Source organism: Budorcas taxicolor, chromosome 10 (assembly GCF_023091745.1).
Source record: "Budorcas taxicolor isolate Tak-1 chromosome 10, Takin1.1, whole genome shotgun sequence".
In the NCBI taxonomy this organism is placed as follows: domain Eukaryota; kingdom Metazoa; phylum Chordata; class Mammalia; order Artiodactyla; family Bovidae; genus Budorcas; species Budorcas taxicolor.
The window spans coordinates 49,652,517-49,796,695 of record NC_068919.1 but is presented as its reverse complement, the minus strand read 5'-3'; the positions used below and the strand labels follow the sequence as shown (position 1 = coordinate 49,796,695).

The window sequence follows — 144,179 nt, the reverse complement described above, 5'->3', positions numbered from 1 at the left end:
AAATACATTTTTAAAATATATCTTATGTTTAAATTTAAAATTTCACCACGTTAACTACTTGAAGAAAAATTCTAAGAAGCAGTTGAACTATTGGCTTAAAGAAGTAGTAATCGTTTTATAAGCACCCTTCCCTAATTTATATTTTATGTTAATTATCATAATATGAATTTAGGAACAAAATGGCAAAATACTCTTTCAAATTCTTTGTTTATAGACTTATTTATATCAGTTTTATTCTTTATGGAGATTATTAGTTATATTAGTTTAGTGATTTTAATATTATATAATCTGTTTAAAATGTAGAAGATATATATAGGTGTAAACTTGAAATTATACTCCCCCTTGAAGAAAATTGGGTGATTGGCAACCAAGAATTTAACAAATAGCAGAAAAAATCAGTAGTAGTAAAACTACAATCCTACAGTGGCTCATATTCATTCATATTTTCCCACATTCATCATTGTTATGGTTTTAGGAAAAGTTTTAAAACACTGAAAGGAAAAAAATGTGAGCTGATTGTTTTCAAAGGCTCAACTTTAGGGAAGACTGAGAAAATAAGTGTTTCAGGGTATTATAATTGTTAGAGGTGAAACTGAAAAAAAACAAAAACTCTATAATAGTGCTATCCTGTTGTAAATTTCTCACTCATAAATTGAAAACATTTGATTAATTTCTGTTTTTAGTCTGTGTAGTCTCTTACGATAGAATTTTGTAAGTTAACTGGTAAAAACTTTTCTTATGACCTAAATTTGTCCATTCCAGATTTCAGAGAGTCCCTAATTGTAATATAAAAGGGTTTATTTCATGTTCAGCCATTCTACTATAAGCCCTCCAGTAGGCTATAGTCTATAGCCTATTTTATATCTTTAGTATGTAGCACAGTATCTGATTAACAGTATAGATCTAATAAAATTTTATCAAATTTTCTATATTGAATTTTATTTGTTCCATCAAATATACCCTCTATACTTATGTCCATATTTAATATATTAAAATGTTTAGAAAAACATGTTTTTAAATAGTCTTCATTACACACTTACATGACCATGTTTAATGAGAAACCTGGTGTGGACAGAATGACCCTGGTTTGACCAATAAGCCTTTGTGATTGAGCCTCTTTTTCACAGACTTCATCTCGCACCGTTTACACTGATACAGAATTATTACCCAAAGTCCATAGTTTACATTAGGGTCCAATCTTGGTGTTTATACATTCTTTGAAAGTGTCTCAGTTATGTCCAACTCTTTACAACCCCAGTGGACTGTATAGTCCATGGAATTCTCCAGGCCAGAATATTGGAGTGGGTAGCTGTTCCCTTCTCCAGGGGATCTTCCCATACATTCTTTGGGTTTTAACAAATATATAATGACGTGTATCACCATTATAGTATCATACAGAATAGTTTCTCTGCCCTAAAAATCCTCAGTGCTTTGCCACTACATCCCTCCCTCCTCCACTGAGCTTTTTACTGTCTCCATCATTTTGCCTTTTCCCATTGTTTTGTGTCATGTGGAATCATACAATACATTTCATATTGGCTTCTTTAACTTTGTAATGTACATTTAGATTTCTTCCATGTCTGTTCATGGCTTGATAGCTGATTTCTTTTTCTTTCTTTCGTTTAAATTGTGGTTAAAAAAATAAAAAATTTACTCTCTTAACCATTTTTTTCTCTTAACCATTAAGTGTAATGTTAACTGTATTTATATGCTTGTGTAACAGATCTCTAAAATAGTTTCATCTTGTAAAACTAAAATTCTATACTAATTGAACAACTCCCCAGATCTCCCTCCAGCCCCTGACAACTACCAGTCTACTTTCTATTTCCATGATTTTGACTACTCTAGATATCTCATCTAAGTGGAGTCACATAATATTTGTTCTTTGCAGTGGCTTATTTCACTCAGCATAATGTCCTCAAGTTTCATCCATGTTGTAACATGTAATAAAATTTCCTTCTTTTTTGTTAAAGGCTGAATAATATTCCATTGTGTGTGTGTATATATATATATATATAACATGTTTCCTTTATCCATTTATCTGCTAATGGACATTTGAGCTACGTGCACCTCTTGGCTGTTGTGAATAATGCTGCAGTGAATATAGGTGTACACCCATCTCTTTAAGATGGTGCTTTTGATTCTTTTAGGAATATACCTGGAAGTGGGAGAGGACTTTCTCTTTGACTAGAAACTTTTGTCTTTGAACTTCCTGGTCTAAACATAGATCCCTCTCCGCTCTCACTCTGTATATCTTTATCCTATCCAATTTTTCTTAATAATACTTAACTTTATATTATAATTTATGTATTTTTCTCTCGTAGTAGAATGTGAATTCCATGAGATTAAGAACTTTGTTTTATCCACTGTTTTATCTTTAGAACTCATATTTAATGCCTGTAACATAGTTCAGTGCAATTGCTCAGTCCTGTCCAACTCTTTGCAACCCCATGGACTGTAGCATGCCAGGCTTCCCTGTCCATCACCAACTCCCGGAGCTTACTCAAACTCATGTCCATCCAGTTGGTGATACCATCCAACCATCTCATCTTCTGTCGTCCTCTTCTCCTCCTGCCTTCAGTATTTCCCAGAATCAGGGTCTTTTCAAATGAGTCAGCCCCGCATATCAGGTGACCAAAGTATTGGAGTTTCAGCTTCAGTATCAGTCCTTCCAATGAAGATTCAGGACTGATTTCCTTTAGGGTGGACTGGTTTGATCTCCTTGCAGTCCAAGGGACTCTCAAGAGTCTTCTCCAACACCGCAGTTCAAAAGCATCAACTCTTCAGCTCTCAGCTTTCTATATAGTCAAACTCTCACATCCATACATGACTACTGGAAAACCATAGCTTTGGCTACACTGACCTTTGTCGGCAAAGTAACGTCTCTGCTTTTTAATATGCTGTCTAGGTTGGTCATAGCTTTTCTTCCAAGGAGCAAGCGTCTTTTAATTTCATGGCTGCAGTCACCGTCTGCAGTGATTTTGAAGCCCAAGGAAATAAAGTCTCTCACTGTTGCCATTGTTTCCCATCTATTTGCCGTGAACCCATGATCTTAGTTTTTTGAATGTTGAGTTTTAAGCCAACTTTTTCCCTCTCCTCTTTCACTTTTGTCAAGAGGCTCTTTAGTTCTTCACTTTCTGCCATAAGGGTGGTGTCATCTGCATATTTTAGGTTTTTGATATTTCTCCTGGCAATCTTGATTCCAGCTTGTGCTTCATCCAGCCCTGCATTTCACATGATGTACTCTGCATGTGAGTTCAACAAACAGGATGGCAATATACATCCTTGACGTATTCCTTTGCCAATTTGGAATCAATCTGTTATTCCATGTGCATTTCTAACTGTTTCTTCTTGACCTGCATACAGATCTCTCAGGAGGCAGGTAAGGTGGTCTGGTATTCCCATCTCTTTAAGAAATTTTCACAGTTTGTTGTGATCCACATAGTCAAAGGCTTTGGCGTAGTCAAACCAGGAATCAAACCTGGGTCTCCCACACTGCGGGCAGACTCTTTACCATCTAAGCCACCAGGGAAGCCCCTTAAACATAGCAGGTACTTAATAATAAAAATGGAAAGGATGAATAAATTGGATAAAGTGGAAAATTTGTAGTAAATGTGCCTGTATTTAAATATCTTTTTTTGTTGTTGTTTTTCTCATTTTTTCTCTTCCCCTTTCTATTTTCAGAATATGAGTGATGCTATGGCAGTATTGCACAAACTACAGACAGGCTTGGATGTAAATGTAAAATTCACTGGTGTTCGAGTGTTTGAATATACACCAGAATGCATAGTATTTGATCTTCTTGATATTCCTTTGTATCATGGATGGTTAGTGGACCCTCAGGTAAGTACAAAATCTTAAATTATATGAACACAAATATAGTAAAAATTTATTAATTTGGCAAAGGAATCTAGGTTTACATTTTCTGATATTTATATTTTTGTGCTTTTACATGGAATTAGCCACATTGTGAGGTTAAGAGCACAGTCCTCTAGACTGCTAAATCTGCTCAAGACTTCTGACTATAATTTCATGGAGTTAGAGGCCAACTACAGAGCTGAGTGCACATCCTCACCAACACCTGTTATTGTCTATGTTTTTGATTGTAGCCATCCTAGTAGGGGTAAAGTTGTAGCTCATTGTGCATTTCTCTAATCACTAATGTTGATTATCTTTCCATGTGCTTATTAGCCATTTGTATATCTTTAGAGAAATATCTGCAAATCTCTTGGCCATTTTTAATTGGGCTATTTGTCTTTTTGTTACTGGGTTTTAAGAGTTTTTTCTATATTTATAATATATAAAGTATATACTTTTAGTACTTACATTTAGGAGTTTGATACATTTTGAGTTGATTTGTGTATGTGGTTTGGGAAAGGAATCCAACGTTATTCTTTTGCATGTGGATATTCAGTTGTCTCAGTCTCATTTGTTGAAAAGATTATTCTTCCCCACAGTGAATTGTCTTGGCACTCAGAATGATCTTTGTGAAATAAACCCTCCCCTTTATCCCTGCACCCTACTCCTTTCATCAGAAGCCTCCACTGTAACTAGAATAAGATACAAAATCTTTTTTTTTTTTTCAAGTTTTATTAGAGTATAGTTGATTTACAGTCTTGTGTTAGTTTCAGGTTTACAGGGAAGTGTAGTCAGTTATATTGTATCTGCTCCTTGTTAGATTCTTTTCCCATATAGGCCATTATAGAGTACTGAGTAGAGTTCTTTATACTATACAGCAGGCCCTTATTACTAATTTATTTATATAAAGTAGTGTACATATGTCAGTCTCTCAGTCTCCCAATTTATCCCTCCTTCCCCTTCCAGCTCTGGTAATCATAAGTTTGTTTCCTACATCTGTGACTCTCTTTCTATTTTGTAAATAAGTCAATTTGCACCATTTTTTTTAGATTCCATGTATAGAATTGTATATGGCAATCTCTGGGTTCATCCATGTTGTGCAGATGGCATTATTTCATTTTTTATAATAAGATATAAAATCTTTATTAGAATTTTTATGATACACTGCATAATCTAAACTCTGCTTCATGTCCAACGTCACTTCTCATATAATTCTGTCACCTTTTTACTGCCCTCCAACACCACCAGCTGCCTTGCTATTTTTGAGATATACAGAGCTCATTTCTAGCTCAGGTTTTCGTACTAGCTGATTGCCCACTGTGGAACACTGTTTTCCTGCCCTAACACATTGTTCTCCCAGATCTTTCCATTTCTGGTCTCCTCATTATTCAGGTCTTAGATCAAATATCATCTTATTAGATAGGCTTCCCTTATTGAAATTAGTCACCTTCCTTTTCCCAAGTCATTATCTAGAATTGTTTATTTACTTGATTAACTGTCATCTCCCAGTAAAGTGTATGTTTTGTGAAGGCTAGGCTCTTATTGTTAAGAAGAGTGCCTGGCACATGGTAGATTCTCAGTAAATATTAACTGATGAAATGAACATTCATGTATGCATTACCTACAGAGACAGAGAGATCATATAGCAAAGATTTGGTAATGTTTCTTCATCCCTGTCCTTTGGTAAAAGTAACTGGTATTTCTGAGCAGTGAAAGGCTTGCAGTAGGCAGACATCTGTTTATTGATTTTGGCACTCTGACTCTTGAGAACATCACTGAAAAGTATAAACATGTCCAGCATCTGATTCCTCCAAGGTAAATCATGTTGTGTCCTGGCAAATGGCAATGCCAGGTAGCCTAGATTCTTGAGGAAAACGAACTTATGGCCTAAGGAACTTAATCAACTGGATTTAGATCATCCCTCTGACTGTATGTGTAGCTGCATATTGTCTGGCAAAGAGTTGAATTCATATGCTTAAAGAAAAGGATACTCTAATGTAGGATACAAATTGTTCATCAGATTTTTCTGGTCTGCACAGTGGTTTTCAAACTCTTGGGCCTGAGAGTTGTGCTTTTTATCTATTTTTACTTACTTGTTTCATGACTGAAGGACTCTAATGCTGAGAAAGAAAAAAGAACAAGGCAAAAGCTTAAAATCCATAGGCTTCTATGAAATATCTCTTCATACTGGCTGATTCTTTGTATTCTTTGAATATGTGTCCTGCAAATAATTATCTTGCCAATAAATGTGATTTTCTGGATGGTTCAGTTCAGGCATTCAGCCGTGTCTGACTCTTTGAGACCCCATGAATCGCAGCACACCAGGCTTCCCTGTCCATCACCAACTCCCAGAGTTCACTCAAACTCATGTCCATGGAGTCGGTGATGCCATCCAGCCATCTCATCCTCTGTCGTCCCCTTCTCCTCCTGCCTCTAATCCCTCCCAGCATCAGGGTCTTTTCCAATGAGTCAACTCTTCACATGAGGTGGCCAAAGTACTGGAGTTTCAGCTTTAGCATTAGGCCTTCCAGTGAACACCCAGGACTGATCTCCTTTAGGATGGACTGGTTGGACCTCCTGCAGTCCAAGAGACTCTCAAGAGTCTTCTCCAATACCACAGTTCAAAAGCATCAATTCTTCGGCACTCAGCTTTCTTCACAGTCCAACTCTCACATCCATACATGACCACAGGAAAAACAATAGCCTTGTCTAGATGGACCTTTGTTGGCAAAGTAATATCTCTGTTTTTTAATATGCTATCTAGGTTGGTCATAACTTTCCTTCCAAGGTGTAAGCGTCTTTTAATTTCATGGCTGCAGTCACCATCTGCAGTGATTTTGGATCCCCTCAAAATAAAGTCTTTCACTGTTTCCACTGTTTCCTCATCTATTTCTCATGGAGTGTTGGGACCAGATGCCATGATCTTCGTTTTCTGAATGTTGAGCTTTAAGCCAACTTTTTCACTCTACTATTTCACTTTCATCAGGAGGCTTTTTAGTTCCTCTTCACTTTGTGACATAAGGATGGTGTCATCTGCATATCTGAGGTTATTGATATTTCTCCTGGCAATCTTGATTCCAGCTTGTGTTTCCTCCAGCTCAGCGTTTCTCATGATGTACTCTGCATATAAGTTAAATAAGCAGGGTGACAATACACAGCCTTTATGAACTCCTTTTCCTATTTGGAACCAGTCTGTTGTTCCATGCAGTTTTAACTGTTGCTCCCTGACCTGCATATAGATTTCTCAAGAGGCAGGTCAGGTGGTCTGGTATTCCCATCTCTTTCAGAATTTTCCACAGTTTATTGTGATCCACACAGTCAAAGGCTTGGGCATAGTCAATAAACCAGAAATAGATGTTTTTCTGGAACTCTCTTGCTTTTTCGATGCTCCAGTGGATGTTGGCAATTTGATCTCTGGTTCCTCTGCCTTTTCTGAAACCAGCTTGAACATCTGGAAGTTCACGGTTCACGTATTGCTGAAGCCTGGCTTGGAGAATTTTGAGCATTCCTTTCCTAGCGTGTGAGATGAGTGCAATTGTGCGGTAGTTTGAACATTCTTTGGCATTGCCTTTCTTTGGGATTGGAGTGAAAACTGACCTTTTGCAGTCCTGTGGCCACTGCTGAGTTTTCCAAATTTGCTGGGATATTGAGTGCAGCACTTTCAGAGCATCATCTTTCAGGATTTGAAACAGCTCAACTGGAATTCCGTCACCTCCACTAGCTTTGTTCATAGTGATGCTTCGTAAGGCCCACTTCAGTGAGTGATCACACCATCATGATTATCTGGGTCGTGAAGCTCTTTTTTGTACAGTTCTTCTGTGTATTCTTGCCACCTATTCTTAATATCTTTTGCATCTGTTAGGTCCGTACCATTTCTGTCCTTTATTGTCCATCTTTGCATGAAATGTTCCCTTGGTATATTTAATTTTCTTGAAGAGATCTCTAGTCTTTCCCATTCTGTTGTTTTCCTCTATTTCTTTGCATTGATCGCTGAGGAAGGCTTTCTTACCTCTCCTTACTGTTCTTTGGAACTCTGCATTAAAATGGGAATATCTTTCCTTTTTGCTTCTCTTCTTTTCACAGTTATTTGAAAGGCCTCCTCAGACAGCCATTTTGCTTTTTTGCATTTCTTTTTCTTGGGGATGGTCTTGCTCCCTGTCTCCTGTACAATGTCATGAACCTCCGTCTATTGTTCATCAGGCACTCTATCAGATCTAGCCCCTTAAATCTATTTCTCACTTCTACTGTATAATCGTAAGGGATTGGATTTGATTTGAATGGTCTAGTGGTTTTCCCTACTTTCTTCAATTTTGGTATGAATTTGGCAATAAGGAGTTCATGATCTGAGCCACAGTCAGCTCCCGGTCTTGTTTTTGCTGACTGTATAGAGCTTCTCCATCTTTGGCTGCAAAGAATAAAATCAGTCTGATTTCGGTGTTGACCATCTGGTGATGTCCATGTGTAGAGTCTTCTCTTGTGTTGTTGGAAGAGGGTGTTTGCTATGACCAGTGTGTTCTCTTGACAAAACTCTGTTAGCCTTTGCCCTGCTTCATTTTGTACTCCAAGGCCAAATTTGCCTGTTACTCCAGGCATTTCTTCACTTCCTACTTTTGTATTCCAGTTCCTTATAATGAAAAGGACATCTTTTTTCGATGTTAGTTCTAAAAGGTCTTGTAGGTCTTCATAGAACTGTTCAACTTAAGCTTCTTCAGCATTATTGGTTGGGGCATAGGCTTGGATTACTGTGATATTGAATGGTTTGCCTTGGAAATGAACAGAGATGATTCTGTCATTTTTGAGATTGCATCCAGGTACTGCATTTTGGACTCTTGTTGACCATCATGGCTTCTCCATTTCTTTGAAGGGATTCCTGCCCACAGTAGTAGATATAATGGTCATCTGAGTTAAATTCACCCATTCCAGTTCATTTTAGTTGCTGATACCTAGAATGTCGTCATTTACTCTTGCCATCTCCTGTTTGACCACTTCCAATTTGCCTTGATTCATGGACCTAACATTCCAGGTTCCTATCCAATATTGCTCTGTACAGCTTCAGACCTTGCTTCTGTTATCAGTCACGTCCACAACTGGGTATTGTTTTTGCTTTGGCTCCATCCCTTCGTTCTCTCTGGAGTTATTTCTCCACTGATCTCCAGTAAGCATATTGGACACCTGCCGACCTGGGGAGTTCATCTTTCAGTGTCCTATCTTTTTACCCTTTCATACTTTTCATGGGGTTCTCAAGGCAAGAATACTGAAGTGGTTTGCCCTTCCCTTCTCCAGTGGATTGCATTCTGTCAGACCTCTCCACCATGACCCGGCTGTCTTGGGTGGCTCCACACAGCATGGCTTAGTTTCATTTAGACAGACTGTGGTCCATGTGATCAGATTGGCTAGTTTTCTGTGATTATGGTTTCAGTGTGTCTGCCCTCTAATGCCCTCTCACAACACCTACCCTCTTACTTGGGTTTCTCTTACCTTGGACGTGGGGTATCTCTTCATGGCTGCTCCAGCAAAGCGCAGCTGCTGCTCCTTACCTTGGACGAGGGGTATCTCCTCTCAGCTGCCGCCCCAACCTTGGGCGTGTGGTAGCTCATCTCGACCACCGCCCCTGACCTCGGGCATGGGGTAGCTCGTCTTGGCTGCTCCTGCGCCGTTTCAGCTTGGTGCTCTCGGTCGCTGCCCCAGGTGGACACTAATTCAGCCACTGAGAAGGTATTTCTACATTATTGGTCATTAATTCTTGAAGTGCAACTTTGGAAGCCAGATGATAGTGAAAATCATACATTCAGTGTACTGAAAGAAGACAAATGCTAGCCTATTTCCTGTTCCCAGAAAAATTATCTCTCAACAATGGAGAGAAATAAAATCATTTGTAAGATTGGCTTCATCTTTTTAAAAAAATATTTATTTATTTATTTGTCTGTGCCAAGTCTTAGATGTGGGATCTTTAGTTGGAGCATCAGTTCAGTTCAGTCGCTCAGTCATGTCTGACTCTTTGCGACCCCATAAATTGCAGCACACCAGGCCTCCCTGTCCATCACCAACTCCCGGAGTTCACTCAGACTCACGTCCATCAAGTCAGTGATGCCATACAGCCATCTCATCCTCTGTCGTCCCCTTCTCCTCCTGCCCCCAATCTCTCCCAACATCAGAGTCTTTTCCAATGAGTCAACTCTTCTCATGAGGTGGCCAAAGTACTGGAGTTTCAGCTTTAGCATCATTCCTTCCAAAGAAATCCCGAGGCTGATCTCCTTTAGAATGAACTGGTTGGATCTCCTTGCAGTCCAAGGGACTCTCAAGAGTCTTCTCCAACACCACACTTCAAAAGCATCAATTCTTTGGCGCTCAGCTTTCTTCACAGTCCAGCTCTCATCCATACACGACTACTGGAAAAACCATGGCCTTGACTAGACGGACCTTTGTTGGCAAAGTAATGTCTCTGCTTTTGAATATGCTATCTAGGTTGGTCATAACTTTTCTTCTAAGGAGTAAGCGTCTTTTAATTTCATGGCTGCAGTCACCATCTGCAGTGATTTTGGAGCCCCCCAAAATAAAGTCTGACACTGTTTCCGCTGTTTCCCCATCTATTTCCCATGAAGTGATGGGACCAGATGCCATGATCTTCGTTTTCTGAATGTTGAGCTTTAAGCCAACTTTTTCACTCTCCTCTTTCACTTTCATCAACTTGACCTAATGCTGTTATAAAGCCAAGTTTCAACAAATTTGTAAGGATTTAAAATAAACGAAGTGTAAAATAGTCTCTGACCACAATGTAATTAATCTAGAAATCAGTAGAGAAAATCAGTAGAGACTGTTTGAGTCAAACACTCATAATGAAACAAAGTGTGTTTTAAACTACACAGCAGCTAAATCTTTATCAAAATTTGTGAGATTTAGCTAAAAGTTTTTAAAGCCCTAATAGTCATATGTTAAGGAATACTAAAAGACTGAAAATTAATGAGCTATTTATCTATCCTAAGAGCAAAAGTATTAAAATAGAAAATAAATATATAATAAAGAAGACCAGCAAAGCTATAACTCTTCAAAACACGCTTGAAGAAACCCTTCAAAAAATGGATACCCAAATGACCTGTGAACATATGAACTAGTCATCAGAGAAATGCAAATTAAAATCAAAATACACACTTCAGAATGGCTAACGTTTAGAAGTCTGAGAATACTAATGTTGGAGAAGATATGCAATATAGAGAATTTTCATACCATGCTAATGATAACATAAACTGACTACCTCCTTTGGAAAGCAGTTGAGAGTTATCTAGTAAAGTTGAAGATAAGACTCAGGAATTTGACAAGGCAAATTTGCTAGAGAAAATCTAGATTTTTGAAACAGGATAAATGTACAAAGAATGTTCATAGCAGTGTTGTTTGTCATCACCCCAAACTGAAAGCAACTTGAATATTCATCAAAAGATGAATGAATAACTGTTATATTCATACTATGGAATGCTATAGTACAATGAAAACAAAGAACAGCTTCTTATCACTACATACACTTACTTAGTATATTATGTATTTGCTAATATATTTATTCACTGCTTAGTCTTCAGTTTCTCTAATAGCACCTGGTACATAGTAGTACATAAAAGACATCCAAATGAGTTAATTGATAAAATACTAATTAATGTAGAGATTCTGCCTATGAAAAGTTGAAATCTTTGTATTGTCCATCACTAGTCTATAGACATACAACTGATTTTTATATATTGATCATGTATTATTCTAGGTGTGTTTATGTGGATTTCTTAGGATTGAAAATTCAGTACTTTGGAAAGACTTAATGAAGTTGAACACTAAAGATAGTTGTTGTAATCAGTAAAGATGTTCCAAAAAATAATGAAAATCCAAAGAGATTATACCCTCAAACTGCTTCTTAAGGCCCTAAGTTTTCATTTTAAATAAATTAAAACTGGAAGGCATATTCTTGTGTTGTTTACATAGAATCATAGCCAAAAGATCCACTTTCAAAGAAACAGCCTTATTTTGGCTCTGCGTCAGAAGGTTGACAAGTGAATACAGTTGTGTTTTAAGTTAACATTGAAATGTTGAAGATATGTATATAACATTTTCCACAGTTCTCTGCTTTAACTTATTCAATTAACTTATCTTCAGCCAACCATTAGTACACTTGCATGATTAAGAGGCTTTTACCACCCTTAAATTTTGCAGAAATAGAGGAAATAAATTATAGCCTAAAGAAGTTGTTCTCAAACTTTGCTATACAGCAGTGGAATGAAAACTTAGATACCTGAGAAACGACTTGAGTCTCAAAATCTTTTAACTTTTTAAAACACTCTCTGTTTAAAAACTACTGTTCTTACTGTTACTTGTGCAAATCTGTCGGTTCTTGTGGTATTCAAGAAGATCATTTGGATATGGAAAGAAAATATTGCCCCTCTTATTTTTTACTTCATTATATAAATTTATGTTAATATATTAATTAAGTACATGTAAATAACTTACAAATATATTTTAGGAATGGGAGTAAAATCAAAGTAAGTTGTTTAGACAGCAGAAATCTGTTTTTCTTCAATAGTCAAAGCAAAGTATAATGGAAGGAGAGTAGAGATGCCCAATTTTATTGTCCTATACTTTAAAACTTTGAATTTATTTTTCTGCCTTACCTCCACAGACAAAATAAGAATCATGAGGCAAATATTTTCCCTTAAGAATATATATTAACTTTCCTTTAAGGAAGTAACATTAGTTATGTTTACTTATATCTCCAGTATACTTTGCTAGGGAACTAAGTAATAAAATGGGAAAACCTTATTAACCCATAAATTACCATCTTTTAGATTTGCCTTGCTTTAAATACAAAACATTTGTTTTTTCAATTAAAAGAAATGTGATTTTCTTAATTTTCTTCCTGAAATAGGTTACTTTTTAAATTTTTATCACTTAAATACATCTTTACAATCTTTAGAAATAAAGTTGTATATAATAATTCCATTTTATAAAGCTAAGCAGTATTTTTCATACTATGCTATAGTGAGCTATAAACAAATTTGAAAACTGTTGGGTGTTGGTTTTAGTGATTAATTTTTTTCATCAGTAATAATTTTAAATTTAGTATTGTATTAGAATAAAAGCCTCAAGAGTGATGTGTTTTTTTATAACTGTTTTTATAATAACTTTATGATGATTAGTGAGACAGTCGTTTGTTTTCTAGATTGATGACATTGTAAAAGCTGTTGGTAACTGCAGCTACAACCAGCTAGTGGAGAAGATCATCTCTTGTAAGCAGTCAGAAAATAGTGAGCTGGTTAGTGAAGGTGGGTGAGTGCTGCTAATACCTGACTTATTCTTGCAGACTAACTTGTCTTATAATTTAATATCTTTTAAATGTCTTAAATACAACTTCTAAAAATAAAAGTGATGCTACCTGTGGGAATTAAAAGAAGTAATTATTTTTTAAAAAGAAGTAATTATTCATAAAGGTGCCAGTGAAAGGTTTTTCCTAGAACGCCTTTTACTTGCCTTGTAAAATCAGGTCTGGATTCTAATAAAAGTCTTTGGAATCACTTGCTATCTTTGATATGGCCAATTACCAGGGGTTACTGATAATTGCTCTTTTAAAAAAGGGTTATTATTTGGGAGTACTGAAGGAACTTTATAATTCATCTTGAACACTTCAGTTGACTGAGTGAGATGTGTGTTATGGTACTCATGTTCATTTTAGTAGAGCTCTGCCTTACATTTCAGTACAGTATAGTATGTTAAAGTTCTGTTCTGGATCAGAGTACACTCTTGATCATCAGTTTTCCTAATTCTTAACTAAAAGTAAGTATTGCTAAATTCATCAATATAGAAATGGTTTCTTTTTTCTTTTTTTAAAACTGTGTTCCCGTCAGTGAAGGGAAGAGCAGATTTGAAACCAAAATGCTGTCAGGAACCATAGTATTTGGTATAATTTCCCTAACACCCACTTCACTTTTTCATAAATATACACAAATACTAAGTCTCCTATTCTCCTCGGGTTGAAGGATTAACAGAAGAAAGACAAATAGTGAAAAGGAGGTGATAAGCTTCATCTTTCTGTCTCAGACACAGTTCTTTCACATGAAGTATAATAAAAATCTATTATAATCACTACATGTTAAAAAATTAAAGCCAAGTGACTACAGGAGTTAAGAACATATGAAAGATGATATGTAAGTGAATCTCAAACTATATTGGTTAATAAGAACCCCAACTAATTACTGCTCAATTATCTAGACATAAATATTCAGGGATATTGATGATTGATTTGTGTGACACCTCTTTCACTACAACCTAAGGCAGCAAAGTTTAAATTTTAGGAGAGGGAGGAGCAAGAAAAGTTGTCACAAAAAATGTCTTCCCTTAGTTAACAAAATTCCACTCACTAGAACATTCTATTCTTTATCCATGCTCTGTAAATATTTCTTAGAAAGCAGGCTACAAAGAAATTACTTCTCTGTGGATTCCTACTTTCTCAGTAACTTGCAGTATGTTATTCAATAATAATTGAGAGAACAATTGGATCTAGAAAGTGTTAACAGATAAAATGATAGCCAATAAGTGATATTTGGATGAATATATTTATGAGGTAAGAAACTATAGGAAACACTATTAACAGCATTTTCACCAAGTGAGGCTGCATTGTAACATGGGTAGCACTTATTACACTTGCAGAATGAACAACAACTGAAAGTCCCTTCATCACTAAAGTGGTTTTACAACTATTTAATATTATTATTTCTCTAGCATTGATTTCTGGGATATTGAAAAAGGTAGCTAATTTGTATAATATTGATAACTTGAGAAGAACATCTTGGTAAAAACAAGAAGGAATCTTCCTCTTTAGCGGTACAGAATTTCCAGTTAATATATATCAAGCTGATTAATTCCTTGATATGTAAATTTTATAATGGTGAAATTGTGCTTATCAGATTTCCATTTCAAAGAAAAATTATATATGGAATTCAGTACAATTAAAGAGCTCAACTAGTTTTTTGTTTATAAGAGATTACAAATATGTAGTCTGATTGAAATAAGTATTCAATCCCAGTGGATGCATGTATAAAGGCACTATGACATCAGTAATGAAATGAAAGACCATGATGGACCTTTTTACTTATATAATGTAGCAATTAGCTTTTTTCCATTTTCTTCACCATATTTTCTTGGGTATGTTATTCAGCTGAAGAAGTCTGCTTTCTTTTTCTATTTAGCCTTACAACTGTAACTTTCCTTCTGAATCATAAAATATCCCAAAATGTTTTATTATTTCTAATCCTGTATTAAAAATTATTGAACTTTGGCCTTAGATGGTAACTGCTTATTTTTTTTTTTAATTCAAAAGTTTCATTTCCATTAGGTGCAGAATACAAGAAATACTTTTACTATCATTCTTTTTTGATGAAAAAGAAATATTATTTAGCTATTGGTCAAATAGAATTAGACATTCTTTCAACTTCTTTCAGAAAATATTTGTTTTCTTTTGATGGCAGTATCTCGTAAGTAAAAGTACAGAACTTTTCGTGTACATAGACTATTTATTATTTGCTGCCTCTTTTGGATGTTAATATTTTTTCGATTCAAGTTATAATGATGGGTTGTAGCATGGCAGCAAAAATCAGCAAGGAAAAAAATAGCTCAGTACTAGCTGCCAGACTCCACAAAGCTTGTCATTAATTCCAGGTGCTCTCTCAGGAATAATTTCTTTAACAACTGTCTCTAGATTTAAAAAAAAAAAAGCTTAAGGAAATTTTTCCAGCATATTCACTTATTCAAGTACCTACTGAGCCTTTATTATGTGCCATAAACACTGAAGGTTATAGTTTGAGTTCATATTATTTTTTATTAAATAATATTGATTTCCTTTTGTTTTTCTTTCTCTTTCATTTTGAAAAAACTCCAACCCATAAAGTTGGAATAGCACAATGAATATGTGCGTATGTACATACATATATATGTTTCATCTAAATTCACAAATTACTAATGTATTCAAGTTATACTTTCTTTCTGTATTCACACACACATTTTTTTCCTGATTTTAAATCATGTAATAATTAATTGCAAATATTATAACACTATCCATTAACTCCCCAGTATTTGTCTTCTAAGAACAAAGAATATTCCCCTGTAATCACAATACAATTATCTCAGGAAATTTAGCATTGATACACTACCAGTATCTAACATACTATTTATATTCAAAATTCCCCAGTTATCCCAATAATGCCCCTTATAACTTTTTAAGATTTTTCAATATAGGCTTCAATCAGATATCATTTAATTATCATACCAACTTAGTCTCCTGTAATTTAGAACAGATCTCTATTTTTCTTTTTGGTCTTTTGTGGTATTTACTTTTCTTTATAATCCAGCCTAATTGTTTTATAAAATAGTCCTCAAGTTTGATTCATTTGATTGTTTCCTCCTAAGTAGACTTGTGTTAAATATCTTCAGTGGGGTTACTACATAGGTGGCATTGTGTCTTTCCTAGTGCATCAAATCGAGTGGCACATCATGTCTGACTGTCCTGTTGTTGGTGATGTTCAAATTCAATTAAGGTGATATTTACCAGATATTTTTATTGGAAAGATGTCCTTTGCCATTTGTAATTAATAAATAATCACTGAGATTATGCTTTGAAACTCCATAATTTGTTTAGCTATGAAAAGTTAAAACTAGATTAAGCTTTTGAATATGTCACTGTTTATAAATTGGTAGAAGAATTAGGAAACATCTATCTAAGTCTAAGTTAGGCTATGCTCTGTGGTTCAGGGAGAAATAAAGTTCAGTTTACATTTATAATGCAATAAATTTGCATTTATAATGCAGTAAATTTTTTAACTTAATACCAGTAAGTTCCAGTCTTCACTTTGCCATAACTAGTTTTATGTCCTTAAGCAAATCGCTTCTTCTCATGAATCCATGTCCTGATCGCCAGAAACAAATGAATAGCTGAGAAAGACTTTTCTAGGGTTAAATTTTGGAATTTCATATATGAAAGTAATGTTGTGCTATAGCTCCACTGAATTTTTGTATCTTTTTGAAACGGTTTTATAGAGAGGACGTTGTGTGAGTGTGGTATGAAAGGGACATTTAGAAACATCTTTCTGAAAGCAGTGTTTAATTACATGGATATTCTAACAGCAGTGGTACTTTTCAGAGATATAATACTTACATTTTAAATGTTAGATAATAGTAAGTGCTTTAGTGTATAACTAATACGTTTCACTCAGTAACTTAGTACTTAGCAAAGTAATGATAATAATTAAGGGGAATCTTATTTCTAAATGTATAAAACCCAAGAAGTTGCAGATGTGCTATAAGTTTCCTTTGGCTGTGACTTTCTGTATAACTTTTTGCACTTCCCCTCCTGCCTTACCAATTCCTTGGAATAGCGTGGTATGTTGATAACTTTTTACAACCAGTTTGTAGTTGGAAGTGCTATGGCTTGATGCTGAAAGTGAGGGATGGGCCCTGTCAACTATAAATTGACACTTGCCTGTCAACTACAAATTGGCACTTACTGAGAGCATTTGCCAGCAAGTGAAGAACAACAACAAGGGCATTTGCCATCTGTCTGTGCTGCTCCCTGAAGGGAATTCAGTATGGAGAGTGAGGCAGTCTGTGCTCCAGGGAAACTGGTGTAACAGGTCTTTAGATAGTGAGATATTTTCAGGAATGATTTCATGATCCCAATCTTTGCATCTCCTCATATCTAGAAAAGCACTAAATCCCTTCATGGTGACATCAGCTCCTTGTGACTATCAGAAAACCTTTTGTAAAATGAGTGCTTGATTGCATTGAACTCCCCCTTCACCAAAATCTTATATTATTACCTTCCTCCACTCGCTCTTTGGACCAGTCGCTCAGAGCTATCTGAGGTGCTGTCTCTTGGGCTGCAGTCCTCATTTTGCCCCAAATAAAACTTTAACTCACAATTCTAAAAAGTAATTAAAAGTAAGGGATGATAAAGGAGTGGAATAAACCTATATTATACAGCTGCCTCTGGCCCTACCAAGTTTCTACCAACTTTTTTTTCAATTTTTTGTTGAGGTGTCAGTTTCTTAACACAGATTCATGTTTACTCCCTATATCTGCACTTCCCTGCTCACTTATAAAACTTTTTAGAGCATTCTCCTACCCTCCATTCCTTTTAAAGAAAGGGAGCAAAGGAGAAAGGAAGAGAAAGAAGGAAAGAGAGAAATACAGGCTTTTAAAATATTTATACAATTGACTTTCATTATTACTGAAAGTTATGTCCCGTAAAGTTGCTGTGAACACTGAATTAGCCAATACCAAACCACTACTCTCAAGGGAAACAGAAGATTAGGTAGCTATGAGCTTCTGGTCACATTTTCATCAGCTTGGCAAGAGATAACCTTGTTTTTTGTGTGTGCTTCTGTTTAGAGACACCTCTGTTGACTCATAAACATTAAACTCATAGCCAACAGCCCCGTAACTCATGCCTGACCGAAGCTGTAAAAAATATGTATTGTCTTTATAAGGCACATCACAACCTTTGTGTGCTTAGGAATACTAACTTCAACATTATACTTAGGAACCATTTTACACATTAAAAATCACCCCAAAAAGCACAAAAATTTCACAAAATGTGAAAAGTGTGGCATTAAGTAGAACATGAAAATGACACTTCTTTACAGTATGAGAGCTGAAACAAGAAGCTTAATGTTGCTTATTTTGTCTTCAGTGGGGAATGTGCATACTGGGTAACTCAGTTTTTTTTGCTATTTTGTACATACTTAGTAATGCAATAAGTATTTATTTTTGGAGTTATAAATTTTAGATAGGCAAATTTGCAGATATGAACCCATGTGAATAATGAGGATCAACTGTACATACATATCTTTTAAATTAAACCCCAGAAAGCTTCTTTGGATTTCATTATGTTTGAAAAGAAAAGAGATGATTTCTATTTCTGATCTTAATATATCTATATAATGAGTGGCATATGTTGAAGAACAGGATAAAAATGTCATCGGTTACCCCACTGTTTTCTGTTAGGTTTTATGCCTACTTTTAGTTTTAAGGCAAGAATTGAACAGTTTGTGAATTGAAAATTATCTGAGATCTTTGTCAAAATCTTAAGCAACTCAGTTTCTCGAAGCTGCTTTTAATTTCTAAACACCTATCCTTTGGGGAAGTGGTTGTTAACATACAACTTTTGCTCCTACCCACGTTTTAAATTGCTAACCCTTGCCTTCTCATTTGTTATATTGGGTTTTAGTTTTATTGTGTCTCTTTCTTTTATTGAAATTCTTTGCAAAAGTAGGTGTGGTATAAGTAAATGCATTTATTGATAAAAAGAATTTCAGATAATTATTTCTTTAGCCTGGAAATGTCAGATACATCTTCCATAGCAGAATAAGACAGAAGAATCTCCAGTTTGGCACCATCATGTTATAATAGAAAAGTCTTATTTTGATTGGCCTTTCTTCCTACTTGGAACACAGTGTAAATAGAAAAACTTTTAAATTTTGAAATTATTCTTCCATTTAATATTATGCATTGGTTCCTAGGCTTTGTAGCTGAGCAGTTTCTAAATAACACAGCCACTCAACTGACATACCATGGATTATGTGAACTAACTTCAACGGTTCAGGAAGGAGAACTTTGTGTATTCTTTCGGAATAATCATTTTAGCACCATGACCAAATACAAGGTATGATACAGAAATAGCTATTGTTATTCTGAACTAAAGGAGCTTGATTTAGAGGTGTCTTATGATCTGCTTCAAAAAAAAATTTAGCATAATATTCTTTAACCATCAAATTACAAGGTAATTATTAATTCTGTAGAATGGAAATCAGTTTTTTTGTATTTATGTAGGTCTCAATTCCCTTTGCACAGATTATTGCATTAAAACGTATTTATTTTCTTTCTAAGGAGAAAGAAGTTAAACCCTAGAGATAGAACTAGGATGACTGCTGATGATGGATGTTTACATTTGAGATCTAAAGGACTTCAGAGGAAAGAATCAAGATCTGTTTGCATGATAGTGTTTTCTATTATTATAGTTATCAGTGTGCCTTTAAATTCTTTTTATTGTGCCATTTATGGCTTTGCCAAAAAAATCTTACTGATTCATCCCTCTTGTTATCTCTTCAGCCGTTCCATTTTTAGAGCTGCCACCTAATTCAGGAGTTTATCAACTTATCTTTAGACTTCTGTGGCAGAATACTGCTCTGATCATGTCAATAATATAGCAAAAATGTTCAGTAGAACGTAGTTCCTAGAGGATAAAAATGCAAGATATTTTCTACTCTCCCCTTGTGCCAACACTTTGCTTCAGCCATAATGGTCTGTCTACTCATTAATAACCCTTCATCCCCATATATAGTTTATGTTTTCCCATTTATGCACCTTTATTGCCATTTCTTACTCATTAATCCCTTTGTTTACATTCTCACCCCCCCTTTTCTTTAGAAGATTTATTGACTTTTTTAAGATTCAATACTTTATTTATTTATATTTTAGCTGTCCTGAGTCTTTGTTGCTGCACATGGGCCTTCTTTAGTTACGGCGAGCAGGGGCTACTCTCTGGTTGTCATGCTCAGCCTTCTCATCGCAGTGCCTTCTCTTGTTGCTGAGCACAGGCTCCAGAGCGCCATCTCAGTAGTTGTGGTGCATGGGCTTAAGTTGCTCCGCAGCATGTAGGATCTTCCCGAACCACGGGTCAAATCCATGACCCTGCATTTACAGGTTGATTCTTTACAACTGAACCACCAAGGAAGCCCCCATTCTCACCCGTTTTTGCCTATCCAGTTTTCACCTATTGTTTAAGGAGCATTTCAAATACTAACTCTTCAGTAAGCTACTTCTTTTCTCCTTAAACCAGTGGTTCTCAACCCAGATTGTATACTAGAACTGCCTAGCATACAGTTTTAAGGGAGCTCTTAAAAAAATCCCAATGCCCAGATCCCACCATGATCTCAATTAAATCAGAATCTGTAGAGGTGGGACTTGCTGCTGCTGCAGCTGCTGCTGCTAAGTTGCTTCAGTCATGTCCGACTCTGTGCGACCCCATAGACGGTTGAATATTTTAAAAAACACTTGCCAGGTGATTTTTTTTAAGTTTTAAAAATTTATTTTTGTCTTCATTGCTGCCCATGGGCTTTCTTTAGTTATAGTGAGTGGTGGCTACTCTTCCTTGTGGTCATGGGCTTCTCACTGCAGTGGTTTCTCTTGTTGCAGACCATAGGCTCTAGGTCCTCAGGCTTCAGTAGTTGTGGTGCATGGGCTCAGTAGTTGTGGCATGCAGCCTCAGTAGTTGAGGTGTGCAGGCTTATTGAAGTCAAGAATCTGACTTCATGTTTCCTTCAACACATTAATCAGTGAACTGTAAAAAGCAGTATAAAATAATGATTTGTTTTCTTATGTAGGAATACTCTATAGTCCTAGCTTTCCTACTCTGCTGTTTGTTATAGCAAGGGTTTATTTGTATTATTGCCATATTTAAGCTAGATATGTGATAGGTATGGACCCAGATTTATCCGTATTCCTCAGAAATCTAAGGCCAAAGAACTACAAAATCAGAATTATTCCTACATAATAAATACTGCTAGGTCGTCTTGCTTTATTTTACCTTATCTCCTCAAGTCCACATTTTGTTCATTCATTTAATCAAATATCTATTGGGCATGATTATGACTGAGTGCTCAACTAAGTACCAGGACTGTAGCCTGAGCAAGGCAGCTCCTGATTTGGCAAGGGAAACACGTTAAATAATTGCACAAGTAGTTATCATTTATTCTGAGATTTACTCTGTAAAGGCTACATACAACATGCTGTGAGTACTTTTATTAGACTTATAACCTATTTGAGAGTGTCAGGAAAAAAGGGGGGTTGCAGTTAACTAAGCAGATGGAACATGTGTGCAATGCCCTGAGGAGGGAAATAACCTAGCTTTGTAAGGAGTTCAAAGAAGGCCTATGTGACTAAAGCATAGAAAATAGGAGGCATGATGTAATAAGGCTCAAGAAATAGATACCAGATCTTATTGAGTTCTCAGTTAAAAGGAAAAATAGGGAATTCCCTGGTGGTCCAGTGGTTGGGACTTGGCACTTTCCCTGCCAGGGCCTGGGTTCAATACCTGGTTGGGGAACTGAGATCCTATAAGCCACAGTTCAGTTCAGTTGCTCAGTCGTGTCTGACTCTTTGCTGACGTCATGGACTGTAGCTCACCCGGCTTCCCTGTCCATGACCAACTCCCAGAGCTTGCTCAAACTCATGTTCATCAAGTCGATGATGCCATCCAAAAAAAAAAAGAGAAATAGACCTTGGTCTCCTAATGGCCTAATGATTCTTTTTGTTCTTTCTCTCTCTCTCTTTTTTCCTTTTGCTTATTAGCAGGGGTGAGATAGTTCAGTTAAGAAAACAAGATCTCTGACTATCTTTGGTGATTGTTTTACAACTTTCCAAAATTGAACTTTAGATGTTACCTTTTTTTTTTTTTAATCAAGGCCATACCCCTGACCTGTAAGTCCTTTAATAGTCATCTAGGTATTTGCAGTTTTCCTATGTGGTTGGAAAGAGTGACCCTCTCCTAGAACTCATTCTATGTTAGGTCTGTTTCTGGATTGAGTATGCATTTCTGTGAGATAATGATAGCTGAGGGAATGTGTGCATCCTGCTATTTCTCTACTTCTAAGTTTTCTCAGTGAACCTTATTTCATGGCTAAACAGTATATCACTAGTGGTGATACACCTGCCCCTTATATAACATTAACACATTATTGACTGAAAACCTATTAATGCCATAGGCATTAGTTTCTGCAAAAATCCCCTGGTCAATAATGTGTTGAGATGCTTTGGACTTAGAGGCAAGAGTGGACATGTATTTAGTTAGGAGACTATTGTAGGAGGGCAAGTAAGAGATTGTAATGACTTGAACTAAGATTGTAAAGAAATAGAGAGTAGACAGATTCCATAGACATTTAGGAGATATAATCAACCAGATTTGGTGATTAAAATGGATAGAAATTATTTCAAGCATTAAGACAAATGACAATGAAAACAACTTACAAAATCTAGGGGATGCAACAAAGTCAGTTCTAAAAGGAATTTTATGGTCATACAGGCTTCCTCAAAAGCAAGAAAAATCTCAAACTACCGAGCCTTCCTCCTAAGAGAAGTAGAAGAACAAACAACATCTGAAGTCAGCAGAAGGAATAAAATAGTAGTGATCAAAGAGGAAATAAAACAGAAATTTTTAAAAATAGAAAAAAAATCAGTGAAACCAAGAGCTGATTGTTTGAAAGTATAAACAGCAAAATTGACACCTCTAGCCAGGCTCACTAAGAAGAAAAGAGAGAGGACCCAAATAAAATAAGAAATGAAGGAGGAAAAATAACATCCAATATTGTAGAAATTTTAAAAACTCATAAATTCTGTGAATATATGCCAACAAACCTAGAAAAAAATGGATAAGTTTCTGTAAACAAGTTTGTCAAAACTGAGTCAAAATGAAACAGGTAATTTGAACAGAATGATCACTAGAAATGAAATAGAATCTGTAATCAAATAAACAAACAAACCCCCAAACCAAAAACTCCTGGCAAACAAAAGTCCAGGACCAGATGGCTTTATTGGAGAATTCTACCAAACATACAAGGAAAAACTTATCGCTTTTAAAGTATTCCAAAATATTGAAGAGGAAGAAACACTACCAAAGTCATACTGTGAAACCACCCCTGATAGTAAAACCAGACAAAGATACCACAAAAAAAGAAAATTACAGGCCAGTATCTTTGATGAATATAGTTGCAGAAATTCTCAATGAAATATTAGCAAACTGTATCTAACTATACATAAAAAGGATCATATACCATGATCAAGTTGTATTCATTCCAGAATTGCAAGGATGATTCAAGATATGCAAATCAATCAATGAGATGACAGCCACCTACCTGATCATCTAAATAGGTGCAGAAAAAGCATTTGATAAAATTCAACACACATTCATGATAAAAACTATCACTAGGAGCTTACCTGGTGGCTCAGTGGTAAAAAATCTGCCTGCCTATGTAGGAAATATAGGTTCAATCCCTGATCTTGGAAGATCCCACTTGCTGTGGAACAGCTAAGCCAAAGCAACACAACTGTTGAACCTGTCCTCTAGAACCTGGGAACCACAACTCCCGAGCCCACATACCACAGGTACTGAAGCCTGTGTGCACTAGAGCCTGTGCCCTACAAGAGAAGCTCATGCACTGTAACAAACAGTAGCCCCTGCTTGCCACAACTAGAGAAAAACCCGCATAGCAACAAAGATCTAGCACAGCCTAAAACAAATAAATAAAATTATGTTTTAAAAAAATCTCAACAAAGTGAGTATAGAGGAAACATATCTCAACATAATAAAAGTCATTTTTGACAAATCCATAGCCAATATAATACTCAATGGTGAAAAGCTGAAAACCTTCCTGCTGAATTCAGGAACAAAGCAAAGATGCCTGCTCTCATCACTTCTATTCAACATAGTATTGGAAGTTCTAGCCACAGCAAACAGATAAGAAGAGTAAATAAATGGTATCCACATTGGAAGGAAAGAAGTAAAACTGTCATCCTATGCAGATGACATGATTCTTTATACAGAAAACCCTGAATCCTCCACACAAAAACTATTAGGTCTAATAAATAAGTTCAGTAAGGTAGTAGGATACCATATTAATATACAGAAATGCGTTGAATTTCTTTAAGCCAACAAGTATCAGAAATATTTTTTTAAAGTTCTGTTCAAAATTTTATGGAGAAACCCCTCCAAACAGAAAACCTAGAAATAAAACTAACCAAGAAAGTGAAAGACCTGTATACTGAGAACTATAAAACATTGGTAAAGCTAATTGAAGCCAATTCAAAGAAATGGAAAGATATCCTGTGCTCTTGGATGGAAGAATTCATATTATTAAAATGGGCATACTACCCAAAGCAATCTACAGGTTTAATGCAATCCCTTTCAAATAACCCATGACATTTTCTGCAGAATTAGAACAAACATTCCTAAAATTTTTTTAGGACCTCAAAAGACTCAGAATTGCCAAAGCAATCCTGAAGAAAAAGAACAACTGTAGGCATAATATTCCTAGACTTTAGAATAACACAAAGCTACAGTCATCAAAAAGCATGGGCGGCGGGGGAAGCATGGAATTGGAACAAAAACAGATATATGGATCCAGTAGGACAAGATAAAGAACCCACGAATAAACTCACACACCTAAACTCACACAATTAATCTTTGACAAAGGAAACAAGAATAGACAATGGAGAGAAGGCAGTTTCTTTAGGAAGTAGTGTTGGGAAGGTCGGACAGATGCATGTAAATCAATGAAGGTAGAACATTCCCTCACACCATATACAAAAATAAACTCAAAATGACTTAAAGACTTAAATGTTAGACATGACACCGTAAAACTCCTATGCCACCAAATTGGGACAACTTTGAAAAAATGGACAAGTTTTTGTAAACCTACTGCTTGCTAAAACTACTGAGTAAGAAGAAACAGACTTTGAACAGACTGATCGCTAGAAGTAAAACAGAATCTGTTTAAAAAAAAATTTTTTTAACAATGACAACACCAAAAAACTCCCCAAAAGCCCAGACTAGATAATTTTACTGAAGAATTCCACCAAACATACAAAGAACTTATCTTTCTCAAACTATTCCAGAAGACTGAAGAGGAGGGAACATTACCAAATTCATTCTATGAGGCCATTACCTAGAAGAACACATAGGCAAAACATTCTTTGATAAATCACAGCAGTATTTTCTTAGCTCAGTCTCCCAAGGCAAAAGAAATAAAAGCAAAGATAAACAAATGGAACCTAATCAAATTTAAAAGCTTTTGCACAGTGTACGAAATCAACAACTAAAATGTAACCCACTGAATGGGAGAAAACATTTGCAAATGTTGTGTCATATAAGGGGTTAATTTCCAAAACTTCAAAGAACTCGTACAACTCAATTTAAAAAATAACTCAATCAAAAATTATTAGAAGACCTAAATAGACATTTCTCCAAAAAGACATACAAATGGCCAACAGGCATATGAAAAGGTGCCCAAAACTGCTAATTATTAGGGAAGTGCAAATGAAAACCACAATGAGATATTACTCACACTGGTCAAAATGGCCATCATCAAAAAGTTTACAAATAATAAATGCTAGAGAGGGTGTGGAGAAAAGGGTAAACTGTGGGTGGGAAAGTAAATTGGTATAGCTACTATGGAAAACAGTATGAAGATCCCTCCAAAAACTAAGAATAGAACTACCATTTGATCCAACAATTCCACTCCTGGGTGTGTATCCAGAAAAGACAAAAACCCTAGTTGAAAAAGGTGCATGCACCCCTGTGTTCATAGCAGCACTATTTATAATAGCCAAAACATGTAGCAGTATAAGTGTACATCAACAGATAAATAGATAAGGAAGATGAGAAAGGATAGACATTTTCATAGGTGAAAGGGATTGGCCTTTGATTTAAAAAGAGACCCTCTTCATCATAAAGAAGGGAAAGAATAGACTATGAGTATGACTATAGGTTCCTCTGCCTTTTCTAAATCCAGCTTGATTATCTGGAAGTTCTCGGTTCATACACTGCTAAAGCCTAGCTTAAAGAATTTTGAGTATTACCTTGCTAGCATGTGAAATGAGTGTAATTGTATGGTAGTTTGAACATTCTTTGAGGGATCAAAGTGCCAGCATTCATTGGATCATAGAGAAAGCAAAGGAATTCCAAAAATACATCTACTTCTGCTTCATTGACTATACTAACGCCTTTGACTCTGTGGATCACAAAAAATAATGAAAAATTCTTAAAGAAGTGGGAATACCAGACCACCTTACCTGTCTCCTGAGAAACCTGTATGCAGGAAAGAAACCAACAGTTAGAACCTTACATGGAACAACTGTCCAAAACTGGGAAAGAAGTACGTCAAGGTTATATATTGTCACCCTGCTTATTTAACATATACATAAAGGACATATGCATATACAAAGGACATCATGCAAAATGTCAGGCTGGTTGACTCATAAACTGGAATCAAGATTGCTGGAAGAAATATCAACAAACTCAGATATGCAGGTGTTACCACCCTAGTGACAGAAAGCAAGAACTAAAAAGCCTCTTGATGAGGGTGAAAGATGAGAGTGAAAAAGCTGGGTTCAAACTCAACATTCAGAAAACTTAAGATCATGGCATCCAGTCCCATCACTTCATGGCAAATAGATGGGGAAAAAGTAGAAACAGTGGCATTTTATTTTCCTGGGCTCCAGAATCACTGTGGATGATGACTGCAGCCATGAAATTAAAAGACACTTGCTGCTTGGAAGAAAAGCAGTGACATCACTTTGCTGACAAAGGTCCATATAATCAAAGCTATGGTTTTTCCAGTAGTCATGTATACATGTGAGAGTTGAACCATAAAGAAGGCTGCATGCTGAAGAATTAATCCTATGGTGCTGGAGAAGACTTTTTTTTTAATATAAATTTATTTATTTTAATTGGAGGTTAATTACTTTACAATATTGTATTGGTTTTGCCATACATCACCATGAATCCGCCACAGGTATACACATGTTCCCCAACCTGAACCCCCCTCTCTCCTCCCTCCCCGTACCATCCCTCTGGGTCTTTTGAGAGTCCCTTTGACTACAAGATCAAATCAGTCAATCCTAAAGGAAATCAACCCTGAATACTCATTGGAAGCACTGATGCTGAAGTTGAAGCTCCAATATTTGGCCACTTGAATGCGAAGAGCTGATTCATTGGAAAAGACCCTGATGCTGGGAAAGATTGAAAGCAGGAAGAGAAGGGGGCAACAGAGGATGAGATGGCTGGATGGCATCACTAACTTAATGGACTTGAGTTTGAGTGAACTCTGGGAGATAGTGAAGGACAGGGAGGTCTATGGTGCTGTAGTTCATGGGTTCGCAGAGTCAGATATGACTGAGCGACTGAACAACAAATAACAACAATGGCTACAGGTAGGTTTATAGGTTTGATGGCAGGAAATAGAGAAAGTTATTGCTTCAGTAGTTCTATTTTATTTAATGTGTAAGGCAAGATCATTTACTGAGCAGGAACAGGAAGATTTCTAACATTTCACTTTTGAAAGACCCTGATATTTTTAGGGCCGTTTGCATTCGTATTTAATGATCACTTTATTTTGTTTCTTCCTGCTTCTGTAAACTCTTTGGAACACCTAGAGTAGAAACACAGTTCATTCCATGGAATTCTAGATATACTTTCAACAAAAAATAATTTTAATATCTGGATAGAATATTTTCTCAACACTGTATAGATAAATGGTGTCTATAACTAGGGACCTATAATAATAATAAACTATGGACCTAACAGAAGCAGAAGATATTAAGAAGAGATGGCAAGAATACACAGAACTGTACAAAAAGGATCTTCACGGCCCGGATAATCACAATAGTGTGATCACTCATCTAGAGCCAGACATCCTGGAATGTGAAGTCAAGTGGGCCTTAGAAAGCATCACTGCGAACAAAGCTAGTGGAGGTAATGGAATTCCAGTTGAGCTATTTCAAATCCTGAAAGATGATGCTGTGCAAGTGCTGCACTCAATATCCCAGCAAATTTGGAAAACTCAGCAGTGGCCACAGGACTGCAAAAGGTCAGTTTTCACTCCAATCCCAAAGAAAGGCAATGCCAAAGAATGTTCAAACTACCGCACAATTGCACTCATCTCACACGCTAGTAAAGTAATGCTCAAAATTCTCCAAGCCAGGCTTCAGCAATACATGAACCGTGAACTTCCTGATGTTCAAGCTGGTTTTAGAAAAGGCAGAAGAACCAGAGATCAAATTGCCAACATCCGCTGGATTGTGGTAAAAGCAAGAGAGTTCCAGAAAAACATCTATTTCTGCTTTATTGACTGTGCCCAAGCCTTTGACTGTGTGGATCACAATCAACTGTGGAAAATTCTTAAAGAGATGGGAATACCAGACCACCTAACCTGCCTCTTGAGAAATCTGTATGCAGGCCAGGAAGCAAGAGTTAGAACTGGACATGGAACAACAGACTGGTTCCAAATAGGAAAAGGGGTACGTCAAGGCTGTATATTGTCATCCTGCTTATTTAACTTATATGCAGAGTACATCATGAGAAATGCTGGACTGGAAGAAGCACAAGCTGGAATCAAGATTGCCAGGAGAAATATCAATAACCTCAGCTATGCAGATGACACCACCTTTATGGCAGAAAGTGAAGAGGAACTAAAAAAGCCTCTTGATGAAGGTAAAAGAGGAGAGCGAAAAAGTTGGCTTAAAGCTCAACATTCAGAAAACAAAGATCATGGCATCCGGTCCCATCACTCCATGGGAAATAGATGGAGAAACAGTGGAAACAGTGTCAGACTTTATTTTGGGGGGCTCCAAAATCACTGCAGATGGTGACTGCAGCCATGAAATTAAAAGACGCTTACTCCTTGGAAGGAAAGTTATGACCAACCTAGATAGCATATTCAAAAGCAGAGACATTACCTTGCCGACTAAGGTCCGTCTAGTCAAGGCTATGGTTTTTCCAGTAGTCATGTATGGAAGTTAGAGTTGGACTGTGAAGAAGGCTGAGCGCCGAAGAATTGATGCTTTTGAATTGTGGTGTTGGAGAAAACTCTTGAGAGTCCCTTGGACTGCAAGGAGATCCAACCAGTCCATTCTGAAGGAGATCAACCCTGGGATTTCTTTGGAAGGAATGATGCTAAAGCTGAAACTCCAGTACTTTGGCCACCTCATGAGAATAGTTGACTCATTGGAAAAGACTCTGATGCTGGGAGGGATTGGGGGCAGGAGGAGAAGGGGACAACAGAGGATGAGATGGCTGGATGGCATCACGGACTCGATGGACGTTGACTCTGAGTGAACTCCGGGAGTTGGTGATGGACAGGGAGGCCTGGCGTGCTGCAATTCGTGGGGTCGCAAAGAGCTGGACACAACTGAGCGACTGAACTGAACTGAACCAGTCTATAATAAATTGGCAGTCAGTCAAAAGTATCTGTAAGTGTATTATGCCATTAATGGAGCTTATTTTTATTGTGATTTGTAGAAAAGATTTTTATGCTTTCTGGTACCCATATCATTATTTCATTTAATTTTCACAACTCCCCTCTGAGGAGTGGATATTATTATTCCCACTTTACATCCGAGAGACCAGGCTTTAAATAATTCAAATCCAACCTAGTTAACCAGGAACTAGCAGTGTTTTCTTCTGTACTTAAAGGCTGGAATTACTTTTGTATTACAGTATGATCAGATTTTCTTCTGTTTTGCCAATTTACAAAATGTGATGGCTTTATGTATATTGTTAATACAAATAATATATACTCTGTATGAAATTATTAGTATATTTTACATAGAATAGATTTTTGTTGTCTTTAATAGTTAAAAGTGCCCATTTTAAAAAAATTATGAAAATTATCTAATATATTTTCACATAATAAAATGTACATTTTATATATTAATAATTATGAATTTAATATATGTATTTTGTATTTTTTGATGAAATTAATATTTTAGAGACTGGTGAGTGAGATTAGGAAAAAGATTTAAGGTTAGGTAAGCAAACTTTGGCTAGACAATATAACAGCAGTGCTGGGATACAAAAGCAAGAATTTTTTTTTTTTCCTTTTTAGCCACACCACATGGTTTGCGGGATCTTAGTTCCCAAACCAGGAATTGAACTTGGGCCACAGTAGTGAAACATTGCTTCCTAACTACTGGACATCCAGGGAATTCCCAAGAAATATTCTTAGTGGTGATTTAATTGTAGACTGTCAGGAACAAATGAACTTAAAGTATTCAGTACAGCATGGATACATGCTTTGCTATTTTACACTGCAGCTGTGTCAAGGAACTGTTAAGTAATAACCAGCATTGTTGTCAGTGGACCAATTATAGACTTTTTTGATAAATGTCAACATCTAAAATAGGAAGAAATTGAGGCTGGTGTCCATAAGAAGATAGGTTAGATATGCAAGAAATGACTACCCTTTTAACTAAAACTTTTAAATATTCATGTGCTATGGTCAGTACTCTTGCCTGGAGAATCCCATGGACAGAGGAGCCTGGTGGGCTGCAGTCCATGGGGTCGCTAAGAGTCGGACATGAATGAGTAACTTCACTTTCACTTTTCACTTTCATGCATTGGAGAAGGAAATGGCAACCCACTCCAGTGTGCTTGCCGGGAGAATCCCAGGGACGGGGGAGCCTGGTGGGCTGCCATCTATGGGGTCACACAGAGTCGGACATGACTGAAGCGACTTAGCAGCAGCAGCAGCAGCAGCATGGTTAGTAATAGCTTTCATAAAAACCCTCCTAGAATTTACCTTTCCTAAAGTGTCATTTGGAGAAAAATTTTTGATAAGATTGTAGTTCTTTCCCAACAAACAGCCAATCTAATATACGACGTACATAGAATAAATTGTAAAACTTATATATTGTATAATATGTTGAAATGCATTGTGATAAGTATTAAACAAAAGGGTCAGACTTGTTCAGTGGAAAATTAAGTTTTTACTCTTTAATTTTCCTAGAACAAGGTAAACCCTAACTGGGTATTAAAAATATGTTAGGTCAAGCCTGAAATGTATTAGTAGAGATAAGTAAGTAAACAGACAATGATAATTCAGTGTGTGAAGTGCTGTAATAGTGTTAAGTTCAGAATTTTGTGGAATCACAAAAAAGGAGAAGCTAATACCAGAGTAAGGTGGGATCATTACTATCCATGATATGAATCCTCAATCACTTAGCATAGTGCTGAGTATATGGCAGGCACTCAATATTTGATAAATTGGAACATACTTGATTTTTTTAAAAATGATCCTGGACTTAATTTTTAACTTAAAATAGTATCTTTAAACTTTATACCATAATGTTTTTCTTTATAAATACTTTTCATGTTGCTGTATTCGTTTCAGTGACCTTATAAATTAACCAATGTCTACAGCTGATGCTTGAATGTAACTGCTACTAGACAATAGGAAAGACTGTACCCTAGGAAGAGCTGTGTCTCACAGTGCTGGACACATAATAAATGTTCAAGAGTAACTACTTAGTTTTTTTTTTTTTAAGCTTCAGAATTTATTCAGTAATTTTGCTACATGTACCACAAGTCTTTAAAGGAATTTCTTATTATTAATTATTGATTGTGTACAAGTGAAAACTTGAAAAGTATGATTCTTGTGCAATTATAAATACTATATTAACCAGTGGGAACTCTAAGTAATTGAAAGTCTTATCCTTGGCAAATCTGAGGAAAAAATTGCTTACAGGCATTATACTAGGGACCCTTTACATATGATTGCAATTAGAACTGATGCATATAAACAGTTAGAGATCAATGCTAAATTCTATGATAATGACTATAAATACATTATGAATACATTGATTCAATAAATATTAGACTCCAGCTTTATGATACAGCCTACAGTAGGCCAAGAGATAGACTATGTAGTCTGGAGAACAAGGAGGAAAATATAATCATTGTGTAGTATGATTCAGTGCTACAATAAAGAAAGTACAAAGTACCATTGGTGTATATAAATTAAGAGCAGCAAATGGTGCAGAGAGGGAAAAATTGATATGGATTGGATTAGTGATATAGGCTTAATTTTTTAAGAAATAGGCAATATTATATAATTTTTTTGTACTATGTCTTGTTATTTGATGTATTTTTTAGGGACTTATTGTCTAGTATTTTTCTATTTTGTGAAGGGAGATTAAAAAATCCCAAGGGGCTGTTTATAAGTTATGAATTAGTTGAGACGCTAAGAGCTCCTAATTCTCATTATACTATGGTGTAGCAATTATAAACTATATTCAAAGTCAAGTGGATATAACTTAGTGAGCAAGTAAGTTATCTACTTGGTCTACTATTTATTATGTCATATAGTAGGATGACATAACAGGAAATTAGTAGGAATAATTTTATTTTAAACAGATTATATAATTTATTTTAAATTGTAAATTTTTTAAACTAGTTTTAATCAACTTAACAGTCCTTTTTCTTATTTCTTATTAAGGGTCTACTATATTTGTTGGTAACAGACCAAGGATTTCTCACTGAAGAAAAAGTTGTTTGGGAAAGCCTGCACAATGTTGATGGTGATGGAAATTTCTGTGACTCAGAATTTCATCTGCGGCCTCCTTCAGATCCTGAAACTGTATACAGAGGACAACAAGATCAGATAGATCAGGTAAATATGTTTCATCTTCATATTGTTTTATTGATAAATGCTCATTCCTTTCAAATATGAATTTGGTTATTCAGAATTTTGAACTAAAGATTTGTTAATTAATATATCAATACTTGTGAAATTCTATTACTTCCTAAATAGGTAAATGATTATTCTACATTAATTGTACACTTTGGTTCAGAAGGCCTAATTGTATTGAACTGTGAAGGTCATGGTAAAGAGTTGGAATTTTATTCTAATTTTAGGAGGGAAGATATGCCAGATATTAAACATGGAAGTGACAATGATCTAATTTACCTTTTTTTTAAAAGTGAGGTAACATTAGTTTATAACATTATATGTTTCATATGTACAACAGTATATGTCTGCTTCTGTAAAAAATATGGAATGCTTCACAAATTTGTATGTCATCCTTGCATAGGGGCCATGTTAATCTTCTCTGTGTCGTTCCAATTTTAGTATATATGCTGCTGAAGGAAGCACTGCTTTACCTTTTTAAAAACCTGCTATGTGGCAAATGCATAGGAAGGACACTGGTGTAAGCAAAGTAGCGATTTGCTTAGCTTTAGTGGTAGAGACGAAGAGATGAGTACATATTTGAGATCTATTTTGGTTAGTTAGAAAAAAGTAGAACAGAGGGAGTCTTCAAGATTGCATGCACTGGGTAAAGAGTAGGGGGTGTTCTAAGCCTTAGAATCCAAGGTAAGGAGGAACAGACACTTCTACAGCGGGAGCTGCACTGCTGGTAGAATTCTTATTTAGAACTGAGATAGATGAAATTTTTGCTTGTTGGCGGGTAGACTTAGAGCCACAATTGTGTTTATTACTAGAAGTCTAACAATGATGTGACATTTTCTTTAACTGAGGTGGAAATATGGTTATGTTAAACAGTTGGCACATGTTTTGCTGATACCAATTTAAGTGCATAGAGACTGTGTTCGTTTAGCCAGTATTCATTGAGCAGTTGTATTGAACACTGTAACTAGGTCCTGGGGACACAAAGATGAATCATTCTGTCCTGTTCTCAGAGACTCGGCAGTCAGTTGGGGAGGCAGGTATTTTACCAACTAATATATAAGTTCTGTAATGGCAGTTTGAATAGCAAGCTGTGAATGGACAAAAGAATACTTGATTCAAACAAATGCTAATCTTTCTAGGACTCTCAACTTTGCTTTGACAAACAGCCATAGTAATCCATACTCATTTTCCTCCAGAAGGTATACAGGGGCATTGTTTTTAAGTGTTATTTAAGAGAAATATACAAGATTTTTAAACCACTGTATATAAAAAATATTGGCACACAGGGATTGTAGTAAAGCAGTAGATTGCCACAGTAATCTAGTCATAAGATCTTGAGAATATACATATGATATTGTTTGCAAAGTAACAAAGAAGGGGGTCTTTGCTGATGGTCCAGTGGCTAAGATTTCACGGTCCCAAGGCAGGAGGCCCAGGTTCAATCCCTGCTTAGGGGACTAGCTCCCACATGCTGCTACTAAGAGTTCACATGCCACAAGTGAAAAATGATCCCGCATGTCAGATTGAAGATCCCATGTGTGTCAACTAAAGATCTCCCTTGCCACAACTAGGACCCAGTGCAGCCAAATAAGTGAATAAATAAAAATAAATTTTTTTTTTAAGTATCAAAGACTTGGCAAAGAGTGGAGTTTGAAGAATCGAGGAGAAAAATTTGAAGGACAATTTCTTGATGCCTCTAAGATGATCATGCTAGATAGTACAGGGTGTTCACAGGCAACAACCTTTTACATATCTTCTGTGATTATTTATAATTCTCTTACTTTGAGAGTGTGCTGGGGGAGGTGCACAGAATAGTCAAGTTTCATTCAGCACTAATTCGTAATAAAAGTGGATGTTAAGTTAGATGTATAACTTTTGACCAAAGATGCATCACTTTATCTCATAGGAAATAATCTGAGTATGTGTATAGGAGGAGGAAGAGCATGATTAAGTAATTGCATATGATTGTTTGATGGACAGCTACATTGGCTTTAAAAATTGTCTTTGGAAGACTTTAATAAATAATTTGGGTCTGTGTTTATGATTTTTTTAAACAGAAGACTTTTATGACATTAAATAGAAAAGAAAACAGATTATGAAAGTTTCAGGAGTTGGAAGATGTATTTAAATCCATATGTGAATATAGAAAAAACCAAGATGAATTATATATTAATTGTTAACAGTAGTTGACTCTGTGACGATAATATGGTAATCTTAACTTTCCTATTTATGCTTTTTTATTTTGTATCAATTTTCTATAGACTTGTGCTTCTCTCTTTTATAAACTTTCTTGAATGCCTTATATACTGCTGCTAGAGAGAATTTTAAATGAATTTTTAAAATATTGATAACAATGGCAGTATTGCCGAAATAATACTGTTTCCCAAACAGAAATAGTAAACTTTTATTTTTATATTTAACATCTAGTATGTTTTAAAAAAGCCATTTTCATAGATTTGTAGATATAATCTCTGTATTTATACACATTAGTTCTTGGGTAAAATCTCACAGCTAAAGATGGTTATCATTTAATTTCTTAGGACTATCTTATGGCTTTATCTTTACAACAAGAACAGCAGAGCCAAGAGATCAATTGGGAACAAATACCTGAAGGAATCAGTGATTTGGAACTAGCAAAGAAACTCCAAGAAGAAGAGGATCGACGAGCTTCTCAATATTACCAGGAACAGGAACAAGCTGCAGCAGCTGCTGCTTCTGCTTCCGCTTCTGCTTCCGCTTCTGCTTCTGCTTCTACACAGGCCCCGGTAAAGACTAGTGTTCTGACTCTTAAATATAAGGATCATTTTAGCAATAAAGAAATGTGTGCTGAGATTAAAACTTTTAAATTAGGTATTGACTCTGTTAGCATTTTAGCATCCGTGGGTTTTATGACACAGTCCTAAGTTTGTGATTATCTTGCTGCTGCTGCTGCTGCTAAGTCACTTCAGTCGTGTCCGACTCTGTGCGACCCCATAGACGGCAGCCCACCAGGCTCCCCCGTCCCTGGGATTCTCCCGGCAAGCACACTGGAGTGGGTTGCCATTTCCTTCTCCAATGCATGAAAGTGAAAAGTGAAAGGGAAGTTGCTCACATGTTATTTATTGTTTATTTACTTACAATAATGGATCCATTAATTATATCTATTCTGAATGATAGAGGCAATTACGCAGGTACCATATAACATTAAAAATTTATATACCAGTAGCCTTTTTTCCATTAATGATTCCTTTTACTTTCATGGTTTTTCTTTCTAGGTAACTCTGCTTAAGCATCTTAGAAAAATTGTGATAATTTCTTCCTGTTTATTTTCCTTAAAGCAAAGCCAGCCAACGCAAGCCTCTCCGTCAAGTGGCAGACAATCTGGAAACAGTGAACGTAAACGAAAGGAACCACGAGAAAAAGATAAAGAAAAGGAAAAGGAGAAAAATAGCTGTGTCATTTTGTAACAAGTGTGGATTCTGTTGGAGCCATCTGTATGTCTTCAGAAACAACCATAGGAGGAAAGGAAGAAAAACCGATAAATACCGTCTGTGCCTGATTTCCCAATGGATTTTGTTCATGTTTATCAGGGGAAAGGTTGTTACTTAATTACAATCAGACTTTTTAAAATCACACAGTATACTCTTTATGAGCTGGAGTTTCATGTTACAAGTTGGAAATGCTGTGTTGTTATTCATGAAAAATAATGCACTTGTAGCCAAATAAGTAAATAACAGCAAATTTTATGTCATAGTGACATTCATAACTCATATCAGTTAGTAAGCTATTTCATCTTCTGTTCTAACAATGAATAGAGATAATTGATTTTGTCTGATTCCTTCCTCAAATCTAAGTATTAGCACAATAGTTTCTGAAATTAATTTTTACAATGTTAAATTATGATCTGATCCATGAGAAACCAGGGGTTTAATATAGATTTAAAAAGAAAAAAAAGACAATAATAATAATAATAAATAACCTTCAGTTGTATATTGGACTAGTTCAGCCCTTGAACAGCTTTACCTTTGTTTAGGAATGTACATTTTAGATATACGTTGAGAAACTGATAATGGAACTTGGATTTAATTTAGATAGGAAAAAAAAAAAGATTTTTATTTCTTTTCCAGTAACAAAATTACATAACACTAATACTCTCAAAATTAGATCTTAAAACTTTGTAGTGTTGTAAAATTTTGAGGAGTTTTAAAATCTTTAATATAGGTTACTTGGACCACAGTTACTATTTATTCAGTGTGACAAGTGAGAGAAAACCACAGTGGATGCTAGCCCTTGTAAATACAGGGATATACAAAAAGAGATAGTTCAGTGTCTACCTTTTTCTATAATTACCTTGAACCTTAAAATTTAAATCATGTTTATTTTGTAGAAAATTAAGTATACTTATTAAATCAAAAAAAAGCACATTTCTGAAAGGATGTTAGACAGATATAGTCTCTGAGTCTAGTAGAAAAGCATTATTAAAAATCTGTTTGACGATAGATAAGAATTTGGAGGAATTTATGTAGAAACAATCAGATTTTTCTAACTTATAAGAACCAAATAACCTATAACATCTTATAGTGTTTCTAGGATTCAGAAAGAATATTTATTGAACTTTATTATGAGGCAACACATATTTTCCTGTATTTCTATAGTTTGGAAAACTATCCTTGATAGTCCTTTTTATATGCTTTATATTTAAAAGTTTATTTTAGTCATTTTTGAAAAGACTATTGCTGCTGTAAGTAGTTACGTGATTTACATTCTAAGCCTCAGTAAATTTGTCTGTTCAAGAGCATCTTAATTTAACCTGAGCATCCACTTAGAGAATGCTTTTTGTGGTCTGAGGGGACGAAAGACTACAAAAAAACCCGTCGTCTTGATTTCTTAAGCTATGTCCTTCACATTCTCTGTGATCCAAGACCAGTTGTAGGATAAATCTATATATAAAAAGTAAAGTCTTATTTATGGATGAAGTTATTCTAAGAGAAATATTCAGGGTCAAGCTGTATCTTTTATGTCCGCCTGTATCGCATGTCTCTTTATGTTATACCATTTGTTATTCCTTCAAATTTCACATGCTAGCATGATAAGTCATCAGAGAACCTGTTTGGTTTATAAAACTTTCATACAAAATATTTGGTGAGCCTCTTGACCATAACCCAAAATATGCATATAGTGCTCAAGTAATCAGATATAAAATGTATTACACAGTTCTCTGTTAGCTCAAACAAGTTGATTTTTAGGCCGAGTTTATTCTTGATATCACTGTTGGTTAAAGGAGGAAACACAGTGTCGGTGCATTATATTTTATTAAGAAACAAAACAATAAATCCTGAGAAATTTTTAAAAATGTATTTGAGGCATACTTTTCCATAATTATATTCTTAACTATTCATTGCCCTTGAAAAACATATGTGTAGAAGTTATTCCTCTGTTAGTTGTTACTGTCTTCTTAATTTGTTCCAAAGACAACACTGCCATTCTGCATTCCCATTGAAGGAAGAAAAATTTACTCAAAACCAGCAGTACTGCTATCAGATAAGTAAATGTCAATGTATACTTATAAGAAATAAGTAAGAAATATAACGTGTTTGCTAATTCAGCCTTTTTCTATGTAATATTTCCCACTTGGGCTTTCTTACATTCCTGAAATTCAGTTTGGTATACCAAGAGTAATAATGATAAAATGTTTACTTTGAATACTGTGGGGGGAAAATTAAATGTTTAATTCTGTTAAAAAAATTTCTTAGAGATCTGGTTTTACATCCTTGAAAGTAAAAAAGAATTTAGAGCAATTATGTTTTTATTTTGCTCAAGTCAACAAATTACATATTCAGACATGTCACTGTTGGTTTGGGTATATTGGAATTTGATAGTGGTGTATTAGTCTTTCCTTCACAGTACTTTGTAATGCTTGAAAATTGTTACATGTATAAGACTAGCAGAAATTAGAACTTAAACATTTTTGTTTTTAAGATTTATAGGCTAGATTAGAGGCACATTTGCATCAACCAGTCACCATTAGAGCTAGCAAAAGAGGCAGATGAATGAATGGATACGGTCATTGAACTTTCTCGTACTTTCAAAGACTATTCCTTAAGGTTAGTGACCAGTCTTTATTAACAGTATGAAAATTTTCTCATGCCAATCCCAACAGTGCTGTGATTTACAGTGTTATCAACACTTAAAAATTGTGTTTTGTGTGTGTGTGTGTGTGTTTCTGAAGCAGGATCTATGACTCCTATATCTAATAGATTCTCAAGGGAATCTGGGAATGTTCCTCAAATTTAAGAATCATTGTAAGCATACGCATACCAAGCTATTTGAGGCAGTTAAAACTGGCATTTGGCTGCTTCCTGTGAAATGCTAGTTCATTGTGCATAGGTAAAGTATCTTATTTCATGTTTCAAGGTGTCCAGTAAGTAGTTGAATGAGACATATAGATTTAAGTATTAGAATTAGGCTTTGGAATATATTTTCTGTCTAACATCTCTAGTATTTGACTACTTATCCCACATTATGTTTTGAATTTTTCCCCATACTTCTTGATCTTAGCTTAATTAACAAGCAGTTTACTATCAGATTGATTGAATCCAACATTAACCATTTTGTACTTTCACAAAACCGTAACATTTGTTTTCAATGAATAAGCAGCTCAGTTCACTAAGAGACAAAACATCTCGAGAGGAAAGAGGACTAGAAGTCAAATATATATTTAAAAAGAGAACTATATTAATGTTGGCCTTTCAAGCAGATACTTATAAAATTCTACTGGACAAAAATCAAGGCAAGAATTTCTAGAGCTGTCCTAAAACAAATCATTTGTTTTTTTTTAAAAAAGCAAATTGATGACATTTCATTTAACTTTCCTATTAAATGAAGTTATAGTAAAACATGATGGAAAGCTTATGGCTTTTACCTATCACAAAATATTTGGACATACAACTTAAACCCTAATAATAAATTTACTAAAGTTTGATAAAAATAAGATCGCATTAAAGATAGCATATAATTTGTATTTTAAGGAATGGGAAATGTGAAATTCTGAAGCATTTTGTCTGAAAACCTGGCTTTTATCCTGCCTTCAGCAAATTTACTGTGCCTCAGTTTAAGTATCTAAAGAGTGCTCATTTTTAGTGCTTTGCACCTTCAATGAGCACAGGGTATTATTGAAATAATCATAAATATTACACATCTTTTGCTCTTGAATGTGTAGATGTTTTTCCCCAGTGGCAATATTTCTACAGCCAGTTTTTTTCTGAATGCTGTTAAGTGTGGAGAGTTGTCTTGTGTTTGAGTATGGCATCTTCTCCTCCCCAAGTGTGTGTGTGTTTTGTTTTGCTGCACTGAACAGTATATGGGATCTTAATTCCCAAACCAGGGAGTAAACCCGTGCCCCCTGCAGTGGAAGTGCTGAATCTTAACCACTGGATGCCAGGGACTTCCCTCTTCCACAAATGTAGGATTTTACAGTTGCTTTTGTGTTCTGTAGGGCTACAGAATCAAAACCAAGAGTACTTGGGAGTATAAAAGGGTTGAAAATCTATCTTTTCCAGTATCTTTAATATATCTAAATATTTAGATTCTGTTCCTTCATGGAATAAAGTACAGTGGGATCAGATTACTGATACATATATATAAAAGTTTTTGCTGGATAAAATTCATTTAGATCTCTTATGTATTGTCCTTTTTAGGATTATTTAATTTTTTTTTAACTATAAAATGTTATTTGATATATACAGTTAAATTTCTGTTAGAAAGTAACCAAAAATAGTAAAAGAACTAACTGGAATCAGAGTTCAGTTCTTAGGTCCTCTAGCTATTGAGTGTCATTTTTACAGATGTCCAGCACTCTTTGGAAAACATGAAAAATTGTGGTTACTCTTTTGGAGTGACAGTTTAAAACTAAAATTATAATCAAAGGCTTCTTAAATAAAATATACTATAATACAGAGATAATGCAGTTTAAAGGGACAAATTGCAGGACCCTGTTAATTTATTTTGAAGATTTATTTAAATTTTAACTCATGCATGTCTCTTAATCCCATTGTTTCTACTGTTAGAAATTAGAGTTTAGTAAATTATGATATGCATATATGTATTTTACATGGATTCTAATGTCTAACTTTCCTTTTCTGATCCCCAAAAGAATTCAGCTCATAATGCAGGGCAAAGGTGTTCAACTGTTTCCTCAAGCTTAGCTTTATACTGCTGACCTGAGAAGCAGTGAAATTTAGACTTGTCTACCTATGATACATTTTTTTACAGCATAGAACTGTCTCAGAAAAGGTGTTAAAATACCATGGCAGAAACATAAAACCTAAACTTTAAACCACTGTAGATTTAAAGATCAAAAAGTTATATGTTACAATGTCTCTACTTAGTCTGATATTAATTCTAAGAATTCCTTCAAACCACTTAATTTGTCACAATTAACTTTAAGGATTTTGTATCTATCCTTACTGCAATATCCTGACAGGCAGAGGTACCTCCTAGATTAGATGGTAGACAAAGCAAAATTTTTCTGAAGGTGATCCTGGCTTCTTTGGCACTAGTGTAGTTATAGCTTTAAATAAGAATTCAGGAAACTGAAATACCTATTTAAATTCTCAAATCAAAGACCTGTCCAAATGAGCAGTATAACTGAAATACCCTGCAAAACAGTTCTAACTAATGAAATATGTTTTAAGACTAAGATTGGCATTTAATCTCTCCTATATGTCTCTCAATTTTGTCTGTTTTTGTTGTTTTTTACATGGTAGTTGAATGAAATAGCCATTTTTTCCAGGGTATATAGGATATCCTAGAGCTTTACAGATTTTTAAAGATGAGAATTTGAAAAGCTTCCAGTGGTTTTTGTTAAAATGCTGTTTTCTTTGTAAAATGATAACTATTGTTTTCACAGATCTACACATCACAAGTAGGATAATATGATTGGAGATTGATGTGTGCTTGCTACCCAACAATCAGCAAAAGGGATAATCATCACTTGTGAAACTTCAGAGGTACCCTGAAAGTAATTTCCTAAAGTTAGTGCATGTGTCTTTTTCCCTTGAATTGTGCGGAATAATTGGAATGTCGCACATATTTGGGGGCCTAGCAAGTGAAATGGTGTAACGACCACAGAGAAAGTGATCTTGAAATACAACAAGAGAAAAGGTTTTCTTCTTCTTTCACTTTATTGTCCAGCTGTTTGGGTCAGGAGGTTGCTATGATAGATCTCTGTACCAGGCCAAGACTGGCCAACTGAAATAGAGTTCTCAAAAAGTTTAAATATATAGACTGTGTACGAGTGCCTATTTTTTTCTCCTTCTTTCCTTTACTATCTTAATGCCCTTTCTGCTTCTGAAGTAATGTATCTGTTTTGGTTTATGACCAGCTTGAATTCCAGTTGTAGAATAATAAATACCAGCCCTAGAGGTTGATAGAAAAGAGCACTGAAATACAGTTTTTGAATGAAAACACTTAAAAGCATCTCCCCAGCTTAGGGTTGAACTGAATTTTTAAGAAAATTATTGTTTTATATGCTAATTATGCTAAAACTTTTTGAATTTAAAAACTAAGTCTTAAGTTTCAGAAGTTTCACTTTTGGAGGATACTCCTATAAGGGGCATATTGAACAAAGATGAGAAAGTATAAAATATTTCTGAAGGAATTATTCAGTATTATTCAACTTTTAATTTCATGTTTGTTATTGTACCACAAAGATAGTGTCATTTTTGGATTAAAATGTTAGATTTTTGTTAATATACTTAAATCTGTAACCAGTGGTAACACTATTAGTATTTTTTATTATAGATTATATTTTATTTCAATAAACTTTGATATTTAGACCCAAAAGTATTTCTGCTATGTATATTCATCTCATTAAGCTACTTCTTATAAACTTAAAATAAGTGGGAAAATGGGGAATTAACATTAATTCACATTTACCTAGGATTGGCTCTTAACATACTTGGACCAACTCTTTTTTTAAAACTTTTTTTTTTTTTTAATCTTTTCCAATGTGTCTGTTTTTGTGCCAGTACCATACTGTGTTGATTACTATGGTTTTGTAGTATAGTTTGAAATCTGGAAGGGTAATACCTCCACCTTGTTCTTATTTCTCTGGATTTCTTTGGCTATTCAGGGTGTTAGGATTGTTTTCCTATTTCTGTGAAGAAGGTCATTAGCGTATTGGTGGGTAATGCATTGAATCTGTGAATGGCTTTGGGTAGTATGGCCATTTTAACAGTATTAATTCTTCCAATTGTAAGCATGGGTTATCATTTCATTTGTTTTTCTTCTTCAATTTCTGTGAAGTTTTATAGTTTTCATTATACAGATATTTCACGTACTTGGTTGCATTTATTTCTAAGTATTTTATTGTTTCTGATGCCTTTTTAAATGAGATAAGTTCATTTCTTCTTCAAATACTTCATTGATTTGGTATGTTGATGTTTAGCATAGCAAGGCAGCCATGCTCATTACTATACTCCAGTGCTGCACTGTATATTGATTTATATATCCTGCCACTTTACTGAAATTATTGACTAATTCCAAGATTTTTTAATTAGTTGGGAATTTTGAATTCTTGATATTTTCTATATATAGGATCATGATCCTATATGACATTTTAACTTCTTTCTTTCTTTCTGATTTGGATGCCTTTTATTTCTTTATCTTGACTAATTGCTCTAGTGAGGATTTCCAGAACTGTACTGAAAAGGTGTGATGAAACTGGGCATCTTTGGCTTATTCCTGATTTTAGGGAAACATTTTCACTTTCTTTCCATTCTGTATAATATTAGCTGTGGGTTTGTTGTATATGGCCTTTATTATGTTGAGACATGTTCCATCTATATCCAGTATGCAGTATCATAAAATGATACTGCATTTTATCAAATGCTTTTTCTGCATGTATTGAGATGAGCAGGTGATTTTTACCTTTCATTTTATTGGTGTGATGTATTACAGAAGTCCTAAATCTTTTTAGCACCAGGGACCAGTTTCATGGAATACAGTTTTTTCATGGTCCAGTGTGGGGGAGGATGGTTGCCAAATGATTAAAGCACATTACATTTATTGTGTACTTTATTTCTATTATTACATTGTGATATACAGTGAAATAATTATACAAATCACCATAATGCAGAATCAGTGGGAGCCCTGAGCTTGTTTTTCTGCAACTAGACAATTCCCTGTGGGAGTGATGGGAGACAGTGACACCTTAATTATATTGCTTATGTCCAGTCTACTCTGTAATCTCATTTGGCCACTGTCACTACAGAAAACCCTGCTTTATAAAGATAGGATGTGGGGAAATGGAAGGATTTTCAGTCCTTTTGTGGCAATATCAGGATATTCCACCTTGACTTTAATCCAAAATGTATGGAGAGTTGAAGTTGTCACAAATGTAATTTTAAGGCCACCGTCATTTGCATTCTCAAACAGTGGATCCTCTTCTAGCACAAAGTTAATTCACCTGGCTTATTAAAAAATGGGTCACGGACCCATTCTTTCCCAGCTTGGGGGTCTTTTGTAGTTGGAAAGTAATGCTCAAACTCTTTTGAAAGCTGAGATGGGTGATCATGCACCAGCTGAGAGAAAGAAGGCCCTGGCTCAGTCTCTTTCTAAATCTCTGGTAATGTTTGAAATGTCAAAAATCCCAATGTTCATTTGTCTCCTCCACAGTTCCAGGTTGGCTTTGAATGTACCTTGAAAAAAGTTGTTGCTCTCCCCTAAAGTGACAGATTGAGTTTGTTGAGCAGGTTGAATATGTCACACAGGTAAGCAGGTTTTGCGACCTATTCTATGTCACTGAAATGTGCTGCCAGTGATAACTGGTTTTCTAGAAGAAATCTCTGGAGAGGCTCTCACAACTCAAAAACTCTGGCCAGTGATCTACCTTTAGAAAGCCATCTCACTGCTGTGTATAAGAGATGTATGTGTCCATCTCCTTTTAGAGCTGTGCAAACAGACATGAGTTAGGGCATGTACTTTCACATGGTTGACAGTTTTAATCACATCCTGCAAAACACTGTGAAGTTCAGGTGACATTTTTCAGCTTGCTAGCATTTCTCTATGGATGACACCGTGTGTAGATTCACATTCAGAAGTAGTGAAACCAGAAAGCCATCCAGTCACAGCAGCCGCTCCATCTGTGCATATACCGACACAAAATGACCAATTCAATTTTCCTGATATGTAATCATTCAAAGACTTGAATAGTTCTACAACTGTGATGTTGGTTGGCAACAGAAGTGCACACAACCTATTTTCATGCACATTCTCCTGAAAAACAGATCACACGAAAACCAGCATTGTTGCCTCCTTGTCAACATTGAGACACTCATCAACCTGGATTGCACACCACAGTGACTCATTAATCCTTTCTAACTATTGTGCCTCAATATCCTCTGCTGTTTTGCCTCAATATCCTCTGCTGTTTTATCAGTTTGTCTAGTTATGGTGCTAGCCAAAAGAGGAGCGTGTGCCACCGTTTCAACTGCAGTCTCTTCTAAAAATTCATAACAAATGTCCTTAGCAGCAGGCAGGATCAACTCTTCAATAGTAAAGGGCTTCTTAGCTTTACCAATGTGGTTAGACACTAAGAAGGATGCTTTTGGCAGACACATTTGATTAAGTGGTGGCCTTCAATAATTGCTTCTGTTCTTTGTGTTCACAGTTTTTTCTTTTGAAAAACTCCAAAGGCTTGTCTTTTGATGGAGAGTGCTTGGTCTCCATGTGGTGAAGCAGTTTTAAAGGTTTCATGGCTTTGTTCAATAGCTGGTCACCACAGATTATACAAAGCAGACTTGGAGAAGTGAATCACCTGTTGCAGTGAGCCCATAATTTAAGTAGCACTCTTAGTATTTTCTTTTAAATGCAGCTTTCTTTTCTCAGCTTTTCTTCTGGCAGTCTTAGAGTGTTCTGCTGTCTCAACATTGGGCCCTTCCACGTTTTCAAAGAAGCTCTTTGGCAACATTAGTTTTTCATTCATTTTGGCTAGGGTTAGCTTGTGGGCTTGTGGGCTTCAATTTCCCAGGTAGCTCAAATGGTAAAGAATCTGCCTGCAGTGCAGAGGACCTGGATTTGCTCCCTGGGTTGGGAAGATCATGGCAACCCACTCCAGTATCGTTGCCTGGAGAATTCCATGGACAGAGGAGCCTGGTGAGCTACAATCCATGGGGTTGCAAAGAGTCGGAGATGACTGAGTGACTAACACACACAGCTTTTGGACTTACCAATACTGTGGCTGAGACAAGTATACAGTGCAGGAAAGAGGCACAGACTGAAGTGGCAAACAGAATAATGGGAGGGCCATGCATGGACTAAAATAATTGTTGGATCTCATTTCAAGTCAGAATCATCATCTGCCTATGACCAGATGCAGCTGTCTAGTTGAAGTACATCAACTCAGTTGCCACTATAAAGCCTGCTACCAGATATAATTTAATTGTCACTTGTCACTCACTGATAGGGTTTTGATATGAGTCTGCAACCAGTTCATTTCTTGTGGTCTCTGTGCAGTCAAACTTTTCTGCTAATGATAATCTGTATTTGCTAATGATAATCTGAATTTCCAACTTCAGGGTAAATTTTAATGCCATTTATAATTTAGTTGCTTATATAGTTATATTATCACTCTAGCTCTGAGATTTTATTTATATGCTGAGATACATATCAATCAAATAGACAAAAAATTTTTTTAAATATTAAAAGCAACAATAGAAAAGCAGCAAATAACATCAAAGGGACTCTTGATAAGGTTATGCTGATTTTTCACCAGAAAAAGCTCAAGCTCAATAGATACAGATAAACCTTTTGATAAAATTCACTATCATTTATAATAAAAACTCTCTGGAAAGTGTAACCTACCTCAACACAATAAAGGCCATATATGACAAACCAACAGCTAACATATTCAATGATAAAAAGCTCAAAGCATTTCCTCTAAAATCAGAAACAAGGCAAGGATGTCCTCTCTCTACTTTTACCCAACATAGTTTTGGAAGTCCTAGCCACGACATTCAGAGAAGAAAAAGAAATAAAAGTAATCCAAACCGAAAAAAGAAGTAAAACTAACTGTTTTTAGGAAATCTTAAAGATACTACCAGAAAAGTACTAGAGCTCATCAATGAGTTCGGTAAAGTTGCAGGATACAAAATTAATACAAAAGAATCCATTTCTATTCACTAACGATAAAGGATCAGAAAGAGAAATTAAGGAAACAATCCCATTTTCCATTGCATCAAAAATAGTAAAAATAACCTACCTAAGGACGCTAAAGACCTGTACTCTGAAAACTGTAAGACACTGATGAAAGAAATCAAAGATAACACAAAGAGATGGAAAGATATACCAAGTTCTTGCATTGGAAGAATCAGTATTGTCAGATGAATATACTACTCAAGACAACCTATAGATTCAATGTAATCTCTATTAAATTACCAGTGTAGTTCCCTCCCATACCCACCCCCTCTAGTCACTGTGATTTCTCTTTTTTTTTTCTTTTTTGCTGTGATCTCTCTTTGGAGAAAGCAGCTAGTCACTAGAGCCACTCACCCACTCACTGCCTTCAACCTCCTCCTCCTCTGGTCCCCAGTGAACCAACTTCTACCTTCTCTGCCATAACCACCTCTGCCACTGCTGGCTCCACCACCACTTCCCTCACTCCACGGCCTCCTCTCTGTTCCAGTCAGGCACACACATGGATGGATCTCTCAGATGTCCTGCTATGCAGTGGCTTTTTTTCATGGATATCCAATTTGTGTTTCAGAGGGTAAAGCGTCTGCCTGCAATGTGGGAGACCTGGGTTTAATCCTTGGGTCAGGAAGATCCCCTGGAGAAGGAAATGGCAACCCACTGCAGTACTCTTGCCTGGAAAATTCCATGGATGGAGGAGCCTGATAAGCTATAGTCTATGGGATTGTAAAGAGTCACACACGACTGAGCAACTTCACTTCAAAAGGGAAGGAAAAAGGGAACAACTCACACTGCCATGAGGCTAACTTCCCTCAAGTTAATTTTTCTATGTGGTGTGAAGTAAAGATCAACTTATTTTTTGCATACAATCATTCCATTATTTCAGCCTTACTTGTGGAAAAGATGATCCTTTTCCCATTTTCTTGTATTGGTACCTTTGTCAAAATCATTAACCATGAATGTTTGAAGTTTTATTTTCTTGATTCCATTAATCTATTATTCTATCTTTATGTAAATATCATAACATCTTGATTTGGCTGTACAAAAAGTCTTGAAATAAGGTAGGAGGTGTAATTGAATTTTTCTCTGCCATTTCAGGTTGTTCTGACCTTTATAGATTCTATATAGTTGCATTTTTATATAATTTAAAAAGTCATTTAAAATCAATCTGCCAATTTCTACAAGAAAAGCCCTATAGAATTTTTATTTGGATTGTATTGAATCCATTGAATAATTTCTGAAGCAATGACATCTTAGTATTTAATCTCTTAGTCTGTGGACATCATTGTAAATAAATTAGACTTCATCAAAACTTAAAACTTTTGCTCTGCTAGGGTTACTTAAGAAAATGAAAAAGCAAGTGAAATACTGAGAGAAAATATTTTCAAAGCGTATACTGTCAAAGACTTGGATTAATAGGTAAACTTTTACAACTCAAGGCAAAAAAAAATTTTACGTTGGCAAAAGTTTGAATAGACACTTCACAAAAGAAACAGATGGTAAGTTAAGTACATAAAAAGAGACTCAACATCTTTAGTCATAAGAAATTTCAAGTTAAATCATAATGAGATACAACTACACACCCACTAGAATGGGTTAAATTAAATAGACTCATAATACTAAGTGTTCATAAGGATGTGAAACAATTAGAACTCTTAGACTGCTTGTATGAATATAAAACAGTATCACTTTGGAAAAAAGTTTGGCAGTTTCTTAAAACATTAAAAATATACCTACCATGCAACCTACCTATTTCACTCTTACTTAACAAAGAGAAGTGAAAGCATATGTGCACATAAAGATTTGTACACAGATATTCAGAATAACTTCATTTGAAAGAGCATAAAATTAAAAATAACCCAGATGCCCATTACCAGCTGAATGCATAAACAGTGTCATTCATCCATACAGTGAAGCACTGCTCGTCACTAAGGAATGAACTATTGATATATGCAACAATGTAAATGAATCTCTAAGTATGCTGAGTAAAAAAAGCTAGATAAAAGTCTAATTTGGTCTTATTAGACCTAAGTGATGAATGAGTTTCTATTCCCACTGATTTTCCATTTGATAGCCCAGTTTTTCCTGTTCTTAAACCTAGAAAAAATCATGATGTCTCAGAGTGGCTTACAGCAGTCTTAATTCTTGTGGTCCTATCCATTAAGGCCTGCATACCCAGTACTGAATATTACTTAAATTACTAATGCCATCCAGAGGGAGAAGGCAATGGCAACCCACTCCAGTACTCTTGCCTAGGAAATCCCATGGGCGGAGGAGCCTGGTAGGCTGCAGTCCATGGGGTCACTAAGAGTCGGACACGACTGAGCAACTTCACTTTCACTTTTCACTTTCATGCATTGGAGAAGGAAATGGCAACCCACTCCAGTGTGCTTGCCTGGAGAATCCCAGGGACGGGGGAGCCTGGTGGGCTGCCATCTATGGGGTCGCACAGAGTCAGACATGACTGAAGCAACTTAGCAGCAGTAGCAATAGCAGCCATCCAGAGACTGGTAATTTAGCTACTAAAGATTTGACTAGCATGTTCTGTTTGGTGCCTATTTACACAACTTCTCTACCACAATTCACCTTCACCTTTGAAGGAACATAATACACCTTTACTGGGCTACCCATGAGGTCCCTCAACATCTTTGCCATCATACAAAATCTTTTCAAACAATATCTTAATTGCATTCACCTTTCCCCAGGAGCATCAGTATTAAATACATTGATGATGTCCTCCTTTCAGGAGTTTCACCTGATAGATTCATTAAGGACACACAAGTCCATCATCTTTTAGTCTTTTGGAGCTCTAAAGACGTTGTATTACTTAATTACAAGTTTTACTTAATCTCACTGACGCCACTATTTATAAATCAGGCCATCTTAACAAAAGGGGCTTCCTTCAACAAAGGGCTCTAAAATCTGTCCAAACTAAAATCAAGGGCACTTCCATCAGTGCCTTTAGAGACTCCTTTGCTGTAGAGGCTTTGACAGCTCCCCACATGCCCCCTGGGGTCTCTGGACCACCTATGATGACCATAAATAACCCACAGGCTAACCTCAGATTCATGCTATATATCATTAGAGCAGAAATTGCTGGTCACATGCTGGGATATCCTGGAAATACAGGGTCTCAGATCCCAAGCCTGTGACTCTCTGTACCCATCTGCCAATTATGCCTTGAGCCTATGGAAGCAGCACGGCACAAGCCTGGCACTGCTACTGAGGCCTCCTTGATGCAGGGTGGATCCAAACCTGGGCCAATGGGCATGTTCTGCCTCAAAGAGAATTGGCCTCCTTTGCTCTTAGTTCCTTGCCAGATGTCACGACCCCTCCAGATCCCTTGACCCCCCTGAGGAGCCATTTGGGATTAACTGAGTGAACAGCAGTGGGGGAGCTCATAGAGTGTATGGCGTTGCCACCATCGTAAGTGAGGGAGCTCAGGGCAATGTTGCTGCTTTGTCTGAGATGTCCTTGATGAAGGATGGTATACAAGGGTCAGCAAAATTGGCCAAACTGCAGGTAGTTATCCTAGCACCAAATGCCCTAGTCAGCAAATTGCCCCATCTGCACATTTTTATAAACATTTGTAGTCTTGTTGAGCAAAGAACTGTTACAGGTATCTTTTATAGTCTCCCAGGGAATTGAATTTTTTTTCCATTAAGAGAATTTTGTAAAGACTAAAATAAATGGAAATCCAAAGATGCAGTGTTCGGTGAGGATGATGGAGGAATCAGAACTTCCCAGCCAAGCTATAAGTTTTTGCCAGGTCATCAAAGAAACATGCAGTCTCCTGTTACCCTGTTGGAAGACTATGCATTTTCTGTTGACTAATTCCAGACGCTTTTTGTGCTTTCACTTGGTCTAACTGAGAGCAAGACTTGTTGGAATTAATCATTTGGTTTTCCAGAAGGAGCTCATAATAGAAGACTCCCTTCCAATCCTTCGATATACACATCACCTTCTTTGGATGAAGAATGGCCTTTGCTGTGGTTGGTTCATTTCACTTATCCCATGATCTCTTCTGTTCCAAATTATTGTACAATATCCACTCTTCATTGTGTATCACAGCTTGTTTTAAAAATGGGACATTTTTGTTAACATTTCAGTGGAGAATTGCATGTGGGAATACAGTCAACACTTATTTTGTTTTGTTTTGTTTTTTGCTTAACTTATATGGAAACCAAACATCAAAACGATTAACATAACCAAGCTGGTACAGATGACTTTTAATGCTTGATTGGGATATTTTGAGTATGGTGGCTATCTCCTGTGTGGTATAATGTTGATTGTTCTCAGTTAATGTCTCAGTTTGATCACTATCAACTTCAACTTGTCTGCCCAGCTGTGGAGCATCCTCCAGCGAGGAATCTCTAGCATGAAACTTCTCAAACCACTTTTGACACATTCAGTCAGTCACAGCACCTTTTCCATATACCACACAAATCTTTTTTTGCGTTTCAGTTGTATTTTTTCCTTTCTTGAAGTAATAAATAAAGCATAATATGCCCAAAATGTTACTTTTTGCTTCCATCTTCTATATTAAAATGGCTACACAAAAATCACCAATTTTGATAAGTTTTTTTAAAAAATGCACAGATATGACAGCTATCACAATACAGTCTAACAAAATTGTTTCAAATGAAGTTAAAGACAACTAAGTGCTACTGGAGCCATCTTAATGGGAAAAAATGAACTTTCTGTCCAACTCAATACATAAAATGATGGTTCAGTTCAGTTCAGTTCAGTTCAGTTCAGTCTCTCAGTCGTGTCTGACTCTTTGCGACCCCATGAATCGCAGCACGCCAGGCCCCCCTGTCCATCACCATCTTCCGGAGTTCACTCAGACTCACGTCCATCGAGTCTGTGATTTTCATTTTACTGTCTTATGTACTAAAGTAATAAAGTCCATGTTTTTCAAAGCCTTGTATCATGTTAAATATCAAATTTTCCTTAATGATTAAATTCCTCCTGATCTTTTAAACAAATAAAAATATTTAACTGCCACAAAGTCCTAACCACCATCTGAGCCTTCACTGGGTTGTAGTAGCAATATCAAAGATCATTCATCACAGATAACCATAACAAATATAATAATGAAAAAGTCTGAAATATTGTAAGAATTACCAAAATGTGACAGAGACATAAAGTAAGCAAATGCTGTTGGAAAAATAGCACCCACAGACTTGCTCAATGCACAGTTGCCATGAACCTTTAACCTGTAAAAAAGCAGTATCTATGAAGCATGATAAAATGAGGTATGCCTTATGTAATAAAAGTATAAATATTATATCCTTGGAGAAGGAAATGGTATCCCATTCCAGCTTTCTTGCCTTGAAAATCCCATGCACACAGCAGCCTCGTGGGCTACAGTCTGTGGAGTTGCAAAAGAATTGGACATAACTTAGTGGCCAAACAACAACAAATATATATGTTCCCACCAATTCCACTCCTACATATTTACTCCAGAGAAATGAAAATGTGCACAGAGAATTGTACACAAATATTCATACATTTTATTCATAGTAGCCAAAATCTCAACAACTCAAATTTTCATCAATAGGTGAATGCATAAAAAATTATAGTACACCCATACAGTGCAATACTATACAGCAACAATAAGGAACGACAAAACAACATAGATGAATAGCAGAAACATTACACTGAACAAAAGGAGCCAGATACAAAATCAGACATTATTGTGTGATTGTTTATATGAAACTAGGAACCAACATCTCCAGGTGACAGGAAGATCAATGACTGTCTAGGGCTGAAGATGTGACTTGTGATGACCAGAAAAGGGCGCAAGGAAGACCTTTAGTGATGAAAATATTCTGCATCTTGACCATGGTAGCGGTTACTTGGGTGTATAATGTGTCAAAACTCATTATACTGTACACTTGAAATGTATGCATAATATTATTTCTAAATTTTACTTTAAAATTTTAAAAAATATTATTTCTATATACTAGCAACAAATGATTGAATATTGAAATTTTAAAATTCCATGTATAATTTATCAAACATACTAAATATAAATTTGACAAAATATGTATAAGACCTATTCACTGAAAACGTAACCTTGAGTTACCTCATTTCTGTCTTTGTCCATGTCCACCTTGAGATTTTACATTTAAATTTTTAAAGTTAGTTACACAGAGTGAGAATTGTAAAGTATAATATTTTTGTTTCTTAAGTACAAATTTTAGTTAACTGCAAAAAATACTGAACTGTAGTAATATCTTGTAAATTGAAAATTCATTTTTAATCACTATTTTAAAACAAAGAATAAAGGAAATGCTTATTACAGAAAATAATTTTGTCATACAGAGGAGGAGGTGTTTAGAAATTATTTGCTTTGTGGTATCAAATATATTACATATTAAGTCACTGGTCTTATCTTCCCTACATGGATGAAATGACTGGAACTGATCTTTTAAGTACGTGCCTATGTTTGAATCTTGGTTCTACCACTTGCTATCTTGGACAAACTGTTCCTTAGCTTCCACACATTAAAATGGGAATAATATTAGTACCGAGATCTAACCCATAAGCCTGTTTCTGGAAATTAAATGAATTAATCCATGTTAATTAGGTCCATACCGGTTCTAAAATGTTATTGTGCCAGAAATTACATCTTTTGCAACTATTTGAGTTTATGGTGAACATTTTGAGATGTCAACTTTAAAATATATGTAGGGTTTGTAGTTTTTCAAAATTCTTTGTAAGCAGTTGAAGAGTCTGTAAACCACTGTCCTAGACTTCTGTGTGTGTGTCTTCCCAAGTGATGTGCCCAGAATCACTGAAAGAGTTCATGGGGGGTAGAGTGGGGAGTGTGTAGTGAAGCAGCTAGAGGAGCTTCTGTCATTGCCCTTGAAGAATCTTGGGAAATAAAGGAAAATCAAAACTGGTGACTTTATAGGTTAAAAACATGAGTGGAGCTCACTGCAGTTCCAAATGGATGAATGCTGAGATCTCCAGTGTCTTGATTCAGTAGTTTCCCATCCCCCAAATTCTGTGGATGCCGAGTCAGTGGCTCCATTGCCATCTCCCTCTCCACTTTTTTTTTGGCCAAGCAGTGCAGCATGCAGGCTCTTAGTCACCCGACTCAGGGACCAAACCTGTGCCCCCTGCAGTGGAAGCTTGGAGTCCCAACTGATGGACCACTAGGGAATTCCCTCATCTCTCCTTTCATATTTACTTGGTTTTCTAAATATCATCTCCTCAAGTTCTAAGTGTTAAATTTACTCTGGAATCAACATAGCTATAGGAAAAAAAAAAAGCCAAAAACTCATTCTGCTTTACCAGGAAGGCATTAAGCCTTTCTCTTCTAGGGAACCAAATGAACATTCTAGTATAAGCTTCATGGTACATTGAGGATACAATACGAGCTGGGAGCTAGTTCTAAGACTGGGCTGATGGACTAGTTGCAGAGGTGAGGCAGTGAACAGTGGCAACAGAAAACCTCCCTGATGCAGGAAAAAGGTGCTTGGTAACTTATCCAAACTGATTTTCACAATCCATCAAACTCATGAGCTGTAACTTAATGTTTCCTCTTTTAGAAGACAATATTCTGTACTTCACAGGGATAAACACAGTAGTTCTGTGATCTCTCTGGAATCTAATCTTCCCAAGAGTGAGTTAAGAAAGCTGAAACAGGTTGTTAGAATGTAGTCTGGTTGATAGCTCATAAGTTGCAAAAGTGCTTCTCAAGACTGGTATAAGGACCACTTCACTTTTTCAGCTATCTTTTCCTCCAAATGTTGTTTATGCTAACAGGAGGCAAGGTAGGGAAAACTTTAATAAATAATGTTTCTTGGTCTATGAAATATGATGAAAGTCACTCAGTTGTGTCCAACTCTTTGCTACCCCGTGGAATAAACAGTCCATGGAATTCTCCAGGTCAGAATGCTGGAGTCAGTAACCATTCCCTTCTCCAGGGGATCTTCCTAACCCTGAGATCAAATCCAGGTCTTCTACCTTGCAGGCAGATTCTTTACCAGCTGAGCCACCAGGGAAGCCCAAGAATACTGGAGTGGGTAGCCTATCCCTTCTCCAGGGGATCTTCCTGACCCAGGAATCTATCTAGGGTCTCCTGCATTGCAGGCGGATTCTTTACCAGCTGAGCTACCAGGAAAGCCCATTTCTTGCAATGATTCCTTTCAAAAATTAGTTCATTTACTTATTTGGCTGTGCCAGGTCTTAGTTGTGGCATATGAACTCTTAGTTGTGGCACGTGGAATCTAGTTCAATGACCAGGAATTGAATCCAGGACCCCTGCCTTGGGAGTGCAGAGCCTTAACCACTGGACCATCACTTACAAGCTGTGAAGCTTGGCCAGTGTGGAGTAGTGGTGACACTTCCTCCTCACAGAACTGCTGTGAAGAATCAGCAACGTCATGAGGACAAAGAGCTCAAGACATTGGGACACAATAAATGGTGGTCAGTATTATCAGGATCATCACTCTCCTTTTGATTTGTAATTTGATTTCTAGATCGACTGCAGGAAAAAACCTATGTAGAAGACTGATACAAGTCTTTGGGTTATTTTTCTCTAGTTAGTCATGAGAAATTGATATACTGGTTTCAAATCACTACTGATAATTTAGTTACTGAGACAATTTCATCTGAGTAACTGTTTGGATGTAAAACATTTATAAGCATCATTTAATTCACATAAAAACCTATGAATCAATCAAAATGAATACTATTAATTTTTTTCCCGTTTAGGGAAAGGAAAAGGCAGATGGAGAGATATTAAATAGCTCTCCTTTTTTCTCTCTAGGAACTGCTCTAATCCCACTTCTATACACTAAAAAACCATGCATTCATTGGAACCCATTTTAAGCTTTCCTTTCCCCTTTTCAGAAAAGAACTCCATCTTTTCTGACCTTCTCTAGCACTCAAAGTGTGAACCATATAATTTAGCACTGTATGCAGTTCAGTTCAGTTCAGTTGCTCGTCATGTCTGACTCTTTGCGACCCCGTGAATTGCAGCACGCCAGGCCTCCCTGTCCATCACCAACTCCCAGAGTTCACTCAAACTCATGTCCATCGAGTCGGTGATGCCATCCAGCCACCTCATCCTCTGTCGTCTGCTTTTCCTCCTGCCCGGAATCCCTCCCAGCATCAGAGTCTTTTCCAGTAAGTCAACTCTTCGCATCAGGCAGCCAAGGTACTGGAGTTTCAGCTTTAGCATCATTCCTTCCAAAGAACACCCAGGACTGATCTCCTTTAGGATGGACTGGTTGAATCTCCTTGCAGTCCAAGGGATTCTCAAGAGTCTTCTCCAACACCACAGTTCAAAAGCATCAATTCTTCGGCGCTCAGCCTTCTTCACAGTCCAACTCTCACATCCATACATGATTACTGGAAAAACCATAGCCTTGACTAGACGGACCTTTGTTGGCAAGGTAATGTCTCTGCTTTTGAATATGCTATCTAGGTTGGTCATAACTTTCTTTCCAAGGAGTAAGCATCTTTTAATTTCATGGCTGCAGTCACCATCTGCAGTGATTTTGGAGCCCCCAAAAATAAAGTCTGACACTGTTTCCACTGTTTCCCCATCTACTTAACATGAAGTGATGGGACCAGATGCCATGATCTTCGTTTTCTGAATGTTGAGCTTTAAGCCAACTTTTTCCCTCTCCTCTTTCGCTTTCATGAAGAGGCTCCTTAACTCCTCTTCATTTTCTGCCATAGGGTGGTGTCATCTGCATATCTGAGGTTATTGATATCCCTTCCGACAGTCTTGATTCCAGCTTGTGTTTCTTCCAGCCCAGCGTTTCTCATGATGAACACTGCATATAAGTTAAATAAGCAGGGTGACAATATACAGCCTTGACGTACTCCTTTTCCTATTTGGAACGAGTCTGTTGTTCCATGTCCAGTTCTAACTCTTGCTTCCTGACCTGCTTATAGGTTTCGCAAGAGGCAGGTCAGGTGGTCTGGTAGTCCCATCTCTTGAAGAATTTTCCACAGTTTATTGTGATCCACACAGTCAAAGGCTTGGGCATAGTCAATAAACCAGAAATAGATGTTTTTCTGGAACTCTCTTGCTTTTTCAATGATCCAGCAGATGTTGGCAATTTGATCTCTGGTTCCTCTGCCTTTTCTAAAGCCACCTTGAAAATCTGAAAGTACACAATTCATGTATTGTTGAAGCCTGGCTTGGAGAATTTTGAGCATTACTTTACTATCGTGTGAGATGAGTGCAATTGTGTGGTAGTTTGAGCATTGTTTGGCATTGCCTTTCTTTGGGATTGGAATGAAAACTGACCTTTTACAGTCCTGTGGCCACTGCTGAGTTTCCCAAATTTGCTGGCATATTGAGTGCAGCACTTTCACAGCATCATCTTTCAGGATTTGAAATAGTTTAACTGGAATTCCATCACTTCCACTAGTTTTGTTTGTAGTGATGCTTTCTAAGGCCCACTTGACTTCACATTCCAGGATGTCTGGCTCTAGGTGAGTGATCACACCATCGTGAATATCTGGGTCGTGAAACTCTTTTTTGTACAGTTCTTCTGTGTATTCTTGCCACCTCTTCTTAATATCTTCTGCTTCTATTAGGTCCATACCATTTCTGTCCTTTATGGAGCCCATCTTTGCATGAAATGTTCCCTTGGTATCTCTAATTTTCTTGAAGAGATCTCTAGTCTTTCCCGTTCTGTTGTGTTCCTCTATTTCTTTGCATTGATCTCTGAGGAAAGCTTTCTTATCTCTCCTTGCTATTCTTTGGAACTCTGCATTCAGAAGCTTATATCTTTCCTTTTCTCCTTTGCTTTTCACTTCTCTTCTTTCCACAGCTATTTGTAAGGCCTCCCCAGACAGCCATGTTGCTTTTTTGCATTTGTTTTCCATGGGCATGGTCTTGATCCCTGACTCCTGTACAATGTCACGAACCTCCGTCCATAGTTGATCAGGCACTCTGTCTATCAGATCTAGTCCCTTAAATCTATTTCTCACCTCCACTGTATAATCTTAAGGAATTTGATTTAGGTCATACCTGAAAAGTCTAGTGGTTTTCTCCATTTTCTTCCATTTCAGTCTGAATTTGGCAATAAGGAGTTTATGATCTGAGCCACAGTCAGCTCCTGGTCTTGTTTTTGTTGACTGTATAGAGCTTCTCCATCTTTAGCTGCAAAGAATATAATCAGTCTGATTTCAGTGTTGACAGTCTGGTGATGTCCATGTGTAGGGTCTTCTCTTGTGTTGTTGGAAGAGGGTGTTTGCTATGACCAGTGCATTCTCTTGGCAAAACTCTATTAGTCTTTGCCCTGCTTCATTCCATATTCCAAGGCCAAATTTGCCTGTTACTCCAGGTGTTTCTTGACTTCCTACTTTTGTATTCCAGTCCCCTATAATGAAAAGGACATCTTTTTTGGCTGTTGGTTCTAGAAGGTATTGTAGGTCTTCAGCTTCTTCAGCGTTACTGGTTGGGGCATAGACTTGGATTACTGTGATATTGAATGGTTTGCCTTGGAAACGAAGAGAGATCATTCTTTTGTTTTTGAGATTGCATCCAAGTACTGCTTTCAGAGTCTTTTGTTGACCATGATGGTCCATTTCTTCTAAGGAATTCCTGCCAGCAGTAGTAGATATAATGGTCATGTGAGTTAAATTCACCCATTCCAGTCCATTTTAGTTCATTGATTCCTAGAATGTCATCCCCTGTTTGACCACTTCCAATTTGCCTTGATTCATGGACCTAACATTCCAGGTTCCTATGCAATATTGCTCTTTACAGCATCAGACCTTGCTTCTATCGCAGCCTTGTCTAACTCAATGAAACTAAGCCATGCCGTGTTGGGCCACCCAAGACGGGCAGGTCATGGTGGAGAGGTCTGACAGAAGGTGGTCCACTGGAGAAAGGAATGGCAAACCACTTCAGTGTTCTTGCCTTGAGAACCCCATGAACAGTATGAAAAGGCAAAATGATAGGGTACTGAAAGGGACTCCCCAGGTTGGTAGGTGCCCAATATGCTACTGGAGATCAGTGAAATAACTCCAGAAAGAATGAAGGGATGAGCCAAAGCAAAAACAACACCCAGTTGTGGATGTGACTGGTGATAGAAGCACTGTATTACTCTCTTTCATTTCTTCCCAATGGTTTCTGGGTTTTTTTGTTTGTGTCATTGTGTGTGTGTGTGTGTGTGTGTGTGTGTGTGTGTATGTATCTTTTTTATTTTAACTCAAGCCAGCAAGACAAGAAACCTGTCAAGGCTAGGAATCGAGGAACTTAAACACACTTTGAGTCTCACTCCCCAATTCCCTTCCCCTCACCCCTTCACACTCCCCAGCCTGGAACTGGACTCAGAGCAAGTGCCTGGTGCATATTTGATTGATTCACAGAGAGTTTCCCTGAAATGATAACCTAGAAAATCCATTGCAAGATAAAAATGGAGCATCACTCCTTGGGGACTGGCATCTAAGAAACAGGACAAAAATGCTCCTGCTGGGAAACTGAAATGCAAAAAGCAAACACAAGCAGCAAACACATCACTTTATACAACTTCTGATTCTGATTCTGGCAATCGCCATCATATCCCTCGAAGTTTATATGACCAGAATATGCCTTTAGTCACAGTGTCCCCTACTCATAGCAGTGTGACCGTGTGTAAGTAGGGACATCCTTCTGTGACTTTATGACACTCTGTTCTCCCTTCTGTGGTGATGAGAATCAACTCAACTGTCTATAGAAAAATTAAACAACTCTTAACCAAGGGAGGCTAAATAGCAACTGATATTTTTGGAGAGTCTCTTAAATTAGTATAGCTGAGTTTAATGGAAAAATAAACATGTTTCGTACTGAATATCTGTTGCATATTGTTGCATGCTGAATATCAGCCTAGAGAGAATTTTCCCATTTGTTTCTTCCTTTTAATCACGTCTTCCTGGTGGTTTATATGAGTTATTATATAATCAAATAGATATTCCTTATAAATTCCAAAAGACAAGACATCACTAGGAGTCTTTTTGAACACAAAATTCTAGATTTTTTTCCAGTGGTTCCGATGACCAGGGTTCCTGCCTCTTGAACCACTGTTTCTTATCCAGGGGAAAAAACAAAGGTCTTCAAAAGTCTGATTCTGGTGGAGTCATGTTTGCCAGACAAATGCTTCTGTGTTTGAGATACATGTGAATCAACCGGAATCTTGTAAAGATGCAGATTCAGTTTGATAGGCTTGTGGATCTCCATTCTAACACAGAAATGGTGCTGGTGCTCCTGGTGCACAGACCACACTTTGGGTAGCAATGTTCTAAACAGAGTTAGGTCTCTGTGGAGAGGCAGTCCTTGAAAGCTTGACTGAAGTTGCTTGTGTGCAAGCAGATGTGGTCCCTAGGACTGGAGGTCAGAAAGGTCCTTAAGTTTTAGATGACCCAGTTTTTTTGTTGTTGTTAATTACCATTTAAAAAAAAAATGGAGTATAGCTGTTTTACACTGCTGTGTCACTTTCTGCTATACAGCAAAGTAAATCAGTCATACTTATACATATATTCCCTCTTCCGTGGATTTCCTTCCCATTTAAGGATAGCCCTGTACTGAAAGCAGAACAAGCTGAGGAAGACCTGAGTTTCTGAAGGAAAATAGGTAGCTTGTTCTTAGTAGGCAGAAATGCCTACTGGCTGGGAGCTCTCCCTGGTGCTGCTTGAGACTTCTCCCCAGTCTCCTTTCCTTGCAGGATCCCCTCCTGAATTTTAGCTCTTATCCAAAACATCAATCTAAATCCTTGTTTGAAAATGTGCCCTTCTTGGACTTTGATGCTTGACTATCCCTCGTGTTTATTTCTAGCTAACATCTGGAGCCTTTGGTCCTGCCTGGGAAAAAATATTGAGGTCTTTAAGCTCTTTCTTTGGGGATAGACTCTCTAAACCATGAAACCCTGATCATTTGTCTGTCTCTTATCTATCTTGTACTCATCCATCTACCCATCCATCCACCTATTTTCATCCATCTCTGCTTTAATTTGATGTTCCTGACCAATAAAGGAAAAGAAAGTTCTTTGTGGCTTTTCAAGGGGACCTTCCTGACTCAGGGATCAAACCTGGGTCTCCTGCATTGCAGGCAGTACCATCTCAAGCAGTACCATCTGAGGCACCACCAGGGAAGCCCACATTGTGGCTATATTTTCATGAACAAAATAAGATAGAGGCACATAGTATGTGCTTTGCACACAGGAGGTATTCTTTGCACACTTTTAAAAAACTGAGGTAAAATTCATGAAAATAAAATCAAGCATTTGCAAGTGTGTGATTCATGTATTAAAGTGTACAGTATACACTCATGTATTAAAGTGTACAGTATACACTCATGCTTGGTGCAAGCATCTCTGTCTAGTCCCCAAAACAATTAACACTTACCTTTTCAAAGCTGTATGAAAGTAAAGATTACTTGGGTGATTCAGAAAAAAATTTCTGTCATTTATTGAATTTATCAGGCAAATTATTAACTCTGAAAATTGTAAATATTTTAACTACATGAATATTTTTTAATTTTGTTTATTTGCTTAGGTGGTAATGATAATATTAGCTGTTATTTATGGAATGCCTACTACATGCCAGACACTTTTCATATAGCTGCTTATTTAAGCTCAGAATAACCTAATGAACTAGGTATTATTATTAAGGATAGAAAATACCCCCAAAGCTCAGAGATTTTCGTTAAAGTGTGTCAAGGCCACACAGCTACCAGGTGGCAGTGCTGTGTTGTGCTTAGTGGCTCAGTTGTGTCCGACTCTTTGTGACCCCAGGCACTGTAGCCGGCCAGGCTCCTCTTTCTACCAAGTGGCAGAGCTGAGGCTTAATCCAAGCCAATCTGCAGCCAGGACTCGATCTCTTAATCACAACAAAATAATACCTCATGTGGACACAGACTTATTATCTGTGACAAGTATGGATTATAAAGAAAGTTAAACTCTCAGAAAGCAAAAAAACTAGATACATGTAAACTCAAGTTTAAATGCTTAAAAACAAGCAATGAGAAAAAGCTAAAAAAAAAACGCCAGAAATTTTTGTGCGTGCATGTGATTACTCAGTCATGTCTGACTCTTTGCCACCCTTTTGGACTGTAGCCCTCCAGGCTCCCCTCTCTGTGGGAATTTTCAGGCAGGAATACTGGAGTGGGTTGCCATATCCTCCTTCAGGAGATCATCCCAACCCAGAGAGCAAACCTGAGTCTCCTGTGTCTCCTGCATTGCAGGTGGATTCTTTACCCAGAGAGACATCAGGGAAGCCCCAGAAATCTTCGTAGATCTGTTCAAAGTTAGGGAGTTTTGCTGGAAGTTTTTCATATAATTTAATGGACTTCTATTTAATTATTCAACTGTTAGGAGTCTTTTTTTTTTTTTTTTTTTTTTTACTTTTTTTTAGTTGTACCCCATAGCATGTGGGATTTTAATTCCCCAACCAGGGATTGATCCCACACTTGCGTTGGGAAGTGGTTAAGCTGGACTACGAGGGAAGTCCTGTCAGGATTTTAAAATCACGATTCTCTTGCATCACCCAGGTGATCTTTTCCTGGATCACCACTATCAGAAGGAAACTTGTTCTAATGTCTTCTGTTTTAAAAAACAAAATAAAAAGTCATTCTGGTTACTTTCCTGTTTTTCTGCTCCTCTTCACTGCAAGCCTCCTTGAAAGCATTGTCTGTGGTCACTCCTTCAATTATCTCCCATCTTTTCATCAACTTTTTCAAATATATTCCATCCCCACGACTCCATTGAAACAGCCCTCATCAAGGTCTCCTTTGAACTCCATCCATCATTCTCTTTTGGGACCTTCTGAAACTTTTTGGCAGCTTTGACCCTGCTAACTGCAAGGTCAACACCCTCCTTGAAACTCCTCTGCCTTCTGCATCACCATACTTCCTTGACTCTCTTTCATCTACACAGGCTTCTCCTTCTCAGTCTCCTTTCTGGATTCTTGGTTGTTGTTTCCAGCATATAGTTTGTTTTTCTCTGTCTCAGGGCTTGGTTCCAGGACACAGACTATTCCTCATCTGCCTGTTAGTATTCCCTATATGATCTTATCTGGTCCCTTGACTGGAAGAACCAACCATATGCTAATGCTAATCCAGTTATATCATCTGCACAAACGCTCCCCCAGAGTTCAAACTCATAGTTCCAGCATAGTTCTTTCTTGGAGGTCTAATAGGCATGTCATACTTAACATGACTAAAACTGAACTCCTGATTTCTACCCCTAAACTTGATCCTCCCACAGAGATATCCATCTTATTAGCTCAGTTCAGTTCACTTGCTCTGTTGTGTCTGACTCTTTGTGAGCCCATGAATCGCAGCACGCCAGGCATCCCTGTCCATCACCAACTCCCAGAGTTTACTCAAACTCATGTCCATCGAGTGGTGATGCCACCCAGCCATCTCATCCTCTGTCTCACCTTCTCCTTCTGCCCCCAATCCCTCCCAGCATCAGGGTCTTTTCCAATGAGTCAACTCTTCGCATCAGGTGGCCAAAGTATTGGAGTTTCAGCTTCAACATCAGTCCTTCCAATGAACACCCAGGAGTGATCTCCTTTAGAATGGACTGGTTGGATCACCTTGCAGTCCAAGGGACTCTCAAGAGTCTTCTCCAACACCACAGTTCAAAAGCATCAATTCTTCAGTGCTCAGCTTTCTTCACAGTGCAACTCTCACATCCATACATGACTACTGGAAAAACCATAGCCTTGACTAGATGGACCTTTGTTGAAAAGTAATGTCTCTGCTTCCAATATGCTATCTAGGTTGGTCATAACTTTCCTTCCAAGGAGTAAGTGTCTTTTTATTTCATGACTGCAGTCACCATCTGCAGTGATTTTGGAGCCCCAAAAAATAAACTCTGACACTGCTTCCACTGTTTCCTCATCTACTTCCCATGGAGTGATGGGACCAGATGGCAAGATCTTAGTTTTCTGAATGTTGAGCTGTAAGCCAACCTTTCCACTCTCCTCTTTTGCTTTCAGGAAGAAGCTCTTTAGCTCCTCTTCACTTTCTGCCATAAGTGTGGTGTCATCTGCATATCTGAGGTGATTGATATTTCTCCCGGCAATCTTGATTCCAGCTTGTGTTTCTTCCAGCCCAGCGTTTCTCATGATGTACTCTGCATATAAGTAAAATAAGCAGGGTGGCAATATACAGCCTTGATGCACTCCTTTTCCTATTTGGAACGAGTCTGTTGTTCCATGTCCAGTTCTAACTCTTGCTTCCTGACCTGCATACAGATTTCTCAAGAGGCAAGTCAGGTGGTCTGGTAGTCCCATCTCTCTCAGAATTTTCCACAGTTTATTGTGATCCACACAGTCCAAGGCTTTGGCATAGTCAATAAACCAGAAATAGACGTTTTTCTGGAACTCTCTTGCTTTTTCCATGATTCAGCGGATGTTGGCAATTTGATCTCTGGTTCCTCTGCCCTTTCTAAAACCCGCTTGAAAATCTGGAAGTTCACAATTCACATATTGCTGAAGCCTGGCTTGGAGAATTTTGAGCATTTCTTTACTAGTGTGTGAGATGAGTGCAATTGTACAGTAGTTTCAGCCTTCTTTGGCATTGCCTTCTTTGGGATTGGAATGAAAACTGACCTTTTCCAGTCCTGTGGCCACTGCTGAGTTTTCCAAATTTGCTGGCATATTGAGTGCAGCACTTGCACAGCATCATCTTTCAGGATTTGAAATAGCTCCACTGAAATTTCATCACCTCCACTAGCTTTGTTTGTAGTGATGTTTTCTAAGGCCCACTTGACTTCACATTCCAGGATGTCTGGCTCTAGGTGAGTAATCACACCATTGTGATTATCTGGGTGGTGAAGCTCTTTTTTTACAGTTCTTCTGTGTTTTCTTGCCACCTCTTCTTAATATCTTCTGCTTCTATTAGGTCCATACCATTTCTGTCCTTTATGGAGCCCATCTTTGCATGAAATGTTCCCTTGGTATCTCTAATTTTCTTGAAGAGATCTCTAGTCTTTCCCATTCTGTTGTTTTCCTCTATTTCTTTGCATTGATCTCTGAGGAAAGCTTTCTTATCTCTCCTTGCTATTCTTTTGAATTCTGCATTCAGAAGCTTATAACTTTCCTTTTCTCCTTTGCTTTTTTCTTCTCTTCTTTCCACAGCTACTTGTAAGGCCTCCTCAGACAGCCATGTTGCTTTTTTGCATTTCTTTTGCATGCATATGGTCTTGATCCCTGACTCCTGTACAATGTCATGAACCTCCATCCATAGTTCATCAAGCACTCTATCAGATCTAGTCCCTTAAATTTATTTCTCACTTCCACTGTATCATAAGGGTTTTGATTTAGGTCATACCTGAATGGTCTAGTGGTTTTTCCCTACTCTCTTCAATTTAAGTCTGAATTTGCCAATAAGGAATTCATGATCTGAGCAATAGCATCATAATTTACCCATTTGCTCAGATTTGGAAAAAAAAAAAAACAACCTTAATTTTTTTTTTCTTCAGGATTAAAAGATGCTTGCTTTTTGGAAGATAAGCTATGACCAACCTATTAAAAAGCAGAGACATTACTTTGCTAACAAAGGTCCATCTAGTAAAAGCTGTGGTTTTTCCAATAGTCGTGTATGGATGTGAGAGTTGGACCATAAGGAAAGATGAGCACTGAAGAACTGATGCTTTTGAACTGTGGTGTTGGAGAAGACTCTTGAGAGTCTCTTGGACTGAAAGGAGATCCAACCAGTCCATCCTAAAGGAAATCAGTCCTGAATATTCATTGGGAGGACTAATGCTGAAGCTGAAACTCCAATACATTGGTCACCTGATATGAAGAACTGACTCATTGAAAAAGACCCTGATGCTGGGAAAGACTGAATGCAGCAGAAGGGGCTGACAGAGGATGAGATGGTTGGATGGTTTGTGATGGACAGGGAGGCCTGGCAGTCTATGGGATCACAGAGTCAGACATGACTGAGTGACTGAACTGAATTGTTCTTTCCTTTATCCCTAACTAATTCATGATAAGTTAACTCTATCTTTATATTATATTCCAAATCAGTAAAGTCCTATCTCCATTTCCCCGGCAACCATTGTAATCCACCCATCATCATCAGTTCAGTTCAGTCGCTCAGTCGTGTCCGACTCTTTGCGACCCCATGAATCACAGCACGCCAGGACTCACTGTATCACCAACTCCCAGAGTTCACTCAGACTCACGTCCATCGAGTCAGTGATGCCATCCAGCCATCTCATCCTCAGTCATCTCCTTCACCTCCTGCTCCCAATCCTTCCCAGCATCGGAGTTTTTTCCAATGAGTCAACTCTTCGCATGAGGTGGCCAAAGTACTGGAGTTTCAGCTTTAGCATCATTCCTTCCAAAGAAATCCCCGGGTTGATATCCTTTAGCATGGACTGGTTGGATCTCCTTGCAGTCCAAGGGACTCTCAAGAGTCTTCTCCAACACCACAGTTCAAAAGCAACAATTCTTCGGCGCTCAGACTTCTTTACAGTCCAACTCTAACGTCCATACATGACTACTGGAAAAACCATAGCCTTGACTAGATGGACCTTAGTCGGCAAAGTAATGTCTCTGCTTTGAAAATGCTATCTAGGTTGCTCATAACTTTTCTTCCAAGGAGTAAGCATCTTTTAATTTCATGGCTGCAGTCACCATCTGCAGTGATTTTGGAGCCCCAAAAAATAAACTCTGACACTGTTTCCCCATCTATTTCCCATAGAGTGATGGGACTGGATGCCATGATCTTCGTTTTCTGAATGTTGACTTCAAGCCAACTTTTTCACTCTCCTCTTTCACTTTCATCAAGAGGCTTTTTAGTTCCTCTTCACTTTCTGCCATAAGGGTAATGTCATCTGCATATCTGAGGTGATTGATATTTCTCCCGGCAATCTTGATTCCAGCTTGTGCTTCTTCCAGTCCAGCGTTTCTCATGATGTACTCTGCATATAAGTTAAATAAGCAGGGTGACAATGTACAGCCTTGGCTTACTCCTTTTCCTATTTGGAACCAGTCTGTTGTTCCATGTCGAGTTCTAACTCCTGTTTCCTGGCCTGCATACAGATTTCTCAAGAGGCAGGTTAGGTGGTCTGGTATTCCCATCTCTTTTAAAATTTTCCACAGTTTATTGTGATCCACACAGTCAAAGGCTTTGGCACAGTCAATAAAGCAGAAATAGATGTTTTCTTGGAACTCTCTTGCTTTTTCCATGATCCAGCGGATGTTGGCAATTTGATCTCTGGTTCCTCTGCCGTTTCTAAAACCCGCTTGAACATCAGGAAGTTCACGGTTCACGTATTGCTGAAGCCTGACTTGGAGAATTTTGAGCATTACTTTACTAGCGTGTGAGATGAGTGCAATTGTGTGGTAGTTTGAGCATTCTTTGGCATTTCCTTTCTTTGGGATTGCAATGAAAACTGACCTTTTCCAGTCCTCTGGCCACTGCTGAGTGTTGCAAGAGGGCATCAGAGGGCAGACACGCTGAAACCATACTCACAGAAATCTAGTCAATCTAATCACACTAGGACCACAGCCTTGTCTAACTCAATGAAACTAAGCCATGCCCGCGAGGCAACCCAAGACAGGTGGGTCATGGTGGAGAGGTCTGACAGATTGTGGTCCACTGGAGAAGGGAATGGCAAACCACTTCAGTATTCTTGCCTTGAGAACTCCATGAACAGTATGAAAAGGTAAAATGATAGGATACTGAAAGAGGTACTCCCCAGCTCGGTAGGTGCCCAATATGCTACTGGAGGTCAATGGAGAAATAACTCCAGAAAGAATGAAGGGTTGGAGCCAAAGCAAAAACAATACCCAGCTGTGGATGTGACTGGTGATAGAAGCAAGGTCCGATGCTGTAAAGAGCAATATTGCATAGGAACCTGGAATGTCAGGTCCATGAATCAAGGCAAACTGGAGGTGGTCAAACAGGAGATGGCAACAGTGAATGTCGACATTCTAGGAATCAGTGAACTAAAATGGACTGAAATGGGTGAATTTAACTCACATGACCATTATATCTACTACTGTGGACAGGAATCCCTCAGAAGAAATGGAGTAGCCGTTATGGTCAGCAAAAGAGTCTGAAATGCAGTACTTGGATGCAATCTCAAAAACGACAGAATGATCTCTGTTCGTTTCCAAGGCAAACCATTCAATATCACCATAATCCAGGTCTATGCCCCAACCAGTAATGCTGAAGAAGCTGAAGTTGAACGGTTCTATGAAGACCTACAAGACCTTTTAGAACTAACACCCAAAAAAGATGTCCTTTTCATTATAGGGGACTGGAATGCAAAAGTAGGAAGTCAAGAAACACCTGGAGTAACAGGCAAATTTGGCCTTGAATATGGAATGAAGCAGGGCAAAGACTAATAGAGTTTTGCCAAGAAAATGCGCTGGTCATAGCAAACACCCTCTTCCAACAACACAAGAGAAGACGCTACACATGGACATCACCAGATGGTCAACACCGAAATCAGATTGATTATATTCTCTGCAGCAAAAGATGGAGAAGCTCTATACAGTCAACAAAAACACCACCAGGAGCTGACTGTGGCTCAGATCATGAACTCCTTATTACCAAATTCAGACTGAAATTGAAGAAAACAGGGAAAACCGCTAGACCATTCAGGTATAACCTCAATCAGATCCCTTATGATTATACAGCAGAAGTGAGAAATAGCTTTAAGGGCCTAGATCTGATAGACAGAGTGCCTGATGAACTATGGAATGAGGTTCGTGACATTGTACAGGAGACAGGGATCAAGACCATGCCCATGGAAAAGAAATGCAAAAAAGCAAAATGGCTGTCTGGGGAAGCCTTACAAATAGCTGTGAAAAGAGAAGCGAAAAGCAAAGGAGAAAAGGAAAGATATAAGCATCTGAATGCAGAGTTCCAAAGAATAGCAAGAAGAGATAAGAAAGCCTTCTTCAGCGATCAATGCAAAGAAATACAGGAAAAGAACAGAACGGGAAAGACTAGAGATCTCTTCAAGGAAATTAGAGATATCAAGGGAACATTTCATGGAAAGATGGGCTCGATAAAGGGCAGAAATGGTATGGACCTAATAGAAGCAGAAGATATTAAGAAGAGGTGGCAAGAATACACAGAAGAACTGTACAAAAAGGATCTTCATGACCCGGATAATCACGATGGTGTGATCACTCATCTAGAGCCAGACATCCTGGAATGTGAAGTCAAGTGGGCCTTAGAAAGAATCACCCATCATCATACCTCATTACAATATACACAATAGCTTAAAACTAGTTTCTCTGCTTTCTCTTTTGCCCTCCTGTAATTCATTTTCAGAACAGCCATCAGAGCAAATCAGATCAGGTTATTCCCCTACTTAAAACCATCCTTTGTTTCTCTTCTCAGATTAAACTCAAACCCTTTGCTGTGGCTTTCAGACTCCTGCACACAATGCCCTCTGAATTCATTCAGTAAACAACCCTCCATGTCCCCGCCCCTATTCTGCATTTAAGCCACACCAGCTTTCTCTTAGCCCCAAGCACACCAAGCCCCTTCTGGACTGGCTGTCCTTCTGCCTGGAAATCTCTTCCCCTAGATCCTCACATACAGAGTCGGACACAACTGACACGACTTAGCAGCAGCAGCAGCAGATCTTCACACAGCAGACTTTGGATCATCCAGGTGTCAAATACCAGCTTCTCAGAGAAGTCCATGCTAGCCCTATTTCTAAAATTGGCTGACATTGCTCCCCATTGGTCACTATCCTATGGGTCTTTAAAAAATGCATATCTATATATTTGGGTGCACAAGGTCTTAGTTTCAGTATGTTGGATTTTTAGTTGTGGCATGTGGAATCTTTTTTTTTTTTTTTTTAGTTGAGGTATGTGGGATCTACTTCCCTGACCTACATTGGGAGTGCAGAGTTTTAGACTCTAGACTTCCAGGGAAGTCCCCCTATGGCTCTTTTAATTTTCTCCAGGAGCCTCATTACTCGAATATTGTTTTGCTTGCTTAGTATCTTCCCCATTTAAAATATGAACTTCGTGAGGGCTTAGACTACACATGACAACTGTACCCCCATGCTTAAAATAGTGCCTGTTACAGTCTAGGTTCTCAACAGATGAAGCAATTAAGAATCAAAAAAATTAAATGATGTGTCCAGAATCATCCAGTGAGTAAGAGATGAAGCCAAAATTTGAACCCAAGTCTTTCACATTGAATTCTGGAGCCCTTCTATTACATGATAATGCTTGTAATATACATTCAGAACGCAATTATTTTCATTATCTAAGTAATCGAAAAAAGTCCCCTGGCTTTTTGTTATTTTTAAAGCTTATAAAAAGCTAACTAAAATAACTTTCTTCTTTTTCCTTGCTGTAAAACATTATTCACACACACACACACACACACACACACACACACCTTTAATGAATACTCTTAGGTATCTGGAAAATGTTTTTGTGTTAATAAAATAGGCCTTACCTTGACTATCCTATTTTTAATGGGCTAAAACTGATAGGAAAAGCCATATACTGACTTGTCAGAAAGTTATTAAAACAAATTTAGAACAATTTACTATGCAGTCAATGAGTTTATGTTCTTTTGAACAAAATTGGCTTTTAACTTAGTGTCTTATGTCCTCTGAAAAAGGTTTCATAATGCCATTCTCAAAGGGAAGAATTGTGGTTGGCTAACCACACATTTTGAGAGTGTCTGAAATAGAAATACAGAAATTATGTCCTAGGAAGAAAGGCGGTAGTAAGACAAATAAATAACCTGAGGATTTTCAAAATAATAGGTACATGTATTTTTAAAATACTCTGTAATTTTCTCCTCATAACTCTGGATTTTTTCCTTTAACTTTTTTGCATCAAACAAATATATGTACTTAGTTTATAAAGTCAAAGATGCTTCAGCAACATAAATGGCCTTAGAGATTGTCAGGCTGGATGATATCGCTTATATATGGAATCTTTAAAAATGGTACAAATGAACTTATTTACATAACAGAACAGAGTCACAGATGTAGAAAACAATCTTTTGGTTACCAGGAGGGGAAGGGAGAGGGATAAATTGGGAGCTTGGGATTGGTGTATACACACTGCTGCTGCTGCTAAGTCGCTTCAGTCGTGTCCGACTCTGTGACCCCATAGATGGCAGCCCACCAGGCTCCCCCGTCCCTGGGATTCTCAAGGCAAGAACACTGGAGTGGGTTGCCATTTCCTTCCCCAATGCATAAAAGTGAAAAGTGAAAGTGAAGTCGCTCAGTCCTGTCCAACTCTTAGCGACCCCATGGACTGTAGCCCACCAGGCTCCTCCATCCATGGGATTTTCCAGGCGAGAGTATTGGAGTAGGGTGCCATTGCCTTCTCTACTATACACACTACTATATATAAAATATATAATAAGGACCTACTGTATACCACAGGGAACTCTACTCAATACTCTATAATGATATATATAGGAAAACAATTTAAACAAGAGGGGATATATGTATATGCATAACTGATTCACTTTGCTGTATACCTGAAACTGCCACAACATTGTAAATCAACTATATTCCAATAAAAATAATTTTTTTAAGTTGCTTCTATGATGTTTCTTGGTCTTTCACAGTTGCCTATGGACTTTCTGCCACATATGCTTTTCCTCCAATCTTTCCAATTTGGCAATGTACCAGCTTTTGATTAAACTGGTAATCAATGTTTATATCTGTTGTTCACAGCTGATCTATGTACAACTTTTTTTCTTCTCTTCATATTAATAATTGCCTTCTTTGGCCACTGCTTTAGTTCTTTTTGCACTTCTCACTAATTCATCTATAAACTTTTTGATAGAATTATAACTCCTTTCACTGTGGTGCAAACATACTAGGTAAGCGTTTTGTCTTTCTCTCACACATTCTCTCTAGCTCTCTTTCATTTTCTTGGGAATATCTTCCCTGTGGTGTTCTTCTTGCCTCAACCTGCACTACTTGGTCTCCAAAAGACCTGCTGGACATCAGTCCTGGTGTGACTTTTGTCATAATCCTAAGAATTTTCTTTTGGAGTGGATTTTCCACTTCTTGGACCCATGTCTATTTCTTTTTGGTTTACTTTTAAAATTATTTTAATTAACTTTTTAGGTGTACAATGAAGGGATTCAGTTACAGATACATATATGTGTGTGTATATATGTATATATATATTTTTAGATTCCTTTCCCATATAAGTTATTACAAAATATTGAATACAGGTCTCTGTGCTGTATAGTAAATCCTTGTTGTTTATCTATTTTGTACATAGTGTGACCTTTTGGTTTACTTCTCACATGGTTTACATTTCTAAGTAAATTCCTTAGGAAGTGTGCAGATGGTGTACATCTGTGGGAAGAAGCAGGTATGACAATGTCTTTGTTTCGCCCTCAGACTCAATGGATAGCTCATCTGCATGCGGAAGTTTAGAGTGGAAACACGCATCTCTCAGGATTTCACAGGTACCGGTCTTGCTTCCAGTGTTACTGCAGTGGTGGCTTCCTCAGCCTGAACCCAGATGCGATGGCCCTTCCCTGCTCCCGCCCTGGTGCCAGTCTCAGTGCTCTGCTGAGGCAGGAGCTGCTGACCCTAGGCTCCACCTAGCCCACTAGGCCAACCTGCTCCCACCACCCACCCACTAGGCAAGCGGGCAGGTGGGAGCTCTGCTCCAGGGCACCAGCTTCCAGGCCTCCTCGTTGGCACAAGCTGACTGCTGGGGCCAGTGGTGAGCTGATCCCATGGCACCCGCAGCCTTAGACAGTGATCCTGGTTAATAGGCATGTCTGCTGCCTCTGCATGGCCACTGTGGTCTCTGCCGCTTGTGTGCCTCTCTCCATGGAGGGCTGGAGGAGGACATTCTGCAAAAGCAGGGTCCTTCAGACCAGCCGCTTTCTGGAGATGCACCTTTCTGCTTGTCCTGCAGAGGCACTCAGCAATTGGTTGGTGCCCTTAGCGGTACTGCTCAGCCATTGGTTGGCGCCATAGTGGGCCTCGCCCCTTCCCCTCCTGTATGTAAAAGTTGCCTGAATTCAGAATGAGGGAAGATGGTTTTTTGAGCTGCTGTCTGCCATCTTCTCCATCTCAGTTCAGTTCAGTCGCTCAGTCGTGTCCGTCTCTTTGCGACCCCATGAATCGCAGCACACCAGGCCTCCCTGTTCATCACCAACTCCGAGTTCACTCAAACTCACGTCCGTCAAGTCGGTGATGCCATCCAGCCATCTCATCCTCTGTCATCCCCTTGAACTCCTGCCCCCAATCCCTCCCAGCATCAGAGTCTTTTCCAATGAGTCAACTCTTTGCATCAGGTGGCCAAAGTACTGGAGTTTCAGTTTTAGCATCAGTCCTTCCAAAGAACACCTAGGATTGGTCTCCTTCAGAATGGACTGGTTGGATCTCCTTGCAGTCCAAGGGACTCTCAAGAGTCTTCTCCAACACCACAGTTCAAAAGCATCAATTCTAAGGCGCTCAGCTTTCTTCACAGTCCAACTCTCACATCAATACATGACCACTGGAAAAACCATAGCCTTGACTAGGTGGACATTTGTTGGCAAGGTAATGTCTCTGCTTTTGAATATGCTATCTAGGTTGGTCATAACTTTCCTTCCAAGGAGTAAGTGTCTTTTAATTTCATGGCTGCAAGCACCATCTGCAGTCGTTTTGGACCCCAAAGAAATAAAGTCTGACACTGTTTCCACTGTTTCCCCATCTACTTCCCATGAAGTGATGGGACCAGATGCCATGATCTTCGTTTTCTGAATGTTGAGCTTTAAGCCAACTTTTTCACTCTCCTCTTTCACTTTCATCAAGAGGCTTTTAAGTTCCTTTTCACTTTCTGCCATTAGGGTGGATACCTGAGGTTATTGATATTTCTCCCGGCAATATTGATTCCAGCTTTTGCTTCTTCCAGCCCAGCGTTTCTCATGATGTACTCTGAATATAAGTAAAATAAGCAGGGTGACAATGTACAGCCCTGACGTACTCCTTTTCCTATTTGTGCCAGTCTGTTGTTCCATGTCCAGTTGCTTCCTGACATGCATATAGGTTTCTCCAAAAAAACATCTATTTCTGCTTTATTGACTATGCCAAGGCCTTTGACTGTTTGGATCACAATAAACTGTGGAAAATTCTTCTCCATCTGCTAGATATTTCTCATTAAAGTCATTATTTCCTTGTTCCAATAACAGAGTCTCCCAGTTTATTGGCCTGTCATGTGGTGAGCTGGGGCTTGGTAATATTACTACCAAGATGTGCTTCTGACTTCGGATTCTTTGTATGTGGTTCTTACAGCCTAAAAGGTTTTAGGATCTTCTATCTTTGGTGGCCTGATATTTCAAAATGAATTGCCTTGATATGAGTCTTTTTTATTCATTGTTCCAGGGACTTGATGAAAGTTGCTCAGTTATGTCCAACTCTTCGTGATATCATGGACTATATACAGTCCATGGGATTCTCCAGGCCAGAATACTGGAGTGGGTAGCCTTTCCCTTCTCCAGGGGATTTTCCCAACCCAGGGACTGAACCCAGGTCTTCTGCATTGCAGGCGGATTCTTTACTATTGAGCCACAAGAGAAACCATTGAAGGGACTTGGTGACTCTTTTCAATCTAAATGATCATGTCCTTCAGTTATGAGACATTTTCTTGTGTAATTTCTGCAACTTTAAAGGGCTTGCTATGGGATATCTGGTTGGCCTGTCATCCAATACTGGTCATAAAAATACCTGTGTTGAAGTTTTTTTAAAGCTTTACTTATAATTTTCTCTCTTTCAATTTAATAAAAGGAAAGCTGGTACTTCTTGTGAAAAATTTTCTACAGGTATCATTATTTCCTCTCCTTGGAAAGAGAGTAAGCTCTTCTTTTGAACAAGAAATGTCAAACTTATTATATTAAGATTAGGTAATATGTTGAGAAGTAAATGGCAACCCACTCCAGTATTCTTGCCTGGAAAAGTCCATGGACAGAGGAGCCTGGTGGGCTGCAGTCCATGGGGTTACATGATTGAGCATGTGTGCATGGGGGTGGGAGATGGGTTGGTAGCAATAAACTGGGAGAACTCAAAAAACAGATTATATACTATGTATGCTTGTGTTTTAAACTTATAATGAATTAGCAAGAAATTCGTATTTGTCAACTCCTCAGCCATTGCTGGCTACATTCAGCCTCAGACATGTCCATTGTGAGCAGAATGACTTCAATCTGCAGTGGGAGAAAGGATGGACTAGTGATGCCATTTGCACATTTCCCACGGCACCAAATACATAGGCCTCTTTCCGTTTTTCAGGGCCTGGGTGTGTGCTTAATTTGGTTGAATCATATAGGTGGGACAGGAAGGATTCAGATAAATAAGGCAGAAGCTGTACTGTGACAATCTCACTCATTGTTCTTAGAGGAGACCTTGGCATTTGTATTAGGTGCAGCCAAAAATGATCTAGGATGTTGGAAATGTACATCCACTTGACTAGGACTTGATAGTTTCATGCAAGGGAAAGAGATGGTTTGGGATGTGGCTGATACCAGAAGGATAACTTAGAATTGTTCCAAGACAAGCAACATCAGAAAACAGTGTGGGGTGTGAGTCAACCAGATTAATTACCAACTTCTGTCTGCATATGTAAGATAAAATAGTTGAGCCAATATTAATTAGACTTCCACTTCTCTGATTGGGTCCTTGTGAAAAACAGTAATAATAAAACATATCATATTAAGTAGAATAAAAATTAAAATAGTAACTTAAATGTTCTAAACTTTTTTACATGAATTAGTGCTTTTGATCTCAATTAGAACCCAATGAAGTAAGCACTACATTACCCCCATTTTATAGATGATGCAACTGAGTCAAAGAGAGGTTAAGTAACTAGTCTAAACACATACCAGTAGTGTTCAGGAAGTTCAAAGCATGAATCCTCATAAAGAAAAAAAAGTGTCTTCTTCAGCGATCAATGCAAAGAAATAGAGGAAAACAACAGAATGGGAAAGACTAGAGATCTCTTCAAGAAAATCAGAGATAACAAGGGAACATTTCATGCAAAGATGGGCTCCATAAAGGACAGAAATCATATGGACCTAACAGAAGCAGAAGATATTAAGAAGAGGTGGCAAGAATACACAGAAGAACTGTACAGAAAAGATCTTCACGACCCAGATAATCAGGATGATGTGATCACTAATCTAAAGCCAGACATCTTGGAAAGTGAAGTCAAGTGGGCCTTAGAAAGCATCACTACGAACAAAGCTCGTGGAGGTGATGCAATTCCAGTTGTGCTGTTTCAAATCCTGAAAGATGATGCTGTGAAAGTGCTGCACTCAATATGCCAGCAAGTTTGGAAAACTCAGCAGTGGCCACAGGACTGGAAAAGGTCAGTTTTCATTCCAATCCCAAAGAAAGGCAATGCCAAAGAATGCTCAAACTACCGCACAATTGCACTCATCTCACATGCTAGTAAAGTAATGCTCAAAATTTCCAAGCCAGGCTTCAGCAATACATGAACCGTGAACTCCCTGATGTTCAAGCTGATTTTAGAAAAGGCAGAGGAACCAGAGATCAAATTGCCAACATCTGCTGGATCATCGAAAAAGCAAGAGAGTTCCAGAAAAACATCTATTTTTGCTTCATTGACTATGCCAAAGCCTTGGACTGTGTGGATCACAATAAACTGCGGAAAATTCTGAAAGAGATGGGACTACCAGACCACCTAACCTGCCACTTGAGATATCTGTATGCAGGCCAGGAAGCAAGAGTTAGAACTCGACATGGAACAACAGACTGGTTACAAATAGGAAAAGGAGTACATCAAGGCTGTATATTGTCACCCTGCTTATTTAACTTATATGCAGAGTACATCATGAGAAACGCTGGGCTGGAAGAAACACAAGCTGGAATCAAGATTGCCAGGAGAAATATCAAGAACCTCAGATATGCAGATGATACCACCCTTATGGCAGAAAGTGAAGAGGAACTAAAAAGCCTCTTGATGAAAGTGAAAGAGGAGAGTGAAAAAGTTGGCTTAATGCTCAACATTCAGAAAATGAAGATCATGCCATCTGGTCCCGTCACTTCTTGGGAAATAGATGGGGAAACAACAGAAACAGTGTCAGACTTAATCTTTGGGGGGTCCAAAATCACTGCAGATGGTGATTGCAGCCATGAAATTAAAAGACGCTTACTCCTTGGAAGGAAAGTTATGACCAACCTAGATAGCATATTCAAAAGCAAAGACATTACCTTGCCAACAAATGTCCACCTAGTCAAGGCTATGGTTTTTCCAGTAGTCCTGTATGGATGTGAGAGTTGGACTGTGAACTGTGGTGGTGGAGAAGACTCTTTGAGAGTCCCTTGTACTGCAAGGAGATTCAACCAGTCCATCCTAAAGGAGATCAGCCCTGGGATTTCTTTGGAAGGACTGATGCTAAAGCTGAAACTCCAATACTTTGGCCACTTCATGCAAAGAACTGACTCATTGGAAAAGACTCTGATGCTGGGAGGGATTGGGGGCAGGAGTTGAAGGGGATGACAGAGGATGAGATGCCTGGATGGCATCACTGACTCGATGGACCTGAGTTTGAGTGACTCCGGGAATTGGTGATGGACAGGGAGGCCTGGTGTCCTGCAATTCATGGGGTCGCAAAGAGACGGACATGACTGAGTGACTGAACTGAATTACTTAGTACAATGCTTAGTACATGGTAAGTGCTCAATAAATACAAACTTCTGTGATGACAATCAAGGTTTGTAACATGCCCTATGTTACCCTTTAGTCTCCTGTGATTAGGTAGAATGAGTAGAGTTGCCTATATTTGAATTTTTTTTAAGTTAAGAGAGGAATCATAAAGGTCATAAATCTGTAGATAAAGAAAGTGGGGTCCATAAAAGTTAAATTATATGCTTCAGCTAGTAGGATCAGAACCAGACTCCAAGACTTCTAACTCTGGATCTAGTCTCTTAACCTTGGTATCAATCTATAATCCTTTTAAAAGGTGACTCTCCCAGTTAATATACTAAATATAAAGTACTGCTTATCTAAATAATACGCAGAATTAGTATTTCACAGCTTAACCAAGACAGTTTTAAAGCCCTAGACACAAGTTCCCAATGCTGAAGTTAACCTCCCCTATCCCAAGTGGTTCAACGATATGAAATTATTATTCATCAGTTAACTGGAAAATTACATTATTCAGAGCATCTCATCCCACTGGCAAGATGGTGTTTCTAAAACTAAAATGACATGTTGGAGCAGTGATGAGGAAAACTCTACTAATAAAATTGGCAGCTGCTCTTCAAAGAACATTTGGTTCTTCCTAGTCTGAGCTGTATCTCCATAATGATTCTCAACCCAGGCTGCACACGTGGATCCTTTGGGGAAGCTTTGGCAGACAAATATGCTGAAGTGCTGCCCTGAATGTCTTGGAGTAGGGTCCAAGCTTGAGAAGTATTTAGTGCCTTATCTCACCAAATTAGACCTAAGATTTCATCAGCAAGAGCTATACTATTTCAATTCTCTACGTAACCAGCAACATTTACAGATGAAATTTTTTTTTTATCATCAGAGAGCACAAGTTTGCTGCAAGAGAATGAGTGAGAATTAGTTCAGTATTCCATGCATGTTTTCACCGTTTAAATCCTTACAACAGCCCTGCAAGGTAAGCCAAGTTCATCATAGCATCTTGGACTTACAGATAAGCTGCCCATAATTGTACCCACCTAGTAAATGGCAAACTGCCACTTGAATTCCTAATTCCTGCATATCCCTAAGTCTTTAGACTGGACAGTCCTGTAGGCTGTCCAGAAATGAGGGCCTTTCCTATGGTACAGTCTGGCCCAAGTGTGATTTGTTAAGAGTGGTTCTGTGGTAGTGAAATGTACACAAGGTGAAGCAGACCCAGTCAGGGTGCTTTTCCTGAAGCCAGAAAGCCAAGAACAAGAGGAACCAAGGATTGCAGATCATTTGGGAAATAGAGTAAAAGTAATTTTAAAAGCTCATAGGTATATGATAATTTTAAAAAAACTGGGATACTTCAGGGTTTTTATCTTACAGGATGTTTTAGAATTTTTAGTCTATCATATACTTAAGAAATGTACTATATATCTTATTTCTCATGGTATCTGATCTGTCTCCTGTCCACTCCATCTCCCAAATGCCTGCCTGGTAGACCATAATGAGTAAAGTAATGAAGTTAATATATGTTGACAGAAATTTGAGACAGAAAACAGTCTTTATCCAAATGACTGGTTGTTCGAGCTTTTGATGTAAGCATTTTCTTAATAAATCAATAAAAATTTAACCACTGAGCAGATTTCATATTCTTGCTTCCTAACCCAGATGTCAAATCCAAGTGGGAAGTAAATATATGATTTGGTGAGCTTGGAACTGGAGCAAAGATGATTTGATGGTCAATATTCATGCCTAAGAGGCTTCTCAGGTGGCTCAGTAGTAAAGAGTCTGCCTGCAATGCAGGTGCAGGAGATGCCACGGGCTCAGTAACCTGGTTCAGGAAGATTGCCTGGAGGAGGGCATGGCAACCCACTCCAATATTCTTGCCTCAAAGAATCCCAAGGACAGAGGAGCCTGGCCGGGCACAGTTCACAGGGTCGCACAGAGTCGGGCACAACTGAAGCAACTGACCACACACATCCTGCCTAAGGCAGGCATCTACTCTTTGTTTGGCTTAAGTCTGGTGGTCCGGGCAACCTGTCTCTAAACAGTCCCATTTCTTGCTGCTGCGAAGGGAGCAGATGCTCGCCCTCCTCAAGTGCTTACCTCAGTTTTCACCAGATACTCTTAAAGTTACAAGTATTCAATCTTAGAAAATGTGTTCAGTCAGTCGGTTCAGACGCTCAGTCATGTCTGATTCTGTGACCATGTGGACTGCAGTACGCCAGGCTTCCCCATCGATCACCAACTCCCAAAGCTTTCGCAAACTCAGGTCTATCAAGTCGGTGATGCCATCCAACCATCTCATCCTCTGTCATCCCCTCCTCCTCCTGCCTTCAATCCTTCCCACCATCAGGGTCTTTTCAAATGAGTCAGTTCTTCGCATCAGGTGGCCAAAGTATTGGAGTTTCAGCTTCAGCATCAGTCCTTCCAATGAATATTCAGGACTGATTTCCTTTAGGATGGACTGTTTTGATCACCTTGCCATCCAAGGGACTCTCAAGAGTCTTCTCCAACACCACAGTTCAAAAGCATCAATTCTTCGCACTCAGCTTTCTTTATGGTCCAATTCTCACATCCATACACTGGAAAAACCATAGCTTTGACTAGATGGACCTTTGTTGGCAAAGTAATGTCTCTGCTTTTTAATATGCTGTCTGGGTTGGTCACAGCTTTTCTTCCAAGCAGCAAGTGTCTTTTAATTTCTTCTAATTAAAAAACCGTGTTGGTTACACCAATTCATTTGTACCAAGCCCAGACCCCCACCCCAACCGCTATTCCTACCAAACTGCAGCCCCTAAGTACCTTCTAGAAAAATTCTGAATTCTCCATATAGGTATTTGCTTGACAATTATTTATTGAGTAGCTACTAAGTGTGAGGTGCTCAGGATATGGAAGTGAAAACTAAACAAAAAAAACTGCAGACAAAACTGCTGCCCTCCTGGAGTGTACACCTAAGCTGGAAGAAATATATGATAAATGTCAGATGGGAAGGGGGAGGGAGAATATTGAGAATGGATAAAAGTATTATAAAAGTTATAAATACTAGGGAAGGCATCACTGAGAAAGTGACATTTTCACAAAGTGGATGTGGCAGGGGAGTGTATTCCAGATCAAGGCAAAAGGCCAGAGATGGGAGACTATATTCAAGAAACAGGAAGAGGCTGATGTGGCGGAAACAAAGTTTGCAAGGAGAAGCAGGAAACAAGGTGATCAGAAGTAGCGCAATTCCAAAGGCTGGGTTTATTCCAAGGGAGATACGGCAATATTTGAAGGTTTAGAACAGAAAAAAGAAAAACATCTGCCATTTGGTGGGGGAGACAAAAGTAATTGGTACAGCATACATACGTGAAAACTAACTGTTTGGAAGCTTACCCTTAAGCCTGGTTAGAAGCACCAAGTGTAACAAAGAGAGAGAAAGGAAAGACAGAACCTTATTTTGCAGGAAGCACTTAAGGACTTCAGAAAACCGTTTTTTTCAGGTAAAGATAAGCTGATGCAGTTTGACTGATCTGTTTACATGATGCAATTTGACTGATGCAGTTTACATGATGTAGAAAAGAAAATTTTATGTATGAGCCTTATTGATTTTGAAGAGAGTGGCTAAACATCTGTGAGGATTAGCTAGTTTGTTGGGGGGTGGTGGTGACTGAAATGTTAAATTAGAGACACTGAGGAAAGCTAATTAAGCAGTTAGAGGTGTTGGAAAAGATTCATCTTTAGGTAACAAGCTGGATTAGATGAGGTTTGAAAGAATGCAAAAGTAATTTGACATTTTTGTAGTTTAAGGAATCAGTAAGTGTTTAATTGTTGGAACCGGCTTAAATACGGAGGAATTCAATACAGGGGATTCAATACAGGCAGAAGGGTTTCTAAATGTTTCTATGCAATTCTGAAGTTTTTACATCTCTTTTACAATTATTTTGGGCAATTATTTGAAACTATAATCATTTGAAGTTTCTGACTTCAGTGTCTTGTCCAAGCTTATTAAGACTGGCTCTTTCAAAAAAAAAAAAAAAAAGACTGGCTCTTTCTTCTTTTTTAAAAACCGCATCTTTCCTGAACCACTGTAAGCTATCTGTTACTCCTCAATCACTGAAACCTTCTAACATAATGCTGAAACAGTTTTGGATTGTTTGATAAGTATATGGAGAGTAACAAAATTTTCTCTTTTCTCTTGGTTTTGAGGAACTCATCCTCCTTTATAAACTCTTTAAAATTGGATTTCACTACTGATCCTTAGCCAGCCAGATATCTAGTAACTGATGCCCCTGAACCCTGAGGGTTACTTCCAAACCCAATGCCAAAACTTCAGAAGGCAGTTCTGTTAGGTTTTTTCAACTTAAAAATGCTATACTATGGCAACTTTGAGGAAAAAAATAACTACCTACCAGTCTGGACAGTTGTGCCATTCAGTGTTAGGTGTAGAAAAGATTATAACAAATCAAAGATCCTATATTTTAAGAGATTACTTCTCAGATCCATATCTGAAAATGGACACAACAATAATTGTTACTTACAGCTAGTAGGATTCTTTTTGAGTATTAGGCAAGCAATGCATTTAAAATGCTTAGTACATTGCCCAGCAAATAAAGTGCTTAGCAATGTTAGCAACTGGGTAATCCATTATGGTAAGCATAGCTCCACTCTACCAGTAGGGAAAAAGATCAAAAGTGACCTAAAGACCCAAAGTTTACAAAGAGGCAAAGCAGAAAAGTAAGTTAGTTCACTGCAATACATAACTGAGACTTCTATTGTACCATTCTACAATGTGCAAAGGGGATCAGGAAATGAAGAAGTAGACTTCTACACACAGACAGACCCCTGCTCCAAAACTACAGGGTTAGGAAGGGAAGAAAAGGGTATGAAATCCAGAACAATAGAAAAAGTGCCAGTTCCCCAAAGAGTCAAAGACAAAGGTACCCTGGCTCTGCCTTCAATAAAGAACTTCTATAAAGACTCCTTCTCAAATCAAAAGGTGGCCTCTGGGCAATCCCTTGGCACCCATCTTTTACTTTGTACACGCTGCTGAGTTTTCCAAGAATCTAGACCATCTGAACTACTGATTCACATGAAGGAATATGGGAGGCTTTAAGAGGTGGTATTCAGAATTTTCCTTGAAGGACTTCCCTGGAAAAGATGCTTAAAAAAAAAAAAAGGTCATAAGGTTAGTGCTTAAGTTTCCAACACTTCAGTAAAAATGAAGAGTCAGTCAAACTTATATCTTAGGAAGAAGACCAAAACACTGTCGTTAAAGCTCTAAACTTAGTCAATTACTTGGAGTAAGGAAAAGGGCTGGAGGACCAACACCTAAAACGCTGGAAACAAAGACACATACACTTCCAGGTGTGGATTTTTATTTTCACAAAGAGACAACAATGCCTTCCCACATACAAGTATTTACAAAACCCAACTGATTCACCAATCTAGAACCTGGGTTTTTGTTTTTTTGTTTTTCCACTTCTCAACATAGTTGGGAATATGGAAACATTAATACCAACACAATTCCCAGAGATGGAATTTATCCATCAAACAGTGCAGATTACCTAAAAGTGCACTTACCTGCACAACTCAGTCTAAGAACCTCAGTGATACAAACCTCATGGCCAAGGTTTCATTAATCTATTTGGTTTCATACCATGCAAACCTGAACAAGTGTGCTGCTACACTAAACTGAAAATCGGTTTTCATTTTACAATTAAAAAGGTTCTCAACACTTTAGCAACTATACAGAATATGAAGGTTTATTTCAAAAAAGAGTACATTTCTTAAAACCAGGATACACAGATGCACTTAATGTAACAGTACCTTCTGCAAAAATAGGTTACATAATACTCAGAAATGCAAGGAACAATCTTATTTTCTAAAAATTAAACAGCAGACTTCTTAAGCTTAAACAGCCTTCAAAATGGAGGCTGAAAATTCTTGTTGATACGAAGTAACTCTAGAGCCTGACACCACAGAGCTAATGCTGCAAATTAAACCACTACCACACACCTGCAAACTACTCTTTATATTCACACAGCGTTAAACAAAATGGTTTTGATTCCTATCCTTTCCAATGTGTCTTGGTGCTGCAAGAAAAAAAGTTGAATGATACACAAAACTATTAAAAGTTACAACGGAACTATTTAAACATCTTCTCCAAAATTGAGAAAAGCAATCATGTTAAATTTTAAAAAAAGAGAAAAAGGAAAAGTCTGACAACTCTCAAGCAAGTCAGAGGTCCTCTTCATAAGTAGTCAAGTAAAGTTTACAGGAGATTTCAATAAATTATCTTGAAACCACGGCAGCAAGTAATTTTCAGAATCGTCGTGGAGGTCCACCCTTAAATGGCTTAAATCCAGAGCCACTTCCTCTTGGCATGGAATTGCCACTGATTTGTACAATTCTATTAATTGGGGATGCATTACTGAAAAAAGGTTTAAAAGAAAAAAATGTCAGAGAAGAAAATAACTACAGCTAATACCTAAAAAGTGATTATCATTTAACAGACACTGTTCATTGTACTTTACTCATAGTAAATAATTTACTTTTTTCTACAGTTCTGTGAGGTATGTACCATTACTAACCCCGCTTTCCTGATGAAGAGTGATACAGCATTTAAGTTACCTGCCTAAGATCACAATGATTATCTGATAATAAACAGTGGTGTAAGGATTTCAGCTCTGACAGTCTTGTGTTAAACCCCTGCCTCTTAGTAAGCCATGTCATGGTCTGCATATGAATGGACTTCTCAAAGTGTGATCCCCAGAGTTGCATCAGCATCAACTAGGAACTTGAACCTCTGAACTACAGGACATCATTTAAGAAATACTTTTGGAATTTCTTTTATATGAATAATGCAAAGTAGGTATGAATAAATAATATAGGAATAAAAACCCACCCCAAAAAAACAAATTTGGAAGATAAAAATCCATGGTGAAATGGTTTAAGGATAAAACCTGATTAAAGAAAGGCTTGGATGCCAGGCTAAGTAATCTAAAGAAGCTGTTTGTAGTTCTGCAGCAAGTAAATGGTGTACAAAAACAGTCTCAACAGTTAAATTTAGAAATAATGTGAAAAAATGGAGGAGAGAAAAATATTGGGAAGATCGACAGGAGCTGAAATGAAAAAGAAGACAAAGCTACCACAAATTTTTTTTTTAACTGAACCATACTTAGAAGTTTATGCTAGACAAGAAGAAAAATAAAGATGAGGCCCATATTTTTTCCAGTCCGGTACTGGCAAATTAAAAGAAGTTGGAGACAGAACATAAAGATCTGAAACAGGAGGGAAATGAGTTTCCTTGTGACCTTGAATTTATTGACTCATCCAAGCATCTACATGGTGATCACAATATAAAACAATAAAGAATACTGTCTAAAATCCAATCATGTGAAGGAGCCAATAAAATAAATAAAAATAAAATTATGGTACATTAGAAAACAGAGGAATGTTTCAAAAAAGGAAAATCAAAAGGGTTTAATCACCAAAGAGCCCAAGAACTAAAAATAAAATAAAGGAATCTGTATTTATCAAGAAAAAAGGTATGGGTGACCTTTAAAAACTAAGGATAGGGGAAGGAGAGGGTGGGAAAAATCTGACATATATACACTACCATGTGTAAGAGAGACAGCTAGTGGGAACCTGCTCTATGGCACAGGGAGCTCAGCTAGGTGCTCTGTAAAGACCTAGATGGATGGGACAGAGGTAGGGGGTGGGAGGGAAGTTCAAGAGGGAGAGGATATATGAATACATATACCTGATTCATTTCCTTGTACAGCAGAAACTAACACAATATTGTAAAACAATTATCCTCCACTTTAAAAAAAAAAGAATGAGTGATGAGGCTGGGCAGGCACAAGTATAACACTCACTTAAACCTGATGGTGGAAGCAACCAATAGAATAGTAGTAATGTTACTAGGTCAGTGAGCTAAGCCAATGTCTCTTCTAAGATAGATGAATGGGAAAGAATGAATTGTATAGAAGAGATAGGCCAAATACTTGTCAGCTGAAGGGTCACAATGGATATTGGTATGAAGAGAAAATAAAGCTCATCTCTTAGCATCTGAACAGGGTTTGGGGTAAATGTCCAAAAATTCTGATGCAGCTATTTGAGAAAGGAGGAAGCAGAACATACTTTCAGTTTCTTCTTCCTTTCTAAAAATTTTTGTAATGACAGTGAACAAGAAGATTGTTCCAATATGAAATTAATATTCCTGTCTGCTGGATTCTGGCATGTATACATACCTATATCAAGATCTATGCCAAAATACCAATTAATTAACTTATAATGAGGAATATTAACATCAGAGCTTGAGCACAAACCCTGTATATAATCTCCTGGAGACTTTGAGTTAATATGAAGAAATATTCTGGGCAGACCTACGGTTGTTACTCATTATAATTCAATCTCTCAGAAACCATAATGACTTTTAAAGAAAAAAGGTTTGGTTGTATGCTGGCAGAAAAACTTGAACTGATTACTTACTTACCTCGTATGTTGTGTTATCATGCCTGCTCCTGTCCGGCCATCGCCCATTCGCCTTGTATCATGGTAGCCAGGCCCTTGGGAAGGTGGACCATGCCATTCTTTCCTTGGTCCACTTGTGTCCCGTCCATGGCGTTCAACCACATGTCGTTCTTCAGGATAGTGCTAAAGAATAACATATTAAAAGAAAACCTCAGCTTCAGGCCAATTTACTTATGCTGGTATACTTCTCATGTCAGAAAGAAATTAAGATGTCTGAGAAGATGAAAGAACGAATAATATGAAAAAAGGTTCCCATCTACTTTGAACTGGGAAGCTACTCAGGCTACAAGGGTAGAAAAGTAGAAAATGATTCAGCATTGTTATTTCTATACCTTCTAACACCCATGTACTTTTTGACCCTTGAGTATTTCTGGATCTATATATAATGCCTAGATCTCTACATGTGTTAAGAAGGCATACTGAGAGATCAGAACCTTAAGACAATCAGGGTAGGGTATACGATCCACATGCAAGTACCACATAGAAATAGGAGCTGTCATCTTATTTTACATAGTAGTAGTTACTGTTATGGCTCTTACAAGGCCTTACATCCATGACTATTAAAAAAAATACTGAACATAAAGAAACAAAGAAAACTAAGGATCTGAGGGAGGAAAAAAAAACAGAGTCAAAAGTTATGAAAGCCTACAGAAATCTGAAGGTGCTCTATAGATACATACTGCTGTCAGAACAGCTTACAGACCCAACACCATGAAAACGAAATTTCCAAGGGAGGAATAAGATATTTTCCCTAAAGATACCTTTTGCAAAAAGGGTAACTGAATGCACAGGGGCTAGTCTATGAGACTGCATTAAACTTTAAATAAGGCAGAATATCTGGATTATATTAACCAAAATTTTAAAAGGCTCTATTCAGGGTATATAGCTCAATGAATTGATCTACTGAATATTTCTACTTACTAGAAACACTGAAACTTATAAATCCCAGCAGGCCCAAATGTGTTTCAAAAATGTTTTATATGAAATGGAAAACACAAAGTGGTATTAACTAGAATGCCTAGAGATTAAAAAGTTTTCTGGTAAAAAGTTGTTACAAAACCACAGAGCACCAGAGGATAATAGAGGTTGAAGGATGGATACACACACATATATACACTTCCAAATTCTTTTCTGTAATTTAAGAATATTCTATCTTCACTACTGTCAACCTGTATCATGCCAGTTATTTCATCAACAAATCAGGTAAAAGGTTTTTGCTCATTTGAATTGCAAACAGATGTCCTCTGTTCATTAACTTACAAAATACTCAAGTCAATGAAGTGTTGCAGGAGTAAAAAGCAATTAAAAAACACAAAATATTCCATTTACCTACCTCTAAAAATAAAAGAACAAAAAAGAGACAAGTGTTTTATTTCAGTTCTACACTTTATTTAATTAAGTAGGAGGAAAGAGAGAGTATTACTTAAAGAAAAAAAAAAAGGAAAACGATGACAGAAACACACGTACAGGTCAAAGATTTTCCATCCAGTTTGAAAATCTCAATTTCTTAAAAAAGAAATAAAGCCAAAGTCATCATTAAGAAGGTTCATCTACCAAATACAACAATTCTCAAATTTCAGCAGGAATTTTAATAAAAACTTTAGAGATTAAATCAAATTATTATGTTGTACACTTTAAACTTACATGGTTTTGTTTGTCAATTATATTTTAAAAAACTAGAATAAAAAAAAAAACTTCAGGGCTAGTATCCTGCTTCTCTGGACTACTATGTTCAACTACTGTCTTGAAAATACAAAAGGGACTTCCCTGGTAGTCCAGTGATTGAGAATCTGCCATCCAATGCAGAGTACTCAAGTTCTGTCCCTGGTGAGGGAACTAAGATCCCCCTTGCCACAGGGAAACTAAGCCCATGCACAGCAACTTCTCAGCCCGCCTACTCTGGAGCCTGCACACAACTAGAGAGGCCCACGCGCTGCAGGCTGCAACTAAGACCTGATGCAGGGAAACAAGTAAATATTTTTTTAAAAAATACAAGGCGCATTAAGACCTTTCGTGAGAAACGAGTCTGCCAATCATGCCAATCTAACGAGGTCATGCCCAAATGATACTATAAATACAATGTCTCAATGAGTCCTCTAAATTTATTTCTGGAGAGTTGACAATAAACTCTCATAAGCACTTACCTGTGCTCCACTTCCTCGGTCAGTGATTACTCCTCTGTCTCCCTCCCTGTTTCCATAGCCAGAAGCATTACTGCGAGTTCCAGGAGGAGCCCCTCTTACACTGTGCCCTGATACTTCTCTCCCAGATCGTTCTGGCCTTTCAACTCTGTTAAACAAAATTCAAGAACATATACAATCAAACTCTGACCTTTTTTGAAAAACCCAAGTGCTTTGTTACCACCATTAGCTAGGCATTAGAAACAATACAAATACCTTGTTTCCCGTTTGTCAGTGGACATGCCTCCTTCAGCCTTCCAGGAGGTTGGTCTAGATGGATTGGGCCCTCCTTCTCGAGGATGTCTAGGGTGGGTGGTATCAGGTCTGTCATGAATGATCACTGTTCTCCTCTCATCTCGTTCCCCTCGTCTGTCTGTTTCTCGAAGTTCGTTTCTTGGTGGTGGAGGCTCGTTTCTTCTGGAATCACTGAAATTTTTGGGATACCTTTCAAAACCTAGATCTTCTCTTCGTGCAGAAGGACGTGGTTTTTTCCCTTCACTTTGACCAACAAAACGTTCTCTCCTGTTATCCAAAACAAAGAAAACAGGTTTTGAGAAGTACTTGGTCTGATTCTTCTTAACTTTATTTGCATAACCTACAGTAAGAACACCTTCTTTAAAAAATAACTTCAGGCAAAGAACAAAATAGCCATAATTACTGATTGTAATGGGGCTTCCCAGGTAGCTCAGTGGTAAAGAATCTCCCTATCAATGCAAGAGAAACGGGTTTGATCCCTGGGTTGGAAAGATTCCCTGGAGGAGAAAATGGCAACCCACTCCACTATTCTTGCCTGGAAAGCCCCATGGACAGAGGAACCTGGCGGGCTACAGTCCACAGGGCTGCAAAGAGTCAGACATGCCTGAGCACAATGATGACTGAGCATAATAACCTATGTTCTTTTAAATTGAACTAAATGTCTGGCATGAAGGGTGGTTTTTTGGCATACAAGGGAAATTACATCAAACACTCAAGTCACTACCAACCTGAAGAATATTTTACTATCCTTCACAAGTGAGACACATCCTAAGGTAACAATACTTTCACTTAGTTTTAAAGGTTAAGAAGATAAAGCCTACCTACTTAAGCATGTTATAGTGGCCTATAAAACTAATTTTGAATACAGAATCACAGTCTCATTAACAAATAGAAAAACCAAACATGATTTGTTCTGAATACTCAGTTATGACCTGTACTTAAGATTTTAAGAAAACCAAACTATCACTAACAAGGCTCATACACCAAATACAGTAATTTTCAACATATTCATTTACCTATCAAAAGATGAAGACTGAATTGATGAACTCTCAGGAAACCTGCCCCTCTCTCGGTGGTCAAAGTCATTAAATCTATTCTGTTGCCGAGAGTAGTCAGATCCATGGCCGAATCGTGCATCTGTATCTAGAGACAACTTTTTATTCTCGCTCCAGTAAGGATCATCCCGCCTTGAAGAGAAATATTTGCTCATTTATATAAATTAGTTTTACAGCAACAAAATAACACCTATTGGAGTCATACATACCACATGCTAGGAACTGTGGATACAGAGGGCTAATAAACTCAAGACAAAACATTCTTTTGTAAGAACAAGCTAGCAAAAAATTATCAAATTATATAAAGTTATATAGTATTAGAGGAATTTCACAGAAAATAATTGAAAAACTGTTTTCAAATTACTAAATGAAAAAGGCAAATAAGACAAATAATTGATACCATTCTAAAATAAAATTCTAACCAGGAGAATACAACACTTGTGGTTATACTTAACTGTGGAAAGGATAGAGAGGTTAGTCCCAAGCACAATTCATTTACTCCGCTCCACTTATTTCTCAACACAATCAACTAAATCTCACAGAATTTATATTAAGAAAATTAAATTACTATATTATATTTTGAAGTCTATTAAGAACTATGAATGCAAACAAATTACAGAATCTATATTTTAGTGTTCCCAAGTTTGTGACTTCGATTTCTGTACTGTCTGTACTACCCTGTAAGAATTTTCAAAATGGGTCCGAGTTTGAGAGCCATTATTAAAGTCTACCATGTATTCAGTACTTCAAGTCACAGTGGAAAACATTTGGCAAAGAAAGGAAAAAGGAGGGGGGCCAGTGGGTGGAACTGGGAAGAATTTTGTTCTACTTGAAAATCCACTGATGTCCAATTCACTACTGCAATCATTCCTATCCCTCTTGATCATGACCTTGTATTCCAGCGACAGGTGCCTGTACTTTCTAATTCTATAGTCTTAGCATGAAAGGAATAAGACAGCAAGTTTAACTGTTAAAGAAAGCAAGCAACTACCTATGATCTACATCACGTGGGCGTTTCAAAGAATTCCTTTTTTCTTGTTCATAACGAAGCTGCTGCTGTTGCCTTCTCAGTTCCTCTCGTTCTCGAGCAATACGTTCAGCTTCCTTACGACGTTCCTTCAGACAACATAGAAGGAAGAACCAACCAATGCACAATGAAAACATAAGGTAAGTATATGTGCAACCTTGCTTTAATCCTATCATTAAGAAAACATTATAAGCAAGCACCAGGCAAAAGACAAACCTGGGACAAAAAAAATTTGACTTCAGTAATTGCAATCTAAGCTATGACTACTGTTCTGAAGTAAAAATAACAGAGACTGGGTGGTGAAAGCTGGCAAGTAATATGGAAGGTCAGATTTAGTTTAATAATTTGAAACAAAAGCACCTAAAAGTAATTAGAGATGAAGTTATTAATAAGACCAAGTGTCCTAAAACCCTGGATGCAATTCTGCAGAGAGGCATTGTTTCCTTCCAGCCTTGGGGAATCATTCCCACTATAATCAGTAAGGAAATAGTTATTATTTTCTAAGAATGGGATAGTGACAGAGCCTGGATTACAACTACTCTGGACTCATAGTCCTATGCTCAGACTATTAGGCTGCCATGATATCGCAGAGTTCAAGTTATTACCAATTGGCTAGAACAAAGTCATGACTAAATGTAGTTTTAATTAGCACCTAATTCACTGTTATCTCAGGGACACTTAATAGATGCTCATTAGCTGAACTTATTCTATAAAAGCTTTACAGCATGTAAAGCAAATTTTAGGGCAAAAACCACAGAGTTTGAAAAAGGTCAGTTATTTAAGATGAAAAGATTTTCTGACTGCACCTGTTCAATACGAATGCGTTCCCTTTCCAAGCGTTCGCGTTCCATTCTCTCTCTCTCTAGTTTTTGCCTTTCAATTTCTAGGCGCTCTCTCTCCCTCTGTAAGCGTTCCCGTTCTTCCCGTTCACGAATTATTCTAATGCGTTCTCGCTCTCGACGCTCTCTTTCTGCAATCTCTCTTCGTCTAACAAAAATCAGTATTTAGAAATACTTAAATTATGCTAGCACTGTGTGAAAGAGAATAGCTTTTGAATTTCTATTTTTCCCTGAGGTTGGCAATTTTATACTTCGACTCATTCTAAATAGTTTTAATGTAACTGGAAAGAGAACTCAAAATAAAACTTTAAACAGATTTCAATACTGTCACTTATTTAAGACTGTCAACTGAACAATTTTACAGAGTAGTTGCCTCTTAGATGATTCCTGTTTAAATAAAAATCCCACTATAACAGCCCATTAATTAGTCAACATCTTTAAAAGGATAGTCTACATATATGAATTTACTGAACTACAAACTTCTGTTTTTGATAGAAAAATTTCAGGTATCTAGGATATATTCTATCTCCTTAAATGAAGTAAGCCTTAGTTTTGTTGAACTGGGATCATAGCCACCAACATGAATTACAGCAAATACTATACTAAATGGCTGCCCTCATGGCCTCTTTTGGAGTGTTCACAACCCATAATAGATGGCTCTAAATAACACGTTTCTTTGAGTTCAAATATGTGCTCAACTAAATTATTATATCAAGACTTTTAAAAGTGGGTTATTTTTCTGTTTGTTTTTAATCATTTCCTCACTTTAAGGCACCCAGTGTGTTCTGTCAATCAGCATGTCTTCTCCTAGTAACCCAGTGGTTCTCAATGGTTCAGTACAGCCCCCGTGGAAAGGCATTTCTAATTATAACAATGACCAAGGGGGCTGTTACCAGCAATTAGTTAAAGGGACCAAGGATTCTACATATCTTTTGATGCATGACATAGTCAAGATAGTCCTGCATCACAAAGAACCATCCAACACTCCAAATACCTTTCAAATGCCATAATGTAATTCATGTCATCAAAACAAAATCACTTCTAGAAAAAAAAAAAATCTGGCCCTAGCATTTTAACTCATTTTTAATAAATGCTAGTTTCATTTCCTTTGGCCTTTTATGTACACTAAAGTTCCCAGGAATGCAGCTCCATATAAAAAGAGGAAAAATTACACCTTCTTGAGAACTTTACCAAGAGTTGTTCACCATTTCAGAAGTCATTCCATAACATCAACACTACTCCTGGTATTTGACTCACCAATATGACAAACCGGTATCAATCTGTGTTTGTAGCTGTCACATTCTCACTGAGTCTTAAGAGAGGTGCAAACATCTGACTACTTCATTAGATCTTGTAGAGCGTCATGCCTAAACATTCATATCTGGAATATATGCTTCATTATAAATTACTTTATGTTTTCTTCATATTAGAGTCAAGGCTTTATATTGTTCTTTTTTGTATATTTGTATAATAAGTATGTTACATATCAATTTCATTTCAGATCAGTAAAGAAGGTGCTACAATTTTTTTTGTTTTATTACTATGAAACCGGTGCTGGTCTGATAGGTTTGAGAAGTGCTGCCTAATAACTCCCACTTTCACTGTTCTCTCAGCTGTGGTCATCTGAACAGGAAGCCAAGCATACTGAGACTTCATCAAAACAAAAAAAGTTCTGAGTATGCAAGAATTGGAGAAGACAATGGCAACCCACTCCAGTACTCTTGCCTGGGAAATCCCATGAATGGAGGAGCCTGGTAGGCTACAGTCCATGGGGTCACGAAGAGTGGGACATGACTGAGTGACTTCAATTTCGTTTTTCACTTTCATGCACTGGAGAAGGAAATGGCAACCCACTCCAGTATTCTTGCCTAGAGAATCCCAGGGAAGGGAGCCTGGTGGGCTGCCGTCTATGCGGTCGCACACAGTCGGACACAACTGACGTAACTTAGCAGCAGCAGCAGCAGCATGCAAGAATTATTTCCTTTTAGTAAACTGTGTGGCAATCATAGTATTATCTAAGTTGCTAAAAGTATCTCTGGTAGTTCCTAGCACCCTTCTGAATGAATAGATGAAACTCCATAAGTGACCATTCAATAATACAGGTTAATATTTGGAAATTTATATTTTGAAACACTTTCACAAGAAAATTTTAAGTGGCATCCAAAAATCGACAGCAAACTGGCAACTCATGATGAACTTGAGATACGGCCACTAAAAGTAGAAATGTTTTGTTCTCATTTTGTTTTAAAGAGGATGCCTGCTCTAAGACAAGAGTTTGAACACAATAAGGTTCACAGGTTAAATCTTCCTTTACTTGGGCTCCAATTCAAAGTACAATAAATTTTCCCTAAAATGTCAATGTATTATTTGGCCACTACCGCTTACATTAAGACTATCTTATATCAAAATCAAAATTTGCCTTCAAAGTCATGTTTTTTTATGGCGGCAGCTTTGAAGTAGAGGAAAGAGCATTGGACTTGGAGTCAGAAGACTTGGGTCTGAGTCCCGACTCTGCCACTCATTAGCCATGTGGCATTGGAAGAGCCATTTAGCCTCTCTGGGCCTCCATTTTTTTCATTTATATAATGGACATAACTAACCTTATAGAACTGTTGGGATAGAGATAATAGATGCCAAGGTATTTTTTAAATTGTAAAATATTATGCAAACTAAAGAAATCATTAGGTTTTACTTCTTAGAAGTGACAAATATCTTTCTATAGAAATACAATTTCCAGAACTCTGGTTTGTAACTAATGTTAAAGATACATCTATAGTTAAAAACATACCTATATAGTTAAAAACAGGTATAAAACAGACTCTTTCCCTACCTTCGAAGTTCCATTGCTCGCCGCAATCTTTCAAAACGAACTAAATGTTCTCTCAACCTTTGTTCCTTCATCTTTTCAAAAGGCAAGATGTCTTTCCTCCTGTAGTCTTTGTCCCTTTTTTTATCTAAGCTAGCCCTCTCCTTTTCCATGCTTCTTCCATGAATCTACAGGGAGATAAAAAATTGTTAACAGGACTAGAAGTTAAAATAATTCTCTTTTCAAGTTAAGCTGGTAATTTAAAAAGCTTAAATGAATAATGACATTCCCCTTTTCTTAGGTTTTCTATCATGGACACATGCAAAATGGTTAGAGATAACTGAATTATCTTCTTTTGGAAACAGGCAAAATAGTATACAACATCCCTATCAGGGACTTACTTTTTCATATCTTCCTCTTCTTGATGGCCTACAATGATCGCCTTTAGTTTGGTCTAGTATCACCATATGTCCTGGACTCTTTGAACCTAAGAGAAAAAAAATTAGATAAGCAAATGTCTAAAACTATTCCCATCAAAAAGAAAATATAATGTAAGTATGCTGAATTCTTACGACAACCAAATATTTACAAACCAATACATGGTATAAAAAACTTATTCTATGAGAAATATAAAGAGTTATTAAAACTTGATCCCCTAATGTAAATGCTTTCAAAGATACCAAAAGATCAATTCTTCTATCCTCCTATTATTCAATAATTCTTCTGTTATTCAATGACCATTTTCAGTCAGCCCAGATTTAACAGTAAATGGGCTTAGGTGGAAGAAGACAGCTGATTCCCCAGTCCTATCAGATCTCATTTTTGACCACAGTGACATCTAACAACAAAGTTTAAATATTTATCTAGATTGTATTCTCAAGTTTCCCCTTAAACTGTAAAAATTAAGCTGTAGGATGCATTAGAAATGGACTGAGAAGAAAGACACATAGCATACTTATTCGTTTCTTTTCTTCACTTTTTTTAATCGATTCTGAAGTCTGGCCACTTGATCCATTATCATTCTTCTCATCTTTACCTTCTATTTTCTTAGTATCCTTGCCTTCTTTTTTTTCAGTTTTCTCAGACAACCTTTTCTCTTCTTTTTTGACCGAGGCTTGTGTCCTGACCATACCACCCCACACAAGAAAACAACAAAATGAGAACTACTTCATCAATGTACCAAAAAAGTCTATAGGCTAATTGACAAAATAAATCCTTACTTGCTACTTCTATCACTCATATTTTTTTTGTCTCCAGAACTTCTTGAACTACTCTTTTCATCAATTTCTTTCTTTAGTTCTTTCTTAGAAGGATCACCTTTAACCTGAAAAGTTTAACAGGAAGAAAAAAATATTAATTTTATTTTTTTTTCTGGAGTGCATGGGCTCTCTAGTTGAGATTCGTAGGCTCAGTAGTTGCAGCTTAGCTGCCCTGAGGCATGTGGAATCCTAGTTCCCAACCAGGGGTCGAACCCACATCCCATGCACTGGAAGGCGGAGTCTCAACCAAAGGACCACCAGGGAAGTCCCAAATATGTAAGTTTTAAAGTTACATTTTTATGTTTGTAACAAGTATGTGGATGGTAAAAAAAAAAAAAAAAAAAAGGAAAACAGAAGTAAAATAATTAAAATGAATATATAAAAATAAAAGTCATTCCCAATTCTACTCCTTACTAGTGTAATATTGTTAAATTGAGAATTACTATCCTTCAGTTAAGCAAGCTTACTTTTTCAACAGAAATTAGCTGTCCATGCAGCTCAGTGCGATGAAGATGTGCAATACATCTGGACACCTCTGTGCTTGAAGACATAGTTACAATGCCATAGCACTTGGCCCCAGGACTTCGAGCATTTGTGACTACCTTTGCACTCAGAACCTATAAAAATGAGATTATCCTTTAGTTTTACAGTTTCACGTACATTTCTAAGATAAAACTTCAGAATGCAGACTATTCAAATTAAAGGATATGTTCAGGATGTATAAATTCAGGATAAAGGATAAATTGAGGACAATATATATTATTGTTTCATATTCTGGCACTCACCCACTACCTTGCCTATAATATTCAGGGGAACAATTTAAAATGTTAAAAATCAATATAACCTACTTTTTTACTTTTCTTTTTTTTTAAATACATTGCCAAAACACAGTCAGTCACATCAAGGAAGTAATGGCACAATTAACAAAAGCAAAGAAACAATATTTTCAATTAGATTTGGACCAAATTGATAGGGCCTTCCTATCAAAGGCCCATCCCTAGTCTCTTAAAGATATTAAAACGAAAAGGGTCTGGGTAAGTGTTAACACTCTTCTATAATGAGTCTCTCAAAAATAGTCTAATAGTCTCCCACACATGAAAAAGCAGCCTTAAAAATATACTCCACAAAACACACTCTAAAAAGACATATTTTCCATTTACGTACTTTTAAAATGTATACTAATATAAAAGTGACAAATACTTCAGCTCAATAAAATGAATAGCTAAGAGAGACAAGGCAGGGATGGTTGAGTGAGAAGAAAAGTGGGAAAGAACAATCTAGTGCTGAACAAATAGGAACACAGACACAATGTCAGGAAGAGGAACAGAGGGAATCTGGTGTGAGTAGCTGGAAACTTATCAGCTTGTATCTCAACTCTGGGAAAGCATGACTTGCCCCAACAGCAATTTCATGTTATAAGTACAAGGTTTCCTTATATAGTTTTAGCCCTAATTAAATTGCTGGAAATAGAATCAAAAATATACCACAAACTGATCATGGGACCACAATTCTCAGTGTTTTGTATCTGACATCTACACAGAATCCTTACTGTGTAGGCAATTCTCTACTTAGAAGGAAAAAAAACAATTTCTAAAATCAATAGGATAGATTTTTATAACATTCATTAATGGCTATTTACTGATATTGGTGGTCATTAATTAAATAAACATTTGAAAGCCTATCATGTGCATACAAAGTATAGTAGTTAAGACCCCTGTTATCAAAGAGTTGACAGCAGAGGAGGTTACGTATATGATGCATACTGAAAACTACAATGTAAAGAGAAAATAGTGAGTGCCCTAAGGGATGCAGATCAACTACAATTTAATTCAACAGCTATTAATTGAATATTCAATTAATTTAATTATCAACTAGTTTTCTTTTTCATTAGGTCTCCCCTTATATGCCAGAAAAACTTCTGATCAACCAATCATAGTAAAGCCTCCTTTTTTGCTCTCTAAACCCTGCACTCTTCCTTCACAGTACATATCAAAACTTCTGATTAAGTCCATTTTACCAGTTTTACATTCTTCTGCACCACTGTACTAGAGCTTGTATAATAAAAGGGACCACATTAGTTTTGGGGTTCCACCCCATATTCTATATCCCAGTGCTTCTATTTTCCAGATGACCAGATCAGCCTCAGCAATTTTAGGTCCAAGATAAATCATGATGAATGTGCTGAAACAAACTCAGTCCTTCCTTGGCTTAAATGGGCTCAAAAAAATGAACTTTTAATACAAAGATTCCCAGGGCTCAGAGTGAGATTATATGATATAGTAAAACTCATGATTATCACAGAACTAAATAATTATGCCTATAACAGTCCTGAGAGAGACAAGAAATTAGATTTTATATGTATTGTTTTGAATACCACCTCTGTTTAAAATGGACATAGAAATATGGATAAAAAGATAAAAAGAATGTACCTTTCCATATTTGCCAAAGAGGTTCTTCAAATCAGCAGCTTTGGTATTAGAGGAAAGTCCACTAACCCAGATATTTTTAGTTGAGCTTCCACTGCTACCACTAGCACTAATTGTACTTCCTAGAATAGATTTAATATCAGAAGTTTAAGTTTCTCAATTGGAAATTTTTTAAACAAAATTATTAGGGCTATAAACTTCCAAAATTATAAAACCCTCTAATTTTGACAGCATGACTTCACTACATCAAAATCCTACACATCTACTATAACTAAAATTGAACACAATAACATAACACAAACATGTCTGAATTTGTACATTTTCTACTGCAAGAGTTTTAAGACAAAGTGGGTAAAAAAATCAATTATATGTCTTGGACTTTTGTTGTTTAAATTCATTCATTTATATTCAACCACCACACTATATTCAAGAAACCAGGAAGCAGCGGTATAGGAATGTACAGACTGCTTAATTACCTACACCTGTCGTGGGCTTTAGCTCCTGAGACATTGAGAGCACAAACAGAAAAGTCAAACAAAGGGATAAACTGTTTTCAAAAATTTAAATGTTTAGTAACAAAGACTAGCCACAGTTCATCTTCATTTTGTATTAGAGAAAGGGTAAGAGAAAGTGGAAATTACATGCAACTAGAAAACTCTGGATTTTAAAAAAAAAAGTCTTCTAAAGCAAATCAGTTACAAAGATCAGAGACCCCAAAATTCTTTAGAAAAGGTAAATGGTTATATGAACTATTTCTGCACTATTTCCATACACAAATTATTGTTTCATACAGATAAATGCCATTTCTTAAAACACATTCCTGGTCAGTCACCCTTCAGTATTTTACTTCCAATGTGCTATTATAAAAAAGGAATTTTCATTTCATTATTTGGAAAACAATTCTTACCCACTTTAAGAGAAACAGTATCTAAGCAATAAAAGTAACAATTTTTATAACTTCACGGTATCAAATATAGAAAGAGTAAAACGTTTAATGCTTTAAAAACTACAAGCCACAAGTTTTAAAGAACTTCTATCAGTGTACTTATGAGAAGACAACACACACCTAACTCAAATATTTTAACTATTAATGACTACTGCATTTCTGTTCTTAACAAACATAATTATCAAAGGAAATGTTTTATCTTATGAAATGTTAACCAGAAGTTTGTGTATCTTTTATATTTTACCAGGAACACCTGGGCCCACATACTCCTCTTAACTTGAGAAAAAAAAATTTAATGATAGGAAGTTAATATTTAATAAAGACTACACTAAGCTTCTAAATTTAAAGGATAATATTTAATAAATTTATTATATCTTATCCATTAACCAAAACTGTAAGGGATGTAGGTAATGCAATTAATTGTCAATCACTAAGTCAATCACTAAAATTTCTAATTATTAAACTATGCCAACAAAATATACTAAAAAAAGATAAGGGACACATAACATTCCTTTTTTTAGGCACTCAAGAGGCATTTTCTATTCTGTAGTACCCAAATGGCATTATTCTTCCCTTAGAATGCTTTTTTAAAATGCTAGAAATATTTTTCACGTATACAGCATATATAAGATGAAACTAAAGCACGTGACCAGGAGATAAGCAGAGACTTCCCAGTAACAAAAGACTAATCAAATAATGCACCTTTGAACTTACAAAATTTAAAAATAAAACTACTTTTCTACCTAAAACTCTCATCAATGCAAAGTAAGTCAATTAGGAAGTAAATTCTGAAGAATTAAAATCCTATAAACTGGCTATATTAACAGTTGTGTGCCCTGATTTAAAGAATCAAAAAAGTAAAACCAAATGTCAAGGCTAACTTGCTTTCAGCTCCACAAATACTATTTATATCACATCTCCTACTAGCCAGAACAAGAAAAAGATTGTGGTAGTGTGTGGGGGTTACAAGTGATAAAGGTGAAATACTTCAGAAATTTTAAGAAATGAAATGTCTATTATATGAATATTCAATACAGATACTTAAAACACAATATAAAAAATACATAGCAAATATATTTGACTCAAATTCATACCAGTTTATAAATTAAATAATTAAGAAAGTAATGCTTCAATCACACTTCAGAATTTGCTGTAATCTAACTCCACTGTTCACCCAAAAGCCACCAAAAAATTTACTATGTCAGTTTTTAAGGACTAATTGTCAAAAGAAACCTTAGACAATTACTACTTTTTAAAGAAAACATTCAAAGTATCACTGAAATAAGCAGGAAAAAATACATTACCTTTGTCATCTTTGGATGATGTCTTGCTGTCTTTAGATTCCTTTGAAGAGCTACAGAAGCAAATCACCAGAAGAAAATTGAAAACAAAAAAGCAAAAACAAAAAGAACAAAAAGAACAAAAATCGAACAGCTTGATATTGACTATATTTCAAACCAGTGCTAGCCATACAAATTAACAATTCCAAAAGCCTAGATTAGGTTATTTGAACAAATGATTCCCTTAGGATTCTTGCACTGATTTTCCCCAAGATTCCTGAAGATCTAGATTTTCTGACAATTCTATTCAGTGGATATATGGCCATCTTCTCCAGATTTCAGGACTGGGACTTGACTTCATTTGTGTTCTTAGGACTGACAGTTGTTCATTAACCATCATCACAAGGATTTTTAAAAATGAAACACAAAAAAATTGTCAATTTGAAAAAAAAAAAACAAAAAAAACCAAATATATGCTGACAATTCGACAATGCAATCAGTAGGACACACTGCATATTACGAAGATCTTGAAATTTTTTTTTTAAAGTAACTTATGACGGTCAAAAATATTATAGGCAGGATCATAAGTACTAATTACTGTACATGGTCTTGAAGCCACCCCCTTAATGTAGAGTGATCTTATTGAATGCTGGAATTCAGTATCGTAAAGAACTGACATAGAAAAACAAACCTCTTTGCTTGACCAGAGGCCCCAGTAGACGAGGGCCCTTTCTTCAAAGTATCCTTTTCTTTGTCTCCAGATTCTGCTTTCTTAGAACCTTCTCTGGCTTCCTTCTCGACAGGATCACCCTTCACGCAGTCTTCCTTCTTACCATCTTTATGGTTCGCATTCATCTCATAATCCTTGCTTTCCTTCTCCGGGCTCTGTGCAATGACGTCCTGCCCATCTTTTGGCTTACTTGCTTCAGAATCTGTAATTTTCACATTTTTACCTGTTTCTAGGAGGTCATCACCATCAAAATCCAGAGTGATGGCATCTTCAGCCTGGATTGTAACCGAGATGTTGTCATCCTCAGCTTCTTTCACAGTCGCATTAGCTTCCATCTCTTCATGAGCTGTGTGATCAGCCTCAGCTAGGTTCCCTTCTGAAGGAAGAGGTTTAGATACTTCTTGTGTACCATCACCAGAACCTGCTATATCTAAGAGGATTTAACAGGAATAAATATGGCAAAACAAGAAGTTTAAACAATTTTCATATTCATAAGCTAGAATAGGACCTAGAAAATATAAACCCAGTTATTAGCACTGATGGAAGGTTAGGAAGAAAAACACAAGGGTATTAACTAACATAAACAATCCTTTACCCAGGATCACTTATTCTTCATGGAAAAAATGATCTCTAAATACAAATACCAAACAATAAAAGTGAGGAGAGAGTTCCATCCTGAGGATACCAGCTCTTCATTTCTGGTTATAAGTTAATGGCATATGGAAGGTGTTTTTCCTCCATGAGAGAGTGACAAATGAGCAGAGTTGTTATTCAATGTTCAAATTATCTTAGGATTTAACCCTTGTGACCTTCAGAACTCCCATGGTGACGTCTTGAAAGGTCACAGTCTGAGGATACCAATCAGTCTTCAAAGTATTCAGGGCCTCATCTTTTTCACTCTTCTTATTCTTGTGTAGTCCGAAAACTGCTACAAGAGGCTCCAAAGATGGCCTGCTCCATAATGTTTAAGAAAGTGGTCATTTCCAGGCTTCATCCTGTCCAGTCAGTCCTGCAATTACCATTTTCAAAGACGTCTTGCATTCACCCAAAAGCGAAAGGCCTCGAGCATCTGAGATTTTCAGTCGGTAGCTTTGCTTCATTCATTGCTTCTAGGTTTTTTATTCTGCCTGTTCCATGTCCTTTCTAGTCCAAAGTAGGAGGATCCTTGGACGTCCTTCCAAGAGCTCTTCTATAACCTCAGACCAACCACATATATTGCTACTGATGTCCCTGTAATTGTATTGGATAAGATAGGTCTCCAGAACTACTGAAACTATCAGAAGACTGTACAAAATTTCTCCAGGCAGCAAACAAAAAGTCAGTCTCCTGGTCACCCAACAATTTTAGAACTAGTTATAAAATTAATTATCCATTCCATACTAGGATTACCAGTAAGCACGTATGAGTTACTGCAGTGCCAGTCTTAAGGATAATATCAACTTACCGTATGCTAGAAGTTGGTTTTAAAAATAAAACTTAAATTAGGTTAAACAAAAATGGCATTGTCCACCACAGTAACTGATATGTACCATTAAGTTAGAACATGTCTTCAAGGTGTTAAAAAGAAAATTAAACCAATTAAAAAATAAAATCAAGGTGCTAACTTAACTCACTAAATTGATAAATTTGAAAATAAACTCATTTCAAAAATAAGATTTTGAATAAGGAATGCTTTATTTTCACAGTTTACTGTTTTTCTAAATGTCACCAATTTTTACTCTACTTAGCATCAAACATACCTTTCTCATTTTCTTCTTCCTCAGCATCCTGAAAGTCAAAGAATAATCAAATGTAAAATGAATTCATTTAAAACTGGATTTCAGTAACAGTACAAGATCTATCAAGTTAAATTGTAGAGTAATATTAATTAGAGACACCTATTACTAACAAACACAAGATATTCCAATCAGAACCAAAACACAAAGAAATGTAGCATATGTCTAATATACATGACTTAGACAAGAAAACAGGCAAATGTATCAACAGTTATATCAACAATAAACTGGAATATTTAGTTTCGCTACTCAAAACTGGTTTCAATTACCCAAATCTTACTCATATCAAAAAGTTGCTAGGAATTCCCTGCCAGGCCGGGGTTCAATCTCTGGTCTAGGAACCAAGATTCCACAAGCCATGGGGCATGGCCAAAAAAAAAAAGAGAGAGAGAGATGCAAAAAGCCACCAATAAAAAGCCTGCCCTGACTATTCCGCATGACTCCGTTCGAAAGCACTTTTAGGACATACTACTCAAAATGTACCAGAAAATATAACACGAAGACATACTTTTTCAAGGGCTGAAATGCATATTAATAAACAAAGAACATTCCCCATTTAGGCATCTCAGAAGTAAGAAGAATGACAAGAGTAGTTTCAAATTCTTCATTCCTTTCTATCTGTTAAAAGTGAATTCATATACTGTTTCATATACACACTGGTGGTCAGCCACTTTAAAAACGGTATTTGTGCTACAGGTAATCAAAACAAGTTAATAATTTTATTAAATTACTGATTTTAATTTTAAATATGTGCTATTTTAATTTTTATATATGTGACATGATGTAATCTAAAATTAAGCACGTAATGGCTTGAAAACAGGAATATCACAAGGAAGAAACTATTAACACCAAGCAAAATTCTGCAAAAATGACTGAAATTATAACAAGATAGAAACAACATTTCCCAAAATTAAAGATCATAACAAATATACATAGAATTAAGGTATGTTTTAACTTACAACTTTTAAAATAAAAGCTGAGTATAAGTAGATCATATTTAGTCAAGGTGGTGTGAAGCTACCAAATGCAAAGCCTTACAGTAGTGATTCTCAAACTTTGATTTTGTATCAGAATCTCCTGGAGTGACTGTTAAAACAGACTGCTGAGCACCAACACCACAGTTTCCGATTTAAGACTGGAGTAGAGCCTGGAAATTTGCATCTCTGCAAGTTTTAGTGATGCTGATGCTTTTGGTCCAGAGACTACAAATTAAGAACTATGCCTGAGAGTGACAGCCTAGCAGTGAAATTAGACTTAAGGCAAAATTAAACTGTAAACAAAATTTTAAATGCCATATGTATCTCCTAACACAATTTTAGGTTCATGTAAGTCCAGATTTCTTAAATATAACACATATTTTATCATATGCTCAGTTACATTTGGATAACAAACATATTTCTAAGAAATCATTTAAAATAATTTTTCAACTTCAAGTTGACATATATGTGCCCCATTTAGGGAAAGACCAATTGTTTCACAAACTAAAGTAATATGAAGGAAACTGAAAGCACTGAAACAATTAAGCCACAAGCTTAGTATGTAGACTAGTACAAAAGAAGATTACTAATTGGTAGCAATGTGACTCCTATTATATATGTCCATTATACTGTGCTCTAATAATCTCCTAATTGTTATACTGGAATTTAGTTTTAATCATTATATTTCTATTGTGCAACATTTGGAAAGGAAAGAAAAATGATTTGACAGGGTGGACTGGCAGGCAGTGGCAGCAAAGAAAGGATGAGTTATGCTGGAATTACTGAGAAGATCTTTTTCTCCCAAATTCTCTTTTAGTTTAGTAATTTATCTTAAAGGGATAAATAAACTGGAATATCTTCACTTTTACTTAAAAGAAGAACAAAAGAACTTAAAGAATGTAACTTGCTTCTTCATCTACTTGTAATTAAACAGCACACCACTTCTAAGTTATTCTTTTAGAGATTCAGTATCATTAAGATTCAAGGAAAAAAAGAAATAGTCAAAGTATTTGCTATTTTAAAAAACAAAATGTTTTTAAATACTGTGATGTAAAAAACAAAATCTTTCTGCTGTACTTTCTGACAAGTAGAAATGTTATTTCTAGCTGCTAAAACCATCAGTAAGGTTTGCCTTACTTTTGCTGCTTTTTAGATATCTATCCTAATCACTCAACAGGTCTTCTGAAGGGTTTCGTAACTTTAGTTTCTAAACGAATGGTAACACTAGCCTTATTACATACATTTAAATGCCCCAAGGAAAAGAATCTGAGCCAATTTCTAGAAAACAAACTGATTACAATGGGGATGGAGCGCAAAAACAACTAGGGTTAGTAGAAAAGATGAGCCACACATCAGTGCATATTTGCATTATATTTCTATGTGTAATAAACATAGAACTACTAAGGTTAAATCACTTCTTGCAATAAAAAAAACAAACCAAGAATACTGGGAAAATTCCCTGAATATGCACAACAGACATGATATGTGCCTTGTTTCAAAATAATCTTCCTCCACTGAAAACATGTTTTTTTAGAATGAGGAATATGGTAAGTAAGTAACCACCATGAAAAAGCATCCTTTTAATTAACTACTTTTTTAGTTTATCTTGAAAAAATATAATATTTCACATATGAAAATGAAGCAAACGCTTTATAATGTTCATGTTGTTTATCTTTGTAATGGGATTTACAACCCTTAAGTGCCAAAAATCATACAGGGGCGTATAGCTCAGAGGTAGACCATTTGAATGCAAAAATCATACAGAAAGCTTCTCTATTTTTATTTCATTCTAGGAACAGCAATGACTAATGATAAAGACAAACCTAGGAGTTACTTTCAGTTAACAGAGTGTTAACTTTCTACCCACTCTAGTACCTTTCCCAAAGGTTAATCTTGCGATACATGTACAAGTGCTAAGTAAGAAGACGTCTTCTGGAAGGCCTCCTCTCCCTTGACTTGTACATAAACACTGTATTCAGTCTCACTAATTTACAATAAACTGTCAAAATAACCCTAAACCACCAATTGCCTATTACCTTCCTGGAAATATGCTGAAGACCATAGGAAATAAGAAGTACTGGCACATAGTAAGTACTTAATAAATATTTGTTGAATGAGTTTACTGAATAAATGTACTGTAAGACAACTGCTGTTTTTAAGTGGAGGGACTTAACTAACTGCTCATTTTATGTAGGCAGAGGGTTTAACTGCAGCACTGTGTAAGTACAATGGAATTCAGAAAACATTTACTAATGTGGAGTTACTTGTGAAAAGAATACAGACTAGGCACCAAGATATGTAGGTATTTATTCTATCTTTACCACTGAAACAGTTTTACTCTGTGATATTGTGATCTTCCTGGGTCAAGAAGATCCCCTGGAGAAAGAAATGGCAACCCACTCCAGTATTCTCATCTGGGAAATCCCATGGACAGAGGAGCGTGGTGAGCTACAGACCATGCGGTCGCAGAGAGTCAGACTGAGCGACTAGACAACAGCACTGTCATCTGCCTAGGCGAACTTTACCTATAAATTAGGGACAACATATGACCTAAATAGGATACACAGGGCTATTTAACACAGCGGGTGTGAAAAGTTCTCTGTAAACAGTAAAACACCATGTAAGGGAAAGCTCTATGGAAGAGACAGAGATAAATCTGGCTTTGAGAGTTATACAGACTTCATATGGCAAAAAAGGGAAGGTACTTCGAGTTGATGAAACATTGGGGCAAAGGCAAATAGAAAAAATAATACATGATGCACTCATAGAAGATTGACAAGACTGAAACTAGAGGAAATTTTTAAGAATTAAAGCATTACTGCAGGTAAGACTTACAATGTTCACTTTACAGACACAGAAATGGACTAAGAGAACACACTTTGAAGTCACAATATTTTAAGTAACCAACAGAAGTAGAATGTGAACCAAATTCTACCTGTTTAAAAGCTAAAGCTCTAAGCTCAAGTCAAAGCCTGAAGACTGGCTTTAAATGAATAGAATACCTATATAAATGCACTTGCCTATTTACTTAATTTTTAAAGACAAGGAATAAAACAATTAATCCTGAATTTAAAAAAATTCACCAATAAGGGGATGGGTAAAGGGGACTTTTTTGAATGTATCCTTTCTTAGATTTGACTTTGGAATCATGTAAATATTTTTAAAAATTATAAAACTTAAATATCTAACTATTTTGAAATAATTATAGATTCACAAGAAGTTACAGATTAAAATTTTAAAAACTATACTGAACCTAAATATGTATTAGTTGATGATCATATAGAAAACTAATCTAAAACACACTGATTTGTTCATTCCTAGAGGGTATATCCTTTTAAGAGAGAGAACTTGAGTGGAAAAAACCTTACTTTCAGAAATCACACTGGTGATGGTGTTGTATTATCATCCTAGGACTACTGTACATATACTGTGAGATAAAGGAAATAATTAACTTAGAAGTATCCCTTATGAACTCAAAATCTATTTTATCTTAAAAGTAAAAAACCAACAAAAACAAATAAAAAACATTCTTTAGCACTGTACATTGAAAAGGTCTAGAAAATACGAACAACCCAGAGGCAATGAACACCCCACTCCTACCATCAAGATTATTGTCTCAAAATACCATTTACCACTAAAAGGAAGAAGTGGCTAATTACAGGTCCAGAGCAGGAAACAGAAATCTGAACCAGACAGCAAGGAAGTAAAGACTACTTGGATCACGTTGAAAGGATTAAAGAGACAAGCTGAAGAGACTCTCACTGGCCACAGACAGGACAGTCTGAGCATTAATAAGGATAGTAACTACAATGGCTTGAAATACACTAAAAATATTTAAATCCATGAGTTCAAAATGAAACAGAGGGACAAAAAGAAAAAAAAAATCAGTCACAATCAGTCTGATAGTGAAAATTGGTAAAGGAAAAATAATCAAACATATATCCTGGCTTTTCTTTGTAAATGATACCACAAGGTAACCAAATAATAGATGAGAAGGTTTTTTCCCAAGGAACATTCCAGCTAATAAATAAAGAAAATAAAAGAATACCACCACTTTGATTCATTAAATCAGTGCAGTACAGATTATCAATGACTGGTACCATCACCAAAAAGATACAGTCAGACATTATGTGTATCCAAATAGAAGAATACAACACTACCTATGAATTAGTTGTATCTCTTAGGGGGATAGGGACAGGGGTGTCGGAATCAGATCGCAAGCCTCAGGATCCTATAAACAACCATTTAAAGGAAATATACTAAACAGAGAAACATGTTGACTAAATTCACAGGAACATAATCAGCAAAATACAGACACTGGAAGCTCTATGAATGACAGGGGTGTCAAACTATGTAAGATGTTCTTTCTGTAGCTATTTTTATTGAAATAGCCATGTCCATTCATTTACCTAATGCCTGTAGCTGCTTTTACACTCAGTGGCAGAGCTGAATAGTTGTAACAAGTCGCTCAGTCGTGTCTGACTCTTTGCAACCCCATGGACTGTAGCCTAACGAGGTTCCTCCATCCATGGGATTTTCCAGGTAAGAATACTGGAGTGGGTTGCCATTTCCTTCTCCAGGAGATCTTCCCGACCGAAGGATTGAACCCAGGTCTCCTGCATTGTAGGCAGATGCTTTACCATCTGAGCCACGAGGGAAGATCCCAGGCCCACACAGCTAACATATTTTTCCACCTAGCCTTTAATGAAAAACTTTGCCACCTCTTGCTCTATAAGATAAACAACTCAATTTCTTTAACAAATAAAGTGGAGGGGGAGGAGATGAACAGAAAACCTATAGATTGAAAGAGGCCTAAAAGACATTTCAATCAATCAAAAAATCTCGATCTTATCTGCATCACACAAATAAAGATTCAAATAAAACTTTCTTAAAAAAAAAAAGGATAACTGAGCATTTGAAGATATTTTTTAAAAATCATATATTAGGAATAATAATGTAAAAAATAAAATAGCTCTCTTTCAGAGATATACACTGGATTTTTAAGGCAAAATATGTCTGGAATTTGTTTCAAAATAGTGTAGAAAAGAAAAAGTGAATGGAGGAATAGATGAAACAATACTGCCCTTGAACTGCTAAAGCAGAAGCTGTGTAACTGGTATACTCTGTGCAGTATTCCTTAACATGCACAATAAGACAACACATTCATTAGTCATGCTTAGAAGCATCAAAATCATGATGGAATGGAGATACATTCATATATATTTCTACATATTTCACCATACATCATTAAGGAAGAGGAGAAAAGGTCATTTTACTTCTTTGAAGATGTAACCTCCCTGACACAATAAGCAAAACCTGCCCTTTGATAAAAAGTAAATAAAGGTTCTTTCACTCTCATGATGGAATAGGAGAGCAAGGCCAAATCTAGCCCATAAAAATTTGTAAAAATTAAAAAAGGCACTCATTCCTTAAGATACTTCTGTTAGATTTTTATAATACATACATTATCTATTATGAGAATGGGGACACTCAGATGTAACCCTTCACACACTCCAACTTGTGCAACGGAAGGAGAGGCCTTTGATGAAAATTTAAAAACTTTTTGCCAATGAATATGAAGAGTTCAACTCTACCTTTTTGCAAATTAGTAATATCCAGAAAAGGTACTCCTCCAATTTGGGAGTTAATCTTCCTCATCTATTTTTTATCATTCAAAAATGAACATACCTGAGGATAGTATGGGGGGAAGTCTACAGACTTTCACTGTCCTAACATTTCCTTCCTGAATATTCCAAACTACCAAAAACATTTCCCCCAGAAATGCAATTTCTCCCATTACAATGAACACAGAGAACCAATATACAGTTTCACCAGCATTCCAAATGTAAGAGAGCTGGGGTAAAGAAGGAGTGACCAGAGGCAATCAGCTAAGCAGGCTATGAATATACACTGCATTATATACCCTTGCAGTAAATATTACAGTGAGGAAACAGCACACCTGATCACTATTTTTCCTAAATCTAGTAAACAGAGGGAATGGGAACCCCTATCTCTATTTGAAAGTATGCTATTTAAAGAGGGTACATGAACAAGGTATTCTTGAGTACACAAATGGGAAAAAGACAAAGGCTAATTTTTAATACAGAAATTGAGCTATAAATGTCTGTTTATAGCATCTGTACATCATGCTTTAAAATGTATACTATGCATATCACATAGACCAAAAACAAAATCTAATACACAACAGAAATCATTTTCTACACATACACACACACCCACATGTATACACATATCCCAAGTAAATTACTTAAAACAGATTTTTATCATTCTTATACTATATTTATCATAGGGGTGTTAAATTAACAAAATTTTAAAGCTTTAATAGGCTATTAGTACTTTTAAATGATTTATTTCATACCAAAGTGACCACAAAAAAAAAAAATCAAGGAGTGTGAAGGCTTCCCAAAACACTGATAACTAGACTTATGTTTTAGAAAAAGGATAGACTGTTTTTATTTTTGAGAATGGTAGGAACCTTATTTTAATAACTTCCAATTATCTCCACAGCAAGAGAAATTTCAACCACCAATTTAAAGTATTTTGTATATACCATGTAGCTCAGTATTATATTTAAGGCAATTTTATGAATTAAATAATTTTCAAGTCAAAATGAGATTCCTTTTCCAAGCCCTTCCACCCAACAATATCATATTCATAGGACTAAATGTAAACTTACTTGGGCTGTTAGAAAGGTATCATCTTCACCTTCTTGAGCTTCAATTTCCTAAGTAAAAGGGTATACAATAGCTTTGCTTTACAAAATATCTGGGTAACACGAGAATGCCTTTATGCTACACCCGATTATCACTTGCCTCATGTTCTGTGCAGTGTCTATGGATACCATGGGTATTAAGCCAATGCTTAATAATTCAGACTATATTTTTATGCCAACATAAAAGCTTAGTCACATTGATAAAAGAATTAGAAACCAAAAAACGAATTAGAAACAAGTCTTTCATGATCCCTTCATTTATTAAGCTAGGTAGAACATAGTGTTCTAAGCATGAATACTGACCCCCTATTCCACTGATTTTCTTAAGTAGTACTAACATGCTTCAAAGCAGGACAAATGGTCTATTTCATTCAAAGAAAAGATTTAAAAATTATATCTTTAAAGCTTTTAAGTTAAACTTTCATAAGTAATTTCCCCACCCTTGATAATAACCAAATAAATGCAAATTAATGTTTCTACATCTACTAAAGTAGGAAAAAAAAACTTACTATCTGGTAATGTTGGCAAGGTCAGTGTTAAATTGGTACACTCTTTCATAGTGGGATAGTAAACAACTTAAAACTTAAATATCCCAAATTAAAAGAGTAGCTATCAGACACCCAGAAAACAGTCTAGTAAATTACGATGTAATGTATGAATTTTGAAGTCATTATATATTATGTGAAAATATATAGACTAAATAGCAATTTGTAACATGATAACTACTAGGTAAAAACATATACATATGTGGAAAATAATAAGCAAAAATTGAAAGGTCATCTTAGATTGCAGGATTCTGAGTGATTTATAAGTAACTTTAAAAATATATTTTTTGAAAGTTCTGTGACTTCCACATTGAACTAGAAAAATATTTTTTTATTATTTAGTACTTAGTTTAACTGTATCACGTTTTAAAAAAACTGGCTAAAGACCTGACTTTCGATGTCCTCTTTTTCTATATCTTCTACTGCTTCTGCCTCTATTAATTCATGAGCTGTCTTGTTCTCTTCTGCAGAAAGCAACTCCTTGGAATGCACGTTTTCTTCTTCATTTTCACCAAATTCTTCAGAGTCCTTCAGTTCGTCATTTCCATCTTGTTCATGTGCCTCTTGATTCTCCAATTCACAGTCCTTTTAATGGTAAGAAAATTTGATACAATTCGAGGCAAAGTACTGCAGGCTATCCACCAAACCTTTTTGTAATTTACATCTCTAAATGCTTTCACTTCTATCATATTTTGACATTACTCCCAAAGTCAAAGTTCAATAATTTTATATTACGTACTAACTGTGCCTTTAAAATCAGAGGGGGGTCTAATACCAAGGTCATTATACCATGCATCTGAGTTCCCAAATCACTTACACTGAAATAAATATATGCTAATTGGATTGCTCTCAAGTTCCAGTTATAATATTTACCAAGTCACATCCTATGAGCTTTCCTATAAGACATGGCTTCAAAGAAATGACTTCTTTTTTCTACACGCCACAGTTTGGCTTACCTTCAAAGACTGTGGACATCTTATACATGATAATATAAACTTTATTTCTAATTTATAATAAGGAATCCCAACTGTTACACCAATGTCTGTTCTTACAAATATGCAAATAACTAATCAGTTTTGAAATCTACCACCATGCCACAAAGCCAATTAAACAGGGGAACATAGATTAGGATTCTCTCTGTGAAGCAAAGAATATTGGTTAGCCTCTTAAAGTTTATGGATATAAGGGTACCTCAGTAGAAATAAAGAAAAGCAACAATCAGCCTAGTTCCCTCTCTCATTAACTGCAGACAAAGGGTTAAAAGCAATGGACATTCTTCCTCCTTTCCTACTCTCATGGTGAGATTTAAAGGAATTAAACAACAGATTTAAAAGTTTCTGGGTTAAAAGGGGAAAAGTGTAGGGGTGTAACTATTAATTATTCATAGAGGAACTGCAATGAGGGACTAGAAATTTCTGGGAAGGTAGGCACAGAGAAGAAACATGACTGTGTGGAATGTGCAGTGCTTGGGGAGCAGGTCATCGCTGGGACAGCAGGTCTAACCAGCTTATTATCTGCCTATGAGTGGGGGGACACTGGGAACTGACAGTGGAGGAGGTGGTTGGTTATATGATGCTACAAGAATTGGTACAGAACAAAAAACAAAACAAGGCAAGTCACTGAGGGAATTTCACCTACTTTCAAGTGACAATTTTGACTATTCTCCTCACCTACAGGTAGAAGTAATTTCTATAGTATTCACATATCTAAGCAATAGGTGATATTTACCCACCATCATCACTGTATAAATTCCAAAATTACCAACTCTGAGAAACAAGGCAAGTATATCCACTTTCTTTCTATCATATTTACCACAAATGAGGATACCTCCAAAGGGAAAAAGAAATATAAAAGTAACGATACATTTAAATAGAATTTTGTAAAAGTTCTTTTGTTCTTTTAGACATTATGACCAGGTTCATTTAATAATTACACAAAGGCATCCTTTGTGGTACATATAAGACAGCAATATTACATCTCCTCATAACATTTTAAATGACTGAAACATTTTTGTGCACTGAAGAGCTGACAAGAAGTTAGAAATTTGAAAACTAAAAGGGTTTTTACTAAGTCACAATGTTTTTCCAGCTTATGGATAGTTCTGACTTAATCATACACTCACTAGTGAAGACAACTACAGAAAATGAGAGCAAAGGAATAAACCTAGTGGAAGATATACCACAAGGATAACAAAATACAAAGACTGAACACCCCTTAAAGGCTCAAAAAAAGCCAGTTATAGGCATGTAATCACCCATTTTAATGGATCCCTGAGCACATATTTCCTGAATTACCTGACTTCAGAGCTAACTCCTCAACCAAACATCTCTTTCTCTCCGTGCATGCCGTCAAAGTGCAAGATACAAAGAGTGAGGTACATGGTGCCTGTGCAGCCTGTGTGTGTGGGGAGGGAGGAGAGTTAGACGGTAGGAAATGAGTGAGTGAAGAGACATGGGCTGACTTCATGGCGGGCCACACAGACATCCGAGATGTTATGGCAGTATGACCTAACTGTACACAGAAACCAGAATACATGTGGTGTACATGTATGTAATTTAAAACGAACTATGCTCATTAAATAACTTCTGCAAATGCCACACTACTTAAGACCTAATGATCAGTCAATAGATCACATTTCATTAAAATGAGAACAACAACAATAAAAACTATGATTAAAAGTAACAGTATATTGACCTGCCACAACCTCAATTAAAATTACATACTCTGTTCTCCTAGTTGGACATTCTTAAAATAAAATATATTTTTAAACCAATAAAGACCTGGCTTATTTATCTTTAATGGGCAAAACACATTTCTTAATCTGATCTTCACTAAGTAGCAATATATCAGCAACTTTCTCCTTTTTAAAGACTGTATTAATCTGATTTCTGTATATTATTAATATATACAAAAGCTAAATGTGATGGGCAGTACCCTTTCCAGGAACTAAGGTATCAATTGTCCTGTACCTGTTCCTCTGGCCCCTATGTCTCCCCAAACAAACATTCTTTGCTTTGTCTCATTTAACTAAAGTTATTTATTATATTTCTCAACTATGAGAATTAGTAAGACTGACAATATTATTTGTCTCTATACCTATTTACCAACATATTTCAGTGTCTATTGTTAAAGCAAAATGCATGAATTCCTCATGCAAAATACTAGGCTCAAAACAGACATCTTAACCTGTGTAATTAACACTTTACCTTGACAAAAGCATCATCTTCCACAGAAGCATCTCCACTCAACTCATCTGCTTCCTGTTTTTTACCTGCGAAAGAAGGAAAATGGGCTAACAACCAATATTTTATTACTTTAAGAGCAAAAAACATTCAGACAAGTTTACCCCGAGGTATCACTCTCCACTCCCAAATCATCTGACAAAGCAAATGCCAACTGCTATAAAACACCTGGCCCTAGCTGTCCCAAACCAAAAAAGAGAAGCTTTATGAACAATGTCATGCTGTTGTTGCATTTCACTGAAATAAACTGTGCAAATAATTAATCCTGCATACGAACCCATCACCTTCACTGACTTGACATATGAGATCCATTTTTCTTTACACCAGTCAAATTCTCTACCTTCAATTCTCCCAGAAGTAGCATCAACTTTCAACAGTACTCTACTAACTGTATATATAACCAGACATCTGATAGCTAAATTCAAGACTCAGATCCCCCATAAAGCCCTCCTAAGTTCTTCTTGTCAACAAGCTTTCTCTAAAATAAAATTCTCACACTTGACACCTCACAATCCATGATCAGCTGATGATATACTCCCTTGTTCTGTTGGGTACCTCTTGCTCACCATTTAAAGAAATACCTTAAGTACAGTGACTGCTTTTATGCTTATTTTGTGTTTCTCCAAAGGCCTAAATATTAAGTAGTGCTTTAACATGATAACTGATTTAAGGCAAGTAGAAATTACTTCAGACCAAAAACTGTTAACAGCTTCCAGATAGACTACAGGCCTCCCTGACCCAACCCTCAACTTCAAAACTTTGAAAATTGGTGGTTGGAATTCTTTAAATGTTTTACACATACACACATACGTTTTCCACAGATCCAAGGCTAAAAGTGCCTCACACACACACGTTTTCCACAAATCCAAGGCTAAACATGCCCCCCCCCACACACAAATTTTCCACAGATCCAAGGCCAAAAGTTTGTGTTTTCAAGCAAGTCCATAAAAATCTACTTAGATAACCCATAATGTATGAGAAATGCTGTTTTAAAAAAATCACAGCTGTTACAATTTTACTATTTTTTAAAAATTTATTTATTTTGAGATGTTAATGGATGTCTTCTCCTGAAGCCAACTAATCAACCTTTCCTTGGCCTATAACAGGAACTGCCACATACCTATCTCAAGCTTCCATGACCCCAGAGGAGAGAGAGTTCGGCTGTGAGGTAACTCTAAAAAAAAAAGTTAGGTTAACTCCCTTTCCCATGTCTCCTCACCAGCTCCTATCTTCCATCTAATCCCAACTGGAAATCCTTTCCATGAATGAGAGATAAAAAGGGAACAAGATACTGGTTCTTCCAGATATGTGAAAAGATGAAGGGTAAAGAGTTTTCTTTTATCCACTGAGGTAAAAGAGGTCTTCATATCCCTGAGGGCTTGAAACAAAAAAGAAACAAAATGTGGAACTTAGTGGCATTTGTATTTTAGAGAAAACACAAATTAGAAGTTACTACAAGGGCAATGAGGGAGATGTTCCTTCCTTAAAAAATGAAACAGTATCAGGTGAGAAAGAGCTTACTAAACTGTTCTATCACAGATCATAGAAAAAGCAAGAGAATTCCAGAAAAACATCTGCTTCTGCTTCACTGACTATGCTAAAGCCTTTGACTATGTGGATCACAATAAACTGTGGAAAATTCTTAAAGAGATGGGAATACCAGACCACCTTACCTGCCTCCTGAGAAACCTGTATGCAGGTCAAGAAGCAACAGTTAGAACCGGACACGGAACAACAGTCTGGTTCCAAATTGGGAAAGGAGTATGTCAAGGCTGTATATTGTCACCCTGGTTATTTACGCAGAGTACATCATGCGAAATGCTGGGCTGGATGAAGCACAAGCTGGAATCAAGACTGCAGAGAGAAACATCAATAACCTCAGATATGCAGATGACACCACCCTTATGGCAGAAAGTGAAGAAGGATTAAAGAGCCTCTTGATGAAAGTGAAAGAGGAGAGTGAAAAAGTTGGCTTAAAACTCAACATTCAGAAAACAAAGATTATGGCATCTGGTCCCATCACTTCATGGCAAATAGATGGGGAAACAATGGAAACAGTGACAGACTTTATTTTCTTGGGCTCCAAAGTCAATGCAGACGGTGACTGTAGTCATGAAATTAAAAGACACTTGCTTCTTGGGAAAAAAGCTACGACAAACCTAGACAGCATATTAAAAAGCAGAGACATCACTTTGCCGACAAAGGTCTATATAGTCAAAACTATGGTTTTTCCACTAGTCATGTATGGATGTGAGAGCTGGACCATAAAGAAGGCTGAGTGTCAAAGAATTGATGCTTTTGAACTGTGGTTTTGGAGAAAACTCTTGAGAGTTCCTTGAACTGCAAGGAGATCAAACCAGTCAATCCTAGAAGAAATCAGTCCTGAATATTCATTGGAAGGAGTGGTGCTGAAGTTGAAACTCCAGTACTTGGCCACCTGATGCGAAGAGCCAACTCATTAGCAAAGACCCTGATGTTGGGAAAGATTGAAAACAGGAGGAGAAGGGGACGGCAGAAAATGAGATGCCTGGATGGCACCACCGAATAGATGGACACAAGTTTGAGCAACTCTGGGAGTCTGTGATGGACAGGGAAGTCTGGCGTGCTGCAGTCCATGGAGTTGCAAAGAGCTGGACATGACTGAGGACTGAAATGAACTGAACTGATGCTAGGAAAGATTGAAGGCAGGAGAAGAAGAGGACGACAAAGGATGAGATGGTTGGATGGCATCACCAGCTCAATGCACATGAGTTTGACCATGCTCCAGGAGATGGACAGGGAAGCCTGACATGCTGTAGCCCATGGGGTTGCAAAGTCAGAAACGAATGAGTGACTGAACAACCACCACCACAATATAAAACCTTAAAGCTTTGAGAAGAAATAAAAGCTTTTTAAAGCTACAGGATTCCACCACCCACCCCCAACACCCACACCACCAAATAACCTATAGAGCAGAGCTTTTGAGTGATATTCCTTCAGATCATTTGCAAATACTATTTACTCTTTATAAATATAAAATGCATTACAATTTGCAAAGCACTTTAAAAAAAGTTCAGGTGATATTTTTCTAACACCCCACAGTACATAGGGCAAGTAATCACAACTTTACAAAAGAGAAAATGAACCAAGGTTACACAGCCTGCCCAAGGCTAGTAAATGGCACTGTCAGACCGAGAAGCCAAGGCTTCTTCATTTCCAGGACTAAAATTCTTTCCACTTCATCTTACTATGACCTACTTAAAAGATATTATTTTAGTAAGAAGTGGTTAACTCAATGTATAGACACCATCTTTGAAATGGAAGCCCTCAGCATAACAACAAGCTACATATACTATGCACACTGCATGGCGAGTTTCACTTGCTTTCATTTACTTAAAGGAAAACTAAATTACACTACATCAACAAAAACAACAGACGCAGTCACTACCGCTGCTTAAGCAGCTTCCACAGTGCAGGCACTAGGACACATGCTCCATATATATCAATGCATGTATTTTATCCTCTTAACTAGCCCCATTCTACAAAATAGTGAAAAGTTAATCAGATTACAAAGCTAGTAAGGGCAGTGCTTCAGTTTAAACCCGGCTCTACTCCACTCCTCAAAAACGACAAAAGCATTAGCTACAAGGTGCCAGCAGTTAAAAATGTCATCTCTTTTAGCATGAACAGAGGCTCCACAAGCCACATCTGTAAAATTTTAAAATGAGAGAGTCACAGAGATTATGTAACTTGTCCCATGACAAACAGGCAGCAAGAGGCAGAGATACAGAGAAAGGTCCAAATTGCTATCCTTTATTGTTTTTAACAATTGTATCACATGAAAGCACTGGACACAATGTGTCAGCAGCTTATAAACATAAAAACTAAAAGGACGAGATTTTTCAAACATATATTAATGAAACTAGTAATAACCTGACAGGCACATAATAAACTGACATTTTACGCACTAATTTTTGACTGCTCTCATAATCTGTAGCTGCATTTATTTACACATGCTCAATTAGCAACTATATTGTAATTTCTTCCTTTATAAAAAGTATCATCCCTCCCCCATACAAAGATAATTCACCTCTCAGACAGCTAGGATGCTCATCATCCAGCCCAGAACCTACTACAGTGCTGTATAACAAGCATCATATAGGTCTTGAACGGCAATGATGCAGTTTCTAAGCTGGTCGCTAGCAGTAAACAGAGTTCAGACTTTTATTCAGCCCTCACTGTGACACGCCAATCAAATCAGCATCATGTACAACCCTGTATTGTCACTAAGGACTATAAACTTGGAGTTGAATGATACTACAAAGTATATCTACAGATTCCTAACTTTTATGATGTCACAGACAAGAAATAACTTAAAAATCAAATCCCACTTAATTCAACAAGCACCACTAGCTTAGACACATCTTTGTACAGTCAGTAACCATTTATACCTCATCTCCCATGTAAGCCTGTGCTATGAAATGTCCTATAACAAACTAATAAATGAATCTTTTGTTCTTCAGGGAATCTGGCATGTACCAAAGAAATATGAACTGGTCCAAAGGAAAGCAGCACCACCAGGATGAGGAAGCTAACTGAAAGCGCAATGTAAACAGACACCTAACTAATGCTTTGAGGAACAAAACTAAAAAAGAAATTGAGTAAAAAGATAGTCTGAATAGCAAAATAAAAAATGGAAGCAAAATTACTTATCACATCTCAAACTATCAGAGTAGTAACATACAGCTATCTTGAAATTACATAAAATATACTGCAATGTTCTTTGCACGATTATAGAGTCAAAAGTAAAAATACACCAAAGGAAGAAGATGCTAAAACACCTCCTTATTTATGCATCATAAGTTTGTATAGGTCCACAAACCCTTAATGAAACCACTGGGGCCAGACATGTTTTAGAACTGTCAGATTTTAAAAGAGTACAATAGTGTATATACCAATTATTAATTTAAACCTCCCAATGGCTTCTGGACCAGTCTCTCAATTAATCACGGAAATAACATTATAAATAGGTTCACTTTTGCCCAACTTTTCAGAATACTTGTGTTTCAGAATTAAGAATATAGATTTCAAGATGAAAATTTGGTTTTCTCCTTATGTTCTTAAAAGGGTTGGTAATTTTCCTCTTCAAGTTCAGAAATACCTCCAAAAACAAAAACAAAACAAAAAATCTACTTAGTAAGTAGAGTTTAAAGCAATTTGCCAAAAAACTTTGTGGCTGAGTAACTTTTCCACTAAATATTAACGAAAGTTATGAAACGCAGAAAAGGTTCAGTCACAAAATTTCTGTTAGAGAAGAGGGAATAAGACTCAGAGACCAGGCCAAACAGAACAACGTTAACATTTCCAGCAACAGCCTCTCCCCAACTGCACAGAATCTTAAAATAATCATGTACTATTGTCTTCTGTTAACTGTTGGCATATGTGTTTTAGCCTCTCTTGTATTAAAGAAATCAGATTTCTCATTTGCATATTGTCTTAAACATAGCAGTCATCCCATAGGTCATTTTATTTTTAAAAAGTCTACCATAAAGATAGTTCATATTCATATAATAAAATAAATCTGAAAAATACCAAACATATATTTTAAAAATCTCTTAACTGAACATCCACACACACCTGTGAACATTTATTTGCACAAGATTTTCAAAGGCAGCAAAAATGTAACTGAGTTCTTAGTGGATTACTTTTCTATCCTATCAATTAGAAGAAAGTAGTACTGCTTAACTCTCAGCATTTTTGTGCAAATCAAGTAAAGCAATATGAAAGTTTTCTGAAAACTGTATAGAGAATTAATCACATATATATGCAAATAGAGACTAATTGTGTAAGGCATAGAGAACTAACCACCAGGCAGAAAGGGATGAATGAAAATGACGCTAAGTTTCAATGAGGCTAGAGCACCCAGTGGTTCTTTAGCTGCTTGAGAATCACCTGGGGAACTTTTAGAAAATACTGATTCCTGGGGCCCCCAAAGAGTAAACAAAACCAACTCTCTGGGGGGCAGGAGCCTGGTATCTGTTTTTAAAACTTAAATGACTCAAATGTAGGTTAGATTGAGTGTAACCAAAGAAGATGGAATAAGACTATGAGGAAGGTTACTATTTTCAGATTCTCCAGACTAGAGAAAATTTAAATTCTGCCTACTAGAGTAGATATAAACTTGTATTAGTTCTCAAAAAGGTAAAAAACAAAAACAAAAACAAATCCTTAAACATAAACCTCTTACAAGTACATGCACATGTACATATACAGCTTAGATCAATAAAATGTAACTTCTGATAAAGTCAGAGTGGTGGAATTATGGGCAATTATCACTTTTTTGTACTTTTCTGGATTACCTAGTTTTTAAAATGAAAACATTTCACTTTTATGATCTGGAAAACAATTCTGTAAAGCCATAATACAAACTATTCCAGGATACCAGAACTAGAGGCTAACTGGGACTGTGGAGTTTATGGTGTGAACGGTTAACTCCTGGAACTGCACCACACTGAGGCCCTTTTACTGTCATATGTGAGATCTTAAATAAATCAGTAGATTTCAGCCTTAAATCCTAAGCCATTATTCAACCTCTTCATTAAAGTCATTTCTGATGCCACCAACTGGTAATAATGATTGCTTTTTCCTCTAATTCCTAGACAATTCACACTTCATTTTACATGAGTTCATGAAAGAGAAAGTCAGAATCTTCTACCCTTGATTCAAAATGCCTGGAAGATGAATGACATGGGAGAAAGACATTTTCTTAAAGTACTAGAAAATTTTACCTCTCTCTCCACCAAGATTGTTGATACACACCATATTTGACACAATAAAATAAAAGTAAAAAAGTACTTTGATAATAAACATAATCTACCATATACAACTGCATAGTTCAAATGCTGGTTTTAAGAACAGAGGTAAAACTGCCTGATTTTGTGAAATGAAAATGACATACACAACTTCTGAGGTCAGACAATATTCTAGCAAAAGTTATGAGGCTTTCCAACACAGCAACAACTTGGTAAGGGAGAAAAGGCAGGTGCCCATGATTCATGTGTTCTAAAAGTAACTGTATTTCACATATCAGTGTTTAAGGAGAAGCCACTAGTGTTTTTGAGAAAGGCACCTTCAAAAGAAAAATCATATAGAAGATAGTAAAGACTATTAATCTCTGATACGGTGCTTCCTACAAAGAAATATGCAGTTAAAGTAATCACCAAAAGACATATTTTTCAAAGCAGTTGTTAAGAAAGTCATCATATGACCCTTGGTATTCATTCAACAAGTATTTTCTGAGCACCTCTTATGCGCAAAGCGAGCTGCTAGGCATTACAGAAACTAATGTAAATAAAAGCACAGAGCTTCTAGCCCAGTAGGTACCCAAAAAAATTTGACACTTTTGGCCTCAGAATGCTTCTCAATGCCACAGTTCTGATTAAAATTTCTTTAACATCCAAACATACTACAGTTAAAAAAAGTTACAGTTTACTATGATACTATATTAAATTCATTTTATGTGGTTGATCACTATATTTTTACTTGGCATACAAATTTTAGAAAGCTTAACAGAGTAAACATGTAATTAATTATACTGATTGTGTAACTGAGTATGGTACTTTACACACATTAATCAGGCATTATGTCTGGATAAACCTGTAACCCAAAAATATACTCTATAGTGGGAACAAATCAGATTTTTAAAAACTTAAAAGTATTGTGAACTTCAATTCAGTTAAATACTGACTATATATACTTCTGAATACTGCACTGATTAACTACTTTAAGTAACTTTTGCCAAAGTTTAGGTGACTCTAAAGGTTGAAAATCCGAAAGAATGATATGCTATTTACAAGTGAACCAAAAGAAAGTTTACATCTATAATCTCTAACAGAGGCTAATGAGGAGTTAGTTCTACCTGTTTAACCGCTTTCTAACACACACCCAAATAATGACCATAAATCTCACTGGTGAAGCTTTCTTCTACATAGCAAAGAGAATGAGAAAAGGTTCAGAAGTGAGAACCAATCTAAGCTACAAATTTCACTGTAACAACTACAAGTAGATAGATTTTTACAAATATGTTAGTCATAAATATTTGGACTCACTATAACATTATCAACATTTGTTACAAATTTGTGAGTTTGTGCTTATAATAACAGTATTTTTTAAATATCCCACAAAATACTTAAGGATGCAGATTCCTTTTCCTTTAATCTGTCAAAACACAATCATTCTAACACAAAAAATTTTCTTAAGAAACAGGGACTCTGCACTTGTAAGAGAACAAGCTTAATATTTCACCTAAGAAATGTTAAGACCCAGGAAGCTTCTCTCACCTTATCATTCAACACCATTTAACTTTTACTTGCTACATTAAGCCACATCATCATAAGAATTATTTATTTTGTCTAACAAGCTATTAAATGTTTTATCTTGGTCTTGTCTACATGACTGCCTCCTAGTAAACCCTTTCTTTATTCTTTTCTTATTTTATTTTAGTATGCTCAGCTGAAGAAATCTATACAAACTGAGGAACAATGAGCTTTCCTGTTCCTTCCTTATATATCTATTTTAGCTCAACAGAAAGAATGTTTCTTCTGGCTCCTGGTTACATATTATTATTAAATTTCAGAATTAAGAGACACTTACAGATGGTCTAGTAAATTTTCCACTTTTATAAGAAAGAAGTAGACCCACTGAAAGAAAAGTAATATGATCAAGATAAAATTATTTTCAAGACAGATACTAAGTGAAATAAGATGTGGCACAAAGAACCTTATTTTAGAATAATATTTCATTTAAAAAATCTGTTAATTACTGATATATTTAAAGTTTCCCTATTCAAATTTGATGCCTAAAAAGTTATTTCTAAACTTAAAATTTAAAATAATCTTATTTATAAGCATCTTAACTGTAAATTAATTCAAACCAGGTTCTTGGTTTGCGGCTTACATTTTATTTTTTGTAATTCATAGGATTTTGAGAACAATGATAAATGGAACTCAAGGAGACAAGAACTATTTATCACACATGTCCCAGAATGAGTCTGATGAAGTCCTCAGCTGTAGTCTGCTGCAGACAAATAATTAATATTGCAACTCCTAAGTAAATACCACAAGATACCTTAACATCAGGGTTATGGAAAAATTAAATTTCAAGTATCCTTATAGTCTATACAAGAGGGAAAAATTAACATACTTATATACGTATGTACATATGTATACTGAAAAACTTCTTAAAATGGTTTATTGCTGAATTTACTTCTAACGGTAAGATGAAGTTCCTAATGACTGAAAAAGGGATACACACAGAAATTAAAAGTAGGTGAAAATAAATAAATGAGATTTACTTTACATGCTAAGTTATTAATCAGCTTTAATAACTTGGGACCATAGTGAACATACAACATCTATGAAACTACCACAATGTGCTAAATAAATGACATGAATCAAAATCATTATAAGAAATCACTATAAGAAACAGGGTTAATTCCTGATGTACTTATTCCTGAATTTTTTTATGCTTCCTCATTTTGAAATTGCCTCTGGGTTTGTCGGCAGAGGCTTCTCAACATGCTTCTCTAAGCACAGGGAAATGTATCTCTCAAACTGATATACTGAGCAAGAATTAATGGAAAGCCACATATCTTCAAGGTAATTTTCTAACTCCTGTAAACTCCATTTCCACCAGTCATTCCCATCCTATCCTGGAAATGCTTCTTAGCCCTTTTTAATTTCCTTTGGCACAAACAGGAGACTCTTGCAAAGGCAGGAAAACTCACATAGAGAGATACCATCAAGATGTCCCTGGTCCCGATACTCATACAAGATTGCTTAAGCTCAAACTTGACTATTCCCTTCTTTTCAACGTTATTCCATTCAACCATTTTACTGCAGTTGTAATCAGTCTGGTCTACAGCAGAGAGTAGCAAATCGATCACTTCAAGCAGTAAAGAGTGTTAGGTTTTTAAAATGCTGCAGCTGCAAGGAAATTGTAGGTAGGTACCAGGATTCAGATACCCACACAATGCCCACCCTCTAACACTGTCCCTTATGGGACAAAGCAAGAAATCCGTAGTCATTCAAATAAGGATTTCACCAGCTAGAACCTTTTAAACATATCTAAGCCCCACTTACATTGTTAAAATGTTAATTTAAAACCACCCTTACCTATTCACTAAATCACCATATCCCAGAAATATATTCTGGCCTAGTTTAAAAGTTAGAAAATTGACATCTTTAACATATATATCCCTGTGAGTTAAAACTTTTTTTAAAAGCTGATTAGTCATGGATTTTTGGATTCTTTTTCCCCTACCTTGTTAGTATGATTGGTGAGGTCTTTTTGAGTTTTACTGAAAATTAGAATGTATAATGGCCTAAATGCAAATTAAGTTCACCAAGACAAACAAAATAGTAAACACAAAGGTTATAAAATTTTAATATACTAGAGGAAACAGCAAGGAGCCAAGGTGAAAGATTTGGTAGGAATTCCATCAATACTCTGCCAATTGTGGGGCAAGGTAGACATGTTTTAAACCATATTTTATTCTTCAGGTCTTCACACTATGAAGGAAGAAATATTATGAAACTTGACTTTGTAATTTACTCGGAAGCAATAAAGAACTGGTTTCACTTTCAGGACAACTTCAGCCAAATCTTAAGGGCTACTAGTCACCCAAAGCCTGGCAAGAGTACTTTTCTTCCTTGACCCAACAAGGCAGAGTGCCAGAGGGAAATAGCAAAGAGTAGCACTATATCAACAGGGCAAGTGGCATAAGAGCAGAGGCAAGTTATATAACCAAAATATATTTTAAAATATGTTTATAACTCGTAACAACCTTTGCCTTTGGTTGGTTTCTTGTTTGGAGTATCAGTTGAAACAGTTAATTCAATATTATCTGGATCGCCTCCTTCCTCTTCAATAGCCTACATTAGAAAGAGAAGTTAATATGCTACACAGTCTATCTAAACTTATTTTATAAAAACGAAATGAAAAAAAAAAAAGCAAACCTCAAGCCTCAAGACATTAGGATTGCCAGTCATTTCATAAACCAACTTCACAAAGGAGCAATTAAACTAAACAAGTGAGAGAAACTTTCAGGAGGAAATATCATTAGGTAGAAAAATCACATGGAGCTTTACACTTTACCTAGTCGAGAAAATTAACTATCACATATTATCATACTGAACAAAACTCTAAATATTCTCAATTGCAAAAAAGTTGCTAGCTACGAAAGTAAAGAACGAAAAGGAGCTTCCCTAATGTCTATAATGCAAACTTAGTTCTCCTCTACTATAATTCCAACGCTCACTCAAACCAAAAAGATAATCAGGGAAGAAAAAGCAAATTATTGTGCTAATGCAAAAACTGAAAACCCAGCGGACAAACCTTTCTCTTACCCACCCATCAAATCCCACTACCAATTCCCCGCTAGTATGGGGAGAAAACGGTTGAGCACAATTAAACGGTAACTTTGCAGAAGTCACCAAAGTAACCAGTCCCTACGAGGCCAAGAAATGCACGCGCTCACCATCTCTAAAGACTGGGGACCGAGCGCCTCCCGGGTCTCCACGATCGCCCTTGGGAGGCCGCGCCGGCCGGCCGCAGCCCTCGGCAGCCTGGCGGGGACGTCCCGGGGGAGGCAGAGGCGCGCTCGGCTACGGCGGCCAGTCCCGGGCGGCTCGCGGGCCCCTGGCAGGCCCGGCCCGGCGCGCGGGGGCGGGGGTGCTGCGGGAGGGTCCTCACTCTCCCCGCGCGCGCGGGCGACGCCCGGGACTTCCCCACAGCACCGCACCGTGGGCCCCGGAGGCTGAGCGGCCAGGGGCTGCGGCGGTAGTCGGGGCTCCGAGGCGCGGCCTAAGCTCGCCTTCCCGGACCTCGCCGGGCCTCACCTGCTTGAGTCGGGAAACGAGCACGGTCTTGACTCCGGTGATATCCAGGTTTCGCCGTTTCAGCTCGGACTTGAGATCGATGACCCGCAGATCGGTGATCTTTTTACCTTCTGCCTGACCTGAAGCGGCCGAGGCTGCCACAGCACCGGTAGCGGCAGCCATTTTAGAAGAGCGGCGCGCTGCCAAGGCAGCGAGTGAACTGCAGGGCGGCGGCAGCGGCTCCAACTTCGACTCAGGCCTCGCCGGCTGCCGGCGCCGCGCAGCGCTGCGCACAATGAGCCGCAGGCCCCGCCCCCTGTTCGCCACCCCGGCGCAACCTGCAGCCGCCACCAGCACCCGGATGACAGGCGCGCGTGCGCACTAGCGGGGTGGAGAAGGGCAGGCGCTCGGCGCGCGCTGGGGAGCGGATCGCGGCCACCTGGGCGGTGCGACCCCTTGCTAGGACTGGGAGATCGGGCGCGTTCAACCGCACCAACGTCTGCCGTGCCGCCGTTCCTCCGCCGCTTCGTTACACATTTTCTGGCAACGTCTCGAGTCTTGAGCAATAGCAGTGCGCCGGGTACTCTCGTCATAGATAGTTCGCGCGTTACTCAACCCGAACCAAGGGGCGTGTCCTTGCCCTAAACCTTTTCCAGGGAAATACTTTACCGTCCCTGCTGAATAATCGGAAAAATGTGGCCACCGTACGCGAAAGAACTAGGTTCCCAGAGTTCCGTTCAAAGGCAGGAAAGGAACTCGAGAGCGGTTAATATAAAGAATATATAGGGCTGGCCTGTGTAACAAGTCCCACTCTTCGGACGTCTCATGGGAAAACATGCCTTTTTTTTCCAAGGAGGTTTAGTTTATTCCAGGGCTGCCCATCTCACTGAAAACACAAAACAAAACAGGACACCTTCCCATCTGCACTAGCCTTAGTTTGTTGTCATCTCCAGAAGTCCTGGCGGCTCAACACAAAGTTGATTACTGAAAAATGAATTTGGTTTGTAAGGACTTGTTACCGTTCTCGTATACCCTGTTCACTGTTTTCTCCCGTCAAATTTGGGCTTCCAGGAACAATGACCATCTTATGAGGGACTACGCTGTACAAGTAACTTTAGCCAATATGACTAATAATCAAATCAAAAGCATTTATGGATTAAAACTATTCTACAAACTCCATAAACAGAATATGACGCTTAATTCTTAATTCTTGGCATTTCCTGGTTTTAAAAATTCAAATTGATGAAGTCTGGGTCGCTTTAGATTGCCTTTTCTCATTAGCTAATTAGAGCAAAAAGAGGAAAACTGGACATTATACAATAATGCTTGTCAGGTAAGTATTTATGGTTTATATGACTTGTAATAACCCCTAATCCTTCTGATCCCTGTGAGGAAAATCTCTGTAAGGCTTAGAGAGATTAAGTGGTTTGTACATTTTCACATAGCTGGTATGTGGCTGAACTGGTGCTGAAATCCGGTCTCCTGATTCAAAAATCCACCTCTGTCTCTATTACAAGTTGACCCACAGTCATAGAATATTAGAATTCAAAGGATCTTTAGGAATCTTTTGGCTCAATCCTCTCTTTTTAATAGATGAAGTTTTTTGAAGTTTAACCTAAGGACCCACAATTAATTACTGACGGAATTGGCTCTAAACCTCAGTTCTCACCCCAGTGTCTTTTCCACTCACCACATTGCTTTCACCTTCTGTGGACACTTGTAAAGGGGGGGTTACATTTGTGGTTGTTCAGTAACTCAGTTGTGTTCCACTCTGGGACCCCATGGACTATAGCACACCCAGGCTTCGCTGTCCTTCACTGCCTCCTGGAGTTTGCTCAAGCTCATGTGAGTTGATGATGCCGTCCAACCATCTCATTCTCTGTCACCCTCTTCTCCTCATGTCCTCAGTCTTTCCCAGCATCAGGGTCTTTTCCAATAAGTCTGCTGCTGGCATCAGGTGGCCAGAGTATTGGAGCTTCAGCTTCAGCATCCATCCTTCCAATGACTACTCCATGTGGATTTCCTTTAGGATTGACTGGTTGGATCTCCTTGCAGTCCAAGGGACTCTCAAGAGTCTTCTCCAACACCACAGTTCAAAAGCATCCATTCTTCGGTGCTCAGCTTTCTTTGTAGTCTAACTCTCACATCCATACATGACCACTGGAAAACCATAGCTTTGACTAGACAGGCTTTTGTCTGCAAAGTGGTGTCTCTGGTTTTTAATATACTCTCTAGGCTATATTAACCCAAAGATCATGTTATCTGTTGAATAAACGAGTTTTTGTCTTTTAAAAAATCTGACAGTGGAGTTATCTTAAAATGGAGACCTGTACTTTCAGATCTGAATTACTGGAGGACACATCACCTGCCAAACTGTCAAGAATGTTTAACTTCATAATGAGAAAACAATCAGACAAATCTAGCAGTAGAACATTGCACAGAATAACTCATCTGGATTCTCAAAGCAGTGCAGTTGTCTGTTGGTATCAGTGGGGCACTGGCTCCAGGAACTCCTCAGATACTCAGATCTGCAGATGCTCAAATCCTTTATATAAAATGGTATCATGTTGGGCTTAGTCATGTCTTACTCTTTGCGACCCTATGGATCTTGCCTGCCAGGGTCTTCTGTCCATGGGGATTCTCCAGGCAAGAATATTGGAGTGGGTTGCCATTCACTTCTCCAGAGGATCTTCCCAACCCAGGGATCAAACCCAGGTCTCCCAGATTGCAAGCAGATTCTTTACTGTCTGAGCCACCAGGGAAGCCCAAGCATACTGGAGTGGGTAGCCTATCCCTTCACTGCAGGATCTTCCCAACCCAGGAATTGAACCCGTGTCCCCTGCATTTGAAGTGGATTCTTTACCATTTGAATCTGTATTTGTGTATTTGTGCTTTCTAGGTGATTCAGTGGTAAAGAATCTGCCAATACAGGCAGGAGGAGCCGCAGGAGACGTCAGTTAGATCCCTGGGTAGGGAAGATCCCCTCAAGCAGGGAATGGCTATCCACCCCAGTATTCTTGCCTGGGAAATCCCATGGAAAGAGGAGCCTGGCAGGCTACAGTCCATGGGGCCACAAAGAGTTGGACTCAACACACGCACATTTGCATATAACCTGTGCACATCCTCCTGCAGGTCTTACATCATCTTTGGATTACTTATAATATCTACGACAACGCAAATGATGTATACATAATTTTAAATACAATGTGAATGCTATATAAAGAGTTATCAGTACATGTAAAATTCAAGTTTTGCTTTTTGGAAATTTCTGGAGTTTGGGGGGGAATGTTTTTGATCCAGCATTGGTTGAATCCATGGCTATGGAGGTTCTGACCATATCGTGAAAGTAAAAATAGTAGGGCACTTCTTGAATAAAGATAGCTAAAGAAATACGGTAACTAAATTTTATCTATCACTGTTGTTTGGATCCTGGATCAAAGACTGAAAAAGCTGCTAAATGGACAACTGGAAATTTTGGTTTTGTGTTATGGTATCAGTGATAAATATCTGGAGTGTTATATCATGGTTACTTTTTAGAATGTCCAAGTTCTTAGGAGATACTTGCTAAAGTTCTTAGAAGTGAAGTATAGTTCTGTCTGCAGTTTATTTTCAAATGGAAAAGGTGGGCGGGAGCACATTGTGAGAGAGAAGAAGAGAGAGAACATACAAATAAGTTACAATAACTGTGGCAAGATGTTAATCATTGGGGAGACAAATGTGACAAAATTAGGCAAAATAACAATTAGGAAATCTAGATGCAAGGCAGAAGGTTGTTCACTGTATACTGTTTATATTTTTTGTAAGTTTGAAATAATTCAAATTAAGTTGGGGGAAACCCATGTTGTTATTCAGTTGGAAAGTCATGTCCAGCTCTTTGTGACTGCATGGACGGCATGCAGCACACCAGGTTTCCCTGTCCTTCACTGTCTCCAGGAGTTTGCTCAGATTCATGTCCCATTGATTTGGTGATGCTATCTAACCATCTCATCCTCTGTTGCCCCCTTCTCCTCCTTCCCTCAATCTTTCCCAACATCAGGGTCCTTTTCAATGAGTCCACTCTTCACATTAGGTGGCCACAGTCTTGGAGCTGCAGCTTCAGCATCACTCCTTCCAATGAATATTAAGGGTTGATTTCCTTTAGGATTGACTGGTTTGATCTCCTTGCTGTCCAAGGAGTACCACAATTCTCCAGTACCACAATTTGAAAGCATCAATTCTTGGGCACTCAGCCTTTTAAGGCATAATCTTTTATTGATGATGTCTTTTTAAAGACATAATCTATCATGAAAACACATCTAAAATTGCAAATGTAGCTAGGGGGATGAAAGAAATATACAGTGTTCTGAGAGCCTATAGTAGGAAAAGCTAACCCTTGTAGGGAAGATAGAATGATCCTTATATTATGAAAGAGAATACTGAGGTTCAAAAATGTTGATAAGGGACTTCTCTGTTGGTCCAGTTGTTAAAACTCCAGCTTCCAATGCAGCGGGCCTGGGTTTGATCCCTGGTTAGGGAACTAAGATCCCATGTGCTGTGCAGTCAAAACAAAATGTTTTAACTTAAAGAAAAATGTCACTAAGTAGTCTAAAACATAGAGTTAGTAAATAGAAAAACTAGGATGATTCCAAACCTATTGCAATTTTTTCTGTAACATCTGTTTTCCATCCAAGTTTATTTGCATTCCCTGAAAAGAGTGTTTTTTCCTTCCTCCTAATGCTAAGCCCCAATTAATCCTATTCACTGTTTTTGTTTTTGTTTTTTTTTTGGAGACATCTTACTCTCTGTTTACCATCTTCCTGCCCAAAGTCAATTGTTCCTTACTCCTACTTTCAAGTAGGCCTTTGTGGTGGTGGTTTAGTTGCAAAGTCATGCCCAAGTCTCCTCGACCTCATGGACTATCTCCTACCAGGCTCCTCGTGGGATTTCCCAGGCCAAGAATACTGGAGTGGGTTGCCATTTCCTTCTCCAGGGCATCTCCCAACCCAGGGATTGAACATGGGTCTCCTGCATTGCAGGCAGATTCTTCACAAACTGAGCCACCAGGGAAGCCCTCAGGTAGGCCTTAAAACCTTTTGTATCATGAAATATCCTTGCTTGACCTCCATATTTACTGTTGGCTATAGTTGTATCATTGTATCCTTCTAATGGAGCTCTTCAGGTAATGACAGAGGAAGTAAATCAGATGTGTCCCCTCTGAAAATAATAAAAATGCTTGTTCCATACAAATACATACTTTCAGTTCAGTTTAGTTGCTCAGTAATGTCCAACTCTTTGTGACCACATGAACTGCAGCACGCCAGGCCTCCCTGTCCATCACCAACTCCCAGAGTCTACTCAAACTCACATCCATCGAGTTCGTGATGCCATCCAGCCATCTCATCCTCGGTCGTCCCCTTCTCCTCCTGCCCCCAATCCCTCCCAGCATCAGAGTCTTTTCCAATGAGTCAACTCTTCACATGAGGTGGCCAAAATACTGGAGTTTCAGCTTTAGCATCATTCCTTCCAAAGAACTCCCAGGGCTGATCTCCTTTAGGATGGACTGGTTGGGCCTCCTGCAGTCCAAAGGACTCTCAAGAGTCTTCTCCAACAACACAGTTCAAAAGCATCAATTCTTCGGCACTCAGCTTTCTTCATAGTCCAACTCTCACATCCATACGTGACTACTGGAAAAACCACAGCCTTGACTAGACGGACCTTTGTTGGCAAAGTAATGTCTCTGCTTTTAAATGTGCTGTCTAGGTTGGTCATAACTTTTCTTCCAAGGAGTAAGCATCTTTTAATTTCATGGCTGCAATCACCATCTGCAGTGATTTTGGAGCCCCCAAAAATAAAGTCTGACACTGTTTCCACTGTTTCCCCTTCTATTTCCCATGAAGTGATGGGACCGGATGCCGTGATCTTCATTTTCTGAATGTTGAGCTTTAAGCCAACTTTTTCACTCTCCTCTTTCACTTTCATCAAGAGGCTTTTTAGTTCCTCTTCACTTTCTGCCTTAAGGGTGGTGTCATCTGCGTATCTGAGGTTATTGATATTTCTCCTGGCAATCTTGATTCCAGCTTGTGCTTCTTCCAGCCCAGCATTTCTCATGATGTACTCTGCATATAAGTTAAATAAGCAGGGTGACAATATACAGCCTTGACATACTCCTTTTCCTATTTGGAACCAGTCTGTTGTTCCATGTCCAGTTCTAACTGTTGCTTCCTGACCTGCATACAGATTTCTCAACAGGCAGGTCAGGTGGTCTGGTATTCCCATCTCTCTCAGAATTTTCCACAGTTTATTGTGATCCACACAGTCCAAGGCTTTGGCATAGTCAGTAAAGCAGAAGTAGATGTTTTTCTGGAATTCTCTTGCTTTTTCAATCATCCAGAGGTGTTAGCAATTTGGTTTCTGGTTCCTCTGCTTTTCTAAAACCAGCTTTAACATCTGGAAGTTCATGCTTCACATATTGTTGAAGCCTGGCTTGGAGAATTTTGAGCATTACTTTACTAGTGTGTGAGATGAGTGCAATTGTACAGTAGTTTGAGCATTCTTTGGCATTGCCTTTCTCTGGGATTGGAATGAAAACTGACCTTTTACAGTCCTGTGGCCACTGCTGAGTTTTCCAAATTTGCTGGCATATTGAGTGCTGCACTTTCACAGCATCATCTTTCAGGATTTGAAATAGCTTGACTGGAATTCCGTCACCTCCACTAGCTTTGTTCGTAGTGATGCTTTCTAAGGCCCACTTGACTTCACATTCCAGGATGTCTGGCTCTAGGTAAGTGATCACACCATCATGATTGTCTGGGTCGTGAAGCTCTTTTTTGTACAGTTCTTCTGTGTATTCTTGCCACCTCTTCTTAATATCTTCTGCTTCTGTTAGGTCCATACCATTTCTGTCCCTTTATTGAGCCCATCTTTGCATGAAATGTTCCCTTGGTATCTCTGATTTTCTTGAAGAGATCTCTAGTCTTTCCCATTCTGTTGTTTTCCTCTATTTCTTTGCATTGATCACTGAAGAAGGCTTTCTTATCTCTTCTTGCTATTCTTTGGAACTCTGCATTCAGAAGCTTATATCTTTCCTTTTCTCCTTTGCTTTTCACTTCTCTTCTTTTCACAGCTATTTGTAAGCCCTCCTCAGACAGCCATTTTGCTTTTTTTACATTTTTTTTTCATGGGGATGGTCTTGATCCCTGTCTCCTGTACAATGTCACGAACCTCGGTCCATAGTTCATCAGGCACTCTATCTATTAGATCTAGTCCCTTACAAAATACAAATAGTTCAAACAAAAACAAATGTTTGTATTTGTTACAAACAAATACATAGTTCAAATCTTCTATGTCCTTACTGATTTTCTGTCTGCCTGTTATATTAATTACTGTGAGAGGTGGGTTAAAATTTTTCCAAGAATGTGGATTTGTTGATTTTCTTTGTAGAGCTGTCAAAGGTTACTTTATATATATATATATATATATATATATATATATATATATATATATATATATATATTTTTTTTTTTTTTTACTTTATATATTTTAAATCTTTGGTTTTGGTTCATACAGAAGTACAGTTGTTAAATCTCAATCATTGTTAAGTGAGCCTTTTTTCTTTAATGGATTTTTTTTCCCCTTTAATACTGTACTAGCTGTCTCTGGGGTCGCCCAGAGTCAGACACGACTGAAGCGACTTAGCAGCAGCAGCAGCAGCTGTCTCTTGGCTAGTGTTTACAAAGCTTTGCCTTCAGCCTTTATTGTGTGTTTCTTAAATGTGCTTTTCTAACTAACATACAGTTGGCTTTGTTTATTTAATCTAGGCTGACAATCATTTCTTTTACCTGAAATATTTAATACAGTAATAGTTAATGTAATCACTCTTAAATCTGGATATACGTCAGAGTTCTCCAGAGAAACAGAACTATCATCCAATGTGTGTGTGTGTGTGTGTGTGTGATCTCCTCAGCTTCTTTCTTTTCATGAAATTCACCATGGTAATCATTACAGGTATGTTATTAAGGATGCTGTTTACTGTTTCACAGTGCTCCTTTAATATTATCTTTTAATAATAATATTTGTTTCTAGTCTCAACATAAGGAAGATTCCTGATTCTTCTGAGCTATATTATCTTGTTGATACTTGTGAATCTTGTAGCTGATTGCATTTCCCTATTGCCTTTGGCTGAAAGGAATCTAAAGCTAGATTTGTGGCTCTTGTCTAGAATTTGTCCATAATTTTGTGGTATGTATTTCTGTATCACAACTATCTCTGGGTAAATTTTCCTATCCTCATTTAGTTTTCATTGGTTCTCTACATTCTAATTCTATTTAGGTTTCTACCCTGATATTACCTGTATTCATGTAAACTCTTGCAAATACTATTAGAGAATAGGACTGGCAATGTTTAAACACATAAGTAAATGTAATAAAATATGGTTCATTTAAAGTGGCACTTAGGGCTTCCCCGGTGGCTCAGTGACAACGACTCTGCCTGCCAGTGCAGGAGACACAAGTTCAATCCCTAACCTGGGAAGATCCCACATGTCACGGAGCAACTAAGCCCCTGTGCTAAAACTATTGAGCACCCTGCCCTGGAGCCCGCGTGCCACAACTGCTGAGTCCATGTGTTGCAGCTGCTGAAGCCTGTGTGCCCTGGAGCCTGTGCTCCACAACAGGACAGCCACAGTGAGAAGCCTGGGCACCAAAACTGGAGAGTAGGCCCTGCTCACACTATTTAGAGAAAGTCCATGCAGCAACGAAGACCCAGGACAGGACTGCCAAAAATAAAATGAATAATTATTTTAAAAATATAAATAAACTGGCACTTATGGCAAAGAATTAGTGTGTATTTCACATCGAAAATTCAGTTTCAGAATTTTAGATTGCATCACTGTCTCATTGTTAAGACAGGTTTTGTTGCGTAAACCAAAGGTGAAGCAGTGGAAAATATTTTTAACATGAATCATTTTGTCTTTATGTACAGCTTAACACTTAATATTGACCATGGTCAAGTAATTTAAACTTTCTCAGCCGTAATTATCTCATTTGTAATGTGAATGAAGTTGACTTAATGATCAGTTCGAGGAGATGGTACCTCTTAGGTGAAAAAACAGAATAGATTATTACTACTAACTAAATTGTTCTGGGATATTGGAAAGCTATCTGATCTCTGTAGGGTTTACTTGACTCTGGTGGAAAATAAGATGACTGAACTGGATGATCCTTAAGAGCCTTTACAACTCTTTTTCTTTTTTAGTTTATTTTTGTGCTGAGTCTTTGTTGCTGTTCGGGCTTTTTCTAGTTTCAGAGAGCAGGGCCTACTCTCTAGTCGCAGTGTACGGGCTTCTCATTGTAGTGGTTTCTGTTGTGAAGCTCTGGCTATGTGAACTTCAGTAGTTGTGATGCACAGGCTTAGTTGCCCTAGAGCATGTGAGATCCTCCCCAACCAGAGATCAAACCGGAGTCCTCGGCATTGCAAGGTGGATTCCCAACCACTGGACGACCAGGAAAGCCCCCCTTTACAGCTCTTAATTGAATTATTCAACAAATATTTATACAAAACTGAGTAAAACAAAAGACTTGACCTTTAGAAGGTCACAGTACGGTTAGAGGGTAAATGGATTAATTAAAATATTAAATTTATTAAGTAATTTCTTATTATTAAATTAATTAAATTATTAAATTAAATTATCCCTGAAATCCCCAGGTCAGTAGGTGTCCAATATGCTACTGGAGATCAGTGGAGAAATAACTCCAGAAAGAAAGAAGGGATGGAGACAAAACAAAAACAATACCCAGCTGTGGATGTGACTGGTGGTAGAAACAAAGTCTGATGCTGTAAAGAGCAATATTGCATAGGAACCTGGAATGTCAGGTCCATGAATCAAGGCAAATTGGAAGTGGTCAAACAAGAGATGGCAAGAGTCAACATCGACATTCAAGGAATCAGCGAACTTAAATGGACTGGAATGGGTGAATTTAACTCACATGACCATTATATCTACTACTGTGGACAGGAATCCCTCAGAAGAAATGGAGTAGCCATCATGGTCAGCAAAAGAGTCTGAAATGCAGTACTTGGATGCAATCTCAAAAACGACAGAATGATCTCTGTTCGTTTCCAAGGCAAACCATTCAATATCACAGTAATCCAAGTCTATGCCCCAACCAGTAATGCTAAAGAAGCTGAAGTTGAACGGTTCTATGAAGACCTACAAGACCTTCTAGAACTAACACCCAAAAAAGATGTCCTTTTCATTATAGGGGACTGGAATGCAAAAGTAGGAAGTCAAGAAACACCTGGAGTAAGAGGCAAATTTGGCCTTGGAATATGGAATGAAGCAGGGTAAAGACTAATAGAGTTTTGCCAAGAAAATGCACTGGTCATAGCAAACACCCTCTTCCAACAACACAAGAGAAGACTCTACACATGGACATCACCAGATGGTCAACACCGAAATCAGATTGATTGTATTCTTTGCAGCCAAAGATGGAGAAGCTCTATGCAGTCAGCAAAAACAAGACCAGGAGCTGACTGTGGCTCAGATCATGAACTCCTTATTACCAAATTCAGACTTAAATTGAAGAAAGTAGGGAAAACCGCTAGACCATTTAGGTATGACCTAAATCAGATCCCTTATGATTATACAGTGAAAGTGAGAAATAGATTTAAGGGCCTAGATCTGATAGATAGAGTGCCTGATGAACTATGGAATGAGGTTTATGACATGGTACAGGAGAGAGGGATCAAGACCATCCCCATGGAAAAGAAATGCAAAAAAGCAAAATGGCTCTCTGGGGAGGCCTTACAAATAGCTGTGAAAAGAAGAGAAGCGAAAAGCAAAGGAGAAAAGGAAAGATATAAGCATCTGAATGCAGAGTTCCAAAGAATAGCAAGGAGAGATAAGAAAGCCTTCCTCAGCGATCAATGCAAAGAAATAGAGGAAAACAACAGAATGGGAAAGACTAGAGATCTCTTCAAGAAAATTAGAGATACCAAGGGAACATTTCATGCAAAGATGGGCTCGATAAAGGACAGAAATGGTATGGACCTAACAGAAGCAGAAGATATTAAGAAGAGGTGGCAAGAATACACAGAAGAACTGTACAAAAAAGATCTTCATGACCCAGATAATCACGATGGTGTGATCACTCATCTAGAGCCAGACATCCTGGAATGTGAAGTCAAGTGGGCCTTAGAAAGCATCACTACGAACAAAGCTAGTGGAGGTGACGGAATTCCAGTCAAGCTATTTCAAATCCTGAAAGATGATGCTGTGAAAGTGCGGCACTCAATATGCCAGCAAATTTGGAAAACTCAGCAGTGGCCACAGAACTGGAAAAGGTCAGTTTTCATCCCAATCCCAAAGAAAGGCAATGCCAAAGAAAGCTCAAACTACCGCACAATTGCATTCATCTCACACGCTAGTAAAGTAATGCTCAAAATTCTCCAAGCCAGGCTTCAACAATATGTGAAGCATGAACTTCCAGATGTTAAAGCTGGTTTTAGAAAAGTCAGAGGAACCAGAGATAACTTGCCAACATCCGCTGGATCATCGAAAAAGCAAGAGAGTTCCAGAAAAACATCTATTTCTGCTTTATTGACTATGCCAAAGCCTTGGACTGTGTGGATCACAATAAACTGTGGAAAATTCTGAGAGAGATGGGAATACCAGACCACCTGACCTGCCTGTTGAGAAATCTGTATGCAGGTCAGGAAGCAACAGTTAGAATTGGACATGGAACAACAGACTGGTTCTAAATAGGAAAAGGAGTATGTCAAGGCTGTATATTGTCACCCTGCTTATTTAATTTATATGCAGAGTACATCATGAGAAACGCTGGGCTGGAAGAAGCACAAGCTGGAATCAAGATTGCCGGGAGAAATATCAATAACCTCAGATATGCAGATGATACCACCCTTATGGCAGAAAGTGAAGAGGAACTAAAAAGCCTCTCGATGAAAGTGAAAGAGGAGAGTGAAAAAGTTGGCTTGAAGTCAACATTCAGAAAATGAAGATCATGGCATCCGGTCCCATCACTTCATGGGAAATAGGTGGGGAAACAGTGGAAACAGTGTCAGACTTTATTTTTGGGGGCTCCAAAATCACTGCAGATGGTGACTGCAGCCATGAAATTAAAAGACGCTTACTCCTTGGAAGGAAAGTTATGAGCAACCTAGATAGCATATTCGAAAGCAGAGACATTACTTTGCCGACTAAGGTCCGTCTAGTCAAGGCTATGGTTTTTCCTGTGGTCAGGTATGGATGTGAGAGTTGGACTGTGAAGAAGGCTGAGCGCCGAAGAATTGATGCTTTTGAACTGTGGTTTTGGAGAGGACTCTTGAGAGTCCCTTGGACTGCAAGGAGATCCAGCCAGTCCATTCTGAAGGAGATCAGCCCTGGGATTTCTTTGGAGGGAATGATGCTAAAGCTGAAACTCCAGTACTTTGGCCACCTCATGCGAAGAGTTGACTCATTGGAAAAGACTCTGATGCTGGGAGGGATTGGGGGCAGGAGGAGACGGGGACGACCGAGGATGAGATGGCTGGATGGCATCACTGACTTGATGGATGTGAGTTTGAGTAGACTCTGGGAGTTGGTGATGGACAGGGAGGCCTGGCGTGCTGCAATTCATGGGGTTGCAAAGAGTCGGACACGAATGAGCAACTGAACTGAGTAGGGGATATAAACATAATTTCATTGAAACAGAAAGGGAATTATGGGCTCTAAGTGCCAAGGCAGAGCGAAATTCGGCCTGTGATAGTGACGTTCTTTGTTCCTTATTTTAGGGGGAAAGTCATTAGTGTTTCAGTACTAAGGATGATATTAGCTGTAGGTGTTTTATAGAGTTTTTTTTCTAGATTGAGGAAGGTTTCCCCCAACTATTTTTCATTTGCTGTGAGTTATCATGAATGGATATTGAATTTTGTAGATTTTTTTCTGGATCATTTGAAATAATCATCTAGTTTTTCTTTCATAGTGTGAAAATATGAGTTACATTGACTGATTTTTGTATTATTATATAAATCATGCATTCTTATGATTAAGCCATGATGTAGTATCCATGTTTATGTATCACCAAATTTGATTTACTAATATTTTGTTAAGGAGTTTTGTACCTATTTTCATGAGGGATATTGTTCTAAATTTCCTTTTAATATGTTTGGCATTGATTTAGGGCAATGCTGGCCCCATAGAATGAGTTGAGTTACATTCAATCACATTTTTTTTTTTTTTTTAGGCTTTCCAGTGTGAACTCGAAAACCTGCTAGACAAATTCCAAAAGAGCTGTAACACTCAGTCATCTATTTTCTACAAGAGTTTGTGTATAGAACTGGTATTATTTGTTCCTTAAGTGTTTTGTAGAATTCACCAATGAAGCCATCTGGACCTCATGTTTTCTTTAGGGAAGTTCTAAAACAATGAAGTCAATGTGTTGCTCTAATGTGATGTCCTCTCTCTCATTCTTGTTATTGACAATTTATTTCTTCTCTCTTATTTATATTAATCATAAAAAGTCTGGTTACTGGTTTATCTGTATTACTGACATTCTCAAAGAACTAGCTTTAGATATCACTCACTTTTCTTTTTTGTTTTTATTTTCTATTTCATTGATTTCTGCTCTTATTTTTTTTCTATCTGGAAAATTAAAAAAATTTATTTTCCATAGTGGAGTTCATAATATGTGTAAGCATAATGACATAGTACATAGAGATAAACATAGGACAGACTTTTAAAAAATTGAAATATAATTGATTTATAATGTTGTGTTTGGTTTCAGGTATACAGCAAAGTGATTCAGTTAGATATACATATATATTCTTTTTCAGATTCTTTTCCCTTGTAAGTTAGTACAGAATATCAAGTACAGTTTCCTGTGCTATACAGTAAGTCCTTATTGTTTATCTACTTGATATATGGTAGTATATATATGTTAATCTCAAGCTCCTACTCATTTATTCCCCCTTCCCTTTCCCCATTGGTAACCACAGGTTTCTTTTCTATGTCTGTGAGTCTATTTCTGTTTTGTATATAAGATGATTTGTATCATTTTTTTAAAAATTCTACATGTAATTGATATCATCCGGTATTTGTCTTTCTCTGTCTGGCTTACTTCACTTGTATGATGATCTCTAGGTCCATCATGTTGCTGCAAATGGCATTAATTCATTGTTTTTATTGGCTGAGTAATATTCCATTTATATTTACACCACATCTTCTTTATCCATTCTCCTGTTGATGGCCATTTAGGTTGCTTGTCCATGCCTTGGCTGTTTTACATAGTGCCACCGTTAGCATTGGGGTGCATGCATCTTTCTAAATTATGGTTTTCTCTGATATAGGCCCAGAATTGGGATGGCAGGGTCATACGGTAGGTCTAAAATAGTAGCGATTTTAATGGCAGCTGTTGTTCTTCATCAGTTTAACTTCATAAAAGAAGTTTATTAGCAGAGCTAATGTCTCACAGACTTACTAATTCACATTCTGTAACAAGTTAACTTGTTTCCTTTTTGTCACCTCTTCTCTCTGCCTCTAATTTATTTTCTAGCAGTTCACATTCATATTCCAGTGTGTGCTCCTCCAAAAATGCACTAGCAAAATGTAGATCATTTACACTCATTCCAACGCAGCAGATCCTCTTTAGGGGAGATGTCATCATCCATGAGGGGTTTGTTTTCTTTTTCTACTGCTTTGTCAACTCAACTAGTCATTTCTCCTTTTGTTTTGGTCATACTATTATTTGCTTTTTGAGTGCCTCCTGATTGAGTCCACACAGATTTGAATGCACAGCAGATTTCACGATATTAGAGGAGGCAGTAGGTTCCCTTCGGAGAAAGCAATAGCAACCCACTCCAGTATTCTTGCCTGGAAAATCCCATGGACAGAGGAGCCTGGTAAGCTGCAGTCCATGGGGTCGCTGAGTCCAACGTGACTGAGCAACTTCACTTTCACTTTTCACTTTCATGCATTGGAGAAGGAGATGGCAACCCACTCCAATGTTCTTGCCTGGAGAATCCCAGAGACGGTGGAGCCTGGTAGGCTGCCATCTATGGAGTCGCACGGAATCGGACACAACTGACGCGATTTAGCAGCAGCAGCAGCAGTAGATTCCCTTAAGTCATTTTGTATGTAGTCTTCTTTTTCATCTGGGGTCCACAATCAGCAACTGCCAGTAACTAATCAGTCTCAGATGGAGCTTCATTTTGTCTCAAGCAAACACTATGGGCAACACACTCCTCAGGGTCTACTGAGACATCAAATGGTGCCTCATATGAACAGTGCTTTTCTGTAAGATGGTTAAATCCTGTGCTCATTCTGCTCAGCAAAAAGAGCTGTCTTCCAATACACACAGCAGGCTGAAAGGTCTAAAGTCAGAGAGACTTTGGAAACCTCACATTCAGGTTACAGATCTCTTGGCTCACATCAGAAGTGTTCAGAGACTCTGTCTGTGCTTTATAAAGGAGGCCATCCTAGGCCTTTAGTGCTCACGATCCTCCTCCTTGGTGTTCTTTGAAGTGTTCTTTGTTAGTAACTCCAACCTGAATGATTTGGAAGTAGAAATCCCGAGGAAAGACCTTCATACTAAAACATCTTTCTAACCAGTACTCTTCAAAGTATAAGGACAGATGAGCATCGAAGAATTGATGCTTTTGAACTGTGGTGTTGGAGAAGACTCTTGAGAGTCCCTTGGACTGCAAGGAGATCCAACACATCAATCCTAAAGGAAATCAGTCCTGAATATTCATTGGAAGGACGGATGCTGAAGCTGAAACTCCAATACTTTGGCCACCTCATGCGAAGAACTCATTGGAAAGACCCTGATGCTGGAAAAGATTGAAGGCAGGAGGAGAAGGGGATGACAGAGGATGAGATGGTTGGATGGCATCACCAACTCAATGGACATGAATTTGAGCAAGCTCCAGGAGTTGGTGATGGACTGGGAAGCCTGGTGTGCTGCAGTCCATGGGGTTGCAAAGAGTCGGACACGACTGAGCAACTGAACTGAACTGAACTCTTCAATTTGTCAAAATCATCAAAAACAAGGAAAACTTGAGAAACCACCATAGTCTAGAGGAGTCTAAAGTGACATGAACTAAATGGTTTTTGAGGAAAATTTCTTAAACAAGTTCTTGTTGCCACGGGAAACACAGGAGCCATACGAGCTTCCAGCCCAGCTGCTGGGTAGCCTCTGAGGCCCTGTGGGGGCCGCACAGCCCCAGCTGGTGCCCGCATGCCTTATTATAAGTTTTTAAATTTTATTTCCTTCTTTCTGCTTGCTTTCAGTTTAAGTTGCTCTTGTAGTTTATTAAGTTGGAAGGATAGGTCATTGATATTAAAGTTTTCTATTCCAATATAAACATTTGATGCTACGCGTTTCCTTGAAAACATAGCTTTAATGGCATCCCATAACTTTTGAATAATTGTGGTTCTGTTTTCATTCAGTCCATAACATTAGACTTTTTCTTTTGTGACCTTTGATCCATTGGTTATTTATGTGTTGTGTTTAACTTTTAATTATTTGGGGAAATTTGTTCAAATATCTTTCTGTTACTGAATTTTAGAATACTTTAAGTTGAGAGGATGCTTTGTATGAATTTAATCTTTCTGAACAGACTTGTTTTATGTCACAGAACATAACTGATATAGCTTGGTAAATATATCATGTACACTCAACAAGAATGTATATTTTGCTATCATTTTGGGTTTTTTGTTTGTTTAGTTTTTTTATCCCTGTCTTGATTTACTGAAGTTTCATTTTTATAAGATGTGTTTAGTTGAGGATTTATTTTGCTTGGGCTTCGTGGGGCATCTTGAATTAGTAGACTATTAATGATCATCTCTTCAAAATATTGTCTCAGATCCCTTCTTTTCTCTTTTTTTTCTGGGACTTCAATTTGTCTTGTTAGGTTCCCTCACTGTATCTGATATCTCTCTTCAAAAACAAACCAACAAAAAAGACATTAACTTTGAAGAAACTGCACTTAAACCCAACACTGACATTTCAATGACAAGAACTTCAGAAAACAGTGAAATGTTATCTCCAAGGTGCCTTGAGAAAATAACTACTCTTCTGGATATACTTCTATAAAGAAGGTAAAATTAATATGTTGTTAGAATATATTAAAAGAAATTATATTTTTGAGAAAATTAAAGTTATTCCAACAGGAGATAAGCATAAAGAATATTCTCCAAATCATTCATTATGCAGAAAGAAAACCCTCTTGCATGAAAGAACAGATGCAGAAAGTGATGGAGACCAAAGAAAATTATAATTATGAGAATAAATCACATTGACAGTGAAAGTAGGAGGCTTGAAGAAAGAATAATGTGGCATTTAAATTATACAGAATTACAATAATAAATGGTGAAAATATCGCAAAAGATGTGTGTGCATGTTGGGGGATGTATGTGGTAAATGCTTTTACACCATTCATAAATTCTTCCCTAAGAGGATAATAAAAGTAAGAATGGTTTTGTTAAGGAACTTTTAAAGTAACTAGTAAGAGAATAAAACAGTGAGGCTGCAATAAGATGCCATTTTATACCTACTAGGATGACTAGATGATCTACTAGTAAAGAAGATTGACAGTAACATGTTGGCCAGGACATGGAGATATTAGAACCCTCGAAAAGCTAAGCATAGAGTGACAGTACGACCCAGCATTTCCATTCATCCATTCATACGTATACATCAAAAAGAATTGAAAACAGGAACTCAAACAGAGACTTGTACGTCTATGCTTATAACATCGTTATTCACAGTAGCCAAAGACAGAAACAATCTCAGTGACTCTGGAGAGATGAATGAATCAACAAGGTTAGAACTTCAGAAATCTTTGTTTTGGGAAATGTCTTATTACTTCTTTCATCATTTCTTCTCT

General features: G+C 37.3%; 2 protein-coding genes and 2 non-coding genes across 4 annotated transcripts in view; 1 reads left to right on the top strand and 3 right to left on the bottom strand.

Annotated features, from left to right (window-relative positions):
• Positions 1-36,559, top strand: part of MINDY2 (MINDY lysine 48 deubiquitinase 2) — a 72,559-nt gene extending 36,000 nt beyond the window's left edge. The window contains exons 4-9 of the mRNA XM_052646946.1: positions 3,685-3,843; positions 13,052-13,154; positions 19,398-19,540; positions 32,922-33,095; positions 35,654-35,878; positions 36,431-36,559. Of these exons, the coding sequence (XP_052502906.1) occupies positions 3,685-3,843; positions 13,052-13,154; positions 19,398-19,540; positions 32,922-33,095; positions 35,654-35,878; positions 36,431-36,559 (933 nt within the window). The remainder of the gene's footprint in view (positions 1-3,684; positions 3,844-13,051; positions 13,155-19,397; positions 19,541-32,921; positions 33,096-35,653; positions 35,879-36,430) is intronic.
• Positions 33,472-33,578, bottom strand: LOC128054935 (U6 spliceosomal RNA). The gene has a single exon (XR_008200076.1). It is a non-coding gene; the product is annotated as a U6 spliceosomal RNA (small nuclear RNA).
• Positions 36,560-83,221: 46,662 nt separating the features above from the next.
• On the bottom strand, positions 83,222-126,503 carry SLTM (SAFB like transcription modulator). The gene is made up of 21 exons (XM_052646665.1): positions 126,342-126,503; positions 125,288-125,375; positions 114,430-114,494; positions 111,611-111,808; positions 110,643-110,690; positions 102,933-102,960; positions 101,155-101,623; positions 100,488-100,537; positions 98,241-98,359; positions 96,279-96,428; positions 95,773-95,876; positions 95,508-95,674; positions 94,954-95,039; positions 94,577-94,740; positions 91,714-91,894; positions 90,872-90,996; positions 89,842-90,012; positions 88,787-89,092; positions 88,535-88,679; positions 86,353-86,513; positions 83,222-84,285 (listed from the first exon to the last, which is right to left on the bottom strand). The coding sequence occupies exons 1-21, from the start codon at positions 126,501-126,503 to the stop codon at positions 84,177-84,179; spliced, it is 3,096 nt and encodes a 1,031-aa protein (XP_052502625.1). The 3' UTR covers positions 83,222-84,176.
• A 13,030-nt stretch (positions 126,504-139,533) lies between these two features.
• LOC128054884 (U7 small nuclear RNA) lies at positions 139,534-139,595 on the bottom strand. The gene has a single exon (XR_008200032.1). It is a non-coding gene; the product is annotated as a U7 small nuclear RNA (small nuclear RNA).
• Between the last annotated feature and the right edge of the window lie 4,584 nt (positions 139,596-144,179).

What these genes read in the sequence shown, in the direction of transcription:
- SLTM (XM_052646665.1), bottom strand. Translation starts at nt 126,503, where the DNA reads ATGGCTGCCGCTACCGGTGCTGTGGCAGCCTCGGCCGCTTCAGGTCAG. An exon ending in CCACGTGATGTAGATCATAG is followed by an intron (nt 90,013 to 90,871) that starts GTAGTTGCTTGC and finishes TTTCTCTTCAAG; the next exon opens with GCGGGATGATCCTTACTGGA. An exon ending in ATGATAACACAACATACGAG is followed by an intron (nt 84,286 to 86,352) that starts GTAAGTAAGTAA and finishes ACCTTTTTTCAG; the next exon opens with TAATGCATCCCCAATTAATA.